At 52.6% G+C, this 105,775-nt stretch overlaps 2 protein-coding genes across 3 annotated transcripts; one reads left to right on the top strand and one right to left on the bottom strand.

Moving 5' to 3' along the window:
• Positions 1 to 12,607: 12,607 nt before the first annotated feature.
• DGAT1 (diacylglycerol O-acyltransferase 1) lies at positions 12,608 to 41,947 on the top strand. Its single transcript, XM_074943668.1, is given in 18 exon segments — positions 12,608 to 12,694; positions 12,696 to 13,033; positions 22,960 to 23,047; positions 27,465 to 27,505; positions 29,544 to 29,629; positions 30,914 to 30,966; positions 32,076 to 32,181; positions 32,514 to 32,633; positions 33,072 to 33,146; positions 33,686 to 33,789; positions 34,472 to 34,510; positions 35,145 to 35,186; positions 35,750 to 35,794; positions 36,065 to 36,177; positions 37,357 to 37,422; positions 37,845 to 37,932; positions 38,462 to 38,524; positions 38,925 to 41,947. Coding segments are annotated over 18 exon segments (1,701 nt in total). The 3' UTR covers positions 39,072 to 41,947.
• A 3,774-nt stretch (positions 41,948 to 45,721) lies between these two features.
• On the bottom strand, positions 45,722 to 102,509 carry LOC141982008 (casein kinase II subunit alpha-like). 2 transcript variants are annotated; one of them, XM_074943666.1, is made up of 14 exons: positions 102,344 to 102,509; positions 101,780 to 102,036; positions 68,626 to 68,761; positions 64,462 to 64,573; positions 63,141 to 63,242; positions 61,300 to 61,350; positions 59,114 to 59,173; positions 57,743 to 57,826; positions 54,884 to 54,994; positions 54,063 to 54,164; positions 51,681 to 51,781; positions 49,236 to 49,384; positions 48,190 to 48,279; positions 45,722 to 47,917 (listed from the first exon to the last, which is right to left on the bottom strand). In XM_074943666.1, exons 3-14 carry the CDS (start codon positions 68,724 to 68,726, stop codon positions 47,802 to 47,804), a joined length of 1,179 nt encoding a protein of 392 aa, XP_074799767.1. In that variant the 5' UTR covers positions 68,727 to 68,761; positions 101,780 to 102,036; positions 102,344 to 102,509; the 3' UTR covers positions 45,722 to 47,801. The 2 variants fall into 2 exon arrangements, with proteins under 2 accessions (XP_074799767.1, XP_074799768.1); XM_074943667.1 differs by lacking the exons at positions 101,780 to 102,036; positions 102,344 to 102,509 and adding an exon at positions 96,182 to 96,282.
• Between the last annotated feature and the right edge of the window lie 3,266 nt (positions 102,510 to 105,775).

Raw genomic sequence — 105,775 nt, 5'->3', positions numbered from 1 at the left:
TGGGGCAGAGGGAAGCAGCATCTCTTCACTTGATGGGTCTGAGCTTCTCCCAATAACTCCCCACTCCTCTCCTCCTCCTCGTAGGCATGTCAGCTAGGACCTGTAGTCCAATCAGCTGCTCAGTGTTTCCCCACCTGACTTCACGCCCCCTGCAGCCCCGACAGTGATCATGGCATCCCAGCATCCTGGCATGCACTGCCACCCCCATCTCCCTGTTTGCCCCCTCCTGAGCTCTGAGCAAGTGCTTGCCTAGTAGAGACTGGGATGTACCAGAAGCTGTTAAGCTGTAAGCAGTTTGCACTGTATGTTTGTACAGCCCCTAGCACAATGGGGACCAATGGGATAGAGGCCTTTAGGCACTACTGCAATAGATGTGTTAAAGAAGAGGAAGATAGTCAGGTAGGTAGGTAGGTAGGTAGCAGCTGGGCTGTGGTGACCAGTCCTGTATACATAATAACTGTTACCAGGAAATAAGGTAACATGCTTGCAAAGTGCACGTTGCCCCTGTCCCAGCAAATCGGCTCACAAAGAAGAGAACCTGCCACTGCTGGAGAGTGGCTCATGCAGTTACTTCCGGAGCGCCAGGAGTACAGGTCTGTGCTTTGGTGGGGAAGGTCTCAGGTTTAAGCCCTGCGGATGAATCAGGCAGTCAAGGTGATCACAGCTTAGGTGTTGAGTTAAATGTTTCCGGAGGGCTGTGTCCATTTCTCCTGGTTGAGAGTCAGAGGCCCTGAGATCCCAGATGTGCCAGACCCTTTTTCATTTCTAATTTCCATTGTTTGTGAAACTCCCCTAGCAGCTGCAAAATTGTGCTGGACCCCCGCTAAGGATTCTCGCTGGTCTTACGTCACCCCCAATATTTCTTCATCTTTCCCAGGTTCTTCACCAAGCTAGAAATCAGCACAGCTGGGTCATTCTTCTCCTTGCTTCTGCCTCTCCGAGCCTGATCCCGGAGGGCTGGCTGCAGGGTGGGAAATGCTTTCCAGTGACACCTTATTCACATGGTCATGGCAGACCCATCCTTGTGTGAAGCGAGACCCAGCTTCGCTTGGAAACCTTTGCCCAGCCCAGCTTAATCTGCAGTTACCAGCCATCTGCCACTTGAGGCCACTGCAGGGCTCTTGTTACTGGAGGAGAAATGTGAAGGTCAGAACAGTCTGAGGGTGTTCATCAGACTCTACATACACAGACTCACTTGCATGCAGCTCCCTGGGGGGACGAGGGGGGGCATGCAGGTAGGCGGCGTGGTGCGTGAGGGAGATATTGTGGTCTGGGTTCCGGGGGAAACTCTGGCTTTTGCAGAAATACACCAAAGCAACATTTACATCCAAGCAGAGCAGACATGGAGGATCAGTGTCTGAAAGAGAGAGCAAACTGCACAGGGTCGAGCTGCTCCCAATGTGGGATTTGAACCTGTGCGCCTGGTATTTCAAGGCAAGCCCGGCCTGATACTTTAACAGGGAGGTGCAATAACCCAGCTGGAGCCTGAAAGCTGCCCTTTGCCACCACCCTCATCTTTAAGGGCAGCCCAGGGAGACTGCCAGCCCAGCGAGCGCCAGTCCATCGTAGGAGCAGCCTGTCAGTATGTCTCCTTGTGTGTCCAGTGCTCTCAGGCCATGTGTTAAATAGCAAACAGCGTGAACGGGCCTTCCGGCCACAGACACTCTGGGCTGCCCCATGCTGCCATCTCCTTCCAGCACAGCTCTCATGCCTCCTTTCGGAGAAAAGGGTGCCCTGGGACACCTGTGCTCCACCGGACGTAGCAATCTGCCTGAAAGTCATCTTGGTTTTATGGTTGCTCAGAGCCTCAGATAGCTTAGAATCATAGAATATAAGGGTTGGAAGAGACCTCAGGAGGTCATCTAGTCCAACCCCCTGCTCCAAGCAGGACCAATCCCCAATTAAATCATCCCAGCCAGGGCTTTGTCAAGCCTGACCTTAAAAACCTCTAAGGAAGGAGATTCTACCACCTCCCTAGGTAACACATTCCAGTGTTTCACCACCCTCTTGGTGAAAAAGTTTTTCCTAATATCCAACCTAAACCTCCCCCTCTGCAACTTGAGACCATTACTCCTTGTCCTGTCCTCTTCTACCACTGAGAATAGTCTAGAACCATCCTCTTTGGAACCACCTCTCAGGTAGTTGAAAGCAGCTATCAAATCCCCCCTCATTCTTCTCTTCAGCAGACTAAACAATCCCAGTTCCCTCAGCCTCTCCTCATAACTCATGTGTTCCAGTCCCCTAATCATTTTTGTAGCCCCTTTGCTGGACTCTCTCCAGTTTCTCCACATCCTTCTTGTAGTGTGGGGCCCAAAACTGGACACAGTACTCTAGATGAGGCCTCACCAGTGTCGAATAGAGGGGAACGATCACGTCCCTCAATCTGCTCGCTATGCCCCTACTTATACATCCCAAAATGCCATTGGCCTTCTTGGCAACAAGGGCACACTGCTGACTCATATCATAGCTTGTGGCAGGGGAGCTTTGTAACTGGGCAAATACCAATTACGGGCAATGATCAGGACCTATGATTTATTATCAAGTTGGAGAATGGGTCTGAAATCAACAAGATGAAATCCAGTCAACTCGAGTGCAAAGTACGGCACTCAGGAAGGAAAAATCAAATGCACAACTACAAAACGGGGACTAACTAGCGAGGTGGCTGCGCTGCAGAAAAGGATCTGGGGGTTTTAGTGGATCCCAAATTGAATACGAGTCAGCGATGTGATGCCGTTACAAAAAAAGCGAATGCCAGCGGGGTTGTATTAATGGGGTGTCGTAGGTAAGAGACAAGAGGTCATTGTGTCGCTCTGCTTGGCACTGGGGAGGCCTCAGCTGAAGTACTGCGTCCAGTTCTGGGCACCGCACTGTAGGAAAGTTGTGGACAAATGGGAGAGAGTCCTCAGGAGGAAGGACAGGACAGGTCGTGTTGGTGGGGGAGGAGCACTATATGTGAAAGACAGCGTAGAATAAAATGAAGTAAAAATCTTAAATGAACCAAACTGTACCATAGAATCTCTATGGATGGTAATTCCATGCTCGGCTAACCAGAATATAGCGGTAGGGATCTATTACCGACCACCCGACCAGGATGGTGCTAGTGACTGTGAAATGCTCAGGGAGATTAGAGAGGCTATCAAAATTAAAAACTCCATAACAATGGGAGATTTCAGCTATCCCCATATTGACTGGGTACATGTCACCTCAGGACGGGATGCAGAGATAAAGTTTCTTGACACCTTAAATGACTGCTTCTTGGAGCAGCTGGTCCTGGAACCCACAAGAGAAGAGGCCATTCTTGATTTAGTCCTCAGTGGAGCACAGGATCAGGTCCAAGAGGTGACGATAGCTGGACTGCTTGGTAATAGTGACCATAATATAATTAAATGTAGCATCGCTGTGGTGGGGAAAACACCACAGCGGCCCAACACGGTAGCATTTAATTTCAGAAGGGGGAACTACGCAAAAATGAGGAGGTTAGTGAAACAGACATTAAAAGGTCCAGGGCCCAAAGTGAAATCCCTGCAAGCTGCATGGACACTTTTTTAACACACCATAATAGAGGCTCAACTTAAATGTATCCCCCAAATGAAAAAACACAGTAAGAGAACCAAAAGAGTGCCACCGTGGCCAAACCACAAAGGAAAAGAAGCAGTGAGAGGCAAAAAGGCATCCTTTAAAAAGTTGGAAGTCAAATCCGAGTGAGGAAAATAGAGAGGAGCATAAACTCTGGCAAGTCAAGTGTAAAAATAGAATGAGGCCGGCCAAAAAAGAATGTGAAGAGCAACTAGCAAAAGACAAAAAACTAACAGCAGGTTTTTTTTAAAGACATCAGAAGCTGGAAGCTGCCAAACAGCCAGTGGGGCCACTGGACGATCGAGGTGCCAAAGGAGCACTCAAGGACGATAAGGCCGTTGCAGAGAAACTAAATGAATTCTTTGCATTGGTCTTCACAGCTGAGGATGTGAGGGAGATTCCCACACCTGAGCCAGTCTTTCTAGGTGACAAATCTGAGGAACTGTCCCAGATTGAGGTGTCATTAGAGGAGGTTTTGGAACAAGTTTATAAACTAAACAATAATAAGACACCAGGACCAGATGGTATCACCCAAGAGTTCCAAAGTTCAATTTCAAATGTGAAATTGCAGAACTACAAACTGGAATGCAACCTCTCATTTCAATCCGCTTCTGTACCAAATGACTGGAGGAGAGCTAATGTGACACCAATTTTTTAAAATGTATCCGATGAAGTGAGCTGTAGCTCACAAAAGCTTTTGCTCAAATAAATTGGTTAGTGTCTACGGTACCACAAGTCCTCCTGTTCTTTTTGTGAATACAGACTAATACGGCTGCTACTCTGAAACGTGTCAATTTTTTAAAAAGGCTCTGGAGGCGATCCCAGCAATTCCAGGCCGGTGAGCCTGACTTCAGTACCAGGCAAACTGGTTGAAACTATAGTCAAGAACAGAATTGCCAGACACATAGATAAACATGATTTGTTGGGGAAGAGTCAACATGGCTTTTGTAAAGGGAAATCCTGCCTCCCCAATCTACTAGAATTCTTTGTGGGGGTATGTGGCGAAGCGGGACTGTTCTTAATGTTTCCTCTGGATTTTGTGGGGGTGCCTCAGTTTCCCCTAGGTGGGATAAGGGTGTTTGATTGTTGCAGAGCCCTAGAGGGCAGGTGTGTGCAGGGGTCTGGACACAGAGAATGGCCAACACCCTATTTCCTGGTGACTGATGGCCAGGGCCCTTCCCCCCTGCAAGGTGAGAGCTAAAGGGTTGGAGAACAAAGGAATCAGGTGACTTCCTGGCCCGGGAAAGGGACAAAGCCCAGAGGAGGGGGGGCTGGAGAGAGTTTCAGTTTGGGGCTAGTTGGGGATGTGGAGTGAAGTTCAGACGTGGCTGTCTGGCTCACTGCCCCCCAAAATGGACCCATCTGAGGGGTCCTGTTCTCTGCACCTGCAAGCTCTGTGTTAGACCATGTTCCTGTCGTCTAATAAACCTTTTGTTTTCCTGGCTGGCTGAGAGTCACATCTGACTGCGAAGTTGGGGTGCAGGACCCTCTGGCTTCCCCAGGAGCCTGCCTGGGCGGACTCGCTGTGGGAGGCGCATGGAGGGGCAGAGGATGCTGAATGCTCCGAGGTCAGACCCAGGAAGGTGGAAGCTGTGTGAGCTGTGTCTCCTGAAGACAGTCTGCTCCCAGCGAGGAGACTTCCCCAGAGTCCTGCCTGGCTTCATGGGGAGCAGTTCCAGAGCATCGCCCGGGGACCCCGTGACAGGGTCAATAAGCATGTGGACAAGGGTGATCCAGTGGATATAGTGTATTTGGACTTTCAGACAGCCTTTGACAAGGTCCCTGACTAAATACTCTTAAGCAAAGTAAGCTGTCATGGCATAAGAGGGGAAGTCCTCTAATGCAGTGGTTCTCAACCAGGGGTTCGGGGCCCCCTGAGGGGGGCCCTGAGCAGGTTCCAGGGGCTCCGCCAAGCAGGACCAGTGTTAGACTTCTTGTGGCCCAGGGCAGAAAGCCCAAGGTCCACTGCATGGGGCTGAAAGCTGGGGCCCCGAGCGCCGCCATCTGTGGCTGAAGCAGAAGCCTGAACAACTTAGCTTCGCGGTGTCCTCTGTGGGGTGGGGCCCTGGGCAATTGCCCTGTTTGCTACCCCCTAACCCTGACCCTGGCTTTTATATGCAGGAACCAGTTGTTGTGGCACAGGGGGGCTGTGGAGTTTTGAAAGCATTTTTGGGGGCCTCAAAAAGAAAAAGCTTGAGAACCCCTGCTCTAATGGACTGGTTAAAAGCTAGGAAACAAAGGGTTGGAATAAATGGTCAGTTTTCAGAATGGAGAGAGGTAAATAGTGGTGTCCCCCAGGGGTCTGTACTGGGGCCAGTGCTGTTCTACATATTCATAAATGATCTGGAAAAAGGGGTAACCAGTGAGGTGACAAAATTTGCAGATGATACAAAACTACTCAAGACAGTTAAGTCCAAAGTAGACTGTGAAGAGCTACAGAAGGATCTCTCAAAACTGGGTGATTGGGCAACAAAATGGCAGATGAAATTCAATGCTGATAAATGCAAAGTAATGCACATTGGCAAACATCATCCCAACTATACATATACAATGATGGGGTCTAAATTGGCTGTTATCACTCAAGAAAGATCTTGGCATCACTGTGGATAGTTCTCTGAAATCATCCACTCAATGGGCAGCAGCAGTCAAAAAAGTGAACAGAATGTTGGGAACCGTTAGGAAAGGGACAGGACAGAAAATATCCTATTGCCTTGATATAAATCCATGGTACGCCCACACCTTGAATATTGTGTGAAGATGTGGTCGCCCCCATCTCAAAAAAGATATACTGGAACTGGAAAAGGTTCAGAAAAGGTCAACAAAAATTTTAGTCTCTAAGGTGCCACAAGTCCTCCTTTTCTTTTTTTAAAAATGATGAGGGGTCTGGAACAGCTTCTGTATGAGGAGAGATTAATAAGACTGGGACTTGTTCAGCTTGGAAAAGAGACGAATAAGGGGGGATAAGATAGAGGTCTATAAAATTATGACTCGTGTGGAGAAAGTAAATAAGGAAGTGTTATTTGCCCCTTCACATAACACACAAACCAGGAGTCACCCAGTGAAATTAATATATAGCGGGTTGAAAATAAAGATAAGGAACAGCGGCAAAGAGTCCCGTGGCACCTTATAGACTAACAGACGTATTGGACCGTAAGCTTTTGTGGGTGAAAACCCACTTCGTCGGATGCATGTAGTGGAAATTTCCAGAGCCAGGTATAATTATGCAAGCAAGAATCAGGCTAGGGATAATGAGGTTAGTTCAATCAGGGAGGATGAGGCCCTTCCTCCATGATTGAACTAACCTCGTTATCCCTAGCCTGATTCTTGCTTGCATTGAACTAACCTCGTTATCCCTAGCCTGATTCTTGCTTGTATATTTATACCTGCCTCTGGAAATTTCCACTACACGCATCCGACGAAGTGGGTATTCACCCACGAAAGCTTACGCTCCAATATGTCTGTTAGTCTATAAGGTGTCACGGGACTCTTTGCCACTTTTACAGATCCAGACTAACACGGCTACCCCTCTAATACTGGAAAGATAAGAAAGTATTTCTTCACACAGTACACAGCCAACCTGTAGAACTGTCTGTTAGGGGATGTTGTGAAGGCCAAGACTATAACAGGGTTCAAAAAATAACTAGATAAGTTCATGGAGGACAGGTCCATCAATGGTTATTGGCCAAGATGGTCAAGGACACAAGCCCATGCTCTGGGTGTCTCTAAATCTTTGACTGTCGGAAGCTGGGACTTGACAACAGGGGATGGCTCACTTGATAAATTGTCCTGTTCTCTTCACTCCCTCAAAGGCATCTGGCCCCGGCCACTGTCAGAAGACAGGATACCAAGCTAGGTGGACAATTGGTCTGACCCAGTATGGCCATTCTTATGTTCTTAATTTTTAGTTCTGTGATCAGTTCCTCCTTATCTGTTAGTACAAGCTCTCATGTAGAATTCCCCCGTGTTGGTTACAACACTTTTTAAGTTAGAAAATTATCACCTGTAACACTTATAAATTCCAAGGATGTTTTCGTACTGGCAACGTGAGACCTCCAGCATGTGTCACTCAAATTGAAGTTCCCCATGAGCACACAGATCAGCTGGTAAGGAAGTGGTCATCCTGTTCCCTAATGTGATTGGGTGGTCTGTAGGAGACACCAATTAGTACCCCCTCTTGTGCTTTATCTGTTAGGACACTGATCCATACGCATTCAAGATCATTTTCTTTCAAGTTATCAGTGACTCAGAAACAGGTAATGCTATTTTTGACATCGAGTGCCACTCCCCCTCCCCTTTGGCCCACTCAATCCTTCCTAAATAGGTCATAACCATCGACTTTAACACTCCAGTCATGGGACTCAACCCAGCAGGTGTCAGCAATACCGACTCGGTCACATTTACACTCATCAATGAGCAATTCCAATTTCTCTTGCTTGTTACCCAGGCTCCTAGCATTGGTGTAGAGCCAATTCAAGAATTTCCTCTCCTCGTGTCCTTTGGCTCCTTGGTTCATTCTGTTCTCCACATCGTGATTTTGTGTTGAGTGCTCCGATCTTCCCTATTTTTACCATCCCCTTTTGCTATTAGTTTAACCCCTTCCTGATCACTCCAGCCAGCCTGTTCCTGAGGCGATTGGTCTCCATTCTGCTGAGGTGAAGGCCATCCACCTATAATGTCCCCTCTCCCCATAGAAGGTGGATCAATGCACCACAAAACCAAAGCCCTCCACCCTACAGCACTTATCTGGCCAGTGATTCACGGCCAGAATCTTCTGCCTTCAGTCTTCCTTTGCTCGAGGGACAGGAAGGGTCTCAAAGAAGACGGCTTGGACATTCTTCTTCTTCTGCATGCCTCTGCGTGTCTTGAGGTCATCTACTCTCTGCGAGATATCCTGTGACGCAGTGTTCCTCATGCTGATTTGACGACCACCCATGGAGCCTTGCCTGTCAACTTCAGAAGCTTATCTAATCTTAGTGACATCTTGTATCCTGGCCCCGGGAAACCAGCACACCATCCTATTGTCCACCTGTCCCTTGCAGAATGTTCTTTCGGTTTTTTTGAGCATTGAATCTCCAACAAGGATCATCTGCCTTCCTTGGACGGTTGCAGAACTTTTTGTGGATAAACTCTGTTTTCGTATAGGTTGGGAAGAGCTGCCATCTGCAGTTGTCCCGTGCACCTCTCCGTTTCCTTGGACCTGCTGGATTCTGAGAAGTATATTCCATAGTTCCCATATTGAGGACCTGGTATTGATTGGAAACGTCTAGTGTGAAATTCCTCCTGCTTCTCTTTTCTCTGGGGGCCACAGTCTATCTAGCCTTGTCTGTCTCCACCTGTGTTGAATGCTGCCGTGATCTCCTGCCTCTGGTGGTTACGAACTGCCAGACCTCCTCTCTGATTCTCTCTCTTATCAATTTCTTTGTGGCCAGCTCCATTCTTCCTCGAACCTGGGGTACTGGTGTTTCCTGAACCTGCGGGTCTAGGAACTCCTCAGCTTCTCTGGTTCTTAGTACAGTATCAGCTTGCCTCTTCAGTCCAAGAATCTTTTCCTCCAGCACAGCCACCAACATGCACTTCATGCACAGAAAATCCCTTCTGGTCTGAGGTAGGAAAGAGAACATGGCACATGCGTTGCAGGTCACCACTGCTGTTCCATTGCTGGCCATCTTGATATCCCACATAGTACTGAGCCCCTCACACTTTCTCCAAAGCTCCCCTGTTTGCAGCTCTCAGGTTCACCTAGCAAGTACTCTATACCGACTCTCCCTTGCTTAGTTCAGCTCAGCTCCGCCCCTCACCCCCATGAAGTGATTAACTGCGGTGCTGATCAAAGCTCCCAGGCTCGCTCAGGGGCCTAGGGCCCAGTCACGCAGCCTATTCACAGAGAACAACAAACAGTCAAACACACAACCCACAGACATGCACCCGCCCATGAAATCCCGCTGCCTCCAAGCTACTCCCTCCAAAACTCTCCGGTTAGGTTTAGAAAACCTGACCTGCGAGGAAAGGCTAAAAAACCTGAGTACTTTTAGTTTTGAAAAATGGGAGGCTGAGGGGGGACCTAATAACAGTCTTCAGATCTGTTAAGGGCTGGGGGTGGGGACCGGCTCTGCTCCGGGGCCACTGAGGGCCGGACAGGAAGCAGCGGGCTGAACTGGCAGCGAGGGAGCGTTCGGTCAGAGATTAGGAACAGGCTGGGGAGTCAAGCTCTCGAACAGACGGCCCAGGGAGGCTGTGGGGTCCCCGTCCCTGGAGGGCTGGAAGAACAGGCTGGACAAACCAGGGCTGGTCTCGGGTTCCTCGGCCCTGCCCCAGCGTGGGATGATGAAGTCCATGGCCTCTCCAGGCGCCTCCAGCCCTGCATTTCTATCACTGTGGCCATCGGGTTTCCACTGTTTCTCTCGCTGCCCCTTTGCAGCAGAGCCACCCGGCTATCCCAGGGACTGCCCGGCAACCCACCGCCATGACCCCTTGGTAGGGGGGTGACCAGATGTCCGGTTTTGGACATCGCTGACCGGGCTGTTGCATGTCCGGTTCCCAGGGCTGGCAGGCTCTCCGCTGGCCGCTGCGCTGCGGACCGTGCAGGTCCTGGGTCACGAAGCAGCCGGCATGTCTGGCTCCTAGCCTTAGGGGCTGCCGGGGGGGGGGGGGTGTCCGCGCACTGCCCCGCCCCCAGGGGCAGCTCTCATCGGCTGGGCAGGGCAGGGGAGGAACGAGCGGCACTCGAGCGCTCAGCAGGCAGCTGTGGAGGGGTTGCATGGAGCCTCTTCCCGTTGTTCCCTGGCCCTTTTCTCCTCGCGCTCCTCTTGTGGCCGGGCTCCAGCTGCGGCAGGTGCCCTGCGGTGACCAGTGGCCTGTCTGTCGTCCCATCGCCGGCTCCCAGGAGTCGGAGGTGTGTGTATCCCCGTCTCCGAGTGCTGGGAATGGGGCTGCACCCCCATTCCCCCTCACTGCTTCCCTCCCTGTTCCCACCCCCTGTCACTGCTTCCCTCCCCGTTCCCACCCCCCTGTACCCCCATCCCCCCTCACTGCATCCCTCCCTGTTCCTACCCCCCTGTACCCGCATCCCCCCTCACTGCATCCCTCCCTGTTCCCACCCCCTGTGCCCCATCCCCCCTCACTGCATCCCTCCCCGTTCCCACCCCCCTGTACCCCTATCCCCCCTCACTGCATCCCACCCCATCTCAACGCCCCTGCACTCCCATCCCCCTCACTGCATCCCTCCCCATCTCAACGTCCTCACACGCCCATCCACTGTCACTGCATCCCTCCCTGTTCCCACCCCCTGTCACTGCTTCCCTCCCCGTTCCCACCCCCCTGTACCCCATCCCCCCTCACTGCATCCCTCCCTGTTCCCATCCCCTGCACTCCCATCCCCCATCACTGCATCCCTCCCCGTTCCCACCAACAGGAACACAGTCCAAAACAGAGCTTGTGGGTACACCCAGGACCCCTCAGTCAAGTCCTTCTGGGGGAGCAGGGAGCTTAGACCCCAGCCCTAGGGTTCCCTGCGTTCCTCTACCCAGCCCCAAACTGAAACTAAACCCCCCCAGCAGGCTCTCTCCTGCAGCCTGTCTTCACATTCCCGGGCAGAGGTGTTACCCCCCCTCCCCCTCCCCCTCCCCCTCCTGGCTCAGGTGACAGGCTCTCAGGTCTCCCATCCCCAGGGCACATTCCCAGGTCAACACTCCCCCCTCCCTGCTGGGTCACATCGTCACACCCATCCCCTGCACTCCCATCCCCCCTCACTGCATCCCTCCCCGTTCCCACCCCCTGTACCCCCATCCACCCTCACTGCATCCCTCCCCGTTCCCACCCCCTGTACCCCCATCCACCCTCACTGCATCCCACCCCATCTCAACGCCCCTGCACTCCCATCCCCCTCACTGCATCCCTCCCCATCTCAACATCCTCACACGCCCATCCACTGTCACTGCATCCCTCCCCGTTCCCACCCCCCCGCACCCGTATTCCCCGTCACTGCGTCCCCTCCCCTTTCCCACCCTCCCGCACTCCCATCCCCTGTCACTGCATCCCTCCCCATTCCCACCCCTCCACCCCCCCATCACTGCATCCCTCCCCCATCCCATCTCACCCTGCCCCCCACACCTACCCATCCCAGCCCTGTACCTCTTACAGCACTCTCCCACCCATCCTCTCCACCTCCCAGAGCCGCTACCCCCATGTCCCTCACCCGCCACAGCCATGCACCCCATTCACCTCCGTACACTGCTGCTCTCCCATTAAGGCCCTATACACCCCTGTGCCCCCCACATCCTCAGGCACCTGTAGCCTTCTGCAGTGAGGGAGATAGTATGCAGGGGGGTTGGGACTTGGAGGGATGCAGTGACGGGGGGATGGAGGTGTGGGGGGAGGGATGCAGTGAGGGGATAGGGTGCAGGGGGGTTGGGACGGGGAGGGATGCAGTGATGGGGGGATGGAGGTGCAGGGGGGAGGGATGCAGTGGGGGGGATCGGGGTGCGGGGGGTTGGGACAGGGAGGGATGCAGTGACGGGGGGATGGAGGTGCGGGGAGGGAGGGATGCAGTGAGGGGGATGGGGTGCGGGGGGGTTGGGACGGGGAGGGATGCAGTGATGGGGGGATGGAGGTGCAGGAGGGAGGGATGCAGTGAGGGGGATGGGGTGCGGGGGGGTTGGGACGGGGAGGGATGCAGTGATGGGGGGATGGAGGTGCAGGGGGGAGGGATGCAGTGGGGGGGATCGGGGTGCGGGGGGTTGGGACAGGGAGGGATGCAGTGATGGGGGGATGGAGGTGCAGGGGGGAGGGATGCAGTGGGGGGGATCGGGGTGCGGGGGGTTGGGACAGGGAGGGATGCAGTGACGGGGGGATGGAGGTGCGGGGGGGAGGGATGCAGTGAGGGGGATCGGGGTGCGGGGGTGTTGGGATGGGGAGGGATGCAGTGATGGGGGGATGGAGGTGCGGGGGGAGGGATGCAGTGAGGGGGATGGGGGTGGGGGGGCGATGGGATGCAGCGAGGGGGGGGCTGGGCGATAGAACTACATCTCCCAGCATGCCCCGCCCAGGGAGCCGCGCTGGGGCGCGGCCGGGACTACATATCCCGTGGTGCCGCGGGGCGGGTACGGCGGCCGGCAGGCGGAGCCGGGCGGGGCACGCTGGAGGGGCGCGGCCGGGACTACATATCCCGTGGTGCCGCGGGGCGGGTATGGCGGCCGGCAGGCGGAGCCGGGCGGGGCACGCTGGAGGGGCGCGGCGAGCAGCGGGACGCGGCTCCCGGCGCGGCGGGGCCCGCAGAGCCAGGCATGGGCGAGCGCGGCGCGGGCGGCTCCCGCCGCAGGCGCTCCGGGCCCCGGCGGCCCAGCGCGGGCAGCCCGGCCGAGGGGGAGCCCGAGCGGGAGGCGGAGCCGCCCCGGGGGGGCCCGGAGCCGGCAGCGGAGCCCCCCGCGGAGAGCGACCCCGACAACTGCGGGGACTTCAGGTAAGGGGGGGCCGAGAGCCCGGGCCCCTCCCCCCGCGGGGGGTCAAGGGGCCCCTCCCGCGGGGGGGCTGGGCACTAGGGAGGGGTCGATGGGGCCCCCATTGTCTGGTCCCCACCCGGTAGCCCGGGCCCCCACGGGGCCCCTCCCCCCGGGCCCTGGCCCCCGCGAGTCCCCTTTGCGTGGGTCCATGACCCCCCCCTCCCCCCGGTGTGCCTTTGGGCCCATGTGCCCGGGGTCCCCCCCCATGGTGACCCCTTCCAGCTGGGGTGACGTCTGTCCTCCCTTCCAGCAGTGGGGCAGACCTCGTGCGGCCCCCACATGCCAGGTCCTGCCCCCCGGTCCCTAGCGGCCCCCCGCGCCGGGAGCGCGCTGGTGCTCCTGTGTGGCCCCCTAGCCCGAAGTGCGGCTCCCAGCTGCCCAAGGCCGGCTCTCGGAGGGGCTGTGTGTGACCCTGATGTGAGTGCTGTGGGACCGGGCGTTCACTCTTGAGCCGAACGATGCCGAAGGCTGGCGGCGCCGTGTCGCCGCTGCCGATGTGTGTCTGACTCACGCGGTGGTGCCCCCGGAGCAGATAACTGTGCCTGCAGATAAGCCCCGAGCATGGTTCAAGGCCCTTAATTAAAATTCCCTCTGCACAGAATAGGTTCGTCCCCATGCTCTGCCTGGGTCACGCCGTTGGTGTCTGACTGTGCAGTGCGTCTCCCCTCTTTGGCTTCCGCTTTGTTTTATGCCTGGATTTCTAATCTCGATCTTGCCTTGGCTGCTCCTCTTAGTGTCGTGTCCTGTGTGCGTCCTCTGTACTCCGCTCCCTTCCCAGCCTGCCCCAACAGGGGAGCACCGAGGAGGCTCGTGCCTGGAAAGTGTGGTGAGAGGCGGGGAAGGGGGTCGGCCTTGCAAGGGGTGAAGGATCAGCGTTGTGAGGGAGGCTGGCCCTGACTCGATCAGACCCCTTGCGGCCTCGCCCCAGCCGGACATGTTGCCATTCATCACTTTGTTTACCTTTTTCTGCCAGTTTCCGGCCACATGGCAACACTTGTATCCAGGCTAGCCTGCCTGAACTTCCCTGACACTGTATCCAGTGCTGCCCTAAAGCCGGGCTGCTAGAACCGGGCTACTACCTTGCTCTTGCTCGCTGCTGGGCTTGATTGCATGTGGGAGGTAATGCCCCTTGTCAGGCAGGAGGCATTTGCTGTCAGGGGTTCCCAGGCTGCAAAGCGTGGACCACATCTTAGAACGGGGCTGGTCTCTTGGGACCACACCCGGAGACCTACACTCCCACACTGTGGTGCTGGCATTTTTAGAGCCTCCTCTGTGTATTTATAACCTCCTCTCGTGCGAATTGGCACTTGTAACCAGGGAGGAGAAATCAGCATTGACTGGCCAGCTTTCCATGGCATGTCATCGGCGAACCTCTCCAGGGGCCGCACCAACTGAGTGCGATTGTATGACTGGGTTGCTTGTGATGGTGGGGGACAGGGCTCCGCAACCCTGGGGCTCACTTCCAGTGTATGTCTTATATTCCTAAAGCTCCTGCTTCAGGGCTTCAGCCAGCCATCAGCAGTGGTCAGGAAGGGATTCTCTCGCCGCACCCCCCTGTGTGACGAAGCAGGACTGTTCTTAATGTTTCCTCTGAATATTGTGGGGGTGCCTCAGTTTCCCCTAGGCCGTTCTTAAGTATCTAGGTGGTGGGGTAAGGGTGTATGATCACTGCAGAGCCCTAGAGGGCAGGTGTGTGCAGGGGTCTGGACACAGAGAATGGCCGACACCCTGTTTCCTGGCAACTGATGGCCTGGGCCCTTTCCCCCTGCAAGGTGAGAGCTAAAGGGTTGGAGAACAAAGGAATCAGGTGACCTCCTGGCCCGGGGGAAGGGACAAAGCCCAGAGGAGGAGGGGTGGGAGAGAGTTTCAGTTTGGGGCTGGTTGGGGATGTGGAGTGAAGTTCAGAGGTGGCTGTCTGGCTCACTGCCCCCCAAAATGGACCCATCTGAGGGGTCCTGTTCTCTGCACCTGCAAGCTCTGTGTTAGACCATGTTCCTGTCGTCTAATAAACCTCTGATTTACTGGCTGGCTGAGAGTCCCGTCTGACTGCGGTGTTGGGGGGCAGGACCCTCTGGCTTCCCCAGGACCCCGCCTGGGCAGACTCACTGTGGGAAGCGCATGGAGGGGCAGAGGTCAGACCCAGGAAGGTGGAAGCTGTGTGTCCTGCAGACAGTCTGTTCACAGAAAGGAGACTTCCCCAGAGTCCTGCCTGGCTTCGTAGGGAGCAGTTCCAGCGCGTCGCCCGGGGACTCCGTGACACCCCTGCCCTGGTGTATTCTGAGAGTTTATCTGCTTTCTCTGAAGCCTCAGGGAGGGCCATGGCAGGAGATGGGACACTGGGCAGGGTGAGCCAGTGCTCTGAGCTGGCACCAAGTGTCCTCTCTTAGGTTCTTGCCTGGCTGGTTCTTGCTCACATGCGAGGGTCTCCTTGATCTATACGTGGGCATGGGAAGGGGAGTGTCTCTTCTCTGCTCTCCCCCCATGACCCCCCCGATCAGACTGGCAGGGAACTCGGGGTGGGGGGTTGCCTTCCCCTGTAGTGTGTGGGTCACTTGCCAGAATTAGCTGGGTGTCTCTCACTGAATCCATTCCCTGCCACTGGGGAGCCTTGGGCACCAGTGCCCCTCGGTCCCTGCTGTTCTCTGCCTGTGACACACACCAGTCTAGTCTGCTGTGGGTCTCCTCTCCATAGCTGGGTTTAGGGTGCGGGTGGCCTGTGATGTGCAGGTCAGACTAGGTGATCTGGTGGTCCTGTCTGGCCTGAAACTCAGCCTCTCAAGCCTCCTGATAGTGCTGGGTGCCCATGGTGCTGGTCTCTGGATGTTAAGTGACTTTGTTCTCCTCTCTTGCTGGGTGTGAAGTCTGAATTCACTAGTGGTGGGTGGGGGGAGGAGTTCCCAAACTGCTGGCATGAGCCTGTTTAAATGAACGGTTTCTTCCCAGGTCCCCAGACAGCATGGATGATGCCAGTTTTCGCTCTACAAAACGGCATCCTCCACTCAGTGTGACCTCCTACACATAGTGCATGTGCGGTCGTGCGGTGTGGAGCAAACGGGTGTCCTCTGCCCACCAGGGATTGCTGTGGCCCCCTCTGCTGATGGCAGGACCCCCCTTGCCAAATGCTGTAGAGACCCCCAGAGCGATGGGCGCTGTAGCTGTGCCTGACGGACCATGACAGTAAGGGCAAGGCTCCCGGCGTGGTCTCAGTTCTGACAACTGGCATGCCTGCCCTCTCCTCTCCGCCTCTCGCTCATTCCTGGCTTTGCTGGGTGATACAGCAGAACCCTGGGAGGTGTCAACAAGACTGGATTTGTCCCTTGAATTTCTCAAGGATTCCCCGAGCTGGTCTGTCAACGGCGATTTCAGAAGTTCTCTCTGAACTGTACAGATCCAATCTGTGCTGGAAGCTTGGGCATTTCTCCTCCACCTCGTGGCCTGGGACAGTGGTACCAGTGGGTGGCCTTCCTAGGGTGGGGACCCAACATGTCAGCTACTGTACATTTACCCTCCATGCTGGTCTTAGTCCTGTCTCCCACCCCTCATGGGAGGAATCCTCTACTCCTGCCCCCTTTCTGGGAGAGGGGAGTTTGGCTCGTATGCCTTTCTCAGCCAGCAGAGAGGCCGAGGGAGTGAATCTTGCCCTAAAGCAGAAATGCCAGCAGTGATCCAAGGGCCTGTCTCTTCCCAGTTAGTGTCAGGGAGGGAATGTGGGGGGTGCAGTCTCAGACCCCATGGGAGTTAGAGATTTTACAGAGGGAGCATGAGCCTGTACAGCTGATGTAGTGAGTTGCCTGCTGGAGGCTGACAGCAGAACCCAGCTGTGAGACTTGCTGCCCAATCTGGAGCACAGAGAACAAAAGCACATGACTGTGTCTGCTGCTTCATCCTGGGCCCAAGCAAGCTGACTTGTGTGCAGGAGCTGAGCTGAAGGTCTAGGATCGGTCTCACCGGCAGACAGCCGTGGCATTTCTGTAGCTAATTGCTGGCAGTAGTGCCAAGAGGCCGCAGCCCAGATCGGGGCCTTGCTGTCTTAGGCCCTGTATGAAGGCGGCGCCAGCCAGACGCTGGTCTTAGGACTGGAGAGAACAAGCGAGTCCCTCCTGGAGGGAGGACAAGTGACGGCATAGTTACTAGCCATGTGTACGGCTCGCTGCTAGCCTTCTGGAGGATTCCAAAACACGTCTCCCCTGGCCCCCATCACTGCAGTGTCTGAACCTCTCAACCGTTCCTGTCTCTCCTCCCACCCCCTGTACGTCAGGGTTGGGCAGTTACCCCGGTGTGCAGCTGGGGAGCTGAGGCTTTGAGTAGGGGACTTGCCAAAGATCACCCACGGCCTGTGGTGGAGAGGGGAATTGAACCTGTAGCCCTAGGCTTGTGCCTGCACCACTGGGCCATCCCTTGTCGCTCACTTTAACAGCTGGAAGCCCATATGGTTGTGGTGTTGTGGAATCAATGGATTAGACAGACAGCTGCCAGGAATGGTCTGGTTGTTGTGTAGTCCTGCCTTGAGTGCAGGGAATGGGACCAGCTGACCTCTTGCCAGCCCTACACTTCTGTGATTCTGTGTGGCTTGCTTCATCTGCCACTGAAATGCAGCCTTCTCTGGGGTGTTGCACGATGGTGTTTAACAGCACAGTGGAACACGCAGTAAAGAATCCTGCGTCCAAATGACACTGCAAGGTTGAGGGGTGGGGGGAGTAACCAGGGTTGGCGTTCCCCTGGGAACTCGGGGAAACACTCCTCCCTACAGATTGCCGTGGGGTCTCTCGAGACTGGTCAGATCGGCCGTTTTCTCATCTGAAAGACGGCAGCACTAGCAGAGCAGTTCAGAGCACTCCCGCTGTGATGCTGGTTGGCAGTCACCCACCTGCACCCCGGCGGCTCTCGACGTTCAGTCCGGCACGGACGCAGCAGGCTGCCGCTTAGCACAGGGGCGGATGGAATCGCAGCGCAAGGGGGGACGCTTGCGGGCCACGGCTCATCTAAATGCTAAGGTGTCACAGGGCTTGGAGCAGTGCAAGTGTTAATTGTTGTAAGCCACAGCCTTGGCTGTCTCTCCTGCTCTGCAAACATGTGGCTATAACCTGTTCTCTCCTCATGGCTGGCCGGCCACTTCCTGCTCTGATCAGGTTTGAAGAGCAGCCAGCTTTTAGAGCAGTCTCCAGTGCAGCACCTGGGGGCAAGGTTGAGCGTGATCTAACAGGGCACATATATCCCCCTTGCTGGAGGTGCTGCTCCTGGCCACCTCTGGAGGAAGGTTGCAGGGAGAAGTGTCAGTTCTCAGCTCTGGTGATGGAGGAAATGACAATTCAGTGTTCCCTGGCTTTGCTGAGGGGGAGCAGTGGCCAGGACTCTGCCCTGAGGACTTTGCCCTCACCCCGTGCTGTGCAGAGGAGGACCCCAGGGGGGGTGGGAAGCAGCCAAGACTCCAAGTGTCGCAGCCTGACACTAAATGGTGCTGAGGTTAGTGGTAGAAGGGGAGCTAAGTGTCTGCAACAAAGCCCAAGTGACTGAAATATGCCGTGCTGGGGTCTTCTGTCAGCCCCTTGTGCCACATGCCTGGCTAGAGAGGCAGCCAGTGAGAAGAGCGCGGGGGGCCCTTTGCTTCTGGGGGGATAAGGCCATTTCTTCAGTTGTTCAGTGTCTCTGCCTGTCTGGGACTAGAAATACGGACATAGGGCAGGAAGGTGGATGTCTGGGGGGCAGTAAGGCCTAACCTCAGGCTGGCCACTGGAGAAGTAGCGCTAGGCAGGAACAGAGCTAAACGTGTGGGGGCTGGCTGGTGGTGGTGGGCTCAGCTGACAATGCTGCGCAAGGCGAGGCGAATCCAGCACGCTCCATGAGGCCTGGGCGGCGAAGGGCTGATGCGTGGTCAGACTTCACTTCTCTTGGCAGGGCAGGCACTGCCTAGGGGCAACAGGGAGTGGGTGTCGGGTACGAAGGAGCCATTCCTGCAGAGCCGCCTTCACAGGAGCCCTGGGGCATCCGCTCTGTGATGCCAGAAGCACCCGACTGCGGCGCAGTCCAGCCGGGAGAGACACGTATCCTGTGTCATGATCAAAAGAGCATCTGTTGGTTGGGTCAGCGGGTGCAGAGCCTGTTCGAGGATTACAGGGAAACCTCCACCCTGGAGAGCGAGTCCCAGCCAGGAAGGACCTAGCAGGAGAGGAGTCAAAACCCTGCTGGAAGCTGCGGTGCTGAGGATGGCCACTGACTTTCTAGCCTAGTGTGGGCTCCTTAATCGTCTTACCGGGACAGTCCAGAAGAGTCCCAGCCCTGGACTCGGAGGCCTCTTGCTGTAGTTCAGGATTCCTAATCCCGTCCCCACCTGATTGTATCTTTCTGGCTCCGAATACTCCTTCGATGGCTCCCTGGGGACATACCCCATGTGCCGCACAGAACGCGGGCACAGGTGATTAAAGGTGGTGTGTCTGTGTCCTAGGACGCCTGGGCTCCACTTCAACCCTGGAGACGCACTGACTCGGAGCAAGGTCTGTACCTCTGGCTTTGGCTCTTAAGGAGCAGACACCAGCTCTAGAAATGTCAATTCAGACTGACTGAATTGTGTCTAAAATAGCAACCAGAGTGCGCACAAGGGGGTTGGTTTGGCCATCTAATAGAGGTATCATTCTGTACAGTCAGCCAGAGACTCCTCTCCCTGGTTGGGTGACTACCCAGACGAGAGGCAAATCTCTTCCCTCCTCCTTGCGCTCACTGCAGCCTTTACTGCCCCGGCTCTTGCTCACATGGGTTAGCCTGCCACTGCGGGAGAAAGTTGAGTGTCTAAATTTGGTTCAAACCACATCTAATTTCAATGGAAAAACCTTGTAGGGCTCTAAACTGGCTACCACTCCTTGCTGCTGTGTCCTAGACTCGTAGTGATGGCTCTATGTGGCTGTTATGGAAAGGCAAGTCCTCATCTGGCTCTACCAGTGCAGAGAGGGGCCTGCTGTCTGCCTTCCCACAGTCCCTGGCTGCGTGCATCTTTCACCAAGCCCTGGATGGTGAGAGAGCAGGCCGCAGCGTAGCGTTCAAACGCAGAAGAGTTCCTGAGTGTTGGACCAGGAAAAGGGGCAAGCCGGATGGAACCACACAAATCGGAGTCTGAACTCCCAGCAGCCGGCAGACTCTCCCTTGTCCGTCTCTCTCGCTCCTAGTAAGAGGCTCAGCAGGGCCCTTAACCGTGGGGAAACTCGGTGGGATATCCCTGCCTTAATCCTGGGGATAATCCCAGCTCAAGTACTTTTAGGTAAGGTGATACAGAAGTCAGTTCCCTGCCAATCTGGCTTGGGCAGAGACCTGATGCCAAGTTCTGGCCCTAGCTGATCTTAAAACCCTTGCCCCTGGCCACGTAGATGCCATGAGCAGGATTTCCAGCAGACTGGGGTGCCCTGGGCAGGCGCAATCACTGGCTCCCCGTCGGATTCCTTGTGCAAGCACAAGTGCCTCTAGCTGCTGCTTCTCGTCTGACCTCTGACTCTCCCTATACAGGACGCTTCGGAAATCCTGGCTCTGCTGACCAGTCCCATGGCCTATGCTGTGCAGGCCCAGAGTGCCAGCCCCATGGCAGGCACACCCCTGCCCTGAGGAAAGGGGGCCATTCCCCCACCACAGGCTACAGCTCGGCTAGTGGTTACCCACGTTAAATACTGCACCCCTGAGAAAGCAGGGCCTCTTACGCCCTGTCCACACGACTCAAACAAGCCTTGCAACCTCCTGGGGCTGGGAGGCCTTGAATCGGCACGATACCACCTTGGGCATCTTCCAGCTACGTGGACCTGTTTGACGTGCAGCCTGGAGGAGGGGTCTGGCTGCTTCCCTAGAGCCGTGACCGCGGCACGTTGGGACTGGGTACCATCATACTCCCGTAGGGCCTGTGCTGCGTGTGGCTGTGTATCCTGGTCCCTGCAGCAGCTCCCTTGGGTGGTGCAGACCTGCCCCGGTTTGCCGCGTGGCGCCCGCACTAGCAGCAGTGCGTGGGGTTCACTAACACTGTTGGTGAAACTCCTCTCCAGGGCTGGGCTTGCACGTAGAATGGGGCTCCCAGGGGAGGGGATAGTGAGCTCTGTCTCACCGCCTTGCTGCCCAAGCAGGGCTCGGACTGCTGGCCTGTCCCCAGGGCAGAGGATGGGGCCAAGCATCCCCGAGTCATCACTGATGTGGATGGGGCTCTCCGTGGTCCGGAGCAGGCTGACAGCCAGTGAGCGGGAAGGGTCTTGCTCCTGCTTCCTATTGGCTAGTGGCACGCTCCCCTCCCTGCTCCAGCCCAGTGAATGGCTCCTGAGGCTGGCCAAGAGGCTTAACCCAGTAGCTTAAAGGTTGTGATTAATGTTAAAGTAACAGACTCCTTGCTTAATCTCTGGGCGTCAGTGACGTTGTACGGGTTACGCAAGGGACCGATTGTGTATGGGGTGGGAGAGTGAGGTGCTTGGCCATGGGGTGCTGCCCCATTGCAGGGGACTGGCCACCCCATACCCGCAGGAAACGGCACCCCGCTGTGCTGCTTGCTCAGATCTCTGGCGACTCCTGCAGCGACCGGCGCGAGCGCGGCTCTGTGGAGTAGCTGAGTGCTTTCCCGCGGCGTACTTAGCGGGGTGACTGATCTGCTGTGTGTGCTCCCGTCTGCCGGGGAGCAGTGCGTGCCGTGCGCAGTCTTGCTCAGTAGAGATTTTGATGTCTCTGCTGCTGTGTATGTCAGCAGAGGTCGGCCCGAGCAGCACCCAGAGCAGAAGGTGGGGAGGTTTGGGGTGGCCCATAATTCCTGGGGGGGAGTTCGTTCTGCTCTCCGGAGCAGGTCCTGAAAAAGCTGTCACTCCTAGGAGAGCCCCATGGCACCGGAGGAGCTGGTGGTCAGCCAGACTCTCCTCCCACAGCTTGAGGCTCTGTGGGGCTGTCTACACAGTAAAGAACCACCCGCGGCTGGGCCGTGCCAGCTGACTCGGGCTCATGGGGCTAGGGCTGTGGGGCTGTTTCACTGCTCTGTCGACTTCCGGGCTTGGGCTGGCGCCCGAGTTCAGGGACCTTCCCACCTCACCGGACTGGGAGTCCAGGCCTCCAACCCGAGCCCAGCCGTCTGCTGCAGTTAAACCCCCCGCGGCATGGGCCAGCCGTCCATGTGTAGTTGCTGTGCAGACAGACTTAGATGTGCTGGGCTCAGGTTATTCCTAACAGCTCAGGACGCTTCAGTTCCCTAACTCTACAGCAGAAAGAGTGCCAGGTTCTCCGCGCCTGCCCTGCTGCACTGCCTCCGAGCCCCCAAGGCCCGTTCCGTCCTGCTGAGGTGGCCAACTGCCCCAGTAGGGTGTGGACACTGCCCACTGAACTGGGACCCACCAACCGTCCTAGGACAGTCGTCAGATGGCAGCTGTCTGGCTGCCCCAGCGTGGTCCAGATTCCAGCCTGTTTGGTTAGCTTGTGGCCTCCAATGTGCAGGTCGCACGAGATACCTGGTGGGGGGGGTTCTGGCCTCGGAGTCTGACCCGGAAAAGTCTAAACCTCTTGTGACCATTCCTTTAGCTTCCTGGTCCTCCACTCCTGGAGCTCCCCGTGGGTGTGACTAGCTGTGTGGTCCCTGGGGCAGGTTCCAGTGGCCTGCAGGGCTATGTGGTGGCCAGCTCTCGTTACCAGCTGGGCCATGCCAGGAGAGGGCAATAGTTCCCTCACTCTGCACACGAGCAGTAGCTGTAGTGGTCACGGGTTGGCCTGGGGGATTGGGAATGGGAGGGTGATCTCCCAGTAGGACGTAGCTTGCCCGCATTGGAAGCTGGAGTGCTGTGACACGCTGAAGGATGCCTGCAGCTGCCGGGGGCTCCCTTGGGAAAGGTGGGGTCCTCGCCTGTCACTGGGACTTGGATAATCTGCTAGGGTCTCTGACTTCTCCCTCCAGGTGTCACAAGGCGCAGGAGTCTCTGCTCAGCTCGTCCAGTGGGTACAGCAACTACCGAGGCATCCTGAACTGGTGTGTGGTCATGCTGGTGAGTGTGAGCCGTATCTGGGCCATTCGCACTGCGGGGGCGGGGGGGCAGCTTCTCCCCACCGTGCCATGGTGTTACTCCTCCAGAGTGCTGAAGGCTGGTGGCTTGGCTTGGCACCTGGGGGCCAGCCTGGCTCTCTGGCACCTGCTCCTCTGGGTGCTAATGCCCAAACATACCGGCTGGCTGTGGCTCCCCTGTCTTGTGCAAGAGACTGCTTTCACGGAGCAGAGCAGCTGGCCACGAGCCAGCTAGGCACTGCACCTGTAACAGCCTAGCTCAGCCCTCAGCACAGGGCAATTCTCGACCAAATTGCACCCAAGTGGGTATCAGCAGCAGTGCAGTGATGGAGCCTGTCTGCACGCAGGGGACTGTGCTGAGGAGCAGTGCGGCAGCTGAAGGTCGTCTCCTGCAGCCCAAACCCACTCCGGCAGGTTTCTGAGCTCGTTCGGGGAGTTGTGACTGTCAGGAACAGGTGACAGCTCGCAGCAGGTCTGGCTGAGGCCTTCAAGTTACTGGCTGTTCCTGGCTGGCCTCATGGGAGATCACAAGCTCTTGTGACTAGAGCGAGGGACTAAATCAGGCCCCACTAGGCTTTAGTCTCCGTTCCACCACTGATTTGCTGGGCACTGGGAAAGCCCCATCCCCTCTGCCTCCACTTGGTGATCTGGACAATGGGGGTTAATACCCACCCATGCTGAAAGGGTTTGACACACAGCTGCCAGTGCAATCCTGCCTCGGGTGTGTGCGTGGGCCACATCTGAACACTGTCTGGAATCTCGCGTTGCTTTAAACGTTCTCTCCCCCGGTCCGTGTAGGGGCTCTACGGCCCCGAACGCCGGCTGCGTGGCGTCCCGCACAAAGCTGCCACAGAAGCACAATGCTTAAGTCTGCAACACGGTTCAGCTCGCATGGTCTCCCCTGGGGGTCACATCCCTGGCCGTGCACACGTCGAGTGTTGGGACTGAAGGTGCCCCTGTGACAGAAGCCAAGGGCTGGAGCTGTGCTGAGGCAGGCACATGACTATCGGCTCAGCCCCGGGGCTTGGGGATGGGGTGGGAGGGCCTGGAGGGGGCCCAGTCAAGGGCTAATCTAGCCAATGAAATGGAGCATCCAGAGGAGCGCTGGACAGGGCTGCTGTCTCCTAGCCCATTGGGGAAAGCTAGCTCCAAGGACCTCTCGCCACTATAGTTCAGCTCCGTGTGAGTGCAGCGTGGGGGCCGGGGGCCAGGAGCCAGCGATGTTGGCAAGGAGTCACAGCTTAATCCTTAGGCTCTTGCATAACATGGGTCAGTGGATCCTTGTGCAAGAAGGGCCAAAGGCCAGCAGAGCGGGAGAACACCGGGCTTAGGCCTGTGGGATCCCAGCTTGGCACACTAGCAGGGGCGCGGCTGGCCTGGGCAGAGCAGCACAGCTGAGGCAAACAGCATGGCGGGGGAAGTGAGGGCCAGTGCCCCTTCCCCCAGGCTGCAGCTCTGCAGCCAGGACAGGTGCACCGGGGCCCTGGTTAATCCGGAGTCTGGGTTTAATTTGATTTGCCTGGGAAAGGGAGCAGAAGAGACGTGGCTCTCTAGTGTCATAGAATTCACACTCGCCCGTGGCATGGGGCAAACTCCCCATCGCTGTGTACGGTGGCAGAGCTGTCAGGCCCCAGGGGCAGCCCCATCCCTGGGAAGGGGGCCCTGCCTTGTATGTCCTGCTGGCCCAGTGAACGAGTGAGTGCTCCGTGTCTGACTCCACTCCGACCTGCTGCCACCCTCCCTGCCCCAGCATCTCCTCCTCCTCCCTGGCGGAACGGCCCTGGGCTCTGTAATGGGCACAACTGTCTACACCTGCTTCACACCCGACTGCCACACTCCCCCAGCAGCCAATGGCCTCGTGACACCTACATCGAGGCCTCTGGTTTCTCTAGTGGCCTCTGACTCAACCTGGGCCCAGCTGGGATCCAAGGACCATGACTGCACCCAGTGGCCTAGCAGGACTTCGATCCCCGCCACCGTGCGCCTGAACCAGCCTGGCAGCTGCATAGACGGGATCTCCTGCTAGCCCCTGAGGAGCTGCTAGAAGAAACGCTTGCTGGCTGAAGGCCTCTGACCCTTTCCAAAGAGGACTGGGGAGTGTGGAGAAGCCGGGATCTGCAGTACATGTTGTGGGCCCTTATCTCGCTCATGACTCACGTCCTGTGCGAGCAGTAGCCCTTGCATCACAGGGCGAGAAGTCAATACAAGCATGCCTGTCTAGATTGAGACACCGTGGAACAGGAGGCGGGAAGAGGCTCTTGCCAGATCTGGAAGTGACCGTGCAGCAGTTACAGAAACGCCTTCCTGACCGCACAGGGCCAGCAGTGGGGGCTGTTAACCCTCAGTTCCTCAGGCAGGTGAAGTCTCCTGGCTGTGGGGGACAGAACATGTTCTGTAGCTTCCCACCCCAGACCCGACCAGCCAAGCAGGGCCGGGGCAGACCCCAGAGACCCATGTCCCTGTGCTGGACGAAGCTGACTAGCTTTCTGGCCAGCCCCTTCTACACAAACCCCTGCCTATGCTGGGATTCTCCCCAGCCCCAGTCTGGGGGCTGCACCTAGGCCTGACTGACCCCTGCGAGGCTGGGTACAACCACCCAGCCCTGTGGCCTGGAACGTGCCAGGGCAGCCGTATTGATCCCGCGACGGGAGTGTGGCCTGTGAGACCCCTGACAGCCAGCTGTTGTGGGGCGGGGAGGTGGAACAGCCTGTGGGCTCTCTCCTGGTGAAGGGGAGTGAGGCTCGAGCTCTTGCAGGGTTTGCCGGTCTCCTTCTTGCCTCACAAGCGCCCTGGGGCAGGAAACTTGGTGCCTAGCCAGTAGGTGCTCGCCCGCAGCAGGGTGCTGTGTGCCAGGGCTGCTTGTTCCCAGTGGCTCCCCAAGCAGCTGCAGTAACCAGCCCTCAAGCTACTGGCACGGTGCCCGTCCCTGTTGCTTCACTGCCTGGTGACCTTTGGCTGTGTGAGGGCCGAGCTGAAACTTGAGCAGCAGCAGGGTGGGGCTGGAAGGGGGTTGGCAGCTCCAAGTCAGGTTACGAATGCAGCTGCTCCAAGTGACTGACTCCAGCAGGGTCATCCCTGTGCAGCAAGGCACCTCTGTGCGGTTAGGAAGCACGGGAGAGCTCAGAGCCGAGCGAACAGTCAGGTCTGAGCCAAGGAAGCCTCTCCAGGCAATGAGCTGCAGTGCAGGCTCCCGGGGCCGGCTGCCAGGCTGCCAGAAGGGGCTGGGGGGTGGCTCTGAGGTCGGCTGTAGGAAGTGGCTGTCCTCTCCCAAGTCAGAACAAACAGGGAGCAAGCGTGGGAAGAGTCTGAACTCCCAGTTGTGCAGGGGGGGACTCCGGTGCCTTTGGGGAGGAACCCGGCCGCATATGACGGTGCCCAGCCACCCTGCCCGAGTGTAGGAAATGCAGAAACATGCGCTTGCTCAACTTCCTGAACTCCCAGGGTAGGTACCGTCCTGGAGCAGGCTCTGGCTGAAGTGCTGTGTCTTGGGCACTGGCAAACCGGCCAAGCTGCTGCTCAATATTGGGCAGCCAGGTTCCACAGGACTCAAATGCCCCAACCTGACTCTGGGGCCACATCTCCCCTTGGGGCTCTGATCTCGCTCAGCTGCCTGCCTGGAAGCCAGCAAACACTGGGCCTGTCTCCCAAGCCGCTGGAGGGGGCAGGTCCCTGCCCCCCAGAGAACAGTGGATGGCCTGGTTTGCACCCTATGGACCCAGCAATGGTGCCAGTCACTAAGTCTGTGACTTGCAGTGTGGGCTCTGCTGCTCTCCATCGAGGGGGCAGGGCAGGATTTGACTCGTATTCTGGCGGGCTCTGCTGTGCTGGGCACAGCATAGCTGCACCCCAAGCTTGCAGTGAGACCCGCTGAGGCCTGTTGGCTACTTAAACTTGTTGCCCTGTAAGTGGGGATTGTGGAGCTCCCTTGGGCCTGACCCCGTGCCCTGCAGAGCAGCCTCTGAGGCTCCACTGAAGGATTCGGGCCTGTTACCAAGGAGCTAGCGCCCAGCACTCTACAGCACTGGTGAGGCCTGATTGGCACCAGGGACAGACCCGTGGCCGGACAGCTGAGGTCCTGCCTGGCATCGACTGAGCTTGCAGGGGCAAAGGCCTGTCTCTTCTGGGGGGCAGGGTGGGAGAAGCAGGGAGCCCAACGCAGTCGAGAGCAGCAGGCTGCTCGGGGATGCTTCTCGGGGGTGAGTCTCTCTGAAGGGCAGTAACAGGGTCTAACCCCCCGCGCCCCTCCCCAGCCTGCCACTGGGAGTCTGGATCCGAGCCTACTGGAGGCCCTGTCTGCTGAGCCGAGCCCTCTGTGGAATCCTCCCCCTTTCCTTCCGGAGCCGTGCTCTGGCTCCGAGTTCCAGTCACTCCCTGAGTAACCCTGGCTCCTTCTCTTCCAGGTCTTGAGCAACGCCCGGCTCTTCCTAGAAAACCTCATCAAGTAAGTGCTGACCCCTCCTGCTCCACACCAGGGCCAGGCTGCGGGGGGTGCTCTGGCTGGGCAGGGGCTGGCTGCAGACACGCTCCCACGGCAGAGTGTGATGGGACCCTATCACCGATGGGACGAGCAGCAGGGGCTGCTGAGTCAGCTGCTCACAAGTTCTGTCACGAGCTAAAGGTGCCCCACAAATCAGTCCCCCTGCCCTGGGTCCTGTCAAACCCCTTCTCCCTGCCCGCCTGAGCCGCACACCAGACGGACCAGTCATGCCATATGGGGCATGCTGCCCTGGAGCGGCTCTGGACGTCGTGTGGGAATGAAGCTGGAGCGCAGGCTCAGAGCGGGGCCTTGCTCTGGGGTGGCCCGGAGCAGCAGATGGTGCTTGACGGGGTCCTGCCCGCACTAAGGGTGCAGACTCCAGAGCTCCTGGCGAGCTGCTGCAGAGCCGCCCTGAGTGTGACGCGGCTGGTCCCCCTATGCGCTCCACGGGGCTTGGGAGCGAGGTGGGAAGGTCCGAGGGGAGTTGGGAGCTCCCGTACCAAGGCCTAGAGGAGAGGGTCCGCACTCGGCAGCGATCTCTGGGTGCCCCAGTGCACACGGCTGTAACGGTGCTGCCTCGAGCGCCCAGACAGCACTGTCCTGCCCAAGCTTTCAGGGCAGGGCCTCGAGCAGTGACCCGGCTCAATGGGACCCTCCTCCCGGCCCTGGCTAAGCTCCGCCTCAGGCCAAGGGCCCTGACTCCTGTGCCCGGGTAAGCACCAAGGCCAGGCAAGGGGTTGGCAAGTGTCTACATGCCTCCTAGGAGCATGTGCTGGCTTGCCAGCCCTCCTCCTGCCCTGGGACCCGGCGGAGGCAGGCACGTGGCTCTACTCTGGCACCTGTTGGTATTGGTGCCCGAGGGGCGACCTGCTCCCTGCAGGCGTGGGGCTGCACAACTAACCCAGCCTGCTGGGTGCTGAGCTTGAGGAGACTTGACCTTCAGCCCCTAGGGCCTGGACCCTGTAGTGCTGGTCATGGGCAGTGAGGTCTGGCCGCGTTCCTGCAGATACCTGGCGTGGGCCCAGGGAGTGTCCCCTCCTGCCAATGCCCCGTCCGTCTGCTGCCCCGGGGCTTGGGAGCCTGCCCCTGCACTAGCCAGGGCCACCACGCGCATGCTAAGGGCAGGGCTGCCACCACGTGGTACTAACGTGTACTGCAACTTCTGAAAGCCGCTCCCCATTCTCACCTGTCGGAGGGCCAGGCCCCTTGCCCCCTCCCCGGGGTTGGGAGCTCCGGCAATACATCATGGCGCTTTCCTTACATCTGCAGCTTGGGACGGTCCCAAGCGCCACTCGGGCCTGTAAGTTCTCATCCTGGGTCACTAACAGCCAGCTGCTGCGTGGGCTGGGTCAGTCCCTCGGGCTGAGTGCGGGCTTGGATTCCTGCTTTGGAACTGGGCCGGGCCTGGCTAGCTAAGGCCACAGCCTCTGGGTGTTGCTGGGCCTGGCAAAGTGCTCAGTGTTCCCATGCCTATCAGGACTGTATGGGAGCCCACTGCAGACTAGCCCCGGGATGGGTTCTGGTGGCCTGACACCCAAGAGGAGTCCTGGGAGAAAAGCCAGCCCCTCCCCATGCCCAGACTTCTCACTAATCTCTTCCCGAAGGCTCAATGCTTTCCGAAGGCTCCTGAGTGCTAATGAGTAACTGTGTTAATGGCTGGAGGCCTCCACCTGGAGGGAACAGGTGGCTGCTGAGGGAACGAGCCCTGGGGCAGAGGTCCTGGTGGAGGATGTTCTGGGGATGCCGGCAGTGCGTTGCTCCCGCCCGTTGTATGCCAGGCATGGGGCAGGGCCGAATGGTCCACGTCTGTGGCTGGTGGGAGAAGTGGAACTGCTCTCCGTACAGGGACCTGCTGCTGACAGCTCCCTGGCATAACCGGACACAGCTCTTCCACATGGGCTCGATCACAGCGGGGACTGAAGCCACCCGGGCACCAGAGCCCCGAGCAGCACGTCAGACCAGTGCTTCCCTCTTGCTCACCTGAGACACGTTTCTCTTACAGATACGGTATATTGGTGGATCCAATCCAAGTGGTCTCCCTGTTCCTGAAGGACCCCTACAGCTGGCCCTCCTTGTGCCTTGTCATTGGTGAGTCTGCAAGAATCCCTGCCCAGTGAGCTGAGATGGGCCCCATGGAGCTGGCTGCCTCCTCCCTGAGCAGTCTGGAGATGGGACAGGCCCGCGGGACCCCCCCCAGCCCATCCCCAACAGGCCAGGGCAGGATTGGGCCCTTCCGAGGGCTCTGTCCAGCCCCTCGGCATCGCCAGTGTTGGGGCTCTTGCTCCCCAGGGGGGTCGCAGCCTGACAAACCCGTGAGGAAGCCCCTCCTCCTAGCTGAGCCTGCTCGAGCCCCGGGCCTGCCCTTCATTCACCAGGTGCTGCTCCCACGGAGCAATCGGTGTCCAGATCCTGTCCCCTCCCCTCCTGCCCAGGGCACTAGCGGGGGTGGGGGGGGTCCAAAGGATTTGTCCACCTTCCATTGCACGCATTCACCCGAGGGCTGGGCCCTCTGCGGTTAACCCACCTGACCTTGCAGACTGTCTCCTCCACCTGCCTCTTGGTGCTGAGCTTGGACAAATGCTGCCAGAAAGCCCCGTCACTGGGAATGAGATCCTTGGCTCGTGTGGGGCAGCCTGGTGTCTGGGCCAGACGCGCCTTTAACCACATCCATCTTGGACCTGCTCCTGGCATCTGCATTGGCCTTCTCTTCATTCCCGGTCCGTTGCTAGCTGTCAATCACCTGTCGCCAGCTGGCAGGGCTGGGCTGGTCACCGATGTGCTCTCTGGGGTCCTTCGGGGACACAAGTGCTGTCACGAGGGAAGGTCCTGAGCCAGAAGGAGCTAATGTTACCTAGGATGGGCGCAAGAGGTCTCCCTAGCACGGCCTGCAGTAGCGATGCAGGGGGCCAGCTCCTAGCCTCTGCCCTCTCCTTGCTCAACCCCTCCTCTTCTCCGCCCCGAGGGCAGAGCTGAGCGCTCGGACAAGCCACGACCCCTGTTCTGGGGGCGGTGGGACTCCAGGGACGCTGTGAACCCCTCACAGCATCTCCCAGTGCCTTCCTGCTCCCCCAAGCCTCCTGTCCAGTCTCTGCTGCCCTCGTGCCGGGGTCAGGCAGCCGGTGCACAGGGTCAGGAAGGCTGTCTGCTCCCCGGCGCTGATCCTTCAGCCTGCTCTCCAAGGCTCCGCAAGGAGCAAGGCAGCCGAGCTGGATGCAGCGTATCGCCAGCTCTTTGCAGCCGAGCTGGGAACTCGGGGCCATCTCCTGCCCCTGGGCCCGGCTGCTGGCAGCAGGTCCTTGCTCAGGGCACTGGAGACCTCTGGGCACTGCCAGGCGACGGGACTGGGTGTGCTAACTGTCTCTTTGTTTACAGTAGCCAATGTGTTTGCGCTGGCTGCTCTGCACACGGAGAGACGCCTGGCAGCGGTGAGCCCCTTCCTCCTGGGCTCTCTTGGCCACGCACGGGTCACACTTGGGTTACATCCTCGGTGGCTGCGGCTGCTGGGCTGCTCTCAAGCCTGTGGCCGGGGAAATGGGAGTCTCCAAGCAAATGCATGGGTGGAAGGGGACTTGAGGATAAGAGCAGGATGATCGAGACTGGTCCTCTGACACCAGGCTGCAGGCGTGGCACTGCCAGGCCAGACTAGGGGGGGCTCAAACTGGGCCCAGTGAGCCCCCTAGGGAATCCCCTGGAGTGCTTGGGAGGGAGGGAGGCTCTGGACTGGCCTTTGCACCAGATGAAGGGGATGCCCTGCTTTGTCCTCAGTCCTGAAACCAGTAAGTGTCTGTGGAGCACTGACTGGTGCCATGCTCTGCCCTGGCTCCATCTCCTGTGGGCATCCAGTGGCAGCCTTATGCTTGTTACTTGTGGGGGTGGGAGAGCAGCTTGGGGAGAAGTGAGCAGGGGTTAAGCTAAACCTGACAGGTGGAACAAGCCCTCAGGCGGCAGCCCCAAAGCCCCCACTCCCTGGCCCGAATCTCACTTGGCTGGCCTGGTCTCCAGCAGCTGCTGTGTCAGCGTCTCCCAGTGCAGCTGCCCACAGGCCCAGGGAGCAGTGCGTGGTCTGTGCTGGGCCCTGCTTGGAATACCTCTCCCCAGGGGATCTTTGGGAGCAGAAATCGAACCAGGGCACCTCTCCTTCTCAAAGCCTGAGCCCCGCTGCCAGAGCGGCGTGCCCAGGGCCGCAGCCGCTAGGGGGTCAGCAGCACTGTGGGGCGCACTAAGCTGCAAGCGTGTTCTGGGCCTGGCCTGTCTGAGGGGCCGTGGGGCATGTCCCAAGGAGGGAGCGGCTGCTGCGATTCCTGTTCCCAGGTGGCAGCCCCAGTACCTAGCTCTGGCGGAAGCCACAATGGGGCCTGCAGCAAAGCAACCGGGCGGAGGGTGCATGCTGCCTTCTCCGGCTGCACCGTGCCCCCGGGGCAAGCCGAGGGGAGAGCTGGTCCGTCATGGGGGAGCACAGCCCCCACACAGGAGGGGTAGGGCAGAGGGCACGGGGCTGTTGTACTGGCCTCATGGGTCTCCTGGCTCCCTGCAGGGCTCCCTCTCGGAGAAAGTCGGCACAGTCCTCCATGCATTCAACCTCCTGACCATCCTGTGTTTCCCAGCGCTGGTGGTTCTGATGGTCTCCTCCATCACTCCAGGTAGGTGGTGGCCCCTCCTGGGCCCTGGCGGTCAGCGCTGGCTGCATTCAGACGTGGGCTCGCACTGCAGGGACCCCTGGGATACTGGGGTCTCTGGGCTCGCCAGGCAGGAGCGGGGTCAGCAGCAGCCTGCTCTGACCTCAACTCTGGTGGACTCTGAGGCTGGGGGCCCCTCGGGACAGGCTGACCCAGGTCTCTCATCTCCACCGTGTTAGATGCTCACTAACCAGGGTGGGGCTGGGCTGGGCAGGGCCGGAGAGTTGCCTGGGGAATGCTGTCCCTGCAGCAATGCCTCCCGGGTCGCTCACGCTCCTGGCCTTGTCTCTCCCCAGTCGGCGCAGTGTTCGCTCTGTCCATCTACACCATCCTCTTCCTCAAGCTTTTCTCCTTCCGGGATGTGAACAAGTGGTGCCGAGCCCGGGGCCGGGCAAGGGCTGGGCGCGTGCGCTCAGGTGAGCTCCGGTAGTGGGAGGCACAGGTGGGCTGGTGGCTGACGCTGTGAGCTATGCTACCCCGCGTGACTGGAGCAGCAGGGGCATGCAGCTGTTCCCCAGTGCTGGGAATGCTGCTGAGGCCTCTGCTTTGCTGGGAGGGTTATTGCATGATAGTGAAGACCCCCTCTCGGGCTTCACCGCCAGGTCTCTCTGTCACGATGCACGAGCGCGGGGCTTGCCCGTTCCAGGAAGGGGAACAGACCTGGCCACAAATGGCTCTGCAGAGATTGGCGCTGCGGCTGGCTTTGCCTGAGTGCGACTGCCATCTCAGCATGGGGGTCTCTGCTCCCTCCCGTGTGACTGCCCTCCTCAGGGCGTGGGGCTGGCGAGTCTCAACCGCAGCCCTGGTGCCAGCTGCCTGGCCTTCAGGCTAATGGCTCTTCTCTCATCTTCCAGCTTCTGGGCCGAAGAAAGCTAATGGGGAGGTGGCACAGAGCGGGGTGTACTATCCAGCTAACCTGACCTATAAAGGTGAGTGGCCCTGAGCTCCTGGCCTGCAGTGTGGGGACATTAGGCTGGGAGGTGTTTCTTGCCTAACACACCTGGGCTTCTCAATTCTCTCCCAGATCAAGGGCACTTTCAGTAAGACCCTGCTGAAATCCCAGGGTGTGCCAGCTGGCCAAGGGCACTGATGGCTGCGTGGAACTGGGCCCAGATCTGTCTTGGGAGCACAGGAGGCCAATTCAGGCTGGGGAGAACAGGGCTAATGAGTCACCTCCCATCTCTGCCACAGTGGGACAGTGACCCAGTTGACCTGCTGCTCACCCCTATCCGCAGCCAGCCTTCCCTCACCTGCTGGGAGAGCCCTGCTGAGGGTTTAGTGCCTGGGTGTCCCTGAAGGCAGTGGCCCTGCTCCATAGGGCTGTCCCAGGAGCTTGCTGACCCCTTGTGCCCACCTCGCCCGTGGTTGCTCTGGGCAGGTGGTGTCCATGCTGCTTGTTGAGAACCTCAGTGACTCTCTGCGGGGGCGCTGGGCCTGTCCCCAGTGTGACGCTGCTGGTCTGTTTCAGACATGTACTACTTCCTGTTTGCGCCCACGCTCTGCTACGAGTTGGACTTCCCTCGCTCGCCCCGGATACGCAAGCGCTTCCTGCTCCGCAGGCTCTTCGAGATGGTAAGGCAGCCTCGGGCCCAGCTCCGGCCTGGATGGGGGGCGCCGCGTCCTGCTCGGAGCGCTGGGCCAGTGACAGTCCCCCTGGCTCGGCAGGTGCAGATTGTGGCCGGCCCAGCCCCTGCTCTCCTTAAGAGAGCAGGACAGAGCTGGCCGATCGGAGGGCTGGCAGCAGGTGGCTGCTCCTACAGCACTGACTCAGCTCTGGAGGGTGGGCTGAGGAGGGTCCAAGGCTGGCCTCTCAGCAGAGGTCTCCTGACCAGGCCCTGGGGGTGGGCAGGGAATGCCTGTGGCTGTAAACACCCCGTTGTCCTAGCTGGTGGGCAGCAGCATGCCTGCTGCGGGGCGGACGGCCTTCGTGCTTTGGGGAAGGACACACCCCTCTAGCTCAGCGGATTCAACAAACCCGGCGTTGCTCCAGGACGCCCATCTCCCAGAGCAGGTTCTTGGCGTGGCCTGGGTGCTGCCATGCTGGGACACCGGTGGCAGGGGGTAGACTCAGACCAGTGTGGCCTGGTGCCCGGCATGCCAGTTCGGTGGGGTGGGCACTGAGGGGCCCATATGCCTCATGGGCCTGTCTGCCAGATCCCTCCAGCGTCTGACCGGCCAGGCATCCTGCATGGGCCTGTGCTGTGCAGGGGAGGGGGCCTGGCTGATCTCACCACTGCTGCCTCTTTGTCTCTAGCTCTTCTTTATCCAGCTGCTGGTGGGGCTGATACAGCAGGTACGTGGCTGGAGCTTTCCTCTCCTGGGGCAGCAGAGACCATTCCCTGTGTAGCTCTTGGTGGGAGGGGGCACGTCGGGGGCCTCTAGGCTGTCTCCAAGCACAGGAATAGCTTAAATTGGCGGAGGTGAGGTGGTAGCCAGGAGCCCGCGGCTGCCCGCCATTGCCAGGCGGGCGTAGCCTGTGGCTGGTGCAGAGCGGGCTGGAGGCTGCGCGCTCCTGGCTGAGTCGAAGCACGCAGACACTGCACCATGCGACCGTCACAGGGAACGGACTCATTAAGAACTGAGCAGATGCTGGTGTCTGGTGCGGTGGGGGGCACCCCTTAGGAAAGAAAGGCAGACACAAGCTCCCTGATGAGCATCTGTGGCCAGTTTCAGAGTAACGAAGTCGGAGATAGGCCCCGGCGGCATGTGGGACTTCAGGTGAGCGTGCCATGGGGCAGGCTGGGATCGGCCAAGCAGAGGGGCTGAACAGGGGCAGGGACAGGCATTGTCTGGGGGGTGATTTACCAAGCAGGTAGTGACCACAGCTGACAGTGCGGGATGTCCCGGAGCTTGGGGTGAGGGGCAGGCTTGAGGGCTCGGGGGCGGGGGAGCAGCCTGACTGTCTAGAGCTAAACTTCTGCTTTCAGTGGATGGTCCCCACGATCCAGAACTCGATGAAACCTTTCCGGGTGAGTGACCTGCCTCCCTTTCACTGTCCGGTCTGGGCTACTGACTCCCTCCCTGCAGCTCCTCGACTCCTGCAAGATCCCTGTTGTGCATCTCTCCTCTCCTGCGGGGCTGTGAGAATGACCCCTCGGTGGGCCAGAGGCGGCCATCTCCCCCTCTGGGGTTCCTGGCCACAGCCGGGCTCACGTGGGGCCCCACAAGGGGCGGCACCTCAGAGCTCTGTGGAGAAGCTTCATGCTGTACAGCCGGCTGTGCGGTGGCCTCAGCCGGCCGGGCTTGAAGGCCCCTCTCCCGGCTGGTGGCCCGTGCACTGGCTGACCTGTGGCATGCCCCACGGAGGCTGCATGCTTCCTTTGCTGTGGGTGCACTGAGGCTTGCGACAGGCCAGCAGGGACCCCATCCCTTCCCACCAGCCTGGTGCCTAAACAGGCCTCGCCCCTGACAGAACCAGGCTGTGGGCACCTGTATCTGGGAGGGAGCAGGTGGAGTCCTGAAACCAGCCTCTTCTCCGCCCCCTGCCCGCTTGTCCTGGCCAGCTGGGACTGATGCGGAGCTCTCCTTTCAGGATATGGACTACTCGCGAATCATAGAGCGCCTCCTGAAGCTGGCTGTGAGTACTGCCGCTAGAATTCGCCTCATACCTCCGGGGCTGGGGACATGGGAGCCTTCCTGAAACCGGCTCCCAGCATGGTCTGGCTCAGGAGAACCTGCTCTTCTGTCCCCTGGCCTCTCATGGGCAGTGGCTGGCAGCAATGCCAAGGGGCGGCTGGCTCGGCTCTCTAGCAGGGAATTCCCTGGAATGCCTCTGGTATGAGCTGATTCTTGGTGTCTGCCAAGGGCATGTGCTTGGTCTGTTCAGTCTGTTCCTTTCTCTGGGCAGGTCCCCAATCATTTGATCTGGCTCATCTTCTTTTACTGGTTCTTCCATTCCTCCCTGAACGTCCTGGCTGAAGTGATGCGGTTTGGCGACCGGGAGTTCTACAGGGACTGGTGGTGAGCAGTGACCCATTCGGGGGGCCCATGATGGGGGAGCTGTTGTTGCTTTGCTCCAGGCAGCTGGCCCCAGGCCCGTATCCCCTGCGAGGGGGGTGGGAAATCTCCTTGGACTCAACTTGCCATTGTGGCCAGCTGCAGGGAGCTGGTGGCAGAAGACTCTGGCTGCTGTCTCGTCCCTGATGGGAGGCGGGACTGGTTAAAGCATGTAGCTATGTAGAGAAGCCATGTGGTTTCACTGTGTAGCCCCTGTCCAGCTACCCACCCCCTTTAGCGTCTTCCCAGGCTCAGGGGACTCATGTAACACTTCCAGTGCCTTCCTGCTGGGCTGGGAGCCCTCCAAGGAGCATGCGCGGGTGCTGCAGGGAAGGGGAGCTCCTGGGCTGGAAGAGATACCATGCCATCTCAATGGTCTGTGCTGAATACCCCAAAGAAAGTTGGGGGGGAACCACCTCCAGCTGCCTCCTCGTGCCACTGTGCCATTGACCAGTTCCTCCTGAAGCATGAGGGCTCTGTGGTCATAGCCTGGCTCCCCGGGGGATGGTGGTTGCGTGTCGCTGTCCTCTGAGATCCTGCCAGAGGCCACAGCCCAGTCACGGGGGGTCACTCAGGGTCAGTCTGACCCCAGCAGACCATGTCGTCCCTGCCAGGGGACCCCCTGCCCGCACTGCAGCCAGACCTGCCTGGGAAGCCAGGCGCATGGGAGCTGCTGGACAAACCCTGTGGGTGTTAGTCTGAGCGGCAGCTGACAATCAGGGTTGTACTTGGGGTCCCTCTGCCCCTTCCCCTCGTCTGGCTGAACATGACTGGCCAGGCAGCAGGGGGTGCCCTTCCCTCAGCCGGGTCTCCCGGGATGGGGCTGCTGTTAAATGCACTTCCCGAACCCGTCCGCAGCCGTAAACAGACACGCCTGCAAGGTCTGCGCAGCTGGGCTCTCGACCAAAGCCTGCCTCGGGGCTAGCTGGGGGCAGAGGGGAGTGGGGGGGCCTGTGAAAACTCACCTGCCCCAGCTGCTGGGCCTCTCGCTGGGAAGTCCTCCGTGGCCCCACGGTGCTGACGTAGTGACAGTCCCCGCCCTGACGGCGTGTGGCCGCTGTCGGGAGCAGCGGGGTTGTGCTGTCCCCAGGTCTCCGGCATGCCCACGGCTGGCATGTTGCTGATGCCGGTTCTCTCCCCCAGGAACTCCGAGTCCGTGACGTACTTCTGGCAGAATTGGAACATACCGGTCCACAAGTGGTGTCTCAGGTACAGCTCCCCATGGGCTCAGCGAGGGCCTCCCAGCCCACTCTGTTGGGGGCGCGGTGTGGCTGCCCCCGGCTGCATGTGCTGATCTGGCTGCCCTGTCGCGGCCCACCTGGGACGGAGGTGAGGCCCTGTGAGCTAATCACTCAGTGGGTAAAAGCTGACTAGAGAACACCCTGAGCTGGGGCAGTCGGCAGGCCAGCTGCAGGGCTGATCGGCGTGTGAGGACGCTCCTGGAAAGGGGCAGCTCCAAGAACCTAGTTCCTTGTTCTCACAGGGCGGGGAGATGCTCCCAAAACTCAATCATCAGCTGCTGCTGCCTAGTTAAATAGCCAGTGCTGCTAACCTGGGCTTTCCCGACTGCTCTGCTCCCAGCCCTGCAGGGCCGCAGTGCCCACACGGTAACTCCTGCTCTTGTGTTCTAGGCACTTCTACAAACCAATGATCAAGAGGGGGGTCAGCAAGTGGACCGCCCAGACTGCAGTGTTCCTGGCATCGGCTTTCTTCCACGAGGTTGGCACCCTGGCTTGCTCCCTACGTGGGAGGGAGGGGACTCTTCGCGTCAGCTGTCGGTTTCAAGAGTTGCATAAAAGGAACACTCATGGCCTGACCGGGGGGGAGGGTAAAATTCAAACAGCAGCCTTCCCACCAGCCCGCCCTCAGCGGGACAACCAGCCACAGGGCGAGCCCTCGGTGCGACCGCACCTCAGTCTGCGTGCTGTCAGTGGGAGGAGAGGGAGGGCTGCAGACAAGGCAAACTCCGCTCAGCACTGTCCCCAGGGGGACTGCTTCCAGGGTCTCGTTCTGGGCAGCTGGTTCTAGGCTAGAGCAGTGCTCTAGCTTTGCCATCTCCCGGGCTGAGCTGAGTCCCCATCCTGGGGAAGGGAGGACACGGGGCAGGTGGACTGTGGGTAGCAGGCTCAACCATCCCTCCCCACCCCTAGCTGTGGGGGTGGATCCTGGAGGGTGAGCAGTAGCAGCTCCTCACCTTGTGGGGCTTGGGGCCATGCGTGGCGCTGATGCAGAATCTTCTCTCCTCCAGTACTTGGTGAGCGTGCCCCTGAAGATGTTCCGGCTGTGGGCATTCATGGGGATGATGGCTCAGGTAAGACCTGGGAGGTAGGGAGGTCACCTGCCTCCTTGGGTTTCTGATCCTTACGGGAATCTCCATTCTGGCATGCTGGAAAACAGCTCATGCTCAGGGGCCTTCTCCACTGCACCAAACCACATGGAACCATAGGGAGACACCTGCCTAGTGTAAATCTGTTGGCTCAAGGCAGTTGACTGTCATGTGTCTTCTGTAGCTGCCTCATTCAGTGGCTCCTTCCCAGTGCTCTGGCACCCACCACCACCTTTGGACCCATGGGCCATATAATGGGGCCTGTCTGTTTTATTTTAAAACCTCCCCTCACATGGTTTTTGTGCTCTGTTCTGCCCACTTACTCGGGTTGTGACAGCCTGTCTTGGAGTCTCGGAGTCCAAGCTCTGACTGCTCCTCCCCCCAGATCCCGCTGGCCTGGCTTGTGGGAAGGTTCCTCAGAGGTAACTATGGGAACGCAGCCGTATGGATCTCCTTGATCATCGGGCAGCCGATAGCCGTCCTGATGTACGTTCACGACTACTACGTGCTCAACTATGAAGGCAGCCAGTAATGCATGTGGACTCCCTGTTCCTCCCTCTCCTTCCGGTGGTTGGCAAGGAGCCGACCAGGGGTCAGAACCCCCCACTTCCTGCTGCTCTCCGGAAGCCTCTGGGACCGACTGTAACACCAGCACGTGTGCGGAGATGTCTAAGGAAGCTGCCTTGTCTTTTTATATGGGGGTGTAATCAATGGGGATGACTATTTTTGTGAATTGAATGTTGGATCAATGCAATATCCTCCAGTGAGAAGCACCAGAGAGGAGGAAGGGCCCTCCAGGTGCCACTGGCCCCTTCTCTTTTATCACTGGTGTTAACGCTCAGGATCAGATTGTTGAGAGGGCATTTCCCAGGCTCCTTTAACAGGGTGTTCAGGGCAGAGTTTAGGGCCTGGCCAAGGCAGCACCAACATCTTCTGAGGCCCTCTGGAGAGCTTGGCTAGCTGAGCCTTCAGAATGTGCTTCTGCGCTGACCGCCTCTAGACTGTTCCCTCAGTCTTGGCAGTAGGAGATGGGTACCTGCCGCCTCGTCCCTTGGAGCTGGCCAGCAGCAAGGGCTGGGCCTCCATGTAGGGTGTCGGCGCTTTAATGTGGTGGCTCCTTTGCTCTGACCAGTGCAGAGAGGCAGCCAGCCAGCTGGGAGCTGCCATGTTTAGGGCACTTTAAAAGGACTTTCACTGAAGTCTCAAATTTTGTTCCCATTCCGTCCCATGTCCAGACGCTCTGGCTGCCTCCTCTTTAAAAGGCAGCTCTCGCTGAAGGGTCTCTCCCGCACACTGATCCTGCAGTCCTCCTGGGAATCCTTCATGGTACCAGCCTCTCCCTTGGGCTAGCCCCTGGCTGCAGGACCAGCAGATGGCACTGGGCTCCTCAGGCATGCACCAGTACTTCCCGCTTCAGCTAAGGTGAACCAGGAGCTGCCTGCTCTTGTGTGAAGCTCCCTGTAGGGGAGTCATGACAGTTGCCTCTGGTTTCTGTACTGTGCACAGGTTCCACTTGGGCTCCTCTTGGAGGCCACCGTAGTCTGTCCTCAAGCACTCCAAGTGCTAGGTGAAGCCTCCCAGGTGGCTGCATGGCCCTCCATGGCTGTGCTGTTTGGGGATGTGGCTCTGAGATGGCAGATGCAATCTGGATTTGTGTTGAATGTCCCCTTCAGGGGGCCATGACCTGTCCATGCAGGGGCCATAGTACTGTGTGCGCTACCCCTGTCTCCAAAAAACTTGCTGCCCTAGCAACTTCTGACACTTCGTCTGTATCTGCCAAACCGTGAATAAAGCATCTTTTCCAAAACGGTCCCATGGCCTTTTTGCTGGGGGTGGGAGGAAGGGAGGCAGCTTAGCTCAAGTGACCAGGCCTGGTGCCTGCCATGGAGATGGGCTTTTCTCAGGGAAGGCCCCAGCTGCTTCCCTCCCCTGTAGTAGCAGCTGTCTCCTCCCCACGGAGCTGGGACAGTGCAGGCACATGGCCGCTCTCGCTAGTTCAGTCTGCCTCCATGTCACAACTAAGTGCGGATACAGTGGAGTCACTGATGGGCCATGGCAGGGTAGCAAGAGGGAACTGTTTGGTGCAGCTCTGCACCGAGGCCGCATTTTCATTCAGTGTAGTAAATACAAACGTAATTTAACCCCTGGATCTGATCAGCCAGAGCCCCCTGGTCCCCGCTCAAGTGGTGCGTTGCAGACACAGCTCGCATAATGTCTCTAGCCCCATCTGCCTGAAGGAAGGGAGAAGACCCAAAACCTTGCCAGATGCGGCCAGATCCCATGGCTAAGGCAGCCCCTTCATCCACAGGCCTCCGGCTTCTGCTGCTGCTATGGCTAAAGATCTCCACCAGCCCGGACTTCCTTCACGGCAACGACCAGCAGGAGAAACAGGGGTGCTGCATCTGGCTTCTGAGTAAATGCTTATCCTCCATGCCAGGTCACAGGCCCTGGCTCTCATGGGGGACTTAAATCACCCTGACATCCCTTGGGAGAGCAATACAGTGGTGCACAGACAATCCAGGTAGCTTTCGGAGAGTGTTGGGGACAACTTCCTGGTGCAAGTGCTGGAGGAACTATCTAGGGCCTGTTCTCCTCTTGACTTGCTGCTCACAAACGGGGAAGAATTGGTGGGGGAAGTAGAAGCAGGTGGCAACCTGGGCAGCAGTGACCATGAGATGGTCAAGTTCAGGATCCTCACAAAAGGAAGAAAGGAGAGCAGCAGAATACGGACCCTGGAGTTCAGAGAAGCAGACTTTGACTCCCTCGGGGAACTGATGGGCAGGATCCCTGGGGAGGCTAGTATGAGTAGTGTGCAGAAAGAACAGCAAATATGGCAGGCGACCAGCTTGGCTCAGTAGAGAAATCTTGTGTGAGTTTAGATACAAAAAGGAAGCTTACAAGAAGTGGAAACTTGGACAGATGGCTAAGGCCAGGTATAAAAACATTGCTCGAGCATGCAGGGATGAAATCAGGAAGGCCAAAGCACAGTTGAAGTTTCAGCTAGCAAGGGATGGGAAGAGTAACAAGAAGGGTTTCTACAGGTATGTTAGCAACAAGAGGAAGGTCAGGGAAAGTGTGGGCCCCTTACTGAATGAGGGAGGCAGCCTAGTGACAGGATGTGGAGAAAGCTAATGTACTCAGAGGCAAAAAAAAGCATTGTCTTCACAAACAAGGTCAGCTCCCAGACTGCTGCACTGGGCAGCACAGCATGGGGAGGAGGTGACCAGCCCTCTGTGGAGAAAGAACAGTTTGACTATTTAGAAAAGCTGGATGAGTACAAGTCCCTGGGGCCAGATGCAAAGAGGATGGAGCTTGGCTGTTCTCATGGTGGCAGATGACAGAACAAGGAGTAATGGTCTCAAGTTGCAGTGGGGGAGGTCTAGGTTGGATATCAGGAAACACTATTTCACTAGGAGGGTGGTGAAGCTCTGGAATGGCTTACCTAGGGCGGTGGTAGAATCTCCTTCCTTAGAAGTTTTTAAGGTCAGGCTTGATGAAGCCCTGGCTGGGATGATTTAGTTGGGGTGGGTCCTGCTTTGAGCAGGGGGTGGGACTAGATGACCTCCTGAGGTCTCTTCCTAATCTGCTATGATTCTATCTCTGGTGGCTTTTAATCTCCGCTGTGGAAAGGCAAGGCAGGGGTGCCCCATTGAAGGGGAATAATACCACCCCCTTACCACTTGGTCACAAGGGAAAGTAAGTGTCTGCCAAACTGCTAGCATGGAAGATGTGAAAGCCCCTCCAACCCCAGCTTCAAGGTCCACCAGGATCCATCTTGGCCCTGTAGTAACTGAATGGGGGTAGCAGTTTACTACTCGTATGCACCTTACTTAGTCATGGAGCTAGGGCCAAACTCTCCTCTAATTACCTAACAAATTGCTGATTTCATAGACGAACAATGCCATGAGTAGCTGCTGCCACTTGTACTCAAACCCTCTCCTGGAGGGTTAACCCTAACCCCTGCCCATGACTGGAGGGTGGGAGGTTGCACCCTGCATAAGGGGCACAAGGCTGGTGCAGATAAGGAGAGGGTGGTAGATGAGAACCTGGCCCTAGGCTACCTAGGCCAAGTAAGACAGTGAGGGGGTGAGCTGCCAGCAGAACCGGGCGGGGAGGGGGGCCCTTATCTGTGACTGACAAGCAGGTATCAGCAGAGCAATTAAGCTTTTCACTGCAAGAGCCTCCAGGCGATGCTGGGGGTGGGTGGGAGCAGAAGGGAAGAGCACAAGGAGCCCTGAGCATTTCAGGGCAGGGGCAGCTGTCCTGGGGCCAGGCTTGAGCAGTGGTTTTCAAACTTTATTTCTGGCAACCCAGTTGAAGAAAACTGTTGATGCCTGTGACCTAAGGGAGCTGGGGATGAGGGGTTTGGGGTGTGGGAGGGGCTCAGGGATGGGGTGTGGGAATGAGGGTGTGGGGGGGGGGAGGGGGAGGACTGGGGCAAGGGTTGGGGTGTGGGAGGGGGGCTCAGTTTGGAAGGACTCAGGGCTGGGGGTGCAGGTTCTGGGGTGGGGCTGCAGATGAGGGATTTGTGGTGCAGGAAGCGGCTCCAGGTTTAGGGGGGCTCAGGGCTGGGGCATGGGCTAACCTCAGTCAGCATCACAGTGGGGGTGCTAAGGCAGGTCCAGCAGCAAGTCCTGCTCCTCAGTGGAGGCAAGCTAGCAGCTCCCCTTGGCTCTCCCCTGCAGGCACCGGCCCCCATTGGGCAGCTCCCAGCTGGTGCTTGGGGCAGGGGCAAGGTGGAGCCCCATGGCCCCCATGCCTAGGAGCCGGACCTGCTGCTGGCCACTTCTGGGGCACAGCGCGGTGTCAGAACAGGTCGGGACTCACCTGCCTTACTTACCCGGGCAGCACCATGGATGGGACTTTTAACGGCCGGGTCGGCGGGGCTGACCAGTGTGACCCAGTGACCCGTACTGGGCCACGACCCGCAGCTTGAAAACCACGGCTCGAGGGAACTGGGGGTGCTGCTCTTCCAGAGCCAGCCCCTGCATAGCCCCTGGCCCTGCCCAGCGACCCAGCACATAGTGAGCCTTTGTTGTGTGCAACAGCCCGGCGTGCGCCAAGTGCGGGACTTGCTGGTGTAAGGCACAATAGCCCCACGCTGGCAGCAGGCATGGGGGGGTGGAATGAGGGGGGTCTCACCTTCCCTGGAGCCAAGGGGGCAGAACACTAGGGCCACAGCTGCACCAGCTAGAGGACGGGTGCTGACGCCCCCTGGGCCGGGGCACACAGACCAGCTGCTCTCAGGGGGCATTAGTGCCTTCGAAACCATTGTACACGTGCCTGAGGGACCCAGTCAGCACCTGCCAGCCCCTTCGTTACAGTGCAGCAAGAGTTCTCCACCGACCAGCTGCCTCCAAGGCCCCCATCCCTTGGGCGCGGCAGGAGCCACGAGTCATCTTTGGCACATGTTGGGCCGTGTCAGGAGAGGGGCTATGGGGAGACAGACAGCACAGGGGGCTGGGGGCGGGGGGGAGACAGGGGCTCAGTAGGGCTAGTGGGGGCGGACAGACTGGGGCAGGGGCTGAATGGGAGTGGAGGCGCAGGGCCACCGGGGGGAGGGAGGTGCAGGGGTGCAGAACTACATGGGGACAGAGGGGGACTGAGTGGAGGGACAGAGGGAGGGGGTACAGGGACACAAGGTTGGCTGCATGGGGGCAGGGAGGGGGTACAGAGCCACATGGCAATGGGAGAAGTGGGTGTCTGAGTGGGACATGTGGACAGGGGGTGCAAAGACACATGGGGATAGGGGCAGATGTGCCTGACTGAATGGGAGAGGCTAGGGGTCAGCCCAGGGCCTGCATGGGAGAAGCTCCCTAACAGTCCCTCCCTGCTGCCCCCCAAAAAACCCATTCCAGAGACTTTTCCCACCCTCACCCAACAACCCCCCAAGTTCTCACTCAGGCTCCTTCCCAGCAATTACTTCCCTCTTCCTCTGCCCCTCCATTACCCCGACTCCCCCCATCTTTGCACTGCTTCTGGGGGTGCGGGAGATACGGTTCTGTGTTTAAATGCATCGTTACTCAAGAGTTCTGTGTTAATACACCTAGTAAGGAATCTATTTGTCAAAAAACATTTCCTGAATCTTTGTTGTCGCCTGTATCGTTAACAGCCACGCTTGCTGAGAGGTATTTTGAAATGAATGACCAGCAATAACGGGACAGGTGTGGTTACAGGGTGTGTGTTTGACAAATAAAATATGCAGAATTTGAAAATAGCGTGTGCAGAATTTTTTATTTTTTGGCACAGAATTCCCCCGGGAGTAACTAATGGAGGGGGCAGCGGAGGCAGAAACCAACGACATACACCCAGCGGACTGGGCTGGGGCCCCCTCCTCTCTCCTCACACAGGCAGCACTAGGGGGAATTCCTGAAAGAACAACAGGAGTAAAAGAACCACAGGGCCATTAATACCACTCCAGAGGGGAGGACAGACCACAGCCTCGGCCCTGTGGGACGTTTCAAACCCCAGTGGTCCTGTCGGATTCTGACAAGTGGGCAGGTGCAAGCCGGAATAGGGGCTGCAACCCAGCCCACTCAAGATAGGCATGCGCCAGGGTCTCCCTCAGGCCAGAAAAGGGACAGGCGTCGGGGACGGGCGAACCGCGCCAGGTACATGCCCATGCTCGCAGCTCCATGAAGGAGCCGCCAACTAATATCCCTGGCGGGCCGTGGCATCAAGGTAGAATATAGGCCGGCCCACCTGGGTTCCTCACCCTCAACAGACCCCACCACTTAGTGTCAGGGCAGGACACGAGGATGAGGAAATGGAGAGTATGGAGCATGAGCGTGTACAGATGTGCCCTTGGCACGGTTCGGAAGCAAACTGGCTGCAGGTCACACAGCCGGCACGGGGTTTCAAATCCCTGTGGTAAGCAGGCTCCACCCTGTGTGGGACACCAGCGTTAAAGACTCTTTGCCCTGCCAGGGGGGCACACACAGGCCATGGGTCTAGCATTTACCCTTCCTACTGCTGACCATTCGGATAGCATCAGCTAATTCTTGCCCCTCTACCGCTGGGGCACCTGCTCTACTTCTGTCTTGGGGGTTCAGCAAAGAGCTACAGGGATGGTTCGAGGGCTGGAAAAGCTGCTTTAGAGAGACAACTGAGAAGCTGAATCCTATCGCAGAGAGGATTAAGAGGTGACTTGAGCATGGTCTATAGTGGGTAGAAGATTTCTTATAGCTGAGGGTTCTTTAATCTGGCAAAGTCAGAACAAGAACCCACGGGTAGAAAATGAAGTTAGACAACTTCAGACTAGGAATAAGGTGCAAAATTTCCGAAGGGAAAGTAAGTATCTATTGGAACAACTGACCTGAGGACACAGAGAATCCACCATTGCTTGGCGTTTCAATCGAGACTGGACATATCTAAAGAAAATGCTCTTCCTCCACAAACGCTGGGCCTTGAGGCAGGAATTACGGGGTGAAATTCTATAGCCTGTCTATGCAGATCAGACTAGATAACACAATGCACTCAAACCCTATTACTGCCCCTGAAGCTCCATAGGAGGACTTGAGACTATGCCTGCTTGTTTGGGAGGGCAACCCGGACCACCTGCCTCAGCTAAAAAAAATAGCAAAAAGTTGTCACCCTTCCCCTGAACAAATTAAGTCCAAGGCATCCACAGTCCTTCCTAGAAGTGCCAGGAAACTGTGGCAGCCATCGATTGGAGAAGACAGCAAGTGGCAACAGCCTCAGCAGGTCTCACTGCTCTGCACCGTCACCCCAAAAATCTTCCCTGGACAGAGGTCACAGGGGGAAGATCCCTCCCTGCCCTGGGAGGCATGAACGTAGTGGGCTCTGTGAGCCGACTAAGGTGTTCTTGGTGGATCTATCCGCGCTGAGGAGATTACAAAGTGCCCGGCTGCTGAGAGGGTTCCTGGACCAGAGGCTTTTTGCACCTCAGGCTCACTATCACTAGTGGCAGAGGTCACCTCTGAAAACTCTCAACGCTGAGACCTCCGCTGCTCACCAGTGTCTCCAGCCCCAAACTCTGGAACAGCTCGCAGGGGAAGGTTCCCTGAGAAGACACGGGGTTGAAGAAGGCTTCACTTTATAGCAACAGCTCCCCTCTAGGTGTTCAACCAATGAGTTTGCCGGAGCAGGTGTTTCAGATTCCAAAGCCAAAAAGCAGCAAGGCCCTATCAGTGCTGCAGCACAGCATTGGGACACCAGCTGGAAGCGACTGCTGCCTGGTCCCTGGACCGGTGCTTCCTCCTGGCCTTGGATTCTGAGGAGGGACACAGCCATCGGGACACAGCTGGCCAGGGCTCAGACTGCAAAACTGCTCTGCAGATGTTTGGGCTGGGGCTGGAGCCCGAGCTTTGGGACCCTGCAAGGGAAGAGGGACAAATGGGACGATGCCCAGTGCAAACACTACACGCTCAGCTCCCTTGGCACAGCCTAGAAAGCAGATAAATACTAAGCAATCGGTACGTTCCGATGGAGGTGAGTGAGCGAGGGGACACGCCAGGAGATTCCAGCTCACTGCCTATGACAACAGAGGGGAATGAAGGATAGTTGGGGGTCAGATGTCTAACAATGTGGGGGCAGGTGTGTGCCCAGTCCTCATGGGCCCTACCAGCTGGAAGGTTCCCAAGAGTGGGAGCCACACGGGCACAGGATCAGCCACAAGTTACAGGGCTGGATGCAGGAACCACCAGGGTGTTGCTCAGGCCTGTTCTATGCAGGAGGCCAGACTAGGTGATCAGAACAGTCCCTCTTCTGGCCTTAAAATCCGAGTTCTCCCAGAAGAAGCATGACTATGCTCAACCCTTCCTAGTGGTCACCGCCCAAGACACACTCCCTGCCCAGGATACATCAAGCCACACAGAGGCTTTTGCTCAAGTCCCTGGCCCCAGACCAAGCCACTGGCCATGCTGTCCTGTTAGGGACATAGAAAATAAATTTTATTATCCATTTTAAATTTCTACATTGCAGTTGCATCACTAACCATGATCCTCATGAGAAGAATGCAGCTAACTCTTTACCCCGACAGACAACAAGATCAGCCTTTGGCCATAGCCAGAGAGTTTGATATCGTTACCGCACAGAGGGAAAAAGGAACCTATGGTTTTGCTCTTTTTTCATACTCAACAGAAATACGAATAAAATTCCAGAGAGCCCCCCCGGTTCCTGCCCTCTGGAAAGCTGCGGCTCGCAAGTGGCAGAGCGGGTCAGCGCTTGGAGGAATAGGGCAGGAGCGTACGAGGCAAGCGCAGCCTTGGTAGGGCTCGAAGCCAGAGGCTGAGAACTGAGTTCAGGGCTGCACTCCAGCTGCAGCAGGAACTGGCGACCCCAGAGCGTTGGGAGAGGAGATGACGGGCGATGCGGCCAAGCTGCCAATGGGCTGGGATGCAGACATTGAGGTAAGACCTGTGCCAGGGAGAGGGCAGAGAGTCAGGCCAGCAGAGACAGCAAAGGAACAATGGCAGGGAGGGAACAGGCCAGAGGCTGCTCCTCATGGCCCTCCCTACCCCACTCTAGAGCGAAGGCAAGGTCCCCCAGAATGCCAATCCAGCTCCCTGGAGAGGCAGTCAGGTGGGTGGTGTAGGAAAGGCAGTCCTTCCCATCTTCCCTGACCGGAGTCACTCCTCCTCAGAGCCTTTCATTCGAGTACCACAGGGCTCCAGAACACAGGACCCTACCTGCCAACATACTGGAGGAGCTGACAGGTGTGTTACTGGCTGACAGTCCAGCTGAGGGGCCCATCCTGGCTGGATCTTTCGCTATGGGATCTGCAAGGGAAAGGGTGAATGAGACGAGCATCCACACTCAAAAGAGACTCCAAACCCATGGAGAGAGCTGGGTGCTTTCGGAGGGTCTCCCTCACTGTCCCGGATAACCTGGCCACGCAGCAGGCCAATGCGGGATGCTGGCAGGTGGCCACAGACAGGAGAGAAGCCACACCCAGGGTCAAAGGTGAAGCTACAACCAAGGTGGGGGAGGCAAGTGGGAAATCCGGGATGCTCCACTCCCGTAAGAGCAGCCCTTCCATGAGACGGGGACCACACACTCACTTTGTCAGGTGCCCCCAGGAACGCTGGATATCAGCAGCCACGAAAGAGAACAGGACAGACCCATTCCTATAGCAGCAGCGTGCCTGGGGCTTGAGACAGGAGGTGACTCACTCCCTGCCCTGGGGAGTTTATCTTTTCCATCGGACACTGACAACACAGCAGTGTCAGCAAAGGGGAGGGACTCCAGCTCTTGGGGCGCTGGTCTCTTCCCACAGGGAGCAGCATGTCTAAGGCAATTTGCTTCACCCGATACTGATGGATAATGGTTGTTTTACGGGTGCGGTGCCTGGGTAGAAACGGGCAACGCTCGAGCAGGGGGTGGGGAGAAAGGAGAGTGAAGATGGCTGAGCAGGAAGAGAGAAGGGCAGAGGACCAAGAACTGAACCATGGGGGCTGCCAGAGGGGCCAAGAGACGCTGCTGAGCAGTCGAGCAGGACCAGGGCGGAGTGGGCTGCTGAGCAGGTGGCACCAAGGAGGCTGCTGCCCGCACATGGGAAGGCGCTGGCCACGCTGTGGCCAGAGTGACACTTGCCCAGGAGACCGGGGAGGCCCCGGCAGTGCACAGCTCGAGGGCAGGGCAGGGACCGAGATCCGAGGGCTGGGAGAGGGAAGGGAGGCGGCCAGGACAGAACGGCGGGAGGAGAGAAGGCGGTGCTGGCATTTCTTCTACGCACAGAAGTACGGGTGCTCCATGGCCTCCCGGGCAGTGAGCCGCGTCTGGTGGTCGTAGCGCAGGAGCTTGTCCAGGAAGTCGAGTGCCTCTGTGCTCACGAGGTGCTGGTTCTCACTGTGCACGAAGCGCTCCCACCGCTTGCGGGAATGTCTGCAAGGGAGACAGGCAGCCTGGAACCCTGCTGCTGCACCCTAGCCCATGCCCCTGGAGCTCCCCCCCACTAACGCACGCCCCAGCCATCCCAGCAGGGCTGCAACGCACCCCAGGCTCTCTGCAGCCCCATACACAGGGCCCTACCAAATTCACAGTCATGAAAAACACGTCACGGACCGTGAAATCTGCTCTTGTGTGTGCTTTTACCCTATTCTATAAAGATTTCACGGGGGAGACCAGCGTTGGGGGTCCTGACCCAAAAGGGGGGCCCAAGGTTATTTTAGGGGGGGTTGGGGTATTGCCACCCTGCCTTCAGCGCGGGGGGGCTGGAGGGTGGCGGCTGCTGGCCGGGCACCCAGCTCTGAAGGCAGTGCCCCGCCAGCAGCCGCACCAGACCAGGCCACCCTCCCTTCTGCACCACTGCTGATGGCGGCTCTGCCTTCAGAGCTGGGCTCCCGGCCAGCAGCCGCCGCAGTGCAGAAGGGTAGCAGTACGGCAACCCCCCTCCTCCCGCCCCACAATAACCTTGCAACACCCCCCCCCCCCAACTCCTTTTTGGGTCAGGACCCCTACAATTACAACACCCTGGAATTTCAGATTTAAACAGCTGAAATCATAACATTTATGATTTTAAAAATTCTATGACCATGAAATTGACCAAAATGGACCGGGATTTTGTAGGGCCCGACCCATACGGCATGCACCCTCCCCAGCATGGTGACACCCCCGTGAACTGTGCAATACTCTGCTTTCCCTGCAGCTGAGACACCACCTTCAGTGCAGCACCCAGTCAGAAACCCTAACTCCCCGAGATGGAGGAACCAGCCAGCCTTACTGCTCTGCTTAATCCCAAAGAGCACACACTTGGTCATCAACCCCTGCTTCTGTTCTCCCTTCGGGTGGCTCTACACAGTCAGCCACCAGGGGGCAGGAAGGAGAGAGCGGCTACGTAAAGCCACTGTCCTGGAGGTGCAGGGATGTGGTTACCTCAGCCAAATCCCCAGCTTCACTTCTGCAGGGAGCTGAGGTCTCATCTGAGGGGCTAGAGAGAACCCAGAACTCGGGCCACACAGATCCCTTAACTCCCCTGAACACAGATGCTGCCCTGAGTCAGAATTTGGCCAGGGCACAAGGGCTACCCCATCATCTCTGTGTCCCGAGAGCTTTAGCGTCTCGGTTTTATTACTAAACGAGTTCTTCTGTGAACCCTGCTGCAACAGCCACCTGGAATCATGGGAATGGAGCTTCCAAGCTGCAGGGTATTAGATACACCGACTATAGCCTCTCCCGCCCCCCATGTATCTGACCTGCAGTCTCTCTGAGAGACGTCTCTAAGTCGCGTGGATAGGGAGATTCCCTGTATTTGTCCTAGACAATGTTTCAGCTTTGTCTAATGTAATGGAAGTTTACCAATGAAATCCAAACCCCAGGGCCTCACTTTTACGTCTCCCCAGAAAACAGCCAGCACCCCAGCACCACACTGGGGGATGGTACACACTCAGAGGGAAGAGTCCCCCCGCTGAGTCACCGTTACCCCTTCCTGCACCCCCCTATATTTGTGGGGGAAGCCAGCCTCAGTTTATCTTCTTGGATCTTGACACAGGGTGGGGACATCACCACTAAGGCTGCGAGTCTGTCACGGATTCAGTGACTTTCCAGGACTTCCGTGACTTCTGCAGCAGCCCATGCAACTGACTCCAGGGCTGCCCGGGCAGTCCCTGGGCCAGCTGCACTGACTGCTGCTGGGGCAATCTCAGGCCACCGTGCCACCCCCCACTCCTGAGCACCAGTGGCATGCCACCACCTGCTCCGGAGCACCAGCAGTGGTCCCAGGCCGTGCACCCCCTACCCCACCCCCACCATCGAGCACCAGCAGCGGCCCCGGGCTGCTCCCTGCCCCGGAACACCTCTCCCCAAGATTTAGTCAGGGGTATGTAGTACAAGTCACGGACAGGTCATGGGCCGTGAATTTTTGTAACTGCCCGTGACCTGTCCATGACTTTTACTAAAAATACCTGTGACTAAATCTTCACTTTAATCATCATCACTCCCTGCAGCAATAGCTAAAGGCCACAGATTAAGAGGCCAGAGTAAAGCTCGCCTCACCTCACCTGCTGGAGAAAAGGCCCCTGGGGTCAAGCGTGGCCAGTACAGTGAGACTGCGAGTTACCTGCACTGGGGCACAGCTGGGTCGGGACATCCTTAGGGAGATTCAGGGAGGTAAGGAGAGCAGGAGACAGGAACTCCAGCTACCATGGCACTGCAGCCAGCCCCCGCTGCCCTGGGCACCCACCTGCCTAGGATGTCATTGAAGCGGGGATCCAGCTCTATGTTGTACTTGTCAATGTAGTCGTACAGATCCTCCGTTCCCAGCACTTTCGCAATCCGCACAAGCTGTGGGAGGGGAGAGAAAGAAGAACCACTAAATTCAACGGCCCGTATGCAAATCCAACCCGCGCAGCCAGGGTCACCGGGCCACATCTGGGTGGTACATGATTTTGCATACCAAGCCCGGCATCTGCGACCCAGCGGCAGAGCACAGAGACAGAAAGCGAGGCCTATCTGCAGACCAGATCTCCCATCCCTGCAGGCTGGCCTTGCACCACTTGACTGCCTGACCCTGGGAACCTCCATGCTAAGCACTGCAGGGCCAACACAGAGACAATGCACACGGTGTGGGGGGCTCTGCCTTGGAAACAGAGCACGTCTGTAGGGATCACCCACCCTTCCCAACATTTCTCTGGGGGCTGCCCACTAACGGCAGATTTAAGGCACCCCAGTGAGGTGCAATACACCAGGCTTCTGCTTTCAGAGGTTAAGAGGGTGGGTTACAAGGCCTTAGGTCAGCATTCAACAGAGACGGACCATTAGCATCACTAACGCCAGCACATCCGTGTTTACTGCTGCTCCCCCTAACTCAGAAGGAGAGGGGAGCCCAGCGTAGGCTTCCTGAGGGCCCACGAAGGAACCTGGACCTGTGGGGTATCTGCAGAGAGCAGTGAAGGGTCTCTGCTCAGCTGCTGCTGACAGCAGAGGTGACCGGCCAGCTGGGACAAGTGACGGGATGCAAAGGACGGGGTGCAGGGGAGGTCCCAGGGCCTGGCTGACAGCAGGGTTTGAAAGGGCACTATGATTTCAGCTATGTCTACACTACAGAGCTGATGCCAGAACAGCCCCCTAGCATGGACACCGACAGGAAGAGACTTCCAGCCAGTGCAGGAACACCACCCCCCGGAGCAGCACTAGCTCAGCCGACAGCCGCTCTCATCTGTCGCCAGAGCTGCCATTGTCGGCACAGCTGGTGGGTTGCCAGCACAGCTCTGGCGCTAGGGCAGTGGTTATTTCACACCCACCAACACAGCCGTGCCAGGATACGTGTACACCAAGGCCAGGACTACGCCACACACTTACCTTGGGGTAACTACATCACTCAGGGGTGTGAAAAATCCACCCCCCTGAGCAACGCGGTTACACTGACCTAGCCCCCGTGTACACAGCGCTGTGGGCGGCAGAGCGTCTCCCATCAACACAGCTACCGCGGTGGAGTTCAGCTGATGGAGAGCTGCCTCCCGTCGGCTTAGAGCATCTTCGCCAGACACGCTACCGCGGGCAGCTCCACCGGTGCAAGTCTGTAGCTTAGACCTGACACTGGGGCTTGTCAGCCAAGACTGTACGGCCCTTCGCCCAACTGGACGGCGCCTCTCTGTCTGTTCAGCTGGAGCCATAACTTCTGAATGCCTTCTCCAGTCCACGTCAGGGAACGCTCTCGGCGTCAACGGGCACAGCTCTAGCCGTGTGGGGGAAGATGGGGGGGAACACAGAGCCTCTGCCCCCTGTTTAACAGAGCCACAGCCTTGAGCACCTTGGCAGTTGTCTATCGCTCAAAGAACCAGGTGATGGCTGCCATTAACACCCCCACCTCAGCCTCGCCCATCCTTCCGACAAAGTCGTTCAGTGTGTCAACACGTTCGTCTCCCAAGAGAAACAACAGTGGTGGGAGAAGTGGGGTCCCACACAGCCCTGGGCATGCTGGAGGGGAGGGGCTGGGCTGTAGGGAGTCGCTGAAATACACGGGGTATGGGAGGGTGGTACACAGGGAGCTTATGGGGGGATGGAGGGATTCAACAAGCCGCTGCTACGTGCGATGAGCTCAGCCCACCGAAGCAACAAAGGATGTAACCAGGGCTTAATTTGTGCCAGGGCTTGCCAGGGCTGAGCCCTGGCACCTCCGAGCCCCGGCACCACTGGGCTTGTGGCTTCATGTATGAAAATAAAACAATTGCTTGAGCCCTGGCCCCCCCTTCATTACAAACAAAGCACTGGGTGCATCCCCTAGTTATCCTCGGGTGACTCGCACATATGAGGCTGCACGCACTGGTTGGATACTGTCGGGCTGCTTGGGCAGGTGGTTATTGCCCTGGTTCTCTGGAGGGCCGGTCTGCTGTCCTCGGATTGCTCCGGAGAACTGGTGGCTGGTCTGTATGGCAGCGGGTCTGCTCTAGGGTTGCTTGCAAGTGCAGGGCTGCTGGAGCAGATATTTTAGAGAACAGAGCACTGAGGCATTTCTTTAGGCCCCTCTCTCATCCACAGAGTCTGACCTGGTTTGTACAGAAAGACAGCTAGAGGGGAAAGGAGGGGCTGTGTGAGGTCCTGCGCCCTGACACCCTCAGCTCACCTGGTCATAGTTATCGTGGCCGTGGAAGAAGGGCTCCTTCCGGAAGATCATACTGGCCAACATGCAGCCCAAACTCCACATGTCCAAGCTGTAGTCATACATCTGGAAAAGCCAAGGGGAGAGAGGTGGGAGGCAGCAGCAGCTCCAAGCACTCCCAGCCAGCTACCCCTGGCTCCGGAGAGCCATCATGCCCCGCCCTGCAGCACCACAAACCCCAAGGAGATCAGCCTCTGGCAGAGGACAGGGGCTGTCAGCTTAGCTGACAGCTCCAGTTCCATGATGCCATTAGCCCAGGGACCTCAGTCTCTTGTTCACAGGCCTGGGTTTCACCTGCATTTCATGTTCTCTCTTCTACCACCTTCCTTTCTCCTCCCAGAGGAGCCCACCCAGCAGTGTTGCACTCATTTATATTCATTGCTTCACTTGCCTTCCCCACTCACTCACCCGCTCAGCATGGCCTCATCCTGGCCAGGTCCCCTGCCCTCCATTCATGGTAGCCCTTTCACCCCTTGGACAGATTCCAGTTTGGTGCCACAGTCTCTCTTCTCTCTGAGAATCAACCCCAATCTCTTAACCTGCAACATCCCTTCCTAGGGGAAAGCTGCCCAGCCAGTGCCCAGCCCTGCATGGTGTGTCCGGGGGGGACAGAACAGCTGCACTGTACCCTCTGCAGCCCCACCTTCTGCAAGTGTGTATGTCCACTCCCCACAAGGAGACTCAGAGGAACAGGAGCCCTGTGCTGTACAAAGGGTGCACAATCACTGCAAGGACTGACACGGCCAGCAGCCGGCACTGTTCACCTGCTGGGCTTCTTAACGTACCTGGTAGTCTACCAAGAGCTCCGGTCCCTTGAAATACCTCGAGGCCACGCGAACATTGTACTCCTGCCCAGGATGATAGAACTCAGCCAGCCCCCAGTCTATCAGCCGCAGCTGTAGTGGGAAAGAGACAGCGCCATTACCGGGCCAGGCCTTGAGCGTCTTGTACACCCAGCACTCTGCCCTTCCCCAGCGGGATCCCAAGGCCAGGGAGACTCTGGAACTGCAGCAGAAAACCAGAAACTTTGCTTTTTCATCTGCTGTGATAATTGGGCCTACAAATGTACCCGACTTGTGAGTGTACCTGTCAGACCTGTGAGAAAGTTTATAAAGAGTCACAGTAACCTAGAACCACAAATGCTGATGGGAAAAGGCGCAAATGGAGACAAAAACTGAATTAGCACAAACAAAAAGGGCCCCTGGATATAACTCAAGGACTGTGTTAAGATCATGTCTGGTAACCAGGAGAAGGGTGGGCCCCGAAATCAGTGAACAAAATTGGAATGTCAGAAATTAGGCCTAATTGGTGAACAAAATAAGGAGGGGAAGGGTGGGGTGGGGTTTTCCACCCATTTCTCCCTTTTGGGGTCCTCAAAAGGAGACTTTTTGGGGAAAAGCTGCCCTCTGTGACGCTGACTGCAAGACGAGAGGAGGGGAAAACGAAGCTTCACCATCATGGCTGCCGCCCCCACAGGCTACTGGGACCCCACTCGCCTTCATCCTAACCCAGAGAGATGTCCTGACCAGGCCAGGCCAGGCCACAGGGAAACTGATGACATCACCACCTCCACAGACTCTCGCTAAACCCTGAACACTTCATCTCTCCCTCTACCCCGACGTGTCCTTTTCCTTCCCTGCCTTATTTCTTCTCTTTCCTAGCCCTCTCCTTTTGCCTTCTGTCTAATAAGAGTCTAACATAGTCAGACAAGACTGAATATTTTGTGACCAGAAGGGCAGCTAAATGCAATGCCCTGAACAGCCCGATGCTGCTACAAAGTTTGCCAAGTCTCGGAGCAGCTGATCAAACCGTATGCCGTGCTTGTGTTTTCCAGCCGCGAGGTTGCAAGTCAGAGTCAACACCAGAGACAGAAGCTGCATTTGCTATCTTTGCTGCTCTTTTCATTCCCCTTGTGTGTGTGTTTGTCTTCATTTATCTTTCACGAAATGGGATTGGACTTTAGCAGCAGCAGCTCCAGCCCATCTCTACCGACTTCTCTCTTCCCCAAAAGAACAGTCATTACGATCTTAACACCAGCTAAGAGGCTGTCAGACCAGGGGCATTTTCCTTCTAAAAAATCTCTGTCCAGCTAAAGGGAAAGGGAACAAGGGATATTATTAAAATGAAAGCTTTACCTAACACCTGACATTTCAAATGCTTCAAATGGTTTTCCTTTTTTTCCGTATCCTTCATGAAAGGTTAAAAAGCACATCAGTGGGGTATTTGCCACGGGACTAAGCAGGCAGCTCTCTGCATACCAAACCCCAAACCTTGTTTAACACTGTTGGACAGTTTCAGGGTCATGTTACACCTTTGACTCTTTGGGCCTATTTATTCCATCTGAATTAACACAACACATCTGAGGATCTCAAAGCACTTTCTAAATGTGAACAAATTCCTAACAAGCTTCACAAACAGCCCCTTGAAGTAAGTCAATATCAGCCCCAGTGGGGAAATAACTTGCCCAAAGCCCTGCAGTAAGTCAGAGGCAGAGCTGGGAAGGTGCTATGGATAAACTGAAGGGAAGCTGACCAGTAACAAAGTGACCCGGAGCAGGTGGCCTCACCTCCCCAGCAGAAGGAAGTGGAAAAGCACAGTCCCTGAGAGGTCGGGTAGAGAGAGAACATTCTTTCCCTGCTAATGATCACAGGAGTTTGCTGGCAATAGGTGGTTTTGCCCTTGACACACACCACTCGAGAATGACCAGCACGGCTCTCTGAGCAACCTCCCTTTGAAGTCCAGGGTTTTTTTCCAGGGTCCCAGATGGCAGCTCACTACAAAGGCTCTGGAAGCAATCTAAAGTTACATTTACAAGCCCAAGTTACTCACAAACAGGTGGCAAATAAAACAAAGTTTACTAGATACAGGTGTCGTTTTTATGGGCACCTGTATCCCCAGACAAACAGGGGTGTTGAGGCACAGCTGCACATTCATCACCCCAGGCTGGAGCCTGCTGGGGACTAGCTACATCAAGGGCTGGTCAGTCTCCACCCAGGCAAGACTCCACTCAAACCCACTCGCTGCCTGCATACCACCAGCCCCCGTTTTCCCACTGCTGCCATGTCCCTCACTATAGGAAGTGAGAGCCTGATGTAAAACACGGCGAGAGACTGGAACATAGCACCGGGACAGGGCTGTGAGCATATTAGCTCCAAGGGGGTGGTGTCTCAGAGCAGCACGAACTCAACCGCCTCCTCCAAGGGAAGCAATGGTATTAAAACCACAGCTGAGCAAACTGCCGCTAAGTTTATGATCAGGATAGGCAAGGAGTGTAAATGAGCCTGAGGGAGCACAAAGGAGAAGCATGAGCAAATATGCACACGAGTGTGCAAGAGGAGGACTCTTTGCTCTGCTATTTTCAGGAGGTTTCTTTACTGGGACTTGGAAGCCGAGTTGAAGACAAGGCTAATGGTCTCTGCTCACTGCTGCATCAGATACCGTGGGTGGGCCTAGAAAGGTCAGATCAGCAGCCACTTCTTTCCTCATCACACTACATCAAACACACACAACTGAGCTATCCGGTGCTGCTCAGCAGCGTCTCGCTCACCCGCCCTAGTGCAGAGGCTGGGAAAGAAAGGTACAGTTCAACTGCGGGATTTTTGTGGGCCAGCAGTCAAGCCAGCCTGTGGCAGGCCCCATCTTACCTTTCTGTGCTCGTGGTCTATCATGACATTGTGCGGCTTGACATCTCGATGCATGACCCCCATACTGTGACAGTAATCCAGTGCCTGGGAACACAACAACAGAGGAGGTGTCACGTCACTGACTAGCAAATCCCCCTGCATACCTAGACACAGTAAGTGCACAGAGATACCAAATTTAAGGTTTGGCAGCAGGGAGAGATTCATGGGCTGTGCTGGGAATTAGCCATGCAACCTCAGGAACTTCATGGGCTGAACACCCGGGCAGCAGGAAGAGCCATCACCGTTTCACTGACATGAACCCCGAGATCTGAGCTCCGCACGTTCTCCGGGCTCTGTTCAGGAATAAGCCCTTTTACTGCCCCAGATAAGCCCATAGGATTGATCACCCAACCAATATACTCCCATCTCTTGCTTCCAAAACATAACCATCCTCTCTGCGTTCCTGCGGGAGGAAAACAACAGTCCTTTGTTATCAAAGTCACTCAGAGGTGGGCTCTGCCAGGATGCTCTATGAAACATCCCAGTCGCCACAGACGGCGTTAAAGACTATAAAGTGGTCTGCATTTTGGCTGCCCCTGCTGCACTGTTGTCAGTTCCACCCCAGCCCTGATCTCAGGTTCCCAAGCTGACCCTTGGCCCAGGGGTTAGTGCTCTGCAGCACCGTGCAAAACTCCCAGGTTCAATTCTCAGTCCCAGACTCTCACTGGCCCAGCCCAGTGCCGAGGGTGAGACCTAGGTTTCATTTCTCTCTTGCTTCTCAAGCCCACGCATTCGGATTTCCCTTCATAGGGGCCTCCTGTGACCAAGGAGCTGCGCAATGGGATTCCAGCCAGTCTGTGGCTGGAAGGGTGATGGCGGCAATGCGGGACCAGGTGACACCTAGATAAAGTGCTGACACCCCCCCTTCACGCTGGCCAGTCAGCTTAGAAAACCCCATGCAAGCCCCATGCTGGCTGCTTGCATCTAACACCAACCCTGATACTGGGTCTGAAGCGGGGAAGGAGGATGGATGGCTTCTCAGGGTCACAGGACCTCAACGAGTCAGTGACTTTGGGACCTCCACATCCCGAGACATAGTCCCACTCACCAACAAACTCTACAGCCTGCTTTATCTGCCCGGGCTGGGATTTACCCGTGAGCGCATTGTGTTGCTGCTCAAGAAGCCATCATGTGTGGCTAGCAGGCACCAGCTAAGTGGCTGCTGTTCCCTGCCTTTGCATTCTGACTACAAGGAGGAGACACAGCACCTCACCCCAGATCACTTCCGATATAGAGCACCCCCCATCACCTGAGGAAGTTAGGGGGCGTCCCCAGGAAGACAGGCGAGGTCCCTGCCCTGCTGCAGGAGTTCCTCTGTCTCGGGGCACTCACCTTTAGGATTTCATACATGTAGAATCGAATGTCGAAGTCAGACAGTGTCTGGTACAATTGCTGCAAGCAAGGAATGGGAGAGCAGTTACTGAAACGCCCCCACGCTTGTGCACAGCATCTTATCGTCTCCTGTAAGAGCTCTGGGGCAGTGACATGCACGTCTATTGGCACGACAGCACCACTGCACACCACGTAGCAAGTCAGGGGCTCGCTAGCCCCCTGCACAACCGCAGGGATTGCACACGCAGAGAACTTTCGTGCCCAGACCTCAGGCCCTGAAACTCCAGGCCTGGCCAACCAACTGGGAATGCTCCTGGATGGGGCCCAGGGAGAGAAGCGATCTCGAAGGACTGGGTCCGGACGCAGGCCATTCTGGGCTCTTAAGAAGGTAACCCTCACCCTGGTAGGTCTCTAGTGCACAGCCCACAGGCCTGCTTCGTGCCCCAACTGTTACAACCAGGAACGATCAATACCAGGGATCTCAAACTCAAATCAACACAAGGGCCACATGAGGACTAGTACATTGGCCTGAGGGCCTCATCACTGAAACCTTTTCATACAACGATACAAAAGTATAGTCAAAAATGAAAACAATGAAGAGTAATATAGTGTGCTATTAAAAGTCAGTGTATTAACTTTGTAAAAACTGTAATGCGAAGAGGGGTTTTAATAAAATATAAACACCTGTAACTATTCCTTATGACGTCAGTAACACTGATGATGATCCACACTAACAGTCTATCAACATCGCTGTAATGGCAGGAACTTTTAAAAGTAACTATTCATACAAAATATGTTGCCACTTTTAACAAACATTCTTCCCAACTACTCACAGCAAAGAATCATACATGCTGAACTTCATACCTCAGACTGCTTGTCTAGTCCATGAGGCCCCGCCCCTGCCCCGCTTCTTCCAACTCCTTCCCCAAAGTCCCCGCCCCAACTCCGCCCCTTCCCTGCCCCATTCCAACCCCTTCCCCAAATCCCGGCCCCAGCCCCGCCTCTTCTCCGCCTCCTCCCCAAGCGTGCTGCGTCCCTGCTCCTCCCCACCTCCTGAAAAGTCCTAAACACTGCCAAACAGCTGTTTGGCTGCAGGAAATGCTGGGAAGTAAGCAGAGGAGCGGGGACGCGGTGCACTCGGGGGGTTGGGCTGGGGGGGAGCTTGGCTGCCAGTGGAGTTGGCGCTTATGGCGGGTCGCAGGAAATAACTCTGCAGGCCGCACGCAGCCCACATGTTTGAGACCCCTCACCAATACCAACAGAAGAGGAACTGAACCCACAAACTGGTCAACCTCACAACCCATGCATGCCTTCATCTGCACTCCACTACTCCCAGATCGTGAAATGGAGGTAGAGCAGATGGCCCAAGATGCTCCTGTCCTAGGCCTAGGAACAGGGAAAACTTGGTCCTACTAGATCCTGGCACTGAGGATGGAGTGAGAACATCAGTTCTCAAACTGCCCTGCACCGTGACCCCCTTCTGACAACAAGAATTACTACACGACCCCAGGAGGGGGGACCAAAGCCAGTGGGGAAAGAGAGGGGCCTAACCACTACGTCACTCTCACAACACGTACTAATAATAAAATCATAGAAGATTATGACTGGAAGAGACCTCAGGTGGTCATCTAGTCCCACCCGCTGGTCAAACACACTCGTTTTTCCATTGTGAACCCGCGGGAGGCCTTGTCCCCGGGTCCGAATAAAATAATGCTCATTTGGCCAACTGCATTAGGTGCCTGTCAGCTTCCTCAAAGCATCACATACAGGCCACTGCCAGAGACAGGACACAGGGCAGCGGTAGGCTACCCCTCTGAACAGTGTAACAGAGCTGGAGGGATACCAGCAAGATCAATCCAGTGCAGCAATTCCTATCCCATGCATCAAGCTCCTGGGTTCCTCCCCCAGATTTTAAGCCCCTTCAGTCAACAGCAACAGCACATCCCTGAGGGGGTTGGTGATGACTCCAGGTCACAGAGTCAGCGTTTCTCAACCCACCTGCACAGAAGGGTGACAGTAACCATTTCTGTGGCCTTGTTGGGCTGGGAAGCAGAGGCCCGCTCGAGGCCTTCCCCTCCCCTGCATGAGGCAATGAGGGGCTGGGCGCAGAAGTTATGTACTGGGCAGGAATCCGAGCATGACCTGATATTACAGGGAACATCTGCAAGTGGCTGGAGGTCACTTACCTTGAAGTCTGTGTTGTTGACATGTTCAAAGACCAGGGCAGGCGTGCGAGACTGTGAGGCAGCACCAGCCATTCCAAGGCAGAGAAAGAAAAGAAAGTGGTTTAGTCCTGCACACAGACGACAACAGAGCCAGCCAGGGGTTTAGCAAGGCAGATACAAGAAGCAGGTCTCTTGCCCTGTTTAGGACCCGGAGCCCTTCACTAGCCACAGCGCGCTCCCATCTCGGTAGTGCTCTCCCTCTCAAAAGGTCCTGAGGAGCTTCACAAGCAGGGTTACACCGCACACAGCTACACTAGAGAACTGGACTGGAAAGCCACCTGCGCCAGGATCATCTCCAGTTGTGTGTGTAGTGCCCAGCGTTAAGGTATTCCACATACCATAACACAAAAAAGCACATGCATACATAGATATTAATCACTTTACCAACCAATGAAATGCAGCCACCTCTGGGGTGAGATGCAGCAAGTACTTAACAGCAATACTACAAGGCAGTTTAGGGCAGGAATGAAGGAAAACGCTGCATCCAACTGAGGTCTGATTTATCCCAGTGGTGCCCACCAGCACTGCTGGGGTTAGTGTACAGCTCTGCTCTGAGACGCCACCTGGTGGCTCCCAGATTTGCCCTCTTTTGGCAGCTTCCAGATCCTGCATGCTCAGCTTTCACATGAAAAAACAATCGTTCGGTTGCCAGAAGCACACATTTCCCTTCGACTCTCCAACACCAGCCAGGCTCCTCCTGTTTCCCACATCACCACTGGGTCTAAGGCGCCTGCAGCAGGAACCGAGCTGGCAAGTCTGCTGTTGAGGCACAAGGCAGAATGGAACCCTGCTGACTCCCAGAGTTGCCCTGGCTCGGTGGGGACGGGAGGAGTAAATGCTCCTTTGGCCAGTACCAGAGGCAGGTGTGACAGACAAAGGAGGCTGCCATGAGGCATAAGAAGTGAACCGTTATTCTATTGTCACTTTTCTGACTGTAACCTCACTTTAAGCCCAGCCAGTGCTTCCAACATGAACCCCTCTTTGCAAGGGGTCAGCAAGATCATGCCATGCTACAAAGATCACATCTGTTCCCCTATTGTAACGTGCTACATTAAAGGTGTCAGTCCAGGAGCAAGTGTCCGGTTCAAGACAACCAGCCCGTCTATAAAACAATCCAGAGCCAGAGCCTGAATAGTCCTGTTTCTCCACCTCCTCCACCATTCCCCACGAAGCCGTCAGCTCAGCCCGTGCCAAGTGTGGGAAGTGCCACCTAAAGCACAGACAGAAGCACTGGGGTGCAGCATCCTGTAGCCTCACTTGTCCATTAACAAACTAGAAGGGCTCCTAAGGGGGCACCTTCAAAATCAGCTTGTCATTGACCTGCAGGTTAGTGGGCAAGGCAGAGTCGCCCACCAGTGACCCACAAAATGGGACAAGAGAGCAGATGCTCCAAAAGGGAAACATCTCAGCTAATATAAGGTGACCTGGGGATACTCACTCCCCCCTGGACACAAAACCTCCTTTACCTGGGTGCTAGAGGGCTGCACACAGGCCCCGCCTGTTACCCCCAAGGCTCCTGAAACAGCCAGAGGGATCACTGCAGCAGTGGAAGAGTCTTCCCCCACCACCCATGACTAGAGGGCTGAACATATGGCCCTGACAGCTCTCCCTGCCCATGACTCCCTCTATGGGAGGCATGCTGCTGCCACAAGGCCAAGAAACATGTTCCAGCTCAGCCACAAGTCACTGGGCTTGATGTAGGAATCACTGGGTGAAACCATGGCCAGCATTAGTCACCGCAGACTAGGCCACAGGATTCCTTCTCATCTTCAACCCCTTCCCTTCCAGCCCACGCTCCTTACCACGGGGTCTTTGACTATATCTAGCAGACTGATAATATTGGGGCCTCCTCGGAGATTCTCCAGGATCTTAATCTCACGCTTGATTTTCTTCTTTTTTACTGGCTACAAAAGAGAAAATAAGAGGGTTACCACCAGACAGACCTCACTGGACCTGTTTGCCACAATGACTTGGGCAGACAGCAGGGAAAACCTACATGGAGGATATGGGCTGAAGACAGCAGACCCCATCCAGTCTCTGAAATGCTGTTCAGTCTGCACTCCTCCCCACGGAGAAGGGAGCTGCCGTAACACATTGTGTGTGGTGTGGAGCCATTGGAACAATGAGCTGCAATCAGGTTTCATCATCCTGGGAGTGAGGACACAGTTACTGTTTCTCCTCTGGGCGCTGGGGAGCTGCACTGTTCTCAGCTTGTGGATTTAGTGCTGGATTGGCAGGGCTGCTGTGACGTACTGAGATGGCAACTGAGGAGCCTCAATGCTCACCCGCCACAGCATTCATGAACTCCACACACAGCACCACTGAGATGCAGCCATCTCGGGGGAGGGGAGCAGACGTTTCGGCCAAGTATATCATAAGAACGGCCATACTGGGTCAGACCAAAGGTGCCAGTGTCAGGGGCCCCAGAGGGAATGGACAGAGCAGGGAATCCTCCAGTGATCCCTCCCCTGTCGCTCATTCCCAGCTTCTGGCAAACAGAGGCCAAGGACACCATCCCTGCCCATCCTGGCTAACAGCCATTTACGGCCCTGCCCTCACCTCGTTCTTCTTTGAACCCTGCTCTAGTCATGGCCAACCCCTGCTCCTACTTTAGTTTTAGATCACAGCAACAACAAGGCCTGGTGCATCTGGTAGTGAGTGAGTGAGAGTGAGTGTGTGTGTGTGTGTGTGTCCCGTAGCACCTCCAAGTGGGGCAGAGACTGGCACATGTTAATAGACACCCCGCCCAACCTCAGAAGCTATGTCAGTGAGTGCCAGGTAAGTGGATGGTGGAGAAGAGAGGCAAAGAGGGTACATGTGGGGTTTAAATATGAGGAGGAGCACAGAATTTCCCTTCAGCCACTGGGGAATGTGCGCTGATCTTCCTGCCCCTCCCATGCACTCTTCATCACATCAGCTCTCTGAGCTGCGGGTAGGGAGAGGAGGACAGGACAGACAATGAAAAGTTCTCCCTTCCTGTCTCATAACTACAGCCTTCCTCAGCAAAGGATCCATCACCCAAAGATCAGTAGCACAGACCTCAAATGCACAGGGAAAGGGTGAACAAGAAGCACCAGGTGGGGAACAGGATGGGGTTCAAGGCCCCCTGCCCAACATACCCACCTTAAGGATTTTCACCACAACTTTTTCATTGTTCGTGATGTTGATGGCTTCAAAGACTTCACTGTATTTGCCACGGCCAAGTTTCCGCACAAGCTGGTAGTCATCTTGGTTGCTGTACAAGAAGAGAAGATGAAGGAGGAGAACCCAGGTCAGAACCAAACACTGGGTCATTTTCAGAGAGCAGTTCTCCCAAAGATTCTGGTGAGGGCAAGAGAACTGGGAGCTGTTCTGTAGCATATAGGGCTTCACAAATGTACCCACAAATCCTAGACCTGGTGAAAAGCAGCTGCCATTGCAAAGGAATACGGCTCTCTTGTGTACCTCAAAAGGACTCAAAGGGCTTTATGATTAGATACTAACAGAGAACACTTCACTCACCACTGAAATACAACCTTCTCTGGGATGGGACACAACAGCTTGTGACGAAGTGGGACTATTCTTAATGTTTCCTCTGAATACTGTAGGGGTGCCTCAGTTTCCCCTATGCATTTCTTAAGTCTCTAGGGGGTGGGATAAGGGGGTGTAATTGTTGCAGAGCAAAGGGCCAGTGTACATAAATGGCTGACATTCTGTCTCCTGGCAACTGATGGCCTGGACTCTTTCCCGCTGCAAGGTGATAGCTAAAGGGTTGGAGAACAAAGGAATCCGGTGACCTCCTGGCCCGGGAAAGGGACAAAGCCCAGAGGAGGAGGGGCTGGTGAGTGAGTCAGTTTGGAGTGGCTGGGGAATTGCAGGGAAGCCCAGATGGGCATCTGGCCTCCCTGCTGCTGCCCCACCACCCCAAGATGGACCTGACTGTGGGGTCATGGTATCTGTACCTACAAGCTCTGTGTTAGACCATGTTCCTGTCGTCTAATAAACCTTCTGTGTTACTGGCTGGCTGAGAGTCCCGTCTGACTGCGGAGTTGGGGTGCAGGACCCACTGGCTTCCCCAGGAGCCCCGTCTGTGCAGACTCGCTGCAGGAAGCGCATGGTGTGAGAAGGGGATGCTGAATGCTCCGAGGTCAAGCCCAGGAAGGTCGAAGCTGTGTAAGCTTCTTGCCCTGGAGACAGTCTGCTCACAGAGAGGAGGCTCCCCCAGAGTCCTGACTGGCTTCGTAGGGAGCAGTTCCAGAGCATCGCCTGGTGACTCCGTGACACAGCTGCTTAACAGAGTGTAAGTTCACAAGTGTTTGCGCAGATTATTGCTGGAAGAATGCAGCTACCCAGAACCCTGAGGGTGAACACTTCCATGCTGAAGAAGATGATTTGGGCAATTCAAAAACTTGGCACTCTTCCCTTTGAGAAGCAGATGGAGTCAGGGCTCCTTGAGTCTATTGCCAGCTCCGCCCCCCAGCTACTGAGTAGCCCTGAGCAATACATCCCCTCTTTGTGCCTCAGTTTTGCCATCTACAAAATGGACACTTGTGGGCTGTGAGGATTAATTAATTCCAAACTCCAACATCGACTGATGGAAGGCACTAAAGGAGGGCAAAGATTTACATAGTACTTGCAATGCAATGCTGCCCTCCTCTGTGCAGGGACCTGTCCATTTCTATTTCTCTATAAAGGGTCATGCACGTGTGGAGCACTGTAAAAATAATCTTAACAAGGGGGAATCAGGAAATAATAGGATAAATACGACCCAGAGAACCTGCATTTAAGCTAAATCATCAGGGCCTCATGAAATTCACCTGAGAGGACTAAAGGAACTAGCAAAGCATTGGCAATTATTTCTGGTAAGTCAGGGAGGAAACGCATAAAGCCTCCAAAGATCTGATAAGAGTAAACAAGATGGGGAAAGAAAAGGAACAACAGGCAGAGAGTTTGACTTCATACATTGCAAATTACCAGAGTCAATAAAAGGAAATGATCTCTCAACAGAGTAAAACACGGGGAGACAAGTGGACAGCATGGACACACAAACCAACCATGTCAGGCTCAGCAAATGAAGGAAACATAGTGGGCTGTGTCTGAGAGACAGCAGGGATCAGTTCTTCTTCAATGGGAAACAAGCACAGGAAAGTTCCAGGTCAGTATTAGGAAAAAGGTTAATTCTAAGAACAGTCTGAGTGACAGAACAAGCTGCCAAGGAAGGATGTAGAATTATCATCACTGGAGATACACGAGGTTTTGGATTATGTTCCCCAGGGGGCTGGCTGGCTGGCTGGCTGAGGAGCTTAGGAATTGGACAAGGAATCTTTCATCTCCAGGTCACTGGTCCCAGTCCAGGCTGTTCAGTGGCCGGCATATGAAATGGGGTGGGGAGTGGGGTATATCTCAGTCCCGTTCCCAGTGGACAGAACAAACCCAACATTGCAGTTAGCACTGACTGTTGCCAGTCCCAGCACAGCAGAGCAGGCCTGGTACTAGCTCACATGAAGTTTTAAGTTAAAAGCTAAAGCTTATTTTACAGATTTACTTATAGTCATTAGCACTCAAAGAGCAGCCCACTTCCCCAGCGGTGAGAATTCCCACACTCCAAACCAGCCACTCACAAGAGTGGCTAAGACTCTCCACACGAGGGTCATTTTTCAAGCTTACCACCAGCTCCACTGATGCTAGGAGCATTGGGAACCCTGCTATAGGGGCATTGCTGGCTACCAAGAGCATTTTCAGTGCTGTGTCATTTAGATCTGCTCTGAGTGGAGTGACAGGACTTGGTGCTTGTAGCGGGGTGGCCACCCGCTCCTGCCTGGAAGGGCTTAAAAGAGCCCTGGGAGAGGGCCGGGGCTGGGAGCCTTAGGCTGGGCTGATTGGGAGGCAGGCTCAGCTGTGCCCACACCCCAAACAGACTCCGCTGGCCCTATAAAGGGGCTGCTGGGCTGAAGCTCAGGAGACTCTCCCTAGCTTCTGAGGGGGAAGGACCTGGCTGCAGGGACCTAAGCAGAGTACCTAGACTGGAGCAGGGCTGGGGAAGGGCCTGAGGAGCTGGGGAGCTCCAGCCAGGAAAGCCCCAGGCTGTGGCCTAGTATTAGGCCCACAGGTACTGGGGTTGCAGGGACAGCCCAAGGTTAGACCGAGGCAGCAGGTCCAAACCCAACCTTGCCTGTGATGAGTGGCTTACGCTGCAGTCTGTCCCAGGGTGCAGGGGCTAGCTGGTGACTGGCAGGAGCCTACGACTGAGGCGAGGTAGAGATGGGGGTAGGGGTTCCCCGGGGAGGGGAGACCCTGCAAGTGAGGGGTTACTGCCAGGGGGCAGCACCCCGGCGTACAAGGGGCACCGGGTCTGGGAGGGACACGGGGGCCGGCATAAGCAGGACATCGGCCTGCAGAGGGCACTTCAAAGCTGGAAGTAGAGCTAATTCCCAGGACACCAGCAGGTGGTGCCCCCGGGGTGAGTCCCGCACGCTTACAGTGCTGAAAATGAGAGAAGCCACCGGATGCCTATCTATACATAAAGCTAACAGTCAGTCCAGCTCCACAGGTGTTAGCAATGATGAGAAAGTATCCAAAGCGCAGACAGACCTGAAGAGACCAGCTCAGAGCAATAGGGGCTTCAAAATTTGTTACTATAACTTGATTTTAATCTTCTTTTAAATTATAAAAACCTACCAAAGCCAGAATCCTCAGTAACTCCCCCTATAGACTATGCTCTGCAAATCCTAATCACAGCATTAAGCACTTGGGCCAGTGTTTGCAAACGCACGGTGCTTAAAGCTGGACACCAAAATGAAAATGGCTGAATTTTCAGAGGTGCTGGGGACTTCGAATGGCAGGTGCTCAGTACCTCTGAAAGTTAAGCCACTTATTGCTAGTGTTCTATTCACTAGGCAGTGTGACCTAGCAGAGTGCGCACTGGACCAGGACTCTGGAGACCTGGGTTCTTCACCCTGCTTTGCCACTGGCTTGCTACTTCGGCAAGCCAAAGCCTTTCTCTGTGCCTCAGTTTCCCCATCTGTAAATTGGGGATAATAATAACGATACAAGATTCCTCCTTTCTAAAGTGCTTTGAGATCTAGTGATGTAAAGTGCTAGGTAAGAGCTAGTAATCATTATTATTAAAGTGCTTAAATATATATTTCAGAAGCCTAACTTTAGGCCCCATTTGAAAATATGGGCCATTGATATTATGGTGTTAAGCAACCTAGAAATACCACAAGCCAGTTCGCAAGTAATCTGGTAAATAAGTTTTGAGCCCATGGCTCAAGAAGTCCCTGGGGTTTCCCTTGACACCAGTCATACCCCCATTCCACGACGTGTGACTCGTAGTCCCAGTACTCGCGGGGTCTCTGAGTGTTCACATCCGCATAGACCCTTGCTCGACTCGGCACTGGGCCCGACATGCTTCCACAGACAGAGGGTCAGCACCTCAATCACCCTAAAAAATATAAATACAAACCAATTGGAATGAGAATCAAACTCACCAGCATAAGGAAAGAGGAGGATAAGCATGCATGAACAGGAAGGGGGTCTATGGAAAAAGGACACCACACAGAACTGGCAGTGGCTTGTATTTCCAGGCCAGAGGCTAGACACGTACCCAGCTGCCAGTGGCACTGTGCTCTACTTCTGCTCCAGCACCGGGAAGAACCGGCCTCTCACCCCTCTGAAACATCACCCGCTCAGGTCAGCAGCACTGCAGCATGTGTGCAAGAGAACGAAGGAAGCCCACACTCCCACTGCTGGCCAGATTCTGGCCTCCTCCCGGTGACAAGACCTCGGGTGTGCAGAACTGACAGCCCTTTTAGCCTCTGGCAGCACACACGCTCCCTCCCCCCTGTCCCAAGCACACTCACTATCCACCCAGGGGGCCAATTAAGTTAATAGCACAAACCTCCCTCCATGGGTCTCCAGTTTCAAGAGCTCCACAGCAATTAAGAACAAGCGCCACCAAATCCTCACTGAACCAGTTAGCTGCCGTCTGGAAAGCTGCTTCCCCAAAGGAGAAAGCTTTTTCTAGGCTCTTCCTTTTTCTGGCTGTCAGTACCGAACCAGGATATAGACCACAAGCAGAGGCAACACTCAGATCTGTCTCAAGACTGGAGGGTTTACGTCAGGGCAGCTCCCAAACCACCCAACCCAGAGCACTACTGGCAAGGGCCACATCTTCTGGGCCTAAAGTACAGCAGGTCACAGCTATCCATCCTGTCTGTCAGGAGGAGAAGCCTGCAGAGACGAACCCCACACAATGCTCCATTACGGCCACAGCAACCCAATGACGTACTGGCCGACCAGTTCTCATATCTCCTCACTCTGATTAGCTTGAGTGATCCTCCACCAAGGAGCCTACCTTCCTGCTCAGGCATCATATGGTAACTGGTCCCTTCTCCGGGCAGGAAGAAAGGCAAGAATGGCCTCAGGGCAGGTAACCACACCCTTTCCTCAGGGTCAGGGCGAGCAGTTCCTTGACTCTCCCCAGGCCTGCTGAGCCAGGTCACATCTGGTTTAAATGCATCCTCCGTACACTGCACCTGTGTGCTGAACATCCAGCACGACCAGGAATAATTAAGGTGTCCACTGGCCCAAGACCCAGGAACAAGGAGCTTCAGTGAAACACAGTAACCATCATGACCCTGAAAGGGGCAGAACCATAGCTCTGGGCAATTAGTAGGGACAACAGGTAATATTCTTTCAGAACTCACAAATGGACTCAGAGAGTCACCAGAATCTAATAGAGTGGGGTACCCAAACTTTGCCATACTAGGGACTCCACTGGCAAGTTGCCAGGAGCTCACAGCCCCTACTGAAATTGCATAAAATGGAAACATCTATAAACAGGGATACAGTGACCAAGGAAACTACAGTTCCCAGCACCCAAAAGATGAAGAGTGAACTCTGCATGATGAGACCTGCAGCCTCTCATCCTGCCAAGCAAAGTGGATAAAAATCAATGATTTTTTTTTTAATCTGACTTTTTAATTTAAATTGGATTTTGTTGATAAAATGCTTTTTGAGGAAAAAACCTATCTAAAGATAGTTTTAATTAAGATACATTATAGCTCAAAGATATTTCATCATGGAATAGGGATTATAAATTCTAATTGTATAGTATGAGAATATATTCATGTAATGTTTAAGAAAAGTTTTGTAAATGAGTTCCAATAGTTCATGGATTAGGGACCCAATCTTATGCGGTTCCAGGGGCTTCTGTATAGATTATTTAGCGTAAATCTTTCTATCTACCCAATAGGACGCAGTGCTCAGTCAAGAAGATACCATCAGAGATGCTTACTTTTGCAGTTCTCAAACTGTGGATTTGTGTCTCCAGAGATAACATGCTTGTTAACAGCAAAAATGTTTTAAAATAAACAAACAAATAAAATATAGAGGTAGGATGGATTTGATTTAAATCAAATTTATTTAAATCAGGATTTAAATCACTAGTTTAGGAAGACTATTTAATCATGGATTTCTACATAAAAGTGCATTCTTGTTGATTATACCCTTAATACATATCCTTCACAACTCAGAGATAGATGTAGGTTTCATTTTTAGAAGGTACACACTTTTAAAATGATTTATTTTGAAAACTTTTCAGATTAGTTTTACAGCTATATCAGAAAATGAATGATTGTTTGGTTATTTCATTTACCAAAGGTAATTGAAGCGGATATTTATGAAGTCACTGGGAGGTGAACTATCTCCAATTCAACAGGTTAATCATTAATATTTGGAGGATTTTCTTGCCGTGCAGTATTAGGAGGAGAACATCACCAGACAGACATTTAAATTATTTTATTTAACTAAAACTACAATGTTATGTATTCTGGATTTTTTTCTTCACCAGCAAAAACATAATATTTTAACAAAACAAACATATGAATTTTTGAATTTAGTTAAACATTCAAGTTTTTTAAAATCAGGTTTGTTTTTGTTAAAACTGTTTTTAACTAAAATAGTTCAATGAAATATTTTTTTAAAAAAATTAACTCGACTATGTCAGCCAGGTTAACATGAGAAACTTAAAATATTGGCTTCGGCAGCTGACTCAGTCATCTTCACCTTCATTTTCCTGTTTGTTCATAATCTGGAAAAGAAAACCAAGCTTTCCTGCTTCTTCAGGTCCCAAACGACTTCTCAGTTTGGAATGAGTTAGTCCAAAGGAAGAAAAATATTCTTTTTACACTGGCAGAAGAAGCTACTGCTGGTAAAAGTGAGATGACCACTTCAACAGTCTCTGAATCCAAGTGCTTAAGTCACGTCCACCAGTTCCCTGCTGTGATTTTCTTTAAAACATCAGCAGCAAACATATATTTATTGAATGGTTCACCCTTAGCTCTGAAGTTTATTATAGTGGCATTATGGAGGGATGATAGCTGGATGTCCATGTCACCGCCAACTCCTCTTCTTCTCTCTTCTAAATAATTTCTTCTCATCTTGGATACATTTGCAGCATTGTCTGTGACCAAGCTGCATAGTAGACATTTGAATTTTTTTTCAGTTTGTTATAGCTTTTACTGCTACTTCTTGTAAGCATTCTGCTGTGTGAGCATTTCCTGATGGATCAATTGTTTCTGTAAGGAAGACATTCCCTTCTTCTGTTTTCACACAAGTACATACAACAGGATCATTGTGGACATTGCTCCACCCATCAGGACTCAGGTTAACAATTTCACCGTCTAGGTCTTTTGCACACTGCTCAGTTTCTTTCATACACTTTATCCAGCAATTTGCCTGCGACATCTGCTCTGTTGTGTGGACTGTATCCTGGTCTTAATGACTGAACCATGTTAATGAAGTATGGGTTCTCGATACGGAAAGGAGAGTTTGTTACATAAACCAATTGGGGAATTTTTTCATTAATTACCTCTTTTTGTAATCTGCTGGTTCTTATCACTAACTTTATCGATGGTTGTTTCTGGACGATGGAGGTTTTTTTTCTTTTTGCTACAGGTGCTATACTGTAGCTGTGTGACATGCATGATGTGACTGAAACACTGTCGTTGGCAGAGAACTCTGAAACTATAGAAAATGATGGTGATCTTGAAGGTGGAGAGTCTTCAGAATCCTGTACCTTGAGGATGGATTCTCCTAAACAAAATAAATCAATGCAGTTATTTAATTATTATTACCATACTGCTCATTTAGTATTATTCATTGCATTCACTGACTCAGTGCTCCTTTAAAGGTGAAATTGTAAAAGGAAGATATGCCTATTTCAGCTCTTCATTTTTTTTTATCACAGCTGCATCTAAAATGACAGTACCATAGAGTAACAACTATACTTTTTTGCTCAAACATGAGAATTCAAGAATAGTCCAGGAGGAGGACAGCAGTCCTTAAGAGAGAAGTATGAAATAAAAAAGTTTACCAACCTGAAGATCCTGCATGTTCAGACATGTTCCTTTCATCATCTTCAATGCAGCTTCCTCCTGAGAAGAAACACTTCTCCTGAAACTTCTCCTGATGTTTCATTCGGGCGACCAGGCCTTGCATTTCTTTGTTGCACTGTTTGCATTTTGCACGCATGCCTGTCTTATCCACAGGTAGAGGAACTTCATTCAAATATTCCCAAACTGGGTCTCTTTTACAGCCTGATGCCATTATAGGTTTTCCCTTCTAGTGAGAGAATGGTATGGTAGATCTCAAATCAATGAAGACTACACTCAGAAAGACCTCGAGACTTCTGCAATATGCTGCTCAAAACAGTTTCAATTTTGTTTCTACTGCCTGTCCCTCCCTTCTCATATTTATCTCAGGACTTTTTCTCCTTCTCCAGATCTATTCCGCCCCCAACAATCTTCTATTCATTGTACTTTTTGAAACTTTGCACTTTTAGAGAGATGTAAGGGATTGACTCTGTGTACACAAATTTGCAGAGGGACAATAGGGTTGAGGCCTGTTATTTCTCACCTCTATATATTATTTATTTATTAAAAACATTTTTGCTGTTAACAAGCATGTTATCTCTGGAGACACAAATCCACAGTTTGAGAACTGCAAAAGTAAGCATCTCTGATGGTATCTTCTTGACTGAGCACTGCGTCCTATTGGGTAGATAGAAAGATTTACGCTAAATAATCTATACAGAAGCCCCTGGAACCGCATAAGATTGGGTCCCTAATCCATGAACTATTGGAACTCATTTACAAAACTTTTCTTAAACATTACATGAATATATTGCCTCATACTATACAATTAGAATTTATAATCCCTATTCCATGATGAGATATCTTTGAACTATAATGTATCTTAATTAAAACTATCTTTAAATAGGTTTTTTCCGTCAAAAAGCATTTTATCAAAAAAATCTGATATAAATAAAAAAAATCTGATTTTAAATTTTTTTTTTAATTGTTGATTTTTATCCACCCTGATAAAAAATATTCAGAACACCAACATTAGAAGACCAAATGCCATAGCCCACATATGTTTGTTATTTTAGTTTAAAAATCCACCACACATTTGAGCCTCGAAGTTGAAATTGGGAGCGAATTTCATTGTCGGGGAGCTTGGTTAGCAACCAGCTGCTGCCAGAATTTTTAAGTTAAACTTGGATAAACCAAAAGGCCTGTCAAACCTGATCTTAATGGAGGGGTTGGAAACCCAGGATATGTGACATTAGAAGTTCCCCTTGAGAGGGCCATGTCTGTTGGGGCCTTTAAAAGTAAGTAATAACATAGCTAAAATTAATAAGAGGAGATTTCTTTTCAAGCTGTTAGTTTAAAAAAAATTAATAACTGGGATGGGGTGTTGGGATTTCTTGTTTATTTCACTAGACTCGCGTGTGAAGCCTAAAGCACTTGACAACATGCTGCAGGAATTGAGCCTACTTGGCTAGAGGCTGGAGCATACAGAAACACAGGCATTGTTATATTGGATCAGACCAGGGAAACATCTTGTTCAGTATTCTGTCTCTCCCAGTGGCCGGTACCAGATGCCTCAGAGGAAGGTGGACGGTTATGGAATAACCTGCCCCTTGGGGTAGTTTTGTCCTAACCCCAGGTAGTAAGTGGTTGGCTTATTCCTTGAAGGAGGATTTATGTCCCTCCTCTATTTTTTTCCCCCCTGTCTGTTGTAACTGTAGTTGTTCTCCATAGTAACGTCTAAGCTCGTGGTTTTCAGCTTTTCCCATACCTTGAGTCCATTACAATAGAAACCAATATTGGAACCCCCTTCCAGTCTAGCCAAGAGTGGTCACAACCCCAGGTTTAATCCTGCTAGGCTCTTGGCCTCAGAGATATTTTGTGACCGTGAGTTCTACAGGTTTATCATGTGTATTCCCTTTTATCAGTTTGCTGTCTTTCAGTTTCATTAACTATGGGCCTGTTTTTGTATTATTTCAGAGAGTAAATAGGAGTACCCAATTTACCTTCTCTACACTATTTGTTATTTTATACACCTTTGTCGTTTCCTCTCTAAAGTCAACAGTCTCAGTCTCCCCTGTCCATCCTGGCCTCCCACTGATTCTGCTATGTCCTTTCTGAGATGTGATGAACAGAACTGAACACAGTATCCTAGCGGAGGAGGCCTCACTGGTTTATTGAATGGCAGGATGATCTCAGTATTTCCCATCTGATTCTTTGTAGAGCCTAACATTTTGTATACTCTCCCCCCAGAAATATCTTTTTCGTGAGTAGTTACGGATGCGAACTAATAAGATTTTTCCATGTCTTATTTTGAATCTCCTTAATTGGGTCTTTGTAAAGATCATAGAATCATAGAATCATAGAATATCAGGGTTGGAAGGGACCCCAGAAGGTCATCTAGTCCAACCCCCTGCTCGAAGCAGGACCAATTCCCAGTTAAATCATCCCAGCCAGGGCTTTGTCAAGCCTGACCTTAAAAACCTCTAAGGAAGGAGATTCTACCACCTCCCTAGGTAACGCATTCCAGTGTTTCACCACCCTCTTAGTGAAAAAGTTTTTCCTAATATCCAATCTAAACCTCCCCCATTGCAACTTGAGACCATTACTCCTCGTTCTGTCATCTGCTACCATTGAGAACAGTCTAGAGCCATCCTCTTTGGAACCCCCTTTCAGGTAGTTGAAAGCAGCTATCAAATCCCCCCTCATTCTTCTCTTCTGCAGACTAAACAATCCCAGCTCCCTCAGCCTCTCCTCATAAGTCATGTGCTCTAGACCCCTAATCATTTTTGTTGCCCTTCGCTGGACTCTCTCCAATTTATCCACATCCTTCTTGTAGTGTGGGGCCCAAAACTGGACACAGTACTCCAGATGAGGCCTCACCAGTGTCGAATAGAGGGGAACGATCACGTCCCTCGATCTGCTCGCTATGCCCCTACTTATACATCCCAAAATGACATTGGCCTTCTTGGCAACAAGGGCACACTGTTGACTCATATCCAGCTTCTCGTCCACTGTCACCCCTAGGTCCTTTTCCGCAGAACTGCTGCCTAGCCATTCGGTCCCTAGTCTGTAGCGGTGCATTGGATTCTTCCATCCTAAGTGCAGGACCCTGCACTTATCCTTATTGAACCTCATCAGATTTCTTTTGGCCCAATCCTCCAATTTGTCTAGGTCCTTCTGTATCCTATCCCTCCCCTCCAGCGTATCTACCACTCCTCCCAGTTTAGTATCATCTGCAAATTTGCTGAGAGTGCAATCCACACCATCCTCCAGATCATTTATGAAGATATTGAACAAAACCGGCCCCAGGACCGACCCCTGGGGCACTCCACTTGACACCGGCTGCCAACTAGACATGGAGCCATTGATCACTACCCGTTGAGCCCGACAATCTAGCCAGCTTTCTACCCACCTTATAGTGCATTCATCTAGCCCATACTTCCTTAACTTGCTGACAAGAATACTGTGGGAGACAGTGTCAAAAGCTTTGCTAAAGTCAAGAAACAAGATGAAAGGCAATATGATCTAGTGCAGGGGTGGGCAAACTTTTTGGCTCGAGGGCCACATCTGGGTATGGAAATTGTATGGCGGGCCATGAATGCTCACGAAATTGGGGGTTGGTGTGCAGGGGGGGGCGAGGGCTCCGGCTGGCGGTGCAGGCTCTGAGGTGGGGCTGGGGATAAGGGGTTGTGGGTGCAGGAGGGTGCTTCAAGCTGGGACTGAGGGGTTCGGAGGGCAGGAGGGGGATCAGAGCTGGGCCACGGGCACGGGAGGGGGTCAGGGGTGCAGGCTCTGGGGGGCGGTTACCTCAAGCAGTTCCCAGAAGCAGCGGCATGTCCCCCCTCTGGCTCCTACACAGAGGCATGGCCAGGTGGCTCTGTGTGCTGCCCCGTCCACAGGCGCCACCCCCTGCAGCTCCCATTGGCCAATGGGAGCTGCGGGGGCGGTGCTTGGGGTGGGGACAGGATGCAGAGCCCCATGGCTGCCCCTATGCGTAGGAGCTGGAGGAGGGACATGCCGCTGCTTCCGGGATCCGCACGGACTCCCGACCCCACTCCTCAGTGGGATCTCGAGAGCTGGATTAAAACGTCTGGAGGGCCAGATTTGGCCCCTGGGCCGTAGTTTGCCCACCCCTGGTCTAGTGGTCTGAGCATATCATGGAGACCCAGAAACTCTGATTCTAGTAATCCCAGCTCTGCTCCTGTCTCACTCTGTGATCCTGGACAAGTTGCTTTACCTTTGTGTGCCTCGGTTTCCCAAACGGGGTAATACGTAATAACTACTTCATGTGCGGCTTGTGAGGTTTACTTAGTGTTTGCCCAGGGTACTGCAAATGGAAAAGTATTATGTAAATGCTGTGTGTTTGTGCTTTCTGTCACCTTTGGGTGGACAGATGCCTTTGAGATGTGCCATGGAATTTCTTGTAGTTGATTTGACGATTGGATTTCCTAGAGGAATAGAGCCCAGGATTTTGTGTGTTAAAGAATATATTTTTCTAAAACATAATCTGTGTTGGCTGTGAAGTTTTTGCTAGTTTCCTGTTGGGCTGGGAGATCAGGACAGTTGTTAGAAGCCTACCAACACAACAGTTGGGTTCAGAATAAGGAAACATAAATGTCAAGGGCTGACAGATACATGTCCAATCAGAGGTGGGACAGGCCATCCTGCCTTGTCCTCCTTCAATGAGTATGTATATGGTTTCTGTAGCCTATGAGTGTTCTGCAGTGCTAAGCACTTGGACAATAGTGTCTCTTTGAGCCCTTCTCCAGCTGTGTATGTACAAGCTCCTAGTAGGAATGGCTCCATGGAACATACGTGGCCTAATATGACTTACAGAGTGACTCGTTATTGTCATTGTCTTCGTCTTCAGTACAGAAGCTTGGCACCAGGGTGGACTTAGTTTAATCATGGATTTCTACATAAAAGTGCATTCTTATTGGTTGTTATAACCTTAATACATATTCTTCACAACTTGGAGATAGATGTACGTTTCATTTTTAGAAGGTACACACATTTTTAAAGTGATTTATTTTGAAAACTTTTCAGATTAGTTTTACAGCTATATCAGAAAATGAATGATTGTTTGGTTATTTCATTTACCGAAGGTAATTGAGGCAGACAGTTATGAAGTCATTGGGAGGTGAACTATCTCCAATTCAATAGGTTAATCATTAATATTTGGCAGATTTTCTTGCCGTGCAGTATTAGGAGGAGAACATCACCAGACAGACATTTAAATTATTTTATTTAACTAAAACTACAATGTTATGTATTCTGGATTTTTTTCTTCACCAGCAAAACCATAATATTTTAACAAAACAAACATATGAATTTTTGAATTTAGTTAAACATTCAAGTTTTTTAAAATCGGATTTGTTTTTGTTAAAATTGTTTTTAACTAAAATAGTTCAATGAAATATTTTTTAAAAAAATTAATTCGACTATGTCAGCCAGGTCAACATGAGAAACTTAAAATATTGGCTTTGGCAGCTAACTCAGTCATCTTCACCTTCATTTTCCTGTCTGTTCATAATCTGGAAAAGAAAACCAAGCTTTCCTGCTTCTTCAGGCCCAAACAACTTCTCAATTTGGAATGAATTAGTCCAAAGGAAGAAAATATTCTTTCTACACCGGCAGAAGAAGCTACTGCTGGTAAAAGTGAGATGATCACTTCAACAGTTTCTGAATCCTAGTGCTTAAGTGACGTCCACCAGTTCACTGCTGTGACTTTCTTTAAAACATCATCAGCAAACATATATTTCTTGAATGGTTCACCATTAGCTCTGAAGTTTATTATAATTGACATTATGGAGGGATGATTGCTGGATGTCCATGTCATTGCCAACTCCTCTTCTTTAGCAGTTAAGATTTGACCCTGGTACCCAGTATTGAGACTATCTGCAAGAAAGTGAGCTGGAGATGGTGCTTGTCCCATCTGTTTTTTTAATGCTTGTAATTTAACTCTGTCATTGCATATTTCTCTATTTTAAGATCTTGCTCGGTTCCTTCCAGATTTCAACAGCATCAGCAATAAAACAGTGATTTCCCTGCATTTTGTTCAAGGCCCCGGAAACAGGCTTCAGGGTGCTCAGCACGTGTTCAACGTTTCTCTTAAACCCAATGTTGAGAACTTTGGCTGTGTATAATGATGCGGCCTCTGGCGAGACACTACTGAGAGTATCAATTCAGGACAGATTGCTTAGAGCAGGGCAGTCACAGCCCAAGGCTGGGGTTTCTTCACTATTCAGACACACAAAACCAGCCAAACAGAGAGAACTTCGGTCTCACCCCACATACAAGTCATACAAGCAATTGCCGGAGACACTCCAGTTTTCCAGTACCAGTGCCACTCCTTGTAGGGATGAATGGTTATGAAAACCAATACCTCAGTAAAAGAAAAAAGGTTCTCCCGATCCCAAAGGACCAAGGCCCAGACCCAAGTCAATATACAAGTCAGATCTTACCCACAAATCATGCTGTTCCCAATCCTTTAGAATCTAAAATCTAAAGGTTTATTCATAAAAAGAAAGAAATATAGATGAGAACTAAAATTGGTGAAATGGAATCAATGACATACAGTAATGGCAAAGTTCTTGGTTCAGGCTTGTAGCCGTGATGGAATAAACTGCAGGTTCAAATCAAGACTCTGGAGTACATCCACCACTGGGATGGGTCATTCAGTCCTTTGTTCAGAGCTTCAGTGTAGCAAAGTTCCTCCAGAGGTAAGAAGTGGGATTGAAGACAAAATGGAGGGGTTTCCAGGGCCTTTTATATCCTCTGCCATGTGGAAGAAAACCCCTTTGTTCTTCCTTTGAAAAATCACAGCAGCATGGTGGACTTTGGAGTCACATGGGCAAGTCACATGTCCATGCAAGACTCAGTTCTTTACAGGTAGAGCAACCATTGCTCACATGCTACCTTGAACGTTCCCAGGAAGACTCCTCATATGTGGATTGGAGTCTCCCAAAGTCCATTGCCAGTTAAGTGTTTCTTGACTGGGCACTTAATCTGAAGACTCCCTTCTCAATAAACTGGCCAAATGCTTCACTGGTGCTACTTAGAACAAACACACTGAGATACAAGTACATAGCCAATATTCATAACTTCAAATACAAAAATGATACACACATACATAAGAACATAAAATGGCCAAACTGGGTCAGACCAAAGGTCCATGGAGCCCAGTATCCTGTCTACCGACAGTAGCCAATGCCAGGTGCCCCAGAGGGAGTGAACCTAACAGGTAATGATCAAGTGATCTCTCTCCTGCCATCCATCTCCACCCTCTGACAAACAGAGACTAGGGACACCATTCCTTGCCCATCCTGGCTAACAGCCATTTATGGACTTAAACTCCACAAATTTATCCAGTTCTTTTTTAAACCCTGTTATAGTCCTAACCTTCAAAACCTCCTCAGGCAAGGAGTTCCACAGGTTGAATGTGCGCTGAGTAAAGAAGAACTTCCTTGTATTTCTTTTAAAGCTGCTGCCCATTAATTTCATTTGGTGGCCCCTAGTTCTTATATTATGGGAGCAAGTAAATAACTTTTCCCTATTCACTTTCTCCATACCACTCATGATTTTATAGACCTCAGTCATATCCCCCCTTCGTCTCCTCTTTTCCAAGCTGAAAAGTCCTAGCCTCTTTAATCTCTCCTCATATGGGACCCATTCCAAACCCCTCATCATTTTAGTTGCCCTTCTCTGAACCTTTTCTAATGCCAGTATATCTTGTTTGAGATGAGGGGACCACATCTGTATGCAGTATTCAACATGTGGGTATACCATGGATTTATATAAGGGCAATAAGATATTCTTCATCTTATTCTCTGTCCCTTTTTTAATGATTCCTAACATCCCGTCTGCTTTTTTGACTGCGACTGCACACTGCATGGATGTCTTCAGAGAACTATCCAAGATGACTCCAAGATCTTTCTCCTGATTAGTTGTAGCTAAATTAGCCCTCATCATATTGTATGTATAGTTGGGGTTATTTTTTCCAATGTGCATTACTTTACATTTATCCACTTTAAATTTCATTTGCCATTTTGTTGCCTAATCACTTAGTTTTGTGAGATCTTTTTGAAGTTCTTCACAGTCTGTTTTGGTCTTCACTATCTTGAGCAGTTTAGTATCGTCTGCAAACTTTGCCACCTCACTGTTTATCCCTTTCTCCAGATCACTTATGAATAAGTTGAATAGGATTGGTCCTCGGACTGACCCTTGGGGAACACCACTAGTTACCCCTCTCCATTTTGAAAATTTACCATTTATTCCTACCCTTTGTTCCCTGTCTTTTAACCAGTTCTCAGTCCATGAAAGGATCTTCTCTCTTATCCCATGACAACTTAATTTACATAAGAGCCTTTGGTGAGGGACCTTCTCAAAGGATTTCTGGAAACCTAAGTACACTATGTCCACTGGATCCCTCTTGTCCACATGTTTGTTGACCCCATCAAAGAACTCTAATAGATTAGTAAGACATGATTTCCCTTTGCAGAAACCATGCTGACTTTTGCGCAACAATTTATGTTCTTCTATGCGTCTGACAATTTTATTCTTTACTGTTGTTTCAACTAATTTGCCCGGTACTGACGTTAGACTTACCGGTCTGTCATTGCTGGGATCACCTCTAGAGCCCTTCTTAAATATTGGCGTTACATTAGCTATCTTCCAGTCATTGGGTACAGTAGCTGATTTAAAGGACAGGTTACAAACCACAGTTAATAGTTCCACAATTTCACATTTGAGTTCTTTCAGAACTCGTGGGTGAATGCCATCTGGTCCCAGTGACTTGTTACTGTTAAGTTTCTCAATTAATTCCAAAACATCGTCTAGTGACACTTCAATCTGTGACAATTCCTCAGATTTGTCACCTACCAAAGACGGCTCAGGTTTGGAAATCTCCCTAACATCCTCAGCCATGAAGAATCATAGAATCAAGACTGAAGCAAAGAATTCATTTAGTTTCTCTGCGATGACTTTATCGTCTTTAAGTGCTCCTTTTGTATCTCGATCTTCTAGGGGCCCTACTGGTTGTTTAGCAGGCTTCTGCTTCTGATGTACTTAAAAAACATTTTGTTGTTACCTTTTGAGTTTTTGGCTAGCTGTTCTTCAAACTCCTTTTTGGCTTTTCTTATTACATTTTTACATTTAATTTGGCAGTGTTTATGCTCCTTTCTATTTACCTCACTAGGATTTGACTTCCACTTTTTAAAAGATGCCTTTTTATCTCTCACTGCTTCTTTTACATGGTTGTTAAGCCACGGTGGCTCTTTTTTAGTTCTTTTACTCTGTTTTTTAATTTGGGGTATTCATTTAAGTTGAGCCTCTATTATGGTGTCTTTGAAAAGTGTCCATGCAGCTTGCAGGGATTTCACTCTAATCACTGTACCTTTTAATTTCTGTTTAACTAACCTCCGCATTTTTGCATAGCTCCCCTTTCTGAAATTAAATGCCACAGTGTCAGGTTGTTGAGGTGTTCTTCCCACCATAGGAATGTTAAATGTTATTATATTATGGACACTATTTCCAGGCAGTCCTGTTATAGTTACCTCTTGGACCAGATCCTGCGCTCCACTCAGGACTAGATCAAGAATTGCCTCTCCCCTTGTGGGTTCCTGTACCAGCTGCTCCAAGAAGCAGACATTTAAAGTATCGAGACATTTTGTCTCTGCATTTCATCCTGAGGTGACATGTACCCAGTCCATATGGGGATAATTGAAATTCCCCACTATTATTGAGTTCTTTATTTTGATAGCCTCTCTAATCTCCCTTAGCATTTCATCGTCACTATCACCGTCCTGGTCAGGTGGTCGATAATAGATCCCTACTGTTATATTCTTAGTAGAGCCTGGAATTACTATCCATAGAGATTCTATGGAACATGTGGATTCATTTAAGATTTTTATTTCTGGTGGGACCCAACTGCGAGTGCCAGTTCAGGTCAAATTGCTTCGAGCAGGGCAGTTACAGCCCAAGGCTGGGGTTTCTGAGCACACCAAGGCAAACCAAACCAGCCAGACAGAGGACTTTGGTTTTACCCTATTGGCTAACCACAAGTCACACAAGCAATTCCCTTAGACACTCCAGTTTCCCAGTATCACCACCAGGGCCACTCATTATGGGGACAAATGGTTGTGAAAACCAATACCTCAGTAAAAGAAAAAAGGTTCTCCTGATCCCAAAGGACCAACGCCCAGACCCAAGTCAATATACAAATCAGATCTTACCCACAAGTCATGCTGTTACCAATCCTTTAGAATCTAAAATCTAAAGGTTTATTCATAAAAGGAAAAGGATATAGATGAGAGCTAGAATGGGTTCAATGGAATCGATGACAGACAGTGACGGCCAAGTTCTTGGTTCAGGCTTGCAGCAGTGATAGAATAAACTGCAGGTTCAAATCAAGTCTCTGGAGAACATCCCCAGCTGGGGTGGGTCCTTCAGTCCTTGGTTCAAAGCTTCAGTGTAGCAAAGTCCCTTCAGAGGTAAGAAGCAGGATTGAAGACCAGATGGAGGAGCTGCAGCAGCTTTTTATATTCTCTTGCCATGTGGTCTGTCTTTCTTTGTCCCAAAGACAAGCTGTCCATCCCATGGCCTGGAAAAACCTCGGAGTTCTGTCCACAGGCAGGTCCCTGCCTACCTGGCTGAGTCCCAAGGGGTGTTTGCCTTCTCTCAATGGGTCAGTTGTATTGCTGATGGTCCTTAATGGGCCATCCAGCAGGCTAGGCAGAGCTGACCCCAACTTGTCTGGGGAGTCACCCAGAAGCATAGCATAAGTTTGAAATACAGACAGTATAGAGCCAATATTCATAACTTCAACTATAAAAATGATACACATAGACAGATAGCATAATCATAACCAGCAAACCATAACCTTATCTTAGACACCTCATTTGACCCCCTTTTATATAAGATTTGGTGCCACTACAGGACCTTGGATGCAACCATGATCTATATGGTCCCAGTTCAAGTCAATAATGTCACAAAAGGCTACTGTTGTCGAAATTGTAAAATACTTCTGTAACAACCACTTTGCAGCAGCTGCTCCGAAAAAAGCAGGAGGAACCAAGCTCACTCTCGCACAAGACGTGCGATGGAACTCAGTCGTGGACTGTTTTGAGCACTAGATCAAGAACTGGCCTATCCGATGACAGTTTGTGAACAAAATCGTGAAAAAATAGATGGCCCTGTCACAGCCAAAGTTCTGAACACTGGGCTTAAGAGAAACGTTGAACACGTGCTGAGCACCCTGAAGCCTGTTTCCGTAGCCTTGAACAAAATGCAGGGAAATCGCTGTTTTATTGCTGATGCTGTTGAAATCTGGAAGGAACCGAGCAAGATCTTAAAATAGAGAAATATGCAATGACAGAGTTAAATTACAAGCATTAAAAAAACAGATGGGACAAGCACCATCTCCAGCTCATTTTCTTCCAAATATTCTCAATACTCGGTACCAGTGTCAAATCTTAACTGCTGAAGAAAAGGCGTTGGCGACGACATGAACATCCAGCAATCACCCCTCCATAATGCCACTATAATAAACTTCAGAGCTAAGGGTGAACCATTCAAGAAATATATGTTTGCTGATGATGTTTTAAAGAAAGTCACAGCAGTGAACTGGTGGACGTCACTTAAGCACTTGGATTCAGAGACTGTTGAAGTGATCATCTCACTTTTATCAGCAGTAGCTTCTTCTGCCAGTGTAAAAAGAATATTTTTCTTCCTTTGGACTAATTCATTCCAAATTGAAAAGTCGTTTGGGACCTGAAGAAGCAGGAAAGCTTGGTTTTCTTTTCCAGATTATGAACAGACAGGAAAATGAAGGTGACTGAGTTAGCTGCCGAAGCCAATATTTTAAGTTTCTCATGTTGACCTGGCTGACATAGTCGGTTTAATTTTTGCGTTTTTTTTAAATATTTCATTGAACTATTTTACTTAAAAACAATTTTAACAAAAACGTGAATGTTTAACTAAATTCAAAAATTCATATACTTGTTTTGTTAAAATATTATATCTTTGCTGTTGAAGAAAAAAATCCAGAATACATAACATTGTTGTTTTAGTTAAATAAAACAATTTAAATGTCTGTCTGGTGATGTTCTTCTCCTAATACAGCATGGTAAAAAAATCCTCCAAATATTAATGATTAACCTGTTGAATTGGAGATAGTTCACCTTCCAGTGACTTCATAAATATCTGCCTCAATTACCTTTGGTAAATGAAATAACCAAACAATCATTCATTTTCTGATATAGCTGTAAAACTAATCTGAAAAGTTTTCAAAATAAATCACTTTAAAAATGTATAGTGTGTACCTTCTAAAAGTGAAACCGACATCTATCTCTGAGTTGTTAAGAATATGGTTATAACCACCAACAAGAATGCACTTTTACGTAGAAATCCATGATTAAATTGAGTCTTCCTGACTAGTGATTCAAATCATGATTTAAATCAAATCCACCCTGTTTTTTCTAGTATCCTCCAATACCCCTTCCTCACTGCAGAAATGTCCAGAGTTTTATCTGAAAAGTGCCAATGTGGAGGGATCCCAGACTCTCTGCTGGCCACCAATTCAACCACCATCTGCTGGAGTCTGGCCAAAATACCAGCCTCTTCAACCACCCTGGACCTTCCTCTCTGAAAGGGGCCCTCACCCGCAGCGCACTGACAGCAGAAACCCCTTCTCCTCTCACCTGGATGGCCCAATCAGCAACAGTCCCTGGAAACATGACACTCTGCTTCCCTTCCCATAAGATCTGCACCAGTGTCACAAGCAGGAATTTATGATGCATATTTGTTTCCAAGGTAAGCGATATCAGACCCAGAAGGCTCAAGCTTGATGGAGGAAAATTCCTTACTCTAGGGGCAGCCAAAATCTGGCCAAGGGCAGCCCTCCTGTTTAACCAAGATGTGGCCTGTGGAGAGTAGAGGTGCTACAAGCAATCCTCCATCTGGATTCTAATGTCCTGGCCTTGTTCTGTACTGGTCTCCAGGAGCTACACTTCCATATGAAAGATAAAGGCAGCTGCAATCTGCTCCATTTTATAGAAATTCAGTGCAGCCCTTGGACTCCTCTAGTAGTTAACAAATGCACCTCAGCCGCCCAAAGTTTGGACACCAGCCCTCTGTCTTATTCACATGCATTCAACAGCATCCAGCCTGAGCTGCCCTCTGCAATAAATCACCTCCCTCTGGACTGCTACCCAGAGATCAGGAGGGAGAGAACTCTCACTGCCTCCTTCGATTCCAACTCCACTTGTGCAGACAGACCTTAGCAGAAGCACTTGCTTTTCATGCACGAGGGAGTGTTTCAGCACTAAACCACGTCTGGCTGAACAAGGCCTCAGGACTACACTGGTAGGCAGAGCCGCTCCCCCCCACATCCCCACCGTCCTATCCCCACAATACCCACCCGCCTCCAACTGGCTACTCCAAACCCTGGGGAGGAAGCACTTCAATGCCCAATCTGACCCACTGCCATTCTGTGCAGAGATCAACATACCACTGGCCTCAGCATCTGACAAGCGAGAGGCACAGCACACAACTGGGCAGGTCTGAGTATTTCCATACACATTCTGTCCTGCACTCCTACAGCATTACACTGCCCCAGCCTCCACGCTTAACACACGAGTGTGTCCAGAGGGTGCGGAGGGTGGGAGCAAAAAGCTGCAGTGATGTCTCTAGTCCCCTCACTTTCCATGTGCAAAGTGGCCACGCCAGCCTCCTTCAAGCCCGCCCCTGAGCGAATCCTTGCTGATCTCCACCACAGGACTGGATCTGCACCTGAACTCCGGTTCTCTAGATCTTTTGTGCAGTTATCCTGCAAACTCTTCAGGGCCAGGACCACACCTCCTGAGTGTTGTAAAGCGCAACGTGCCTTTAATGGCACTATGTAAATATGCAACAACCACAACTCTGTGTGCAGATAAATAGGGTGATAATGCACAAACCATCCTCAGAGACACAGAAGGAGAGCGGGAGAGATTCCTGTCCCAATCCTCAGCACCAGGCAGCGAACCACAGTGATTCTAGCAGTGTGGCATCATAGAATCATCATAGAATATCAGGGTTGGAAGGGACCTCAGGAGGTCATCTAGTCCAACCCCCTGCCCAAAGCAGGACCGATCCCCAATTAAATCATCCCAGCCAGGGCTTTGTCAAGTCTGACCTTAAAAATATCTAAGGAAGGAGATTCCACCACCTCCCTAGGGAACCCATTCCAGTGCTTCACCACCCTCCTAGTGAAAAAGTTTTTCCTAATATCCAACCTAAACCTCCCCCTCTGCAACTTGAGACCATTACTCCTCGTTCTGTCATCTGCTACCACTGAGAACAGTCTAGATCCATCCTCTTTGGAACCCCCTTTCAGGTAGTTGAAAGCAGCTATCAAATCCCCCCTCATTCTTCTCTTCTGCAGACTAAACAATCCCAGTTCCCTCAGCCTCTCCTCATAAGTCATGTGTTCCAGTCCCCTAATCATTTTTGTTGCCCTCTGCTGGATGTTTTCCAAATTTTTCCACATCCTTCTTGTAGCATGGGGCCCAAAACTGGACACAGTACTCCAGATGAGGCCTCACCAGTGTCGAATAGAGGGGAACGATCATGTCCCTCGATCTGCTGGCAATGACCCTACGTATACATCTCAAAATGCCATTGGCCTTCTTGGCAACAAGGGCACACTGTTGACTCCTATCCAGCTTCTCGTCCACTTAACCCCTAGGTCCTTTTCTGCAGAACTGCTGCCAAGCCATTTGGTCCCTAGTCTGTAGCGGTGCATTGGATTCTTCCATCCTAAGTGCAGGACTCTGCACTTGTCCTTGTTGAACCTCATCCGATTTCCTTTGGCCCAATCCTCTAATTTGTCTAGGTCCCTCTGCATCCTATCCCTACCCTCCAGCATATCTACCTCTCCTCCCAGTTTAGTGTCATCTGCAAACTTGCTGAGGGTGCAATTCACACCATGCTCCAGATCATTTAGGAAGATATTGAACAACACTGGCCCCAGGACCGACCCTTGGGGCACTCCACTTGATACCGGCTGCCAACTAGACATGGAGCCATTGATCACTACCCGTTGAGCCCAACAATCTAGCCACCTTTCTATCCACCTTATAGTCCATTCATCCAGCCCATACCTCTTTAACTTGCTGGCAAGAATACTGTGGGAGACAGTGTCAAAAGCTTTGCTAAAGTCAAGGAACAACACATCCACTGCTTTCCCTTCATCCACAGAGCCAGTTATCTCGTCATCTAAGGCAATTAGATTAGTCAGGCATGACTTGCCCTTGGTGAATCCATGCTGACTGTTCCTGATCACTTTCCTCTCCTCTGAGTGCTTCAGAATTGGTAGAGTGGGTGCAGTCAGAAACCAAGAGGACTGCAATGGGCCTCAGTGCCCTACCCTGAGCCATCACCCAAGGAGGCAGGAAGCTGCTTATTAACTGCTCCACGTGTGGCTTCAAAGCCTGGACTCTGAACAGAAAGAAGGCAGTTTGCTTAGTTCAAAGGAGAGTAGCTAAGAAGCAGGAATGAAAAGCCTGCCCTCAGCACTCACTTATCTCAGCTTTCCCATTCAGCAAGCACAGCACCAGGCTGGAGCAGCAGAGCTCTGCCAGCCAGACCCACCCCTGGATGGAGCCTAACCAGGGCTGAAGCAGGGGGTGGGGAAGGATTTCCTAAGAGATGAGGGAGGAGCATTTTCCAACAAATGCCTGTAGCCTGAGGGCACTCTTCCCAGAGCCCAGCTCTCTGCAACCACCTCCGAATTAACTGCATGGTGGGACCCAGGAGGGCTTCCCCCACCTAACTTCTGTGTAGCAAAAAGACCAACAGGGGCAAACTCAATTCAGCTGCCCTTCTCTGAGGAATGAGACTGCAGCACCAGAATGCTGCCCCGCCCAGGGAGCCCTATTGCAACTGAGAATTGCACTAAATTTGAGAGATCTCAAACAAGTGACACCTGCCCTCACCTTTGATGTAGTCCATGAACATCACTGCTCCCAGCCTGCAATGTAGCCCAGCTACCCAGATCGAGACACTGAACGCTGGGACCTGCAGGCATGAGGAGGGCAGTGGTCTGCCCTATTTCCCTCATGTTCGGTGTGTCTGCTGGGTGGGCTTGTTACTGCAACCAAGAGTCAAACTCTGGGGGAGTCCAGAGGCAGTCGCTCTCTCCAGTGACCCCAAAAGCAAGCCTGCACTCAGCCGGAAGTGACTCAGCACAGTTCCGAATCACTGCAGCCTTGTAGGCATCCATTCTTTAAAGGGTCATCTACACAGCTGTGTCAGCCCTGGAGCCCCAAACCCTGTTGGGAATTATTTCCTTTCTGGCACAGGATTTGCCTAAGTATCTCCCCAGGCAGGAAGAAGGAGGTGTCCCCAGCCCCCTCTAAGAAATTCTGTTACAATTCCTCCCCACACTGTGGGACCCAGGACTGACATTAGGGAAGCACATGTGCTTCTCATTCCCATGTCTCAATCTTAGATAAACCCCTGAGGTAAGAGATGGATGAGATCTGTCTATCTTAGGGTTCTTCACTGTCACCCGTCATGGAAGGATTCCAGCACTTCCATGTAAAACCAACAGCAATAGTGAAGTCCCCAGTAGACTCCATGGAGTATCTGGCACTTCTCTCCCACTGAGGTCAGAGCTCTGCTTGGGGTAATACTTTTGTTTTGCCTGGTTGATTTGTTTGTAACAAGTTTTGTTTGGGTAGGTGGGACTGTCGATGTTCTGAGTCATTCTGATGGTGGAACGGCTTTTGCAAAGAGAAGGCTTTGCAGTGTTTCACAGAGACAGTCTGACTCTGGCTCCCCTAATCTGCTCTGGAAGTTCATTGCATAGCCAGTGTCCCTTGACTGAACACTTTGTCCCCGGCACTCACGTGCTTCACCCTGGGCTTTGTGACCAGCATGGTCCTAGAGGAGCAGCTGTCGCAGTGGTTCATAGATGAAAATTCTGTCTTTAATGTAGCTGAGGCTTGATCCATTAATTGCTTTGAAGATTAGGAAACTGAGATCAGAAGATGACTGGGAGCCAGAGGAAGGATTTGAGTACGAGCCTGATGTGCTCATGGCATCTCAGACAATGGAAGAGGCAGGCAGCCTCATTCTGTACCAGCCAGAGCTCATGCACTATCTTTACATTCAGCTTCAGATGCAGTGAATCACAGTGATCCAGCCTGGAAGTGATAAATGTACAAATCACCGCGGGCAGACCCTGGCCTGGAGGAAGGGACAAAGTTTCCTAGCAAGATGGAGGTGAAGGAAGACATTTTACACACACAGCCTGGTTATCCAAACATAGTGAGGAGCCAAACAGGATCCCAGGGCTTCCCGCCACCTTGAGGAATGGGGGCAGCCCATCTTCAATTATTTCTGAATTGTATTGCAGTAGTGCCTAGGAGCCTTAGTCAGGGACCAGAACCCTATTATGCCAGGTACATAACATACAGCCAGAACAAAAAGATGGCCCTGCCCCAGAGATCTTACCGTATAAGACAGGGTAAGGTTACCAGCCCGAAAGCACTTCAACTTTACATCCACATTTAAACAAGCAACAATCTGCACAGGTTCATGAGGTGCGTTTTGCCTGAAATATAGAATCTGCATCCCAGAGCCATGGCCCTAGGAGTGATCCTGCCTCCCCTATAGATGCTGACTCCTCTGGCTTCCTGACTCTCCCATGTCCATGGCGCGGGTGAAAATGAGGAGGAGATGGTGCCTGTGTAGCAAGAGCTACATATGCAGCCATTTGAGATGATACCAAAAGGGAGGCTCACATGTAAATCAACAGCACACATTTGTTCTTCAAAACTCTGACGGGAGGTGCAAGTACTAAAATTCCACACGAGAGCTTAAGGAGCAAGATAAGATTCAACCCACGTGAAAGGAAAGGTAGTTCCTTTAAGTCTGATTCACCGCAAAATAGGACGTCAGATTGACAACAGTGATGCACTCACTGAAAGGACCCTACCGCAGCCAAGTGAGGAGACATGGTTAAGGCTCAGGTGTGAATATTAACTCTCAGCTCCTGACTTTTGTGCAATTAAAATCTCATAATGTGGCAGTAGCGGGGTTTTTTTGGCCATACAATTCCCATTTGTAACTGAATTATTTAGGGTAGCATGGAGGCAAAATGGACGGGAATGAAGGGAAATATAAGCAGAATATCAGGACAACTCTCCTGACAACTCATGAGAATAACATGAGGGGGAAAGGAGTCCAGGAGAGCTGGCTGTATTTTAAAGAATCCTTATTGAGGTTACAGGGACAAACCATCCCGATGTGTAGAAAGAATAGTAAATATGGCAGGCGACCAGCTTGGCTTAACAGTGAAATCCTTGCTGATCTGAAACACAAAAAAGCAGCTTACAAGAAGGGGAAGATTGGACAAATGACCAGGGAAGAGTATAAAAATATTGCTCGGGCATGCAGGAGTGAAATCAGGAAGGCCAAATCACACCTGAAGTTGCAGCTAGCAACAGATGTTACGAGTAACAAGAAGGGTTTCTTCAGGTATGTTAGCAACAAGAAGAAAGTCAAGGAAAGTGTGGGCCCCTTACTGAACGAGGGAGGCAACCTAGTGACAGAGGATGTGGAAAAAGCTAATGTACTCAATGCTTTTTTTGCCTCTGTCTTCACGAACAAGGTCAGCTCCCAGACTGCTGCACTGGGCAGCACAGCATGGGGAGGAGGTGACCAGCCCTCTGTGAAGAAAGAAGTGGTTCGGGACTATTTAGAAAAACTGGACGAGCACAAGTCCATGGGGCCGGATGTGCTGCATGCGAGAGTGCTAAAGGAGTTGGCGGATGTGATTGCAGAGCCACTGGCCATTATCTTTGAAAACTCATGGCGATTGGGGGAGGTCCCGGACGACTGGAAAAAGGAAAATGTAGTGCCCATCTTTAAAAAAGGGAAGAAGGAGGATCCGGGGAACTACAGGCCAGTCAGCCTCACCTCAGTCCCTGGAAAAATCATGGAGCACGTCCTCAAGGAATCAATTCTGAAGCACTTCGAGGAGAGGAAAGTGATCAGGAACAGACAGCATGGATTCACCAAGGGCAAGTCATGCCTGACCAACCTGATTGCCTTCTATGACGAGATAACTGGCTCTGTGGATGAGTGGAAAGCAGTGGACGTGTTCTTCCTTGACTTTAGCAAAGCCTTTGACACAGTCTCCCACAGTATTCTTACCAGCAAGTTAAAGAGGTATGGGCTGGATGAATGGACTATAAGGTGGATAGAAAGCTGGCTAGATTGTCGGGCTCAACGGGTAATGATCAATGGCTCCATGTCTAGTTGGTAGCTAGTATCAAGCAGAGTGCCCAAAGGGTCAGTCCTCGGGCCTGTTTTGTTCAATATCTTCATTAATGATCTGGAGGATGGTGTGGATTGCACCCTCAGCAAGTTTGCAGATGACACCAAACTGGGAGGAAAGGTAGATATGCTGGAGGGTAGGGATAGGACACAGAGGGACCTAGACAAATTAGAGGACTGGGCCAAAAGAAATCGGATGAGGTTCAACAAGGACAAGTGCAGAGTCCTGCACTTAGGATGGAAGAATCCCATGCACCGCTACAGACTAGGGACCAAATGGCTAGGCAGCAGTTCTGCAGAAAAGGACCTAGAGGTTACAGTGGATGAGAATATGAGGATATGAGTCAGCAGTGTGCCCTTGTTGCCAAGAAGGCCAATGGCATTTTGGGATGTATAAGTAGGGGCATTGCCAGCAGATCGAGGGACGTGATCGTTCCCCTTTATTCGACATTGGTGAGGCCTCATCTGGAGTACTGTGTCCAGTATTGGCCCCACACTACAAGAAGGATGTGGAAAAATTGGAGAGAGTCCAGAGAAGGGCAACAAAAATGATTAGGGGACTGGAACACATGACTTATGAGGAGAGGCTGAGGGAACTGGGATTGTTTAGTCTGCGGAAGAGAAGAATGAGGGGGGATTTGATAGCTGCTTTCAACTACCTAAATGGGGGTTCCAAAGAGGATGGACCTAGACTGTTCTCAGTGGTAGCAGATGACAGAACGAGGAGTAATGGTCTCAAGTTGCAGAGGGGGAGGTTTAGATTGGATATTAGGAAAAACTTTTTCACTAGGAGGGTGGTGAAGCACTGGAATGGGTTCCCTAGGGAGGTGGTGGAATCTCCTTCCTTAGAAGTTTTTAAGGTCAGGCTTGACAAAGCCCTGGCTGGGTTGATTTAGTTGGGGGTTGGTCCTGCTTTGAGCAGGGGGTTGGACTAGATGACCTCCTGAGGTCCCTTCCAACCCTGATATTCTATGATTCTATGACCCCGAGATATATTAGTGCAGCAGAATTCTCTCTCCAGGGAAGGGAGGGAAGCCCTAGACTGAACAAAGCACTAGAGAATAGATTACACATAACAATACTTCCCTGGCCTAAGGGGATAAGACTGCACGGGACCCTACAGACTTCTCCCTTTCTGATTTCTACGAGTACAATGAATTCTGCTGGGACCATCCGCTCCAACCAGAAAAACAAAGGGAAACAAAGGTGTCTTTCTACTCGTTGGTATGCCAGGAGCGTCGTACTATGGGAACTTGGGTTGGACGTTGCTGGACAGCATGTACAATTCCAATTTAAGGCTCATGAACTGAAGGCACTTGGTCCATAAACTTTACAAGAATGTTCTCTTGTGTGAAAACAGAGCAGACCAGCTTCCTGTGTAAGCCAGAGGCTTTCCTCAGAGGAAGGGCTGAATAGACAAGGGGAAGGTTATAATTCTTAGTTATCATTAAGATGCATGGTCAGAAAGAGCTCACCAACTTCTACAGTGCAGCCACAGTTTCCCTCACATTCATTAATCTTAGGTACTTATATGGCCCCGATTATCATAGTATCTAAGCTCCTCACAAACATTAACATATTTATTCTCACACACACCCTGTTAGACAGGGCAGGGCTAACACTCACATTTTACAAATAGGAAACTGAGGCACAGAAAAACTAAGTGACTTACCCAAGATCACAGAGGAAGTCCGGAAACTGAACCCAGGTCTCCAGAGTCACAGGTTAGCTTCCCTCACATTTCAAATTAACCTCAGGTCCATGGGGACCAGCAAGTACTACCCCTTATATAAGGGTGTAACTGGATCTCCCATGTCACGTAAGAAGATTCCATGTTCTCGCACTCTGTCTTCCCTGTTGTATAGAGTTAAACTACAAGAAGAGGGGGCGGGGGATGGCCTGCCTCTTGGTCTTTTGCCAGGAAACTGAGCCCACCAGATGACCGGATGGGAAGCACCATCAAGTGCAAGAGGGGCCTGGCAAGCCTCAGATGCTGAGCAAAACTGCAGCAGCTTAACTCATTGAGAAAATGAGCCGTACATCGTTGGGGCATCAGCCACTCCCATTCAAACTATAAGGGGAAGGAGAAATTTAAGGGACCCTCACTGAGATGGTGGGACTGAAATCCTAATGCTGGCCTTCCGTGAGCTTAGCAAATGGACAGTGTGGTGGTATAAGATAGCCAAGAAAGCTGGAGTTGTATTTCACTGAGGATACATGCTCTGTCAGACCCAGAGTAGTCTATCCTCCACCAGGAACTCATGCCGGATTGCTCCCTATAGTGTAATTAATCAGTGTTTTTCCCCAAATCAATGTTTCCAATCCCAAGACCTCTGCAGGTTCTCCCATGCTGCTAATCAGAGGGAACAGGTTTCAAAGAGCAAGGAGTCAAAAGGCTGAAGTGCACAGGGGTAGAGGTAACAGACAGTGACCACAGTGGTTCCATAGGAACCACCCCTTAAGGAGTCCTTTTCCCTGAACTTTGAGAACTCAATTTCTCAGGACTACTGCTACAAAAGAGCCTGTTGGGATGGGGTGGGTCGGGGGAGGGGGGGGGTCCTCATGTTTATTTTCTCTCCTTCAAACAGCAGGTCAGGCTTAGCAGGATGTGGAATGCCCTGGGAAAAGCAGCTGCAACATACACAGACTGATACCTGCATCTGATGAGCATAAATGCAGTTGTAAACTTCATCCTCTCTGCCTTGAAGGTCAACAAAGTGTGATGATCTTCTGGTGACCTAGCATCAATCGTCAAACAAGTTCTCTAACGGTGACCCCGGATTCCTTCTGGGCCCCAACACCAGGGCGACAGAAGACTCAAGCATTGTTCATAATTTCTAGATTGTTGGGCAACACTAACCACTACAAGTGCTGTGAACCTTACACATTTTTTCGCCCTGGCCAGCTGCCTCTCAACTGGCCAGTCCTCCACAGTTCACAGCTGAGAGATGCCAAATCAAAGGGTTAGAATTTAGATCATTACTGGAACTATTCTGGACTGTGAATCACCGTATAAAACCAGAATGCTTCCAGTCAGCTCCAGAACCTCACCCCTCTCAAACAATACAGCTACCAACCTACTTCTCAGAGAGTCACTTGTATCCAAAACAACCTCTCAGAACACCAAGACCCAAACAATAGACACAGGCCTGACAACAACACTTTTCTTCTCTGAACTCAGCCCATTTGCACAACTGAAACCTTGAAACCCCTACAAAAGAACCCAAACCATGAGCTGCCACTGTAACCCATGCCCTTGGCTAGTGAAAGAGACTTAAGACTATCTGAGATTCTTAACAATGAAGTTTTCTTTCACTTTTGGAGAAGTAGCTCTGGATAGTTTTAAGTCACCAAGAAAAATATTCTCTAAAGCCCTGGTTTTTTTTCTTATTTCAGCTCCAACAACAAGGAATCATACTTAGATTTCAAATAATTGCAGTTTAAACATTTTAGTATTCCTCCCTTTGAAAACTGCCTCTTGGGTGAGCCAATGTCAAAACCTTGCTACAGTTCACACATTGTGGTATAATGTGATTTCACTGAGCGCACAGACAAAAACATCAGACAGTGAGACATATACAATATCTCCCTTTTGAAATATTTGTAAGTATTTTAATCTCAACAAGTCCTTAACTGATTCAAGATGTTCAGAAAACAGTCGTGGTGGCAATGAGACTTCACTGTAAGTCTTTGAAAGCTTGAGGAATTCTATGGTTTTTGTGGGGGAGATTATAAGGGGGATCAAAATCAGCCTTATAAAGGGGCAGTGGTGGCAATCAAGGGCCCTGATTCTGCACTGTGATGCCCACAGACAGAGCTCTGGTGGGCACAGAACCCAACAATACAGCACCTCCTACACCATGCTGAGGCATTGAGAGCCAGTAGCTGTAGGGGAAAGTACCGCAACACGGGAGTTTGGACTGGTAGCTCAAGTCAGGATTCCTAAAGGCATTCCTAGCTCTGCCACCAACTCCAACTGTGACCTCGGATGCCTCAGTTTCCTCATCTGTAAAATGGGGATAATGATAATCACAGAGATGTTTTAACAAGTCACAAGGGAATGTTTGCAAAGGAGTTTGAGACCCTGCACAGAAATGAATATAGATTATGATTTACAGTTGTACTGCTGCAGAGCCGAAAAGCCTCCCTCAGGGATCAGGGCTTACAGTGCTAGGCGCGGTGCTCAGACAGAGCAACGAAGGCAGGTATCAACCTGGAGTAATGTTGCAGTACTATCCTCTTCGGGGGGCTGCACAGAAAGTAAAATGACTTGTGCCCTTTATGATCTACAAAGAAGAAACGAAAGTCAATGCTGCATATTTTTTCCACTTGTTATTTTCCATTGGAAATTCATGTCTCATCTACCCCTTTCCCCTTAGAGCAGAGGTTCTCAAACTGTGCTCCGTGGATCACCAGTGGGCCATGAGCTCCATTCAGGTGGTTCACGGACAGTTCCATCTCAGGTGCACGCCTGGGCAGCTGCACAAGAGAGAATGGCGGGCCACCCACCTAATTAGTGGAGCTGCGAAGGCCTGGCTCCACTAATTAGGTGCCTGCACCCCGGAGAAGACGCACATGTAAGGTGAGATGGTGGCCTTGGGGGGATTGGTGGGGCGGGCAGGGGCAGTGGGGTGAGAAGAGGGGATGGGGGCCAAAGAGATGACTTTCCCCTGCTCCAGGGCTGCGGCTACCAGGGAGAAAAAGCCCTCCTTCCCAGCCCCAGCTCAGGGGCTGCTGCGGCAGGGGAGAGAGGGCACATCCATTGCATTAGAAAGGTAGGGCTACTGATATTAAAGTAGTTGTGTGCTTGTATCTCTAGAACAAAAAAAGTTCATTATTATTAAGGTTTTTTGAATATAGCACTTTCATCCAAAGCGCTTTACAATAGTTAGCTCATGGTACAAACAACATTTGGAAAGATCATTAAGTGGTCCGCTGAGACCCTCAGCAATTTTCAAATGGTCTGCAAAAGAAAAAGTTTGAGAACCACTGCCCTAGAAGACTCTGTGAAGGTCTAGGAAACTGATAAAATTACACCAGCGAGGCCATCCAGTTAAACCTGAATGGGGAAGTGACTTTTATTCAGTGCTGCCTCAAGCTCTGCCCCTTTGTCCATCTACGTTAACACCGATTAATACGCTCCTCTCTCAATGCTTGGCTTTGTTAAAGATTCAACAGCCCCAAAAGTCCGCCAGAAGAACTAGGTATCAAAACACTTGGACATTCCAGATATTTCTAAAGTTAAAAAAAAACAAACCCTAGAAAAACATTTTTAAAAACCCTTTCAGGCCTTCTCTACACATTATGAAAGCCCAGTTGAGTGGCTACCTTTAATTGAGATTTCAACCAAGGACACTCCACTTGCCACAATAAATATTAAAAATAAATAAGAACATAAGAACGACCAGACTGGGTCAGACCAAAGGTCCATCTAGCCAGGTATCCTGTCTTCCGACAGTGGCCAATACCAGGTGTCCCAGAAAGAATAGACAGAACAGGGAATCATCAAGTGATCCATTCCGTCGCCCATTCCCAGCTTCTGACAAACAGAGCCTAGGGACACAATCCCTGCCCATCCTAGCTAATAGCCATTAATGGACCTATCCCCCGTGAATGTATCTAGCTCTTTTTTGAATGCTGTTACAGTCTTGGCCTTCACAACATCCTCTGGCAAGGATTTCCACGGGTTGACTCTGTGTTGTGTGAAGAAATACTTCCTTTTTTTCTTTTAAACCTGCTGCCTATTAATTTCATTGGGTGACCCCTAGTTCTTGTGTTATGAGAAGAAGTAAATAACACTTCCTTATTTACTTTCTCTACACCACTCATGATTTTATAGACCTCTAGCATATCCCCCCTTATTCGCCTCTTTTCCAAGCTGAAAAGTCCCAGTCTTATTAATCTCCCCTCATATGGAAGCTGTTCCAGACCCCTAATCATTTCTGTTGCCATTTTCTGAACCTTTTCCAATTCCAGTATATCTTTTTTGAGACGGGGCAACCACATCGGCACACAGTATTCAAGGTGTGGGCGTACCATGGATTTATATCGAGGCAATAGGATATTTTCTGTCTTCTTACCTATCCCTTTCTTAATGAGTCCCAACATTCTGTTCGTTTTTTGACTGCCGCTGCCCATTGAGTGGATGTTTTCGGAGAACTATCCACAATGACTCCAAGATCTCTTTCTTGAGTGGTAACAGCTAATTTAGACCCCATCGTTGTATATGTATAGTTGGGATGATGCTTTCCAACGTGCATTACTTTGCATTTATCAACATTGAATTTCATCTGCCATTTTGTTGCCCAGTCACCCAGTTTTGTGGGATCCCTTTGCAGCTCTTCGCAGGCTGCCTGGGACTTAAGTATCTTGCGTAGTTTTGTATCATCTGCAATTTTTTTCACCTCACTGTTTACCCTAAATTCAGGTATAATAATCAAATTGATATTTTATAGCCCTGGAATTCAGAATCTCCCACCTATTTCAAGTCCTGTTACACACAGATTCAGAGATGTTAGCAACAAGAAGAAAGTCAAGGAAAGTGTGGGTCCCTTATTGAATGAGAGAGGCAACCTAGTGACAGAGGATGTGGAAAAAGCTAATGTACTCAATGCTTTTTTTGCCTCTGTCTTCACGAACAAGGTCAGCTCCCAGACTGCTGCACTGGGCAGCACAGCATGGGGAGGATGTGGCCAGCCCTCTGTGGAGAAAGAAGTGGTTCGGGACTATTTAGAAAAGCTGGACGAGCACAAGTCCATGGGGCCGGATGCGCTGCATGCGAGAGTGCTAAAGGAGTTGGCGGATGTGATTGCAGAGCCATTGGCCATTATCTTTGAAAACTCATGGCGATCCAGGGAAGTCCCGGACGACTGGAAAAAGGCTAATGTAGTGCCCATCTTTAAAAAAGGGAAGGAGGAGGATCCGGGGAACTACAGGCCAGTCAGCCTCACCTCAGTCCCTGGAAAAATCATGCAGCAGGTCCTCAAGGAATCAATTCTGAAGCACTTCGAGGAGAGGAAAGTGATCAGGAACAGTCAGCATGGATTCACCAAGGGAAAGTCATGCCTGACCAACCTGATTGCCTTCTATGACGAGATAACTGGCTCTGTGGATGAGGGGAAAGCGGTGGACGTGTTGTTCCTTGACTTTAGCAAAGTTTTTGACACGGTCTCCCACAGTATTCTTGCCAGCAAGTTAAAGAAGTATGGGCTGGATGAATGGACTATAAGGTGGATAGAAAGCCAGCTAGATTGTCGGGCTCAACGGGTAGTGATCAATGGCTCCATGTCTAGTTGGCAGCAGGTATCAAGTGGAGTGCCCCAAGGGTCGGTCCTGGGGCCGGTTTTGTTCAATATCTTCCTAAATGATCTGGAGGATGGTGTGGATTGCACCCTCAGCAAGTTTGCAGATGACACTAAACTGGGAGGAGAGGTAGATACGCTGGAGGGTAGGGATAGGATACAGAGGGACCTAGACAAATTAGAGGATTGGGCCAAAAGAAATCGGATGATGTTCAACAAGGACAAGTGCAGAGTCCTGCACTTAGGACGGAAAAATCCCATGCACCGCTACAGACTAGGGACCAAATGGCTCAGCAGCAGTTCTGCAGAAAAGGATCTAGGGGTTACAGTGGACGAGAAGCTGGATAGGAGTCAACAGTGTGCCCTTGTTGCCAAGAAGGCCAATGGCATTTTGGGATGTATACGTAGGGGCATTGCCAGCAGATTGAGGGACGTGATTGTTCCCCTCTATTCGACATTGGTGAGGCCTCACCTGGAGTACTGTGTCCAGTTTTGGGCCCCACACTACAAGAAGGATGTGGAAAAATTGGAGAGAGTCCAGCGAAGGGCAACAAAAATGATTAGGGGTCTGGAACACATGACTTATGAGGAGAGGCTGAGGGAACTGGGATTGTTTAGTCTGCGGAAGAGAAGAATGAGGGGGGATTTGATAGCTGCTTTCAACTACCTGAAAGGGGGTTCCAAAGAGGATGGATCTAGACTGTTCTCAGTGGTAGCTGATGACAGAAAGAGGAGTAATGGTCTCAAGTTGCAGAGGGGGAGGTTTAGGTTGGATATTAGGAAAAACTTTTTCACTAGGAGGGTGGTGAAACACTGGAATGGGTTCCCTAGGGAGGTGGTGGAATCTCCTTCCTTAGATATTTTTAAGGTCAGACTTGACAAAGCCCTGGCTGGGATGATTTAGTTGGGGATTGGTCCTGCTTTGAGCAGGGGGTTGGACTAGATGACCTCCTGAAGTCCCTTCCAACCCTGATATTCTATGATTCCAAGGCCAGAGGAACCATTGTGATCATGTAGTCTGACCTCCTGTATATCACAGGCCATAGAACTTCCCCCCAAAAATTCCTAGAGCAGATCTTTTAGAAAAACCATCCAATCTTGATTTAAAAATGGCTAGTGACAGAGAATCCACCGTGACTCTTGGTAAGTTGGTCCAATGATTAATTACCCTGTCAAAAATTTATACCTTATTTCCAGTCTGAATTTGTCTAGCTTCAACTTCCAGCCATTGGATGTTTGACCTTTCTCTGCTAGACTGAAGAGCCCATTGTTAAATATTTGTTTCCCAGGTAGGTGCTTACAGAGTGTAATCAAGCCATCCTTTAACCTTCTCTTTGTTAAGCTAAATAGATTGAGCATGGTGAGTTTATCACTGTAAGGCAAGTTTTCTAATCTTTTAATCGTTCTCGGGGCTCTTCTCTGACCCCCTCCAGTTTATCATAATCCTTCTTAAACTGTGGCACCAGACCTGGACTCAGGATTCCTGCAGCGGTCGCACCAGGGCCAAATACAGAGGTAAAATAACCTCTCTGCTCACACTCAAAATTCCCGTTGATGCATCATCTAGCATGACTCGCCATAGGCGTCCTTCTTAAGTGAAAGCTTTGCAACTACGGCCCTGATTAAGTAGCAGCCGTTGCCATTCAGCAGCAAGAAGCCCAACTGGTTCCATGGGAACAGCCTTTTGATATGAGGCATAATTAATTATAAAAGGGAAAACAAACTTGTGGCGCAAGCCTATGACACAGACAAGTGAAGACGAGAGAAGTTCAGCAGGATCTGCTCCTACACATACCCTCTCTCTATTTCCTCAGGACAGCTATGCCTTCCTCTTTGGCTTCTTATCCATCACACATTCACTATGGTATCCGGGCTGCATCTACACTGACCCACATCTCATCTTCAGTGAGGGGGCTGGGAACTGACTAAGTTTCCCAGCTACAGTGACTGAGGCAGAGAGAGACTGAAACACTTGTCCAAAGTCACAGCCTGACTGCAGGGCACAGCCCAAAGGGGGACAGGCCGCAGCAGTGCGGTGACAACATCATGTTGGTCACAGTGCACTCGCACTTCTTGTGTGAGCAGAAGAACAAGGTGAAGCTGCCTAAGTGTTTCACTTCTTGTCTGCTCCCCTCACACCCGGAGAGAAGCAGCCATGTTAGGGAGAAGGAGGTGGGAGCAACTCAGGAACAGCGCATGAGCAAATCGTGTAGGGGTCCCAGGACAGGGATAGCAGGGGGACTGCAGGTAAGGAGTGAGATACTTGGCACACCTGGGGGAGCATCCCAGGACTGGCAAAACACTTCCATACATATTACAACCTGTAACAGTATCAACTCTCCACCCCAGGTCAGACAGGTCACAGTCTCAGACTCACTTTCCCTTTGAAAGGACAATACCGGTAGAACATGGCCCAGGTCATTGACATTGATTTCATATTCTCCAGGAACAGAAAGCTATTACCTTGAACCTTGGTTAATCTATAGCCCAGATGCTGCCTTGAGCTGTCCTGGGAGAGGCAGAGAAAGGTGTGAGCTGCATTCCAGACAGGTGGGGGGGGCCAGCTGGGCCGGGCAGAGCTCGCTGCAGCAATCCACTCAAGAGGAAAGGGAAAGTGCTTTCACGTCGCAGCTATCCGTGGTTTCCATCCGTCGGCACAGAGAAAAGTGATGGGCTGCAGGGCCTCCCAAGAGCCAGGGGCTCACAGCATTGCCCTGTTCCTAAAAAACAGCAGCAACAGGCATTTCCATAGCACCCTCCACCAGCAATCCCCAAGGGCGGGGCAAACACATACACAGGAATCAGAGCAGCCCTGACATGCAGCTACCTCGCCAGCGGGACACGGCAGCCATTTAGCAGCACATAGCAACAGTGCCCAGCAATTTACAACAGATAGTAAAGGAGAATTCCATAACCAGTTGAAATCAGAGGGGAAATTTTAGGGAGGCAAAATTAAATTACTTAAATTGAATTTTGCAGGTGATACTGAGGTGAATAAGCTGGTTTTTGAGGAAAGTACCGTCATACCTTTAATATCCAGAAATGGTCAAGCCCTTGATTTGACACCTTATCCACAAGCTGGCACTTCCATCAGCCTCCTAAATCTTCACTACGCTTTGGGGTCAATCCTGACTTGGAATAGAGCATCCTCTGCTGAGTCACACAGCGCCTCCCTGCAGCATAACATCCCGTAGCACCACAATGGGGCATGAACGTTATTCCTGACTAAAGGAAGAAAGAGAACCCCTTTTGAGAGAACCTTCTCCATTACCAACACTACCTCTGGCACCACCTAGATGTTTCTCGGAGATCTCCATTCCAAGCACTGATCAGGCCGGACTCTCCTTTGCTTGCAGGAGCAAATGTGTTGGAGTGGTTTCAAGCGTATGCATAGAAAGCAGATTTCACTGAAAGCAAGTCTGCTTAAGACAAACATTAGTAGAGTCAGAGGGAAGGGGAAGCGACAGGTGACGTTACAGCTAGAAAGCCTGATGCTTGTCCTGAGGTTGGGGGTTCCACGACCACCACTCCCAAGAGGAGAAGGCGGGTGGTGGTGGTCGGGGACTCTCTCCTCCGGGGGACTGAGTCATCTATCTGCCGCCCTGACCAGGAAAACCGAGAAGTCTGCTGCTTGCCAGGGGCTAAGATTCGCGATGTGACGGAGAGACTGCCGAGACTCATCAAGCCCTCGGATCGCTACCCCTTCCTGCTTCTCCACGTGGGCACCAATGATACTGCCAAGAATGACCTTGAGCGGATCACTGCGGACTACGTGGCTCTGGGAAGAAGGATAAAGGAGTTGGAGGCGCAAGTGGTGTTCTCGTCCATCCTCCCCGTGGAAGGAAAAGGCCTGGGTAGGGACCGTCGAATCGTGGAAGTCAACGAATGGCTACGCAGGTGGTGTCGGAGAGAAGGCTTTGGATTCTTTGACCATGGGATGGTGTTCCATGAAGGAGGAGTGCTGGGCAGAGACGGGCTCCATCTTACAAAGAGAGGGAAGAGCATCTTTGCGAGCAGGCTGGCTAACCTAGTGAGGAGGGCTTTAAACTAGGTTCACCGGGGGAAGGAGACCAAAGCCCTGAGGTAAGTGGGAAAGCGGGATACCGGGAGGAAGCACAGGCAGGAATGTCTGCGAGGGGAGGGCTCCTGCCTCATACTGGGAATGAGGGGCGATCAACAGGTTATCTCAAGTGCTTATATACAAATGCACAAAGCCTTGGAAACAAGCAGGGAGAACTGGAGGTCCTGGTGATGTCAAGGAACTATGACGTGATTGGAATAACAGAGACTTGGTGGGATAACTCACATGACTGGAGTACAGTCATGGATGGTTATAAACTGTTCAGGAAGGACAGGCAGGGCAGAAAAGGTGGGGGAGTAGCACTGTATGTAAGGGAGCAGTATGACTGCTCAGAGCTCCGGTACGAAACTGTGGAAAAACCTGAGCGTCTCTGGATTAAGTTTAGAAGTGTGTGCAACAAGAGTGATGTAGTGGTGGGAGTCTGCTATAGACCACCGGACCAGGGGGATGAGGTGGATGAGGCTTTCTTCCGGCAACTCACGGAAGCTACTAGATCGCATGCCCTGATTCTCATGGGTGACTTTAATTTTCCTGATATCTGCTGGGAGAGCAATACAGCGGTGCATAGACAATCCAGGAAGTTTTTGGAAAGCGTAGGGGACAATTTCCTGGCGCAAGTGCTAGGGGAGCCAACTAGGGGGGGTGCTTTTCTTGACCTGCTGCTCACAAACCGGGTAGAATTAGTGGGGGAAGCAAAAGTGGATGGGAATCTGGGAGGCAGTGACCATGAGTTGGTTGAGTTCAGGATCCTGACGCAGGGAAGAAAGGTAAGCAGCAGGATACGGACCCTGGACTTCAGGAAAGCAGACTTCGACTCCCTCAGGGAACAGATGGCCAGGATCCCCTGGGGGACTAACATGAAGGGGAAGGGAGTCCAGGAGAGCTGGCTGTATTTCAAGGAATCCCTGTTGAGGTTACAGGGACAAACCATCCCGATGAGTCGAAAGAATAGTAAATATGGCAGGCGACCAGCTTGGCTTAATGGTGAAATCCTAGCGGATCTTAAACATAAAAAAGAAGCTTACAAGAAGTGGAAGGTTGGACATATGACCAGGGAAGAGTATAAAAATATTGCTCGGGCATGTAGGAAAGAGATCAGGAGGGCCAAATCGCACCTGGAGCTGCAGCTAGCAAGAGATGTCAAGAGTAACAAGAAGGGTTTCTTCAGGTATGTTGGCAACAAGAAGAAAGCCAAGGAAAGTGTGGGCCCCTTACTGAATGAGGGAGGCAACCTAGTGACAGAGGATGTGGAAAAAGCTAATGTACTCAATGCTTTTTTTGCCTCTGTTTTCACGAACAAGGTCAGCTCCCAGACTGCTGCGCTGGGCATCACAGAATGGGGAAGAGATGGCCAGCCCTCTGTGGAGATAGAGGTGGTTAGGGACTATTTAGAAAAGCTGGACGTGCACAAGTCCATGGGGCCGGACGAGTTACATCCGAGAGTGCTGAAGGAATTGGCGGCTGTGATTGCAGAGCCCTTGGCCATTATCTTTGAAAACTCGTGGCGAACGGGGGAAGTCCCGGATGACTGGAAAAAGGCTAATGTAGTGCCAATCTTTAAAAAAGGGAAGAAGGAGGATCCTGGGAACTACAGGCCAGTCAGCCTCACCTCAGTCCCTGGAAAAATCATGGAGCAGGTCCTCAAAGAATCAATCCTGAAGCACTTACATGAGAGGAAAGTGATCAGGAACAGTCAGCATGGATTCACCAAGGGAAGGTCATGCCTGACTAATCTAATCACCTTTTATGATGAGATTACTGGTTCTGTGGATGAAGGGAAAGCAGTGGATGTATTGTTTCTTGACTTTAGCAAAGCTTTTGACACGGTCTCCCACAGTATTCTTGTCAGCAAGTTAAGGAAGTATGGGCTGGATGAATGCACTATAAGGTGGGTAGAAAGCTGGCTAGATTGTCGGGCTCAACGGGTAGTGATCAATGGCTCCATGTCTAGTTGGCAGCCGGTGTCAAGTGGAGTGCCCCAGGGGTCGGTCCTGGGGCCGGTTTTGTTCAATATCTTCATAAATGATCTGGAGGATGGTGTGGATTGCACTCTCAGCAAATTTGCAGATGATACTAAACTGGGAGGAGTGGTAGATACGCTGGAGGGGAGGGATAGGATACAGAAGGACCTAGACAAATTGGAGGATTGGGCCAAAAGAAATCTGATGAGGTTCAATAAGGATAAGTGCGGGGTCCTGCACTTAGGATGGAAGAATCCAATGCACCGCTACAGACTAGGGACCGAATGGCTAGGCAGCAGTTCTGCGGAAAAGGACCTAGGGGTGACAGTGGACGAGAAGCTGGATAGGAGTCAACAGTGTGCCCTTGTTGCCAAGAAGACCAATGGCATTTTGGGATGTATAAGTAGGGGCATAGCG

This window comes from Natator depressus, chromosome 2 (genome assembly GCF_965152275.1).
Source record: "Natator depressus isolate rNatDep1 chromosome 2, rNatDep2.hap1, whole genome shotgun sequence".
In the NCBI taxonomy this organism is placed as follows: domain Eukaryota; kingdom Metazoa; phylum Chordata; order Testudines; family Cheloniidae; genus Natator; species Natator depressus.
The sequence above is the reverse complement of the archived record's forward strand: the minus strand, read 5'-3'. Positions and strand labels throughout refer to the sequence as shown.

Bases quoted from the DNA above. Each gene is read 5' to 3' on its own strand.
- LOC141982008 (XM_074943666.1), bottom strand. From the start codon at position 68,726: ATGTCGGGCCCAGTGCCGAGTCGAGCAAGGGTCTATGCGGATGTGAAC. The intron at 64,574-68,625 runs GTATGACTGGTG...CTTCTTGTACAG, and splicing joins TCACACGTCGTGGAATGGGG to CAACCAAGATGACTACCAGC. The intron at 48,280-49,235 runs GTGCGTAGAAGA...TTTCCCTTGCAG, and splicing joins CATGGAGCACCCGTACTTCT to ATCCCATAGCGAAAGATCCA.